A 118,560-nucleotide genomic window follows, 5' to 3' on the forward strand; every position below is an offset into this window, starting at 1 on the left:
CAGCGTGTCTTGCCAATCTATTGGAGCAGATGGTGAACGTCCTCATCGTCTTGCCACAGGAATAAGCTGGAGATGACGTCTGTCTTATGCGGTATGGGAAACGTTTTCTGTATGCTGTTCCAAGGCGCAGTCGGAGAATTAGCGTCTCGATACTTATTAGTATGTCCACATTCAACTGAGAGAGAGAGATAGATAAATGAGATGCGAAAGGCAGGAAGGTCAACCAGAAGATATAGATATCCAGTTTGCTACGCCGCACTGGGGAATGGGTAAGTGCAGACAGAAAGACAAAGAAGAAGAACACACATAGAGAAAAGGGGGCAGATAAAAAAAGAATACATCAATACACACAAAGGTATTTCACATGTGGGTCCACTTCGTAAAGGATCGATTTCGTAGCATTTCTTGTAAACTAGGTGGACAAACACAATTCATTCCTTATTACTTTTAATGTACATCGCATATTTACTGATGATAAAGGAATCAAGTGAATTTCCACATATTTATGGGCCAATTTTGTCGGCGGGTCCGCTAGTTCAATCTCTGCTATGCCAGCATGTTCCGGGACCCACTGCGTGATCATTTATTGTTTTTCTTGAGCAGCCCGAGCTGAACCCTTTAGAATCGTATACGTTACTTTTGCAAGTGGTTGGCTTTTGTCAATATATTCAGGACATGCTAGAGCCACTAAGAAGACCTCGCCGATTATCATTTCTTTTAGTGTCTCGTATATGTCGTTGTTCAGTTGTTGTCGACGACGGTGTGCGTCCTAGCCGACAAGCGTGCTTCATTTGTAAAGGTGCTATCACATAAGCCGCTGTATTCTTTGTTCAGAGAACCATCCGTGCAAACGAGAAAGTCCTGATACATTTCAAGTAGTTGATGTAATTAATGGCAGTTGTTTCGCTGTTAATGTCGAAACATCGCTTATTATTTCAAGTCCTTGAAGTGACGTTTCTATTTTCAGTACCTGTAGAAGCTATGGCATTTCTGAGAACCGCGAATAATTGCACAACTACGTCCAAACTGCATAGCACGGTACTCTGAATTTCGTCGACGTGTACCGTACATTTACAAAAGAGCACGAGGGCACGATGAGTCCTTCCCACACCTGAAAAGAAATTCAATTTTGAAAATGTAAGCCTTCTGCGAAACCCACCTTGTTTGAGCCGACCACGATGACGCAGTAATTAATTACGTGTAAACGTAATCTATATGTAAGGTAATCTAGCTATAAACCAGCAGAACACTCAATTCGGAAACAACATACGCGAATGTGGGCAGGGTGGGAGGAGGCCTCACGAAGTCAATAGTGCTAGACAGGTAAGGCGTTAAGTACGAAATCTTATATGCATTGCATCTCGTTGACCAATCAACTGTGTATATCTAAAAACGTTCTCGCTACAACGTCAAGTGGGAGTCGCTCACATTATGTAGCTACAGTGCACAAAAGAAAATTAAAAAAAAAACGAAAGAGCGAGGAAAGAAAACATCCACGCAATAAGTGCGGTGTCACAGACTTTAGGCTGCGCATTCCATGTTAGGTCAGTGACTGAAGCCAGGATTTGTACGCGTAACGGAATCCGTACAACACACACTCCCAACCTACGAAGCGAACGTCGAGTTGAACGGCCTGACCGCCAGGTCGACGCTAGTGCCGGCAGCGGAAGTTGTACTTACGGCTAGCAACTCTTACGAGCGCCGTGTAACAACGCAAGGGACAAAATTACGTGAGAGAAAGGAAGAGGAAAAAAGATAAAACAGCAGACCGTCTCGTCTTGCTTCACTACGAAGCCGAAAGAGGAAGTGATGGAAGAATGCAGCGACTTGGTCGTCTGCCCGGCGCGGATGACGGCGGATGTATACTATACACATCGTCTGCTCGAAACTACTGCACGGGCTTATCCTGCAGTTCTGTGCCGTCAGCGAGTTGCAGTAACAAAACAAAATGAAGGTATAATAAAGGCTCCCTCGATCAAGATAGAGTGCAAAACGAAGGGAAGGAATCTGCCGCTGAAGACAATAAAAGGGATGAAAGGATGAAAGGCATAAAAGCGTCGAACATTCGCTGGTGGAGCTACTCGGAGCAGGTTGCCGTCACGGTACTCAGTGCTTCAATGACACGCTGCGAATGGCGAAACACAAGATGAAAAATAAAAGCAGCGGTGGCAGCTTCGCATGTCACCGTCAAGAGGGGACAAGTCGGGAGGACTACATTTAGACCTCGCTTCATCCTTGTACTTTTTCGTGCGCGATTTTTTTCTTCCTCGGAGCTGGCGTTTTTTAGAAAGCGTGGCCGTGCGTTACGCGTAAAGCGGAACCGTCTTTCGGAGAAGCTCGTAGGGTAACACTCGTGTAGAGATTACACGACGCGAGGCGCTTACAAGGCTGCGTACGGCACTTTGTTCGTCAGCTCCCCGCGTCGAGTCTGCAAAGATGCCACGACGTCAGGAATTCAATAGACAAGGATGGCCTATGGACTAGTTGGGCTAGTTGGATACAACATTCCGAGCAAGACAGAGCAGCAAGAAGAAGCAATGAACGATAAAACAACGCAGGCATCCAACTAGCCCAACTTAGCACTCGTGCACATTTCATATCACTTCTGAATCTCCAATAGCCACTGCAAAGTACTACAAGGCGAGCAAATAAAATTGGCCCGAATGCAAATATAAATACGCCGGTCTATTGACTTTCAGAAGACCGTAATACACTTCTGCTAGAAACTCTTCAGGCTCCTTTATACCAGGTGTTCTATTTTAACGTCAACAGAATTTTAGAAATCGTCTGTGGCATATAGCACAAATGTACTCATTGTGCTGATCGAATTACTCGAAGAGGCAGACGCTACTTAGATTGGAAATAAAAATGCGTAATTGGCTAATTCACCAAATTTGAGTTATCAACTTACAGACTAATTGCTTTAGCGCACATATTGCAATACACGAATTGAAGCCAGTGATTTCACAAGGCACTTATGAAGTTAATCTCGAAACTAGCGTTAGTTTTGAGATCATCATCATCGTCATCATCACCATCAGCCTATATTTATGCCCACTGCAGATATGAGCAGTCAAACGTGTAAAAAAGACACTGTTCCACTTAATTTTTCAACAAAAGGTTTCTTTTTTTATGCGTAGAAGCTCAAAAGTTACTGAAACACCAATGTATTTCGTCACAAAGTTTGGGGACGCATTTGTAAAAACTGTTGTCCTGATAAGAATTCATTTCAAGTGGATATTACGTTCGCAGTCACTGGCTTCAGTTCATGTGTGGCTATATATATATATATATATATATATATATATATATATATATATATATATATATATTTGAACGTACCTTACAGGGCCCGATGGGGCATTGAGTAAGGGGGATTTAGTGGAAGTTATATAAACAATAGGTGGAAAAGTTTCATAAGAACACACACAAGAAGATAACGTGAAAAGCGTACATATAAATAAAAATTCGAATCAGGAAAACAAGCTGTGTTAACACTGGTAAAAATTTACTACAGGAACACCATGTGCACAAGTGTAGCTGCACAGACAACCTAACAACCCCAGAGAACAATTCACTACACATGATGAGTAGGACGATCAAGGGCTATAGCTGGCGATATGAGCAATAAGTGACTGCCGAAATTTCACTGGGTTAGCTTCTGCGCCGTGAAGTAATCATTATCAGCCTATATTTATGTCCACTGCAGGACGAAGGCGATCTCCAAATAACCCTGTCTTGCACTAGCCGATTCCAACTTGCGCCTGCAAATTTCCTAACTTCATCACCCCACCTAGTTTTCTGCCGTCCTCGACTGTGCTTCCCTTCTCTTGGCATCCATTCGGTAACTCTAACGGTCCACCGGTTATCCATCCTACACATTACATGGCCTGCAGAGCTCCATTTTTTCCCTCTTAATGTCAACTAGAACATTGGCTACCCCGCTTGCTCTCTAATCCACGCCGCTCTCTTCCTGTCTCTTAACGTTAGGCCTAACACTTTTGCGTTCTATCCCTCTTTGTGTGGTCCTTAACTTGTTCTCGAGATTCCTTGTTAACCTCCAAGTTTCTGCCCCATATGTTAGCACCGGTAGAATGCAATGATTGAACACTTTTCAACGACAATGGTAAGCTCCCAGTCAGGATTTGGTAATGCCTGCCGTGTGCACTCCAACCCAATTTTATTCTTCGGTAAATTTCTTTTTCATGATCAGGGTCCCCTGTGAGTAATTGACCTAGATAAACGTACTCATTTACAGACACCAGAGGTTGACTGGCGATCCTGGATTCTTGTTCCCTTGCCAGGCTATTGAACATTATCTCCATTGTAGAGATCCATTGTAGAATATCCTTTCCTCAAGTCAGCCTGTTCTCTTGGTTGGCTGAAGTGAAGTGCTGCCCTGATTCTATTAGAAGTTATCTTTGAATATTTTATGCAATACTGAAAGCATGCTAATGGTTCTATAATTCTTGAATTCTTTAACGTCTCCCTTCTTATGGATTAGTATAATGTTGGCGTTCTTCCAGCTCTCTGGTACATTTGAAGTCGTGAGGCATTGCGTATAAAGGGCCGCAAGCTTTTCAAGCATATCTCCTCCATCTTTGGTTAAATCGACTGTTATTCCATCTTCTCCAGCAGCTTTTCCCGTGGTCATTTCTTTCAAGGCCCTTCTAACTTCATCGCTAGTTATAGAAGGAGCCTGCTTTCAATGTAGACGGTATTTGTGAGGTTATCGACAAAATCAAGTGTTCATCATCTTCCGGCATGGACGAGATTAAATTAAAGAAAAAGCTATAAGCTTATTTCTGCAGCATATTTGTCTTTGATATTTGCCCAGTCTCTTTCTTCAGGTTTCATTTCAGATGACTGGAAAATTGGGAAAGTCGTTCAAGTCCACAAATCAGGTAACAGAAACTTGCCTCTTAACTACCGCCCCATCTCCCTAACAAGCGTCCCTTGCAATATCATGGAACATGTCATCTACTCTCTTACCATGAATTTTCTTGACTTGAATCACTTTTTCCATCCCGCCCAGCACGGATTCCGCAAAGGTTTCTCCTGCGAAACACATCTTCCTGCACGATGTTCACACTAACCTTAACAGTAACATACAGACTGACATAATTTTCCTGGATTTCTCTAACGCCTTCGATAAAGCGCCTCATCAACGTCTAATATTGAAACTTACAAAACTTAATTTGCATCCTGATGATTTGAATTGGATTATTGAATTTCTTATAGTAACCGCTCCCAATCTGTCATTATAAATAATAACTTATCTAACCCTGTGCCACTAACATCAAGCGTCCCTCAAGGATCGGTTCTTGGCCCTCTATTATTTTAATAGCTTTACATTCGCGCCGCCGCTGCTGCGTACGAGGCTTCGACAAAGCCGAGGCATGTGCTTCGCATGCGGCCGAAGAGTCCCGTGCTCGATGCGCCTGTGGGGCGAGTCGAGAGTTCGGGGTATCGAGTAGACGGGGTTGTATGCAACGTGGGTGAAGTGCTACAAAGCAGTGAGCGGGGAAGAGATAAAGGTGGCGCAGGATTAGTCTAAATTGGTCTCGGCAAGCGAGTTGCCTGTCGAAGTACTCAACTAGAGGTTGCCACAAGTCTCACTTTTCTTGCTAAATCTCCGAGGCCCCTATCTACCCGACATACTCTGCAAGGAAAGCCACGTCACCGCTACAGTGCATATGTAACTAGTGCTCCTCTCACCGCGGCTGGTGGTAATGATGGAGTTGTTGTTTAGGCGGTGTTAGCCAGGAGTCAGTGCCGGCAATTGCTCCAACTGAGTGCCGCTGAACAGAGCACAAACAGGAAGAGAACAACTGGTTCATTACTTCACAGTAGCGTAAAAACTCACCGCATTTGGCACCGTGCGCGGCCCTTCAGAGAGCGCTAGATCTGGCACGCACGTATGTGGAAACCCTATTTCCAATTCGTCAAATAGTCTCTTCCACTCTGCATTGAATCATCGGAAGAGAGAGACAAATGAGGTGCGAAAGGCGGCGATGTTAACCGGGATATAAATATCCCGTTTGATACCGGTAAAGGGCGAAAGGGAGACAGAAAGTTATAGAAAGAAAAGCACACGCATAGAGAGAGAGAGAGAGAGACTAAAAGAGAGAAAAAAAAGACACATATACGCACGCACAAAAGAATGCGAGAGCATCGAAATCGCCAGATGTACTGTTCCACCTAGCCGAATTAAGTGCAGTCTGATCAGATGGAAGAATTAGAGCGCCCGGTCTTGAAAGCCAACACTGGGAACAATCTTGTCCTGATTCCGTACAAAAGGGTGGCTTCATCGCAGCTGCACGCTTAGAGGGATTGGGTGCACTCTAGGTGCACGTCGGGTGTCAAAAAATAAAAAGGGGGAAAAAAAATCTACACGGGCGCTTTTCACAAATACCTCCCAGAGGTGTCGCAGACACACTTGTGCAATGAGCGCACGACCTGTTGTCGCAGCCAAATTTGTCGACTATTTTGCCAGCTAAAAGAGAGAGAGGCTTAATGAAAGCCAGGGAGGTTAACCATGATTGAGCACGGTTGGCTACCCTGCATTGGGGGAACGGGAAAAGGGAGGAAACGATTAAAAGAAGGAGAGAAATTCCATTGCTGATGTCGCCTACGTAGTCAAAATTATTTGCCTTCTGGAGCTGCGATATGGAAGACCATGGTCCCAAGATCTTGTCCAACGAGAAATGTCTTCCATGTAGCTGGGTTAGAGAGGTGCGGACTGCAAGCCTTTTATTTTCAAAAGGTCATGCAGTAACGTAGAAGGCGCTCTAAAGTTTATTCGCCACCAAAGTCATTGCATTCGGTGTTACAGGATTTTGTTTCCTTTCGCGATCACGTGGGGGTGCGTTTCTCGTATCTCCGACACGAGCCCTGTTGTTTGTTAGTATAATCAACGGCTCCTCGGAGGGCAACTAACTCCGAACTGGTCGACGTTCTGACGGGCGAAATCTTGCATTTTTTGTTGATTGATCTTGATGAGAAAACCATTGCGCCGGTAGAGCAGGTTGGAGTGCAAGAACCATCCGTGTATATGAGCACTCGATCAAAGTAGAAAACATGAAAACAATTCAGTGTTGCCTGCTTTAAGGCAAAGGTAGCCTCTTTTCGTATTCCACGGGACGGAAAGGAGCATGGCTGAGGCTGAGCATGGCTAGTTGCTGCTGCATGATCGGCGTTTTTCAGCGCATTAGACAAGAACTGCAGAAAAGGGCACAGAGCGTTGAACTTAAAAGTGAACTTTATTTTGCTGAGCGCAGCTATAAATGTAATTTTCACCAGGAAAACAGAACACATCAACACATGTTAGGCACAGTCTTTAATAGGCGTAAAATAGCCGCAATATTACGAAATTTGTTACCATTATGTAAGATAACAGTATTGACCCTTTTCGCGGCGATCCCGTGGGCGCTGCCATGTTTGATCATGTGGCGACGCGTCCAATGCTTGCCGCAACTGCCTCCGTGTTTACAATGGATGTGTATGACGCCGGTGCGGCTTAGCAAACCTCTGTTTCGAGAGAGATCGTAGACGGTGACTGCGTGGACGACACGAAGCTTCGGCCACAGCTCCAGAGAACATGCAAAAGCGCATTCAGAGCTGGTTAAGCTATGTTCAAACGGCGCGAGCAGCGTATATGGTGCTTGTTCTAAAAGCGGTGCTAAATATGTATTACAAGCTACCCAAACTTTCAGCTCATGAGTTGAATCAGGGTTAGTGTGTTTTGCTCTTCGTTCTTTATTTGGCAAATATTTAGGAGCAGCGGCTTGTCACGTTTCCGACTCAGTAAAGTCGTCGGTGCGGTCTGATCTGATTATATTCTGTCTAATCGCTCGCGGGTGGGCTCAGGGCCGATAAATTTGGTCTTGCTGCACACAATGCTTGAAACGTAGCTGTTTTGTACTTGTAATACCTTGTAGCCAAGATATATTATCGCTAGTAACTCGCTTATTCTTGTGAACCGTCATAAAACATTCAGCTTCGACCATTCGTGCGCTATCGGTGTAGTCCGTCATTTACTGTGCATATACAGTGCGCATATATTCAAGTGTGCGCCCATTCTCTATTTTTTGACACGTTGGCGATAGAGTTGGCGTAAGTTTCTGTGCCAGTTGGGGTAGATAGGTGTAGATACTGTACGCAAAACTTACTTTGACAGGAAGCGGCGCTACTCTCTTTGTCATTGTTTAACGAGCGGTACTCACTCTTGCCGACGTTCCGGGGCTGAAGCCCTTTCTTTGAAGGTTAACGACGCAACGTTGGCGGATGAGCAAACTTCTGTATCCTCGAGGAAAGCCGAAAATCTCGAAGTGCTGGTAACACGTACGGAGAGTTGCAGCAGCGGTCCGCGAACTTGGCCACACATATTTATTACATTCCTTAATATGCAGTCATTATTTCTGCAGCCAACTACTGCACACGTCTTCGATGCACATGATTCAATCCAACATGATTGAAGTACAGTGCGTTAGCGAAAAGTCAGTTGCATTTCCGACCGCTGATCGCACAGAAGCAAGGTAGAAGCGGTAATGGTTTCGCATTCGTGCGCTGTCGCTGAGGCCACGTACGGCGCGCCGCCGAAAGCGCCATCTCGTTTCTCTCGAACAAACTGCTCCCTGAAAAGGGTCAATAAAGTTCTTACTTTCGAGCGCGAATATGTGCATTTTTACAAACGTTAGCACGAGACGTCATTTATACCAACAGACCAGCAGACAATAATGCTGCGCCCTAGCGCCAGTTTGTATAGGCGGCCGTTACGGTGAATATTGCAGCTGCGCTGATTTGTATATTACGACCTTGCTCCGTCTAGGTGCTACGTATTGTCAGCGGTCACGCTTAGAGGCTAAGAGGCCGGATGATGCCACAGGAAAGCGGCGACGCTTATGGCGTCTATGTTTTGATGGCTGGATTGTTTGCGCCGCGGGCTCAAACCTCGACGTCACTGCTCCAATTCCAAAAGAATTGCCTCGTCTAGGTAGTGTCGGTGATAATCATGCCAGGCGTATCCTCTGAAGTGCGTACCACGCTCTGCTCTCGTTAGCTATTTCAGCCAAACGCTGGCCCTGAGGAACTCTAGGCTTAGAGGATATACGTGTACGTATATTGAGAGCATGACAACATTTATTTGCTTTAATAATTGTTCGAACTCCCTAGCATTCGCACAGACATCGGCGACGCCACTGGTGGTCAACGCATGCTTACGCGAGAAATAGTTCAACGCAGCTCTATAAAAGTTTTTTTTTTTTTTTTTTTTTTTTTTATATAGCAGCGACTCCAAAAATGCGATCAAACATTACGAATCAGGACGGGTTACGGCAGCCGCCGCCCAAATATTAAATGGAGCGAGGGGGCCCACGGAGCGACTACTGCTCGTGTGGGCGCCCGTGCACCAGGGTCTCGGGGGAAACGAAGAAGCCCGCAAGGTCGCCCGAGGTCTCACATTCGGATCCGGTCGGCCCCTGGGGCACTTCAACCCGCTGAGGACGTATACAGAAATGAGGAAATGAGAACCGATCAGAAAATCACTACGCATCACAGACTGAGCAGACAGGCTTTTCCGGCGGCGGACCGCACGCTCAGTAAGAATGAAGAAGTAGCATGGCGGAAGCTGGAGACAGGGGTCTTCCCAAACCCCGCGCTATATAGTAAATTCCATTAAGAAATGTTCAAACCACAGTGCAGATTCTGCAATGAAGTAGCGAATATGGTACACATGGTGTGGACGTGCGAAGCAATATATGATAGCTCAAATACGATAGAATTCTGGGAGGCCTTACTACGCAATCCGGACAGCAAGACTCAACGCGAAATCATCAGCCAAGCTCTAACTGCCGCTCAGTCCTTCGGGATCCCGGCTGACGGGTAGAGGCGCTGCGGAGGAAGATCATCTTCTGCCGCGGTAATTGACTGGTGGAAATAAATGTTAATTCTCTCTCTCTCTCTATAGCTTCTCGAGTTCGTTCACTGAAAAGCCGAGACTCAGCCAAGGCCCATGCAGCGCACTTGAGCGCGCCGCTCGCTCACGCTAATGCACGCGCTGCCGAGCTCTATATATTTCGTCGATGTCCACTCTGTCATTAGGGCTCACCTCCTTTCGGAAGCAGCCAGGGGACATCGATACCCCACCCGGAATGGCGCTAAAGAATACCAATTTTACCCAAGGTAACGGGGCGCCCGCAGGATATAGCAGATGCGAAAGGGCACATTTATATCCCAAAAAAGCGCACTCGTAGACCAATTTGAAGCTTACGGAAAGCGTAGGAGAACAGCCGTCTCGGCGTAGAAAGGTGATGTAATTTGAGATCATAAACTTACCACATTCGATGCAAAATTCGTGCACCTTTTCTAACAAGTAATTTTCCCTGAATAGAAGAACAAATTTCTGCTCTACACGTGCTCAATGAAGCCTGTAAACCTTGCGTTCTACAATGTGCACTCGTAAGAGTATTTGAAGCATGGCAAGGTTGAAATACTCAGTTGTACGTCATGTTAACCTGTTACTTCCTTCACGCGTTGCTCTTGCGTGATGTCACGGCGTGCGCAAGTACAAGGGAAAGTCACAGAACTGTCCGTATCGAATGGTCATGAACCAAGTACAACGTCTGCGAGACGCTCGGTGTTATTAAGGCTATCTACAGACCCCCTTTTTTTTGTTGTTGTCAAGTTTCATTTTTAATTTCTCACCATGGGCTTAAGTAGTATGGAAGTTGCTGCTGGCTGCTTTGTGTTTCATGAGAGTGATCACTCGCCGATTCCTCTCTTATCAATCAGGCAAACGCCCCTCAACCCTCTTCACCACCACCATGTGCTCGTATGCAAAAATTAAGCTATCTGGTGCGCATCGTTTCATACAATCTTGTAGTTATCCCCTGTCTCTATTTGTGCATCGCTAAGTTGCTCAAGGATAACAGGAAGATGACCCAACTAGTAGCCGTTTTCGTAAGCTGTGCTGTTGTTACTACGTAAGCTCTGCAGTTTATATATATATATATATATATATATATATATATATATATATATATATATATATATATATATATATATATATCGACAAATTAGATCACCATTTCAAACGGTGCAGCAACTGCAGAGATTTGCGAAAGTTAAACATCCGCCATCGTCCGAAAACAGCGTTCTCTCCCTCTCCCTAACGAAGACGCAAGAACCTTTTCTGCAGCTCGTATCACTGGGCGTTTACTAAACTGTCGCAGGAGCAAATATCAGAGTGAGCACGAGCACCAGTGGCGAGCATCCGCGCGTGAAGAGCGAACTGGAAAATGATCGCACGCAGGACGCCGGCAAGATTTTCAGCTCTCTTGTAGTAGCAATGTTGCGGCAAGGAGCTTCGTGTAGTGTCTCAATTCTGAATCCCAGCATAGCTTGTGCCAATGGCGTGGTTTCTCGGAAATGCGAGTGGCATTCGTATATCGATTAGCCATAAATGGAAGGCAAAGCTATACCGTAGCCCACAGCGCGTGTGCGTCGACTATAGTACTGAGAGCGCGAAGGCTGCTTCGAAAACGGCTACTTCGCCATGTACGACCACCAGCTGTCGCCGAATGTCTGTCGAAGAAATGTGCCGAAAAGGAGGAGGCTGCAGTTAGGTCACGTCGAGGGCTCCTTGCATCCTGCCTGTCTGTCTACAGTGACAAATCGAGGAGGGCAGAAGCGCGTCGCACGGCGATCAAGTGCTTCTGATTGGCTCGACGAGCCGTCGTTTATTCATGCAGCGCGTTCCGAAGGACAAGGCGAAGCAAACACGCGATGTTCGGTTGCCGATCTGGTCTCGCACGCGCTGTACATGCGACGAAGTGACACGTCTCACTGACTCCGCTCTTCCTAGAATCTTGTTGGCAAGCGCAGCTACGCGCTAACATAATGACGAACCAGTCTTGTTGGCTATTCCAACAAGACTCGCCCGTATATAGCAATATTCATGCCACGTTGCAGTAAGCTTGCACGTCCATTTTTTATGGAATACAAAGAAGATCAAAGGCAAAGTTGGTAGGTTCGGGCTTCAGGAGTATGCTAAACTAGGCTGGTTGGTGCATGCTGAAGGGTGCCTGGCTTGCTACATACGCTAGCGAGTGCGGGGTATTGAGTGTAGATTTTATTGACTTCAGATTAACGTTAAAGGATGAAGGGATAAATGACGAAGAATACAGCGTCAGCCAAATTAGCACGCAACACCGTCACAGTTTGTCTGATAAGCCCGCCGTCACTACAAGCACGAAACAAAGCTCGTATTTTTTTAGGCACATTTTTTTTCATCCTATGCCATCATTTAACGGAGATAGCCAAAGGCTAATTCTGCAAGTCGTTCACGAAGTGTGAAAAGGACGGGAAATTGGAAGTAATTTGTTGCCAAGTAGGGCCCCACATCTTTTGACGCCTATTGAGTAAATGTACACCCGGCGACAAAATATTACTGACCATGAAATCTGAGAAAAAGCTCATTATCTACGCAGTCTCACAACGCAGCCTGGCATTTGTATTTCGGGCCTCGACTAGAGTATGCTAACAACATTGTCGTATACAGTTTTACTGGCTACTGCTACAGGCTGCTCGGGTCCCGTGGTCCGTAAACTTTTGTCGCCGGGTGTACGTCGAAGCTGAATGGAGTGAGACTAGTACAGTATTAGTATAGTATAGAGCGACTAGAAATGCCTAGAGGCCGGGACCCTCTGCAAGGGAAGTGGACGGCTGTGAAGCTTGCCGGAGGAGAACACCTGACTCTGCGTAGAAAAGTGGTGCCGTCCCGGGTAAGGTGTGAGACAGTGCAAGCACGCGTTTGGCAAGCAGATTACGCCAGTTACAAAGGCAGGGGGGGGGGGGGGGGGGCAATGCGAGAGGTAGCGAGGGACACAGCGGAACCTTCCTCTAAAGAGCTGGGCTACCACTCGCAGTCGTATGTCAACCAAGCTGAACATTTACAACCAAGCTGAACATCAGCGAAGACAGTGGATTTGAGCAAAGAGACGTCCCTCGCGAAGTTTATGATGTTTTTCAAGGTAGGCTTGTGTTTTTAGTGGATACGACGCTAGGTGAACTGCTAGAACGATAATGCTTGCATGAATCTTATGCAAAAACCATGAAGCAGTAGAACAGGACGCCCTGACACTTCACTGCGCCTCGCCACGACACAGAAAAAAAAAACTAATAATAATAAACATGTAAAGCTTCTAAGTGTCCATTGAGCGCTTAGTTCCAAGCACACTTCGTGCGTGGCAAAGGCTTCGCAAGCTTAAGTGTATGAGCAAAGCACACTGTCACTGCCCACGGTACGCGACTGTAGTGACTTTGCAGAATTTTTAAATGTCGTTTTGAGAGATGTTGTGTCCATTAGGATATCGCAGCATTCAACAAAAACTAAATCCACGCTGCTGTATTGGTTTCTACGAGGCCGTGTGCAGATTTATTCATTTTACCAACCCCATTCAATGTTTGCTTTAGTATTGTGTCTTTTATTATCAGTGCGGACCTATAACACAATTTAAAATGATAAGTTCTAACTTTTTCTTTTTGCAGATTCCGTCAGCCCTTGCACAAGGCTATTACAGAAGTGGAACAAAGAGTAACGTATAACAGTTAGCATTCTGGAAAACAATCATTACATACATTTATTGAATTCAAATCTAACATGTGAATTGACAAATTAATAATACCGAATAACATATAAGCAAATTATTAGCAAATAAATGCACGAAGTCACATACAGGCAAAAAAGAAATCCATGGGCGAAGAAACAACGCTTTTGAACAGGACAAGAGGAGAAGGCATACACGAGTACTCTTCTCAAGTAACCGTTTCAAGTTGTTTGCGGGAAAGATGTAAGGAATGTCCGTGACCGCTATGGTGCAGTTATACGATATGGCGCTTTTTCTAGGCTTTCTGCGCTTTACAGCTCACCCGCGCTTTCTCTAACGCAAGTAAAAGAAAGCGCCTACGTGCGATCCAAGGTATACATGTTCAGGCTCTTCGTATTTGTTTTGACCTTCCTCGAACTGCGTCAATGGCGGCAACTACCGCGATCACTCGAGACTTCCTCGTCCTATTTCAGTTGAAGCTCCGCAAGCAAAAAGTGGCGCCTTGCCCGAACATACTGTCACCTAATAGTCCCCCTACCTACTACGAGACCACGTACCTCGTTCTGGCGAACGGTTTCAGCTCAGCGTTGGTCCTTACCATTTGCCTTCATTTCTGCAGCGATACAGACTTCAATGCCTCCTAGACGCCTCATTGAACCATGAGTACACCCGACTCTGCCTAGCGTCAAAAAAAAAAAAAAAAGAGGATTTGTCATCGCCGGCTGTCAAACTGATTACTTCATTCCTCTTACACGAGAGTTAGGGCGAGTACATGTAAACGTGCAAGGAAGACGACCACGACGGCTACATCGACGGCTCAGCCCTGCTGAGCAGTTCTACCGCAGTTGATCATCTCAGAAAATTTCACCACCATCATGCTCAAAATCTCTCATTTGAATGCATCGACAGCAGCAGAACTCGCAGACCTCCGTGTCACACTGCGTTTCATTACCGGCGAGCCACCACTCAAATAGTCCCTTTTCTTAGACTCGAAAGCGGCACTGCAGTCGGCACTGTCAGTCTTGCGTCGCGGTCAGCCTGAACAATTGGTGTTTGAAATGCTGAAACGATGCACTATGTGGCTGAGAAGGGATACCTTATCATTTTTCAGTGGCTACCAAGGAATTGGGGCATTATCCGCAATAAATGTTGTTAGCGTTTCCAACCCGGTCTAACGCTTCCTTAGGTGCTACGGGCACTGTCTATATAGCTTCCCATGCACACACGCACCTCGGAGGCACAAGGGCGCGCGGGCGCAAACACGGCAGTGATTTAAAAAAAAAAGATCACCGCATATCCACGAAGTGAATGATGATGAGTGGGCGAAGCACCGGGGGATCATTCGGGTAACCGTGAATCCCCCGTGGATATATATATATATATATATATATATATATATATATATATATATATATATATATATATATATATATATATATATATATATATAGCCCTTGTGCACCGCAGCTCCCCTAGCGGTCTCCATGCAAACCACAGCTACGGACACCGGAGGACGACGAGGGACTAGGCTCGGCCCTATAGAGTGCTTCGCCCCTAAAACAAACTAAACGCTTCACTGGGGCTTCCCAACAAGAAGCGCTCGGTTCCGGGACGCTTGATGAGCAAGCTAACAAGAAGCGGGGGATTTCGCTGCGGCCTCTGGCGTCCGTCGTCGCTCGGTTTTCTCGATCATGGTTCTTGGAAGATGTTAATTCCAGCTTCCTCCACTCCGGTCGGTCTCCCATCGTCGTCTTCCTTGCGCGTTTTTCGGCGCGGGCGGTCCCATTCGAAACTCACGAGGTAAGAAAGGAAGGCAAGGTATATCGGCGCGCCTCGCGGCGGGAGAAGCAACGGTTTTCCGCCATTTCCCTCTTTAAGACCTTATACCACCTGACTTCAAGTGACAACTAGGTTAGCACGAATTCGCGCTACCGTTACCTGCGCCAGTGTAAGCTGGTACTATTTGGACTAGCTCTAAACTTATAGATGCTACGGGCACTGTCTAGCTTCCCAACACGCACCTCGGTGCTACCGACCTCGTAAGACACACCCCGGCAGCGCGAGCACAAACACGACACGCACCCAGTGATATAAAAAAAGAAAAAAATCAAACGCTTTATTGGGTCTTCCCAACCAAAAGCGCTGGCTTCCGGGACACTTGACGAGCAGGCTGGAGGCAGGCTAGCACGAAGTGCAGCTACTCACCTGTGCTTGGTGCTGCGACCTCCGGTGCTCATCAATGCTCGGTGTTCTTGGTCGTGGTTCTTGGAAGACGCCGATTCCAGCTGCTTCCGCTCCGGTCGGTCTTCCATCGTCGTCTCCCTGGCACATTCTCTTCGGGCGTGGGCGGTCCCATTCGGGACCTCATCTTCCCGAGATCTCACGAGATTAGAGAGGGAATGGGCGAGGGCATAGGGGCGCGCCACTCGCGGCGGGAGAAGCAACGGTTTTCTGCCATTTCGCACTTCACTTCGCCACCACGATCTAGTAACGGCCTTTGACTATGCTGGATGGATGGATGGATGGATGGATGCTATGAGCGTCCCCTTTGAAACGGGGTGGTGGGTTTCGCCACCAAGCTCGTGTTATTATTTTGCCTAATGTCCCACCTTTATTTTTCAGAAACACACAAATACAAAGAATTCCAGGCATCAACCTTTTTGAACCATTACTGGGAACTCTGTTTCTGTACGTCTCCGTTGTTTGTAGTCTCCCTACTTGTCTGGCACCAAACCTCCAACCGCCTCTTACTAATCTCTACAGCGGACATGTTTACTTTGCCCGTGCTATCCCTGAACCCAAGGAGGTCAGAGGAGCCTCGACTTGCAGCTGGGTAGATTTCTTCACATTCCAATAAAACATGTTCAACAGTTTCTCTAGCTTTACCACAGCAAGCACATGCGGTTTCGTCCTTGGTGTACTTCGCTTTATAACTGCGAGTTCTAAGGGATCCTGATCTCGCTTCGAAAAGTAAGGAGCTTCCCTTAGAGTTTTCATAAATTGTTTCTTTCCTGAGTTCCTTTTTTCCTTTGAGGTAATTAGTCATAGCAGGTTGCTTTTCTATTGCCGCCACCCATAACCTTGTCTCAGCCTCTCTCACTTTGCGTTTGACGTTCTTTGTTGCCGTGTTGCCGGCCATACCGGTCGCATATTTGCTGGTAAGCTTCCTGGTTCTTTTCCTCCAATGTGAGTCAATGTTTAACCTGTACAAATACCTGAACACTCCTCTTGCACCCCATCTACTTTCTTCCATTTTCCTCAGTCGCTCTTCAAAATCAATTTTACTCTGAGCCTCCCTTACTTCAAAATTTGTCCAGCCCATATCACCCTGCACAGCTTTAGTAGTCTTCCCGTGGGCGCCCAACGCGAGGCGCCCCACTGACCTTTGGTTGCCATCGAGTCCTGATTTCACCCCTGACTTCAAGCAAACAACCGCATTTCCAAATGTGGGCCCCTGGAACCATTACACCTTTCCACATACCCCGGAGCACCTCGTACCTATTGTATCCCCATAGCGCTCTGTGTTTCATTATGGCAGCATTTATCTTCCATTTTGCTATTATTGTTTTCTCCTGTGTCTCCAGATATCTATCGCCTTCTTTTATCCATATACCAAGGTATTTGTATTCTTTTACCCCGAGGTATTTTATGGCTCTGAATCAACACTGTCTGTTCACTGTTTTCATTGAATACCATAAAACCAGATTTTTTAACGCTAAATTTTAATCCTAACTTCTCACATTCTTCTCCACAGATATCAGCCAGATGTTGCATATCACTGTGCTTGTTAGCAAGCAACACAATGTCGTCCGCATAAAATAAACCTGGAAGCTGCTGCTCAACTATTGTACCGGTTTGTTTGTATGAGAGGTTAAACCCGATATTGATTCCTTCTAGCGCTCTTTCCATCCTTACCACGTACACCATAAACAGCAGCGGGGATAAAGGGCAACCCTGTCTCAGTCCCTTGTTGATATCAACTTTATCCTCGCTCGTCATCTCTTCCCATTCAACGCAAACAGTATTTTCTCGGTAAATTTCCCTCAATAGCTGTATATATACAGTCGTTGCCTATACCTTCCCCTTCTAGAATATTCCACAAAATGCTGCGATCTAAGTTGTCATACGCTCCGGTAATGTCTAGAAAGTCACATATAGCGGTCTCCTTTCTTTTCTGTGTAGTATATTTCTGTGTAGATATTTCAATACACCGAGTAAGGACAAATAAGTTATCATCCGGCCGCATACCGATTCTGAAACCATTCTGAAGTTCTCCCAATATGCCATTATTCTCCGCCCATGCTTGCAACTTCAATTTAATCGCCTGCATTGCTAACCTGTATATTACCGATGTAATGGTCAGCGGTCGATATGAGTGAATTTTACCTTTTCCCCCCTTACTGTTATAAATTAATTTCATCCTACTTTGTCTCCAACTGTCTGGTATTCGCCTATGTTGTAAGCATTTTCCTACTGCTTTCAACAGAGCTTCCTTACTTTTTGGTCCTAGCTCATTAATCGAAGCGCACGTTGCAGCGCACCTTACGGCGTCCCACAGGACCAGCGCGTCGCCAGCGGGCGACCCAACCGCCCCCTTCCTGATCGCAGCCGACCTCATTGCTGAGGATCGCCCGGTATGAAACTCTTGAGTCAACGCTCCAGATCCTGCTCAACCCAGGGCAGGCTGGACTTACAGGGGCGCTGCTGCTTGCCAGGCTAACGGTACTTGTCACCACTTGAATGGCCATATCTTTCTACTGACTACCCTCACACGTGGGGATAGCCGGTAGCGATGAGGCGGGAACCTTCGCCAAAGCTGCCCACCGTAGCGGAGTCCCGGTGACCAGAGCGGTAGCGGCCGCGGACTATACTAGCCGACGCCTGCTCACCTCCATCCATCCGAACCACGAGTGGCTAGTCGCAAGGATCCCAAGACGCTCTCAGAGAACGGCCTCGCCAGGAGAGACCATTCCATGCTCCTGCGCCTACGGACTTACTGCAACTGGATGGCGGCCCGGCTTTATGACAAGGGCCGCGCCGCGTCACCGGCCTGCAAGAGCTACGGGGACCCCGAGACTCTGGAGCACCTCCTCTATGCCGGCCCAGACTTGGCGCAAGTCACCACTACCAAGAGACGCCCGGGCCTTCAAACTGCCACGAAGACTGACCTACTATTCCCATCGCGACCCCAGCTCCCTGCGCTGCGAAAGCCTGCTGGAATTTGTAGATGCAACTGGGATCACCACGGCGTGAGCGCCCACTACAACGCTGGCCCCTTTTCTGAGGACTGTCATACCTCTTCCTCTCTCTTCCTCTGTCCATTTCGACTTCCCTCTCCCTTCACGACGCTATTATATATATGCAGCGGCCTCACAACGCAGGAGACTTCCCCCTCCCTGTCCCTTCAGGACGCTATTATATATATGCAGCGGCCTCACAACGCAGGAGTGGCTTCTCCTGCTGCTCCTCCGGATCGGCTGCTCCTGGACGGCATGCCGGCCTATATCGCGTGCGGTTCGGCAGAGACGAGTGAGCACCTGCTCTGCTATGGTTGTCGTGGTGGCATGTCTACTCAGGACATAATGCTCCGCCTGAAACACGATGTCATAGACTTACCAAGTTCTACACAAAACCACGTCGTGTTAGCCATAGACCTCAAGGGGGCGTTCGATAACCACGCCCATGATTTGTTTCTTGAACAGTTAGCACCTATACTGGCTGCGGCGCGAAGGTGTATCCGAAACTTTCTTCGTGACCGATCTGGCAGCCTTACCATTGGCGATCTGCGCTCCCCTGCTGAACATGTATCAAAATGCGGCACTCCACAAGGCTACGTGCTGTCTCCACTCCTATTCAACCTTGCCATGCGAGGTATCCCTCCCCTCCTCGATCAGATCTCGAATGTTCGTCATGCTCTCTACGCAGACGCTATCACTGTTTTGGTAACAACAGGCTCCCTCAGATACACTGAAACCCAGTTGCAGGAAGCCGCTACCACCACCGAGCAATACGTCCGGCGTGGAGGTCTCACGTGTTCCCCTGCCAAGTCGGCAGCTACTCGTCGTCAATCACAAAACACGCTTGCGGAGAAGGAGGCTTGTCTCTTAACATCACATTCGACGCCAAACCCGTTGCACGTAAATCGTTCATAAGGCTACTTGGTTTCACTTTACTAAGCCAGCGCCAAAGCTACACATACCTTTCGCCAACTCACCACCCAATGCAACCAAATCATACATATTGATACGGAACAGCCGCCACAGTGTGGCTTCTTTGAGGAGAAGGAATACGACGTGTTCCCGCTTGATATAGTGTCGCCATTTTGGCCTCCGTTAGCTTCCCTGTAAATAATTGTAAATAGCCTTGGGCATCAGCTACACGTAACATTATTGGTGGAGGCGGACGTTCCCCGTACCCGTCATGGAGCTTCGCAGCGGTCGCAACGGCGACAATGCAACTTCGGCTCCTGCTGGCGGCACTTCATCTACGCAAGCGTCTCCGTCTGCAGCCCCGACATACTTCGCCGTTTCCTCCCATCGGGATCATGGTGATTTCACCGGAGTCAGCAGTCCTGATGTTGACGACTGGCTCCACTTATACAAACGTGTCAGCACCAGTCACAGGTGGGATCCGACTATTATGCTTGCCAACGTGCTTTTCTACCTCGACGGAGCCCCACGGGCATGGTTCCAGATTCACGAAGAGGAGATCTCGAGCTGGGATCTCTCCAAAGAGAAGCTCCGCGACCTTTTTGGCAATCCATTCGGTCAAGAAAGCCCTTGACCGGGGGCAATTATAAGGTCACTCCAGGCACTTTCGCGCAATCGGCGCTACCACCGTGCTGTCCCGGCAGTGAATATGCGGCCCGCGCGCGGAGGGTTGGAAGGTCATCAGAGAGACGCGCAGTGGTTTGACCTGCAAAAACGACGAAGACAAGTGGATGCACCCTCACGCTCCGCTCAATTGGATCTGCAGAGAAGCCAGGGTACCGTTCTGCCTTTTCTCTTTCTTTCGACGCCTGCACCGTGAGTATGTGTCGGAGTCGCTCAATTCACAGTTCTCAGCGGAACATGCATCTCCGGGGGTCCAGTCTCGCACTCATCACACTCTTCTCGCATTCGTTCCGCACAAACGGCCCCCTTCTCATTGAGCGCTCCAGCGACGCAACTCACGGTAGCAGAGGAAGGCCCACGTACGTCCTTTCGCAAAATCAAGAAACATTTCTTCCCACTTGCGATCGCATGACTCGAGATCCTTTTGTAGTGCACTCACCACTTCTATCTTTAAAAAGCCCACAGCTTCGACCATCTCACCGCGTCCCAGCATCCCACTTCTGCCACCAAATGTAATGGGAATATCCCTAGTTTATAGATTATTTTAATATTGATGCAGCGAAATCACAACACAACAAAACACTGTATTTCGTACTGCAGCTTTACGCCGTGGCTCAAGCTCACTGTTTCACTGCTTCCTTCTTTTAGGTGCGAAGCATCTTATGCGCCCGGGCTGTCGGCGTCTCCTGTCGTAATCGTCGTCGTCGTCCACAGCTGGCTGAGTTGAAGCAAGCGGTTCGTGCTCCAGCTCGGGCACGCGCTCGTGCCACTGCTCCCGCGTTCGTCGTCGTCTTCCAGAGCTGGCTGCGTTGCCGCTCATCATTCCAGCGTAGAATTTCACTTCTCTTTGGGCTGTCCTGAGGGCATACGATGCAGCGGTCGGGCATGATGGCATGACTGTCCCAACGTGGGAGCGGCCCGCAGCGCGCTGAGTCGCGTACCTCAGGACTTTCATTAAAGTTTTGCATCCATCCATCCATCTGTCGTCGTAATGGGGAGGCCGCGTTTAAGCGTAATGAGCCATTGCTTAAGGCAATATGAGCCCATTAGCGGTGCATCACTGTATGCTTCGCACCTCCCCAGGTTTCATGCTAGTGGAGCTGCATTTTATTGCTGCATTCCGCTTCCCAGTTTTTTCCTCTGTTGCCGCCTCCATCAACATCATTGTTCCGAACAGATGTATCCGGTTACATCTCGCCACAGGGAAGGGGGGGGGGGGGGGAGTGTAGAAGAAGGAGCGGCCGGATAGCCGCGGCAGCAGGGGCAATCCAGTTAGTGTTTCGACTGCGGATGCAGGTTGCTGGAACAGACTGCTCGTTCAGCGGGGCAAACCGCTTGCTCGCGTCGCCCTTCTACAAATTCCAGTTCTTTTGCTCTATGGCCTCCTAGCCCACAGCCTATTCAGGAACTTGATGGACTTGTATAGGCTGAGACCGGTGCAGATGAAGCATAGAGGGTGCACTGCTTCGAAATGGCTTCTGACCCTGCAAGCACTGCTCGGAGTTATTCTTCCACAGTATATGTCAAGAAACGTCGGTCCAATACATTGCATTCCATAAAGCGCAACATGTATTTAATATAGCGAATATAGTATATCTTTCTAGAAACGTTCGGCCATTCGCTTACACTGATAATCATCGTCGATGGCTCCCGCACAAGTTCTTTTTCACAGCTTCGTTTTCCTTCTCACCTTTCCTGCAGCTTCTCCTCTCCCCTCCCCCAATCGCAGGGTAGCCAACTGAACAGATATATTCTGGTTAACCTCCCCCTGTCTTTCACCTCCTCACATTTCCAGCCCGGCAGCTGGCGGAGACCCTATGTTGTGGCCGACGGTAGTAACACCGGGCGCCCCAGCGTTAGTCGCGCAAAACAAACTTCGGTTTGATTCTTCACGGTGCGGCGATTGACGAAGCCGCTCAAGGCGCTGCTCACGGATTGCGGATGACCTCTGAGGGGCCGTCGGACGGCGCGCTGGCAATGGCCGACAAAGAGGATGTTGTTTTTGTTAAGGTGGCCGCCGCCGCGGGTTGGAGGGTGCTCGCGCCGGCGGCACGAACGCGCGCGCAGCCTCCTCTCGGGCGAGACAAAGGAGGCGCCCCACCTTCAATGAAAGGAGGCAGCCAGCGCGCCAGTGCACGCCGCGGCGCCTCCGCGGCGGCCTATCGTCTGTTGGTTCTGCTGCTTTGACAGGAGCCGATAAAGCGGCGCCGCGGACTTCGCCCGGTCGTGCTTCAATCGCGCAGGAGATAAAACGAGAGAAGCCTCTTTTTCCGAGTCGGCGCTCGCCCGTGCGGACATCGGGAAAAGTGTGCCCCTCTTCTTGCACTTTCATTCGTCGACCGGGGCCGCTCGTCGGACACCCACACCGACCGTCCCCTGCAGGCGAAGAACTGTTTGGGGGCTTCTGGCCTTGACCAAAGCGTGGTTTCCGCGCCTGCCAGAACCAACTACTTGGCGGTGCTTCGGCGCAAGCTCTTCGAAGCGGACGGCGCTCCCAACGGCCGCAGCTGGGCAGGTGAGGCTGCGTGTTACCGGTTGCCATGCGGCGCGCTCTCCACGGGCGTTACCCTGGAAAGCGCTCTCGTTTTTATTCAGTTCGGTGTTGCATACTGGTCCTTGGTACGTCCACTGGTACTTCTCGAAAGCACATCTTGACACAACGGAAGAATAAACGTAAGGTCGAGGCGGCGTGAGCGAAGGTGTAGCCTGTCGTGGGAAGCACGTATGTGCCGAGTGCCATAAGTTAGGCCAAGGAGACGGACAGTAGGAATCAACACCAAAGAAAACGATCTACACGGACAATCTTGAATTGTGCATGTCTTCGGGCGGAAGTCAAGAATGTGCTCTGTGGAAGGTTCTTCGACAGAAGTGTCATACGGAACAAGTAATGTCGAGCGAGGCCCCAGGCGTAACAGCTGTACAATAATAGTTGTCCGACTACTGATTCAGTGCTGCCTTTCGTATTGGGCAACGCTGTACATATAAGCTGACCCCCCCTCCATGACACACACATGTACGCAGCATACGCACACCTCTCGAAACGTTACATTCAACTTTTACTCCTCGTAGCCAACGTGCATAATAGTGACCATGAACACGGAATGTTCCGAAAATTTGAACCAGCCTCACTACGAAAAAAGTTGCTTATTTAAGTAGAAAAGTGAAAGGTGGAGAACTGCTGAACAGGAAACTTATAGGAAGGAACTGTCTTGCTGTGCAAAAGATAAGTGCTTTCAGGGCACCGGATGAGGGAAGGTGAACAGGCAAGGAAGTGAAATGAGATCGCTAGCCGTTTCGCATGCGTGTGTTTGTAACACGGTCATGTAATCAAACTTGTTAGATAATCAGCACATTCTTTCAGCGACAGCGAAGCGTATTTTTGCGCAGGCTTATTGCCACATGTTCAAAACAACATTAAGGATTAAATAGTTCAGGTATACTGACAACAGCGTTTTAAAGCGGCAAACGAAATATGATCTATGGTGACCACCCTTGCTTCTGAAATGACTCAGTCGTCAAGCGGCTTTGGTATGGGGAGGGACAGGTGATTGTCGTTTAAGTGTTTTGATAGAAGCAGACGGCCTTCCAATCGGTCAGCCATAGTTCAGCTTTTGATAGGCTTCCTCTAAGATTTCTGTCTCCCTTTATTGCGTTGTCACTCGCCGGGTTGTTGAGTAATCAGTCACGAACGTTTTCAGAGACCACTTTGAGAACGGGTGCCTTTGTGAAGCTGCGTTAGATGCACAATGTTCGCTCGTCTTTCGAGAGAAATCGGACTTTATGTTTCCGCCCATTCCAAAGTCCACGGTGGCAAGATTCACCGCGATTGACTACTTTACAATACCGTAAAAATTATCAATTCCACCTTAGACTAGAGGATGCGGGAAGCAGCCGCCGCAAAGAGCAGTTAATTTCATACTCCGTACTTTGTGTTATTGTTTCTGTCTTCTTTGGTTTCCCGTGTCTACATATTCCCGTTAAACATAAACAACAAAAACTGGCCTGAAGTTAGGGCTTGTTCGTGTCGATTTACGTATTTATCCTATGTTGCGCTATTGTCACTGAGCACAGAGCGGAGCGCAATGTCTCAGACAGCTGATAGTTAATAAAAATTTAATTCTGGTACTTTACGTGCCGGAATCACGACATGATTCTGAGTCACGCAGCAGTGGGTTAGTTTTGACCACCTGGGGTTCTTTGACGTGCATCTAAATGTGAGTGCATGAGCGTTCTTGCACTCTTCCCTCATCGAAATGCGGCAGTCGCGGCCGGAACGACCTCGAGCTGGAGCCGATAATTTTTATGGAATTGTGTAGTAATCAAGCCTGGTTTAGCTTGTCACCTTGCACTTTGGGATGGACGTAAACCACTCCCAATACAATAGTTGACGCCAGTGTGCGGAATATATATTATCTTTAGGCGGTTCTCGGTGTCGGTTTCCGTTCTACCTGCAACATTCAATCGTTGTAAACGCTGACAACCTGATACATTTGCGACGTTCAGGACATTTAATCAAGCCCGAGAACTTGAGAACAGTGCCGAGATGTCGGAAACTGGAAACTTCTGCATTTTGGAGCAAGCACCTAAGACGTAGTAATTTACAAAGGGCGTTTATTTCTCCAATATCGGCATACCTAAGGCCAACGAAACTATACGAGACGGTGATTAAAGAAAAAGCTAAATGTGGAGATTGTTATTATTCACTTATAAATCTTGTTTCTGTCTGATAAAGCAACGTTGAAATAACTTACTTCATCGGTGTTCCAAGACGTTGATTACGGAACACTGCAAAGGTTGCCTAACTGCGAACACGGGTTTACGACGGCATGCAAATCGTGCTAATCAAGTATAATTATGCTCCACTTTTGTCTGAATGTATATCTTTACGACATTCATGCGGGTTTTACGGTGTGTCAATTCGTTCCGCGGATGACTTTACGACTCGTCCCACACACAAAGTGCGTACGCCCACCACGAGGTGTGACACAGATGAGGCCCCAGTGACGCGCAACGTTTCATGGGCATATTTATTTTATTTGACTCTTACTCTTATGCGAAAAAGGCAAGACGTGGGTTACAGAAGCAAACGGCTAAACGAAGCAAAGCGCTGCAGTGTCCACACATCGTGCCTGGTATACTTGAGTTTAAGCTCTTTTCATATTTCACGTTTAATGAAAGCATTATTGCCACCATATATTGAGCTTTGTTTGACACATAAGTGGATCGACAGAGAGGCACTTCCTGAGATATATTGCAGTGTCTCCGTGCACTGGCGATTCCATGTGGTGGTGGCGGTGTGCACGCTGCTGGTAACCGCAGTGACGTCGACGTTCCCGTTTTTTTGTGTATCTTTGATCCAGAGCCTAGCGTGCGCAATCTGTTGCGTGGAATACTTGAACTTTATTTAAGCGTCGCTAACGTACCGTCAATCGAGCAAGCGCGTCCATGTGTAAGAGAGCACGCACGTCCATGCAAGACGCCATTGTGCAGGACAGTGCATTCACCTCTCTCCAGATTGTCTCCAGATTCACCATGCTGTCGCTGAGCGACAACATGGTTTGCGCAGCTGGAGGCTACTGAGCAACTGCTGCGGCCGCGTGCAACAATTCGCTGTTGAGAAAGACTTTGCCGGAATTGACAGCTGTTTGAAGACAGACTGGTCGGTGACCGGAAGAGCAGATTTGTTTTGTGTTTCCGTGCTGGAGTCCCGTGTTCTGTGCATGCTATTTCTTTAACTGCGCCAGGGCCAAGCGCGATGTCTCTTAGTTCAACACGCTAAGCGCTTCTGAAGATACGATATTGTCACCGCACACATGCGTGAATCCTCTTTAATGAAGAACTTGAGGATGGCAGCTAAACATACGCGATGTAGTTTAAATAACCATGCCAATATTAGCTAGCTAAGCATGATTGAATTTGTCGCAAACTTTTTCTTTCTTTTTCTTTCTTTTTTTCTTTTTTTTTTTGCGTGAGGGATGAATCTTTGCCACGGGCGCTCCACTGGCGGCTTTCGCTGGCGTGAAGCGATGGCGGATCCAACGGGTGATTGGCTAAGGGAGGAACAACTTTCTTATCCTATGAATTGAACAAAGAAGAGAACAAACAACAGTTTCTTAGATGCGTCAAGAGATGTCTTAGGTTACATTTCGTAACTGGTTGCTGTTATCGGCTGGCTCTTCGTTTTCTGATGAGCTACCTCAACTTCGTCTATAATCGTCTACCCACGCAACGTTACGATCTGCTAGTTGCCTTAAAATGTACCATTTCGCCCAACTCGCGATTCTTATCCCTCGTTTGTACTCATTTTCAGGCAAACCTTGCTTCCTCCTCCAGCCAGTACGTGCTCATGCCAGTTAATCAGGTGATGAATGCACTATAGGCTGTTGTCATTTCTATTATTGTTTGTATTTGGTGAGTCCATCGGCTGTGACGTCGCCGGCTTTCATGTCTGGTCAACGTTGGGGCCCTGAGCAACCATGTAGAAAAAGCCGAGCGCAAATTAAAGAGAACACAAATTCGAGATTGTCCAGCCTTAGCTTTCTCCCCGCCTTCTTTATTTTTTCATTTGTGAAAATAAATGCAGGAGTCGTCGTCGTTGCCGTTTGCTGGCGACGGCTACTCCTCTTGACTTGGTTAATAACTATCACAAAACATTTAAAAATAAAGAGAAATATAGTCACGTACTACAAAAGGCGAGCGAAAGAGCACGCAGTCTAAAACTACTACTCTCTTTCAGAAGGCTATAGGTGACATTATAGAAATCATTGAATTAGGTGTTACTTACATAAAACAAAAGAAAATGTGGCGACACTAAACGTGGAAGTATTCCGCAGTTGAAACAGTGCACGCGGATGTCAGAGGTACAGAAGTTCGCTTCACGCCAATATCACGTTCACACTTGGGAAGCTGCAAGCGGGCGGAAAGGCCAAAGCGGCCGGAAAATCTTTTCGGCGCATGTCCAAGTTGTTCACATTTGTTTTGCTACCGCTGGGGCCGCCGCTGCCGCTTTCGCCCACATCCATCTAGTCTGCGTACGTTTGTCGGGGTGGTGGCGCTCATTATCGTACCATTTCGAGCTGTATTTTCATTCATTCACACCTCCGTCATCAAAAGCGATCATTTCGCGCAACTTCGAGTGTCATCTGCGACCTTCGGTAAATTTCTCGTTGGCGTTCCGTAATTCTCCTCACGCGGGCACGGTAGCACTGAGTCACAGGTTGGTGCCTGTAGGCGTGATTATACATATTTAATAGCTTTTATTTACTAGTTGTAATAACATTTCATCGTTTCGTATTATTGGCGGCGCCTCCAGGACACCAAAGCGGCAGCGGCAACACCAAAGCTAAAACCGGGGCTGTTACTTGTGTAGGGGCTCGCCGAGGTCTGCGCGTCCTACGCGAGACATATGCTCCCGCTTCGGCGGCCCCAACACATGGACCGCCCTGCTTCCAGCTTTGATCCCCCCGAGCCCCTTGGTTACTCTGGAGAGCCCTCGCCGCCTGCTTTATTATAATCTCTGGTGCACTCCTCAGGCAATCTCAAATGTACTCCGTTTGCCGGTTACATGTGCCCTCTTGGAGCAGTACTAGTAAAAAAAGAGACAATCTATCGTCACGACGAGAAAAGCACCCCGCAACGAAAAAAGCGCCCCGCGACTTCTGCAACATACCGCGCCCGCGCGAGAAGAATTACGGAGCGCCAACGAGGAATCTGCCCAACTTTTGTCTGCCATGGAAGTGGAAGAAGAAATGGTTTTTATACTTCTACCTACTTGTTTCCTAGAAACGGACGATGAATAACGGAAGAAGCGGATCGACACCTCGGAAGCGGCGGTAGTGGGTTCGCCCGGCTTTGCAAAAACGCGAGAAGTTGGGTCACGCCAAGGCTTCGTTGCCGCACCTCCGGTCGCGCGACTTTGAATATACTATCGCGAGTATTGCTGGCAGTACCTTTTAGTACCACACTTGTCGTAGAGCAAGGGGTGGTTCTTGATCGCATCCATCAGCAACGCAGCCTACACTTTTCGTGCCATGTTAAGTTTTACGACCGGATGTTTACATGCTAGTGCAGCTTCCGGTCGAGCGGAACAACTTTCCGCCACGTTTCCGCTTCGCCATGGCGAAAAAATCAGTCTGAGACCGATTTGGCTCGCCGACCTGGTTTCCCGCCCTTTTTGCCGCCTAGGTGGGCGTATTTTTAGAAGTTTTTGCCGTTTCCGCCTGCTTCAAGACCAAGTGTGAACGTAGCCTTGTAAGCCCGGATTTATTAACTTCCGATAAGCTTACAGCTGTTCTAACTTCTACGATGGCTAGCAGTCTTATTTATTTATTTATTTATTTATTTATTTATTTATTTATTTATTTATTTATTTATTTATTTATTTATTATTCATTCATTCATTCATTCATTCCCTTTTGACAGAGTTTGCCACCGCAGTTGCGCCTCGACGAAACGGCGTTATCCTTCCCGGGCAGCCGCTGCGTGCCGTACCTTTTCCTCCCCGCGTTCAAGTACTGGTCTTGGCGAGTCGGAACACGTGGCGTCGTAAGCAGAACCGTTATCAACGCGCGCGCTTATCATTCGTATTGAGACCGCGCGGTCTTGAGGCTGTTTGTACAAGCCAGCTCTTTGCATGGGCACGCCTGCATGTGGTTTTCTCTCGTCGGGAAAGCAGACTTTGCTGCCGTGCTCGAAAACAACCGGCCGGCTTCGGGACCTTGTCCAAAGCCAAAACATATTTTGGAAGCTGACGACTTGTTGATGTTGAGTGGTAAAAAAAAAAAAAAATGAAACATGCCCACGACCAGTCATTCGCCACAAGGCGAGAAACTTTTCGCTTCAGCAACGCTCTTCTTATCTTTTTGCGCAAGTACATTTGACATCTCACCAAGCATTCTGCAACCATTAGAGAGAGATATAGGTGAGGAGTGAAAGCCGGTGAGGTTAACCGGAAGATCCAGTTGGCTACCTACACTCGGGAAAGGGTAAGGGAAGACAGAAAGATAAAAAAGTAAAAACACAGCGACAGAGAGAGAGAGAGAGAGCAAGAAAAAAATCACGAACGCACATAAAAGAACGCGAGAGTGTCACAGTCGTTTAACTAGGTGGCTTAACCGGAATAGAATTCTAAAGTAGAGCGTCGCGTGTTATATAAGTGCGAATCAGTAACTGCAAACATCAGGCGACGTGGCAAATATGCTTGGGTAACTAAAAGCAAGAAGTCCAGCGCAGCCTTGGACACACGTAAACCAACAACAACTGAAATAGAAATGCACAAGCACTATTTGTGTGCTTTTGTCTTATGACTGTGTCTAGTGTCTGTTGAGATTTTTTTATCTCTTTCTTGCTTCTTTCTTAAAATCTTGCTTTTCTTGCCTGAGTAGTGTATTTGGGATTTCGAACCCCAAGGAAGCGTGCCTTTCCATTTTTCGACATTAAAAATAAAAACCATTATATTCAGTGTCGTTCTTCGAGAAGACCTTATCATAGAACACTTCTGAAGCGGGCGTGTGAGGCGGAAAGAGGTGTTTCATGTTGTAACTTGAAACGCTTGAATACGATGACACGCACCCAGCGGCGTCGTAGCAATGTTCATTCTGTCTCACACACTATAGAAGTAGGCTATCCCGTGCAGCATGTCCACGAGTGTTGAAATACACGGCTGCAGTGCTTTGCGCGTACTCTCATGGCCTTCCTCGTGTTTCCTTCCACTTTACTTTTTGCCAAGGATGACCGTTACGTTCTGCAGCGCCGAGGCGGCTGCGGAGCATTTCGCGTCTCAGCGTGCGGGCAGGAGATAACTCCTCGTCGTAAACGCGGGTCGTGGCAGCAAACCTGCTTGAACCGCGCACAGGAGTCGCGAGCTTCAGGCCGTCCATATCTCCGCCCGCAGACAGAACGAAGCGCTGGTGCACACTGCGCTGGTGACGACGTTGAGTCGTCAGTACCCATGCCAGAGCAGCCATTCATCCCCGCATATGCTACGTTCTCGGATGCCTTGCATAGTAACGTCTCCCTTGAAAGAGATTACGACGCTCGTTGTGACAATGGCGCGACTAGGCATGCACTGATGTCTCCGAGGTGGCTTTGCGCAAGGGCAATATGGTTTAGAACCACCGTACCAGCCTCTGTACACTGCTTACCACACGATGCGACCTACTGGTATAACTAGGCGCGTATTTTGGGTGTGTCGGCAGCGTAACACATTCAGGTGGCACTTACCTGGTCGGAAAAGTGTCAAGAAACTTTTCGTGGCACAAATCGTCTGTCGTGTTTTGAGACGAGCTGCAGTCATTATAGACCACAGGTTCCATTTAGTAGCGAAAGAAATTGCTCTGGTACTTCACGACATCCTGAAGTCACAACGAAGTCTGTTGTACGAAGGCACTTTCTGCCCTAAGCGTGGCTGGCGCCTCCAGCGGTGACGAGAAAGTGTGCACGATATAAAACTTTGCAATCGCATCAAGCGACATCACGCTTATGAGATGGAGAGAGCAGTTTTGTAGACGTTATCTTCAGCGGGGCCTGGGTGCGCGACATTTCCTAGGGTGCTATTGTTATCCATCTTGTTATCCATCTCTTTCCTTTTGGATGCGCCACAGAAATGGATAACATCTTGTTTATTGACGGTGCTTATAACAACTGACTTAATATATCTTATATCTATTGTAAGTACAGGAAACAGAACCCGTATTTGTGGATGGATCGGCCACAACGACATCTTCTGCTGCAGCACTTGTAGTGGCTAATAGCCCCGTTAGCCAGCGGTGTAGAATTCCACACAAGAATTCCCGCTATGCTCTTTTTATGGTGCTCACTGCTGCCCCTTTTCGAGTTACTGTGCGAGCGGATGCGTGTGCGTTTTTATTTATTTATTTATTTTTGTCTTCCTTTCTCTTTTCCGTCGATCTCTTATGCGTTAAGCATGTAGTAGCATGCCAAGCAGAACCTCCCCACCAATCACTGAAATTTCCATCCCCAGCGCACACGTATTTTCACTACTCGTTGATATTACGGTTTCTTCGTGATACGTTCTTGGCATACACTACTTATGCACACGGTGGGTGGGCTATGCGGTGCGAATAAAGTGCGATGGCAATGCGTGCTCAAGAAAAGGCTAACGGTATGGCATAACATTCTGAGAAGTTTTACTCACAGGACCTAGCGTGACATCATTCACTACCTGTATATACGTTATAATCATCACCATTCGCAACGCTGTTGGTGTAAACGCTTGTTGCATATGTGTTCTTTAGTGCACGGTTTGCAATGGAAACGTCGACGTGTTGCCGTCTCGTGTGAATAGAGACAGAGCTAAAGGAAAGGGGGAAATTCGGAATTAAAGGTGATAATGTGCGCACTGCAAGAAATAATTCTTTTGCATATTGTCATTGTTTTCACCATTCCGTCGTCTGGACTGCGTGTGGTACCAGCACAGATTAGAACGAAAGTGGGTACAAATGTACGGGAATGTCCACTGCGCGCGTGATTGCTTGAGATGCCAATTCTCAACAGGCAGTTTTATAAAGACGCTGCAACGACAAAATCAAGCATCTGCGACCTAATTCACAAAGCTTTTCTTTCGAAGTACCAACTATTGGCTTATAACAACGGACTTAATATATCTTATATCTATTGTAAGTACAGGAAACAGAACCCGTATTTGTGGATGGATCGGCCACAACGACATCTTCTGCTGCAGCACTTGTAGTGGCTAATAGCCCCGTTAGCCAGCGGTGTAGAATTCCACACAAGACCTCTTCCTCGTCAGCAGAACTAACTGGAATACGAGAGGCAGTCCACCATACTTATCAGGAAGACAACAGGCGTTACACTATACTTCGTTGATTCTCGGCCAGCACTACAACAACCTTACAGTTATGTGAGCCGAGTTCGAAATTCATATCAGCAACTGGTCACTAACATTATGATCTTGTACAATGAAGCACATCGTAAATGACATACCGACACTACAGTGGATACCAAGCCATTGTGGAATAGCAGGCAATGAACAAGCCAATACTGAAGCGAAAGGGGAACACATCAACGGCATCTTCATACAAATCGCTTTCTCATGAACTTATATTGTCGCCCTTATTTCACTTAGGGTGAGAACAGCCTTGGAAGAACATTGGACGGATCCTAATCATTGCCACGACCACCTGCAAAAGCTTGACACAGATTTCAAATTTCAGCACACCCCAAGGATTCGACGAGATCAGGAGACACTGCTACGTCGGCTAAGACTTGTATATACACGCCAATACATGACGAAAATTGTTCACTGGGATAATCCTAACTGTTGCCGTCTGGTCTGCCCCTGAGATTATTCAAGATGTGCTCGGTGTGTGCCCACAGTATTTGACTGCACAGAACACACTTTTAGCGACAATGCCTTCTCCAGACTCCCGGCCTCTTTCAGGGGCCTGGGAAGATGGCGAGAAGGGGCTACCAGTAGCAAGAACAGTATTAAGACTTTCTGAGTGAAGCTAGTCTTGACAACGACTGAGAATTAACGAGATGTCTGCCGTCGATTGTTATGAGCTGTGCCAGTTGTAGTTTTTATGCATGTAGACAGTCTATGTATGTATACGCTTGTATACGAGTGATCATTTTTTTTAATCACCTGTGGCAGATAGCATAATTCTTGTCCTTCAGCTGGATTATTCAAAGAGGCGGGCTTCCCTAGCCCGAGAAATCGAACAACATTAAACTAATTAACCGAAATACATTAAGTTCTTAATTAAATACATTACGACACATATTGCAATTTGCGAATTGTAGCCAGTGAGCTTGCAAGGCGCCTCCGCTTGAACTGAATCTCCAGGATGACACCAGTCACGCATCCCTTGGTTGGCGTCCCAAAGTGTGGAACGAAATACATGGGCGTTCCAGTTACTTTCGTGCTTCTGTAAGAACGTTCTGTAAAGAAGCGCATTTTTACGGCGAATTTGATGGCGCATATCTCCAAGCTGGTGTCATTTCGGAAATTAATTCCAAGTGGATACGCCTTGTAAGCTCATTGTAAATTTGTAAATTGCAATACGCACCGTAAAGAAATTAATTAAGAATTCAATTGGTGAATTGTTTTAATTAGTTGAATATGTGTTTCGATTTCTCATGCAAGTATTGTCCACCTCTCTGAGTAATCCAGCTCAACAACTAGAATTAAGTTATCTGCCCACAGGCGATTAAAAAAAAAAAAAATCCGGGAGACTTAGAAATGATCGCCCCCGTATACGTGTATTGTATGTTGTTCATATAGTGTTGTGTGTCTAGATAGTGTGTCCGTATATATTTATAGTAAGTGCGTTCTTGTGCTGCTATGGGCACTGATCCAGTTGGACTGATCGCACAGCTGGTGCTTATCACATATGGTTGTTCCATTATCACTCCTTACCCTCCTCGAAATTTATCCCCATGCCCTTTACCCGCGTGTGCAGTAGCAGGTTATCCGGCTAACCTCACCCCTTCTTCTCTCATTAAATATTCTTCTCTCTCACTCTTTTTCCTTCGCAGCTACTCTTTTCCATTGCCGGGGTGCCTTCGCTAATAATATGTCCCCCATCAGAATCGGGGATATACGCAATTCCGTAAGCAGGCATTCCCACGCGGGTAACTTGTCGCAACCAAGATGGCCGCGTTGCAGCTAGAAGCACTGTTAAGCACCAGACGCGCGTTTTCACAGCTTGGATGGTGCGACGGAGGGAAGACAGCAGAAATGGTGTCGGCAGCCCGCATGTTGACACCTTAATTTACGATTATAGCCCGAGATGTCAAAAACGGCAGGTTTGTACACTTTCGAACGCGCATAAGCTAAGTTGCTAGGCCTGGCTAGTTAACGCGAAGATTAAAGATGTTTGTGCCGATGGGGGAGGGAGGGGGGAGGATGGCATCCCGTGTAACAGTATTGACGTACAGAAAACAAATCTGAACTTCCTTCAGTTACTCCTGTAACCATACAATACATTTGCCACAATACAGCTCGATACAGTAGAATAAAGTATATATTCCACATTTTTCAGAGGACATGAGCAGGGAGGGAAACATCTGCAGTAAGCACTAAGCCTTCACGCCATATCCTTTTACACGAGCAACAATGAGCACGCAGCTCGCGAATCACAGCGCAGACAACCTTACAATGACGTCAAAAGAAGCTCCGCTCAGCACTGCGCAGACAGCGTCGATTGTGGAAAGTATGCTTGTATAGAATGTGTTGTTACAAGAGGCCGAAGGTGAGGCTGCCGAGTCGCTCGAGCTAGAAGAATGGTCGGCGCTGATATCGGCCGGAAAATAAGATGTCAGGAAAGTGTTGCCTGGAGGAGCCTCTCCTAGTCCGCCGACGATGCGCTCGTTGGATAAGGGCTCACCGCTTGAAGCCTGCCTCACGACGGTCGCGCAGCTGAAGCAGCGAAAAGTCTGCGCGTTAAAGAAGAGTGAACGATCCACGGTGACTGATGGTACAAAGTAAATATATTTTATCACCGCACGCATCCCTTGGTTGGCGCAGAGGTCGACGAGGTACAGGGCGTCTGCCGGAGCTCTCCCTCAAGCTCAACACCGGAAACTCTGATCGATGAAGTCAAATCAATTTCTAGTGTCTGTGACGTCCCAAGCAACACACGGACTTGACACACGCCGCAGTGGCGCGCTCCGGATTAATTTCGCCACCTGGGGTTCGACGTGCAGCTTAACGTTCCGCGTGCCGCCGCCGTCAGGAATCGAACTTTAGATAGATAGATAGATAGATAGATAGATAGATAGATAGATAGATAGATAGATAGATAGATAGATAGATAGATAGATAGATAGATAGATAGATAGATAGATAGATAGATAGATAGATAGATAGATAGATAGATAGATAGATAGATAGATAGATAGATTTAAGCGTTCTTAAAGAAGACAAGGAAGATTAATGACACTTTGTTTAACTTACCCAATTCTTGTAGAAACGATGGAACCCAGCACTGCGCAGACAGCGTCGATTGTGGAAAGTATGCTTGTATGGAATGTGTTGTTACAAGAGGCCAAAGGTGAGGCTGCCGAGTCGCTCGAGCCAGAAGAATGGTCGGCGCTGATATCGGCCGGATGTTGCGCAGGCCCAGCAACAGACCCTTTTACCCAATTCTTACCTTGGTACACTTTATTGGTACAGTTTAATGAAGCGAAAGGCCTGAGGAGGCATGCTTTTAGCTTGCTGATTTGCGTGGGAGCAAAAGTACAGACGCAGGAATGTCGAGGAGGATGAGAAATTATGATTAAATAATACGATTCGATAAAAACTGGGTGCCCAAGGTATAGCACTGAACGGGCTCGGGCTGTCCCGAAAGCCCGGGCCGGGGCCGGGTTTGGGACGGGTTCGATTAAGCAAGTGTTGACTCGGGCCCGGTCCGGGCTCGGGCCTAGGAGCTTGTGTACACCCGTGAGCAAAAGTATACGGACCGCAGGGTCACCAAAAAAACTGAAATTCTTCGTAATTAACACGCATAAGCTGAAATTGACAAGTACAATGGAAAGTGCGCAGTGCCAAGGTTGTACTGCAGTCCTCAATTTCAAGTTGCATTCGTATAGGCAGTTGACAAAATCGGCTTTATCGCGCAATTCCTGGTCCGTATATATTTGCTCACGGGTGTACATTAGCAGTGCTCTTCAGTCACTGGTAAAATGGCACCGGTGATCTTCAGCGCCCACTATACTACCCGCTTTTCCATGCGATTAGCATTATTGCATACTATCTATCTATCTATCTATCTATCTATCTATCTATCTATCTATCTATCTATCTATCTATCTATCTATCTATCTATCTATCTATCTATCTATCTATCTATCTATCTATCTATCTATCTATCTATCTATCTATCTATCTATCTATCTATCTATCTATCTATCTATCTATCTATCTATCTATCTATCTATCTATCTATCTATCGCCGTGTGACCCAAGTTGTCGACTATAACTTGAGCCACTACATATGCCATCGGGGTCGTGATGCCATCGTGGTCGTCATCATAGTCATACCGTTGTAGTCATGTCGTTCTCGTAACGCTGTCATACCGTCGCCATCATTCCAGAAACGTCATCAAATTGTCGTCATACCGCCATGGCCTTCGCAGTTCCATCGAAGTCATTCCGTGGTAATCATGCTGCCGTCATTTGATCGTTATTATGCCGCCGTTGCCGTGCCACGGTCGTCATTGCGTCGTCGACATATCTTCGCCGTGATGCCATCGCTCCATCGTCATCAGGTTCTAGTTATACCGTCCTGCCAATTACGTCATACAGTCGTTCATGCCGTCGTCGTCATGCTGTCGTCGTCTCATCGACGGCATTTCTTTTTCTTCATTGCGTTATAATTGTGCTGTCATCAGTCAATCGTGATTATGCCACCGTCGTCGTACATTCGTTGTTATACCGCCGCCCTGATGCCGTCGTGGTGGTTCTACTGTCGTCCTTCCGTCATCATCGACACTCACCGTCATCCTCACGCCGTGTTCGTTACATTGTCGCCATCACTTCAGAATGGCCATCCAATTGTCGTCGTTCCGTCGACGCCATTCCTTCGTAATTCCATCGTCGAAACTGCATGCATCGTCAGCGTACAGTCGTCGTCCTGCCGTCATGGTCATGAATGACCTTATCGAGCGAGGATCATAGCAAAGTGGGCCGATAACGGATACGGTGTACGTCGCATATAGCCGAAGCAATGGAAATACCAGAATGACCATCTACACTTACAAAATAAAGGTGCCTTCGGCAATACGGCGTGTCACTGCGTGGTCGCTACATTGCTCGAATGCTAAACGCATTAACTTCCATAGTAATCTTAAGATGGATTCTGCCGGAATGCCTTCGTCTTCGCAACACTACCAAACTCTGCTCAGCATCGTTCCTAGGTTAAGAGCTCGGATTCCTAGAAGTGACCGTGCTCAGGCGAGAGATGGACGACCCGACGTTCGAATGGACAGCGGCCTCGCCTATCAACGAGGGGAAACGCATTGGGATGGTTGGTAATTGCGGCGAAGGACGAATTTCAAGAATTGGCAAGACATCACAGAGCCGGATCAAAATGACCAAGAGTTAGAAAATGTTTCGCACTACAATGGCGTAGAAGAGATCGGAAATTATTTTATTGGTGCGAGGCTCGCCTCAAAAACATTTCCTAGAATAGCTGTCTTCAGTTGTACAAAGTATTCTTCGTATAGCATCCACAAGAAGAATAAATGAAAGCAGTTTCAGTACAGCTGGTCACGTTTTTCAAGCGCAGGAGGCTAACCTAGAGGCCGAGTCGTTTACAATGTTTTGTTGCTGCAGAAAAATATGTAAATTTTCGGCAGGGGTCATTGATGTGCCGCTTTTCACTGCCTTGTTCGTGATCATTTTAATATAAAAACAAAATTTAGGTAAATTATGAACAAGTCCTTAGAGTATTGAAATAAAGTGATGGCAAATAAATTCTGGAATATTCGTGCACAAATTAAATTGTGCGTGAAGGCATAGTACAACTCGTTACTGGTATTTATTATTTTTATTCACTATTCGAGCGAGTCCTGCCGAAGTTTACTGCACAATTAGTTTAACGAATTAAATTTAGAGTTCGAAGTGTCCATTGTTTTTATATAAATGCTTTAAGCCTACATTGATGCTACAAATGTTTGCAACGTTAGTGAGAGGGATGTGAAAAAGAAAACGGGACGCTGTACATGCACTGTACTTAACACCCTGCGAGATGAACCAAAAGTAGACAGAGTCCAAGTTTGCTCATGCTGCGAAACAAAGATGCATAAATTGTCGACTGAAAATCTGGCAACATTATATTGAAGCCGAAGAAAGCAATGAAAATGGCATAATCTGTGTGACAATATGATTGCACATGAGCGTTACCCTTGCGTGCCACCAATTTCTGTTTAATGAAAAACTTCTAGTGGCAGTGCAATACGGTATTCCTACAAGCCAATATAGCTAGACCAGCGTATTTAAACTTGCATTAGCGACAAATTTATTGGCTCGAGTTCCATCACTGTACGCCGCTATAGTTATACGAGATTCAAAAGTGAGATAAAATGGCTGGTGGTGTTTATAGGAGTTCACCTATGCTACGGCTGCATATTGCCGCACAACGGTTTAGAAAGTGCACTATGGCCAATCACAACACACTTGAAAGCACGAGCATGATGATCAAAGGATGTACCTTTTTTAGCAGCAACTTTAGAGGAAAACCTGAAGACGTGAAACCTGCCTGTTACAAATAATCAACTCCTATATCGTATGTCCTCCTTCCTAAAGAATGAGCAGACGTCGTGCCACTCTCGGTGGCACTGGCCAGCCTCCCTATTTTCTTCTCTGTAAATTGTATATGTATGTTTTCATATCAACTAATCGAATAATAATCTGCGCGTGTTCGGCTAGTAATGAAATGAACTTGCTTTTTCACAGTTCCAGAATCGCCATAAAGAGCGGACGCAGCGCACAAAGCTGCAGAAAGTTGACAACCACCCGGCGCCCGTTGATCACATGACAGTATGTTCACAATACCCGCCGTTGTTGCTCAGTGGTTATGGTGTTGGGCTGCTGATCACGAGGTCGCGGGATCGAATCCAGACCACGGCGGCCGCATTTCGATAGGGGCGAAATGCGTAAACACCCGTGTACTTAGATTTAGGTGCACGTTAAAGAACCCCATGTGGTCCAAATTCCCGGAGTCCCCTACTACGGCGTGCCTCATAATCAGATCGCGGTTTTGGCACGTAAAACCCCATAATGTTGTTAGTATATTCACACTAACCAAGAACTCTAGCTTCATATAGGTTCAATGACTAACGGGTCGAAGCGAACCGCGCCGGGCCGGGTACGGGCCAGATTCGAAATCACCGGGCCGGGCTCGTGCGAGCCAACGCATGGCTCTTTCGGGCTCGGGCCGGGCCCGGGTATCAAAAAATGGCCCGTTCACTGCTCTAGTCCAAAGCACAACGTGTGCGCAGCGTTTTTCAGTAATTCACTAGCAGAGGACGTATGCACGCGAACACTGTACACAGACGTTTCAACCTATCAAGGAAAGCCTTTCGCTCTTCGACAAAGTGTGGAAAGTCTACGTAATGTTTTACGTCCACGTGATCTTGGCAATACGTACACACTGGTTATGTTGACAGTTATGTCTTGTGTCGTTACGCCAGAGTTCGCGCTGACAGCGTACGAATACGGAGCATGGTTACCCAGCACTGGTTCATATGACACGCTCGGCCGGAGCAATAGCCGGGATGTTGTTGTTGTTGTTGTCGTCGTCGTCAACGTCACTGCTGCTGCTGCTGCCGCCACCGCCACCGCATATACACTTGGCTCAATCCCACGAGGCTTAGACGTAGCATACACGCCTCACTTGTGTCGCATCAAAAGACGAATGTCCCCACGTTGTAGTTATTATGATAACCCCGAAGCTTCAGTGGAGCATATTATTATTGAATATTCTCGATATTAGCAATAGCGGGTTCGTCTGCGTGATCGTTTTAACATCACTGACAAACGTCCTCTCGCTCAGAGCAAAGTCCTTGGACCGCGGTCATGCCCTAATAAGCAGAGGTAAGTGCCCTTCGCGATTTTTTAGTAGAGACTAATGTTATAGACTGCCTACAAGTGACATTACCGTTGTGTCTTCTACATTGTGGTTCTTTTTTAACGAGCTGATCTCGAGGTGTCCATTTGTATGTACGAAGTGTGAACTCCTTCACTCCTGCGTAATGAGTGATCAACCTATATTTACTGGACTATAGTTCGGTGCTGGTTGGCGCCCGTAGTTTAGACAATATTTGTGCCCTGTGTTCGTGTGGGTAGCGTGCTTGTTCATATTTTCTGCTTTCTGTTCCTTTTTTCTATTGTTTCTTTGGGAACGAATTTGGGATTCGGCTCTTATGCAGCCTATACCTTCCCTTAATTCTAGATCTAAATTTAAAAAAAAAAAGTGGAGAGAGAACAATAAAAAAAGGAGACATTGCGCAATCTAAGTATAACAAAATTCTGATAAGGTTTACTTCACAAAAATGTTCAAATTCGGCACATCCACTTAAGACTGCTTACGTGTGGGAATACGAATGCCGTTTGTAGACCTCGGAACGCCATGGATGAACGCGCTCATTTTATACACTCATGACGTGGCGCCACCGTTGTCTGCGCCGCCACGTGCCCAATGACGCACGCAATAGGGCCCACCTTTAGTCAGCCAGATGACTGCGGCGTGACGTGCGCAATGACGCGCGCACTCGGCACACCTTTAGTAAGCCAGAGCCGCCGAGGCAGCGTGCTCGTCTCGCACCCCGGAGGCCCGGGTTCGACTCCCACCCAGTCTGAGCTGCACCAAATTTTTTTTTTCAAAGCATTAATTTGTTCACAAAAACCTCCCTGAGAAATGTGAGGTCAATCCGAGCATTTTTGACGTGTTTGTACTCTTTGCGCTGTCGGCCATTTTTGGTACCATCTTTCGGTCATGCCGACGGACTTTCGCGCAATGGGGCGTATAATGCTTTCGCATTAATAATACAAAGCACACCACGGTAGGCACCCCCAGCAGCTAGCGTAACCTTCTGGACGCTTCAATGAACTTATGCAGAGCAGCTATAATAGATCTGTGGCTGGTACCTAATTGACGGGCGCCAAAGGACAATAGGTTTGATGTTAAAGTTAAGCCTTGATCACTCGTCGGAAGTACGAGAAGCATTACGCGCAGGAAGGATAAGTGGCGACACAAAAGAAAGAGACGATCAGTTATTTCTGCAACTTGTGTAACAGCGCGAAAAATAACAAGGAAGGGACGACGATAGAGACAGAGTGAAAAGAGCGCTGACTTCCAACTGTTTATTCTACTGACGATGCTAGGCATGAACAAATGCAATTACAATGAAAGCCCAGCAAGCCACCATTCTGCAATTGTTTCTGGTTCGTTATAAAAAGCACTGAGGTTAGTTATAGAAAAACGAGACCTAAGAAGGTAAACACTTAGATGTAGAACTCTATAGCGGAAGCGTGGCGAAGTCACCTCGCATTGTCGTGAAAGACATTTCTTCGTGTACCGCGGGGAATTGTAGGTATCAGAGACCATCTAAGGAAATCAGGGATGACGACGAATTGCAAACTAAAAACAAAATGCGTTTAAATTTACTTTCTGTAATGATAAAAAAAAAGAATTGGCAAGGACATGGACCTTTGAGTAACGACGATACTAGAGAGTCAGCGGGCTTATTTAGGAAAATTTCTGTGTCCGGTTACCCACACAAAGCAGACTTGAGAAAAACCGTTCGGCGCAAGTGCAATAAACATACGAAGCAGAGGCGACCGCTTAGTGGAATTTAAATGTTTGCAGACCGCAAGAGCATCTGCAACATTTATTACCTTAGATTACTCCTTAGATTGCTGCGGACTCACCTTTTGGCGGCCAAGATAACTGCCAGAAATTCTGCGAGAAAATCCGGGGCATAATGCGGCAGGTGGAGAGCTAAAGACCAGCTATAAGCTGAATGGAAAAGATACCAACTCTGGCCTTGTCTAAATTTTGAGTCGCGTCCCTATGAGTAACAACGAAACTGCACGAGTTGATCTTGAAGACCTCCAAGAAAGCACGTAGGTATAGATTTTGCGTAGTTTTGGAAAGTTATCATAAAAGAATCGCCGCCCAAGCACTCCGTATAGATGGTCAATCAGCGAAACTGAAACGTGCGGCCCCGATGTTTATCACTGGGTTATTTCCGACGGTTCATTAAAGTCTTTCTCAATTATTGGTTACGTCTTTGTGTTTCTTAATCAGGTTACACACACGTTCGGCTACGACGTCACTGGCGGTATGCCCGCCATCCGCCGTTGTCGGATTGCCGCTTGCGATTCTTCAAAATTAAATTGCTTCGAAATTAAATCTGTCCGTCACGTAAAACAATGAATGGCTCATACCCCCTTAAGCAATATGGCTCGTATACCCCCGTAAACGCGGCCTCTCCATTACGACTACAAAAGAGAAGTGAAATTCTACGCTGGAATGATGAGCGGCAACGGAGCCAGCTGTGGAAGAAGACGACGACGCTCGAGCCATTGCTGATGATGATGATAGTTTTCGGCGTACAGGCGACAGACGGACGAATCGGCTAGCCACATACAGCTTCGCTGTAAAGGAAAAGTCAGGAGAAGTGATGAAAACCGGTTGTGAACGGGAGAGCTTTGGATCATAGTAGCTTCAGAAGGGTCAGTAGAGCGAGCTGCTTAAGTATGGAATCTAGCTGAGTAATTCCAGCCTCCATATGAAGCACATTATTGGCCACGAAGTTCGGCAGACAGAGACAGAGACGCTGAGTTTGCCTTTGAAGTAGTGTTAGAGGTCGTAGTTCGTAACAGACGAATTCAAGAAAAAACAAATAAAGTTTGTAAATCATCAATAAAGTAGCTCTACGAATACCTGCACATTTATTGCTCAAATGGCGCAGCAACCCCGTTGCAAAGTTGTCCTTTGCGAGCATGTGCCTCGATCTGCCGCTGCCAGTTTAACTTAAGTAAGTTATCTCCAAATACGATGTCATTTGCGGTATCTGCTCATTTCGATAATGAAGAAATGTGAACTGCCTTTGCAAGGTCAGATCCGCCTTTAGCTATAGCCCCGTCATCTTCCTTCTCCTCAAGCGCTATGAGGAAAGGTAAGGAAATTGAAAGGTAAAAACTGCAAGGTGAATGCGAGGATGACAACCTTGGACGAGTGCCCGTAATCAGATTACAAAAATAACGATTAGAATCTCGAGATTAGATTCTCGAGAGTAAAGCAGAGATACATTAAACGAGTGTTCGCTGTCTTCGGCCTACATCAGATGGAATTAGTAAAACGATACTGCTGCTGTGATGTTGACCGGGCGCCTGATTGTCCTGACGATGTCGGCTCCTGGAGGGTTTGCTTTTGTGCCTAGAGTTACTGCACTGCAGAGAAGCGCAGAGAAAAGGAGAAGATGGTTGGCTGCAGGCACAGCTTACTCCAAGGTACTTGCTGGCAGTTGCTTCGCCAGAGCGCCTCTTATGATGAGAGTTTCGTAAAGCGAAGCTTATAGCTACTCGTTATCGAAAGGAACGTAATTTGAAGCGCAGCGCTAGAGAGGTGGGCAAGACAACGCGAACAGCGAGGTAGAACGCGGCGCGGAAGAGAGAGGAGTGGCGCGGAGTGGGACGGTACGGAGGAGGAAGCCGAGCAGCCACGGCTTTTAATGCGTAAGCATTAGGAGTGTCAGATTGGAAAAAAGTGCGTGTTCCTATCCTCGCTCATCCCCAAGCTCTCCCATCCCCTCTCTACCTCAACCACGTGACGTGTTTGAGGTAGGGAGGGGATGGGAGAGCTTAGAAGAGCGTGTGTGTGTGTCGAGCGAGCTCTTGAACAACACTTTGCAATGTGGTGAACGCGGTTTAAATCATGGATCCGGGACCTCAAAGAGGTGTGACGTAATGCTACCGCATTTCTTCCGCGTTTACCGCTCAATCACCACAGAATTTTTTGTTAGCACAGAAGTGATGTCACTTCAATTTTAATTTTCAGATTTTGACCGTGTTTTCTGGGCTGGTTGCACTAGGCGTCGTTTCTGGGTCTCCGAGTATTTGGTCAAGCCAAGATGATTTACGGCATCCCAATTCGTAGCTTCATTTAATTCTTGTAATCTTTATTCTGTAATTTTAACTTTTGTAAAGATATTTGTAAATTGCCCGCGACACTACAATGCTGCGCTACCTCAAGCGCTTTGTTTTACGACATTCATAAGATGCCCACAACTCATTGCTTCATTTTGTTTTGTTCCTCCGATTCGCGCGGTACATTCTCTATTAATTTCGTATACAATGATGACGTTTACAGCACCTAGAGTGCTGACTCAAAACCGTGGCATCACTAGGGCGGAACGCCTCGGGTGCAGCGCCCAAGAGGGGGGGAACTACTGGGCAGTGAAAGGGCGGGGTTGAAATGGCCAATAATTATTCGTCAAAGAAGCGAAAAGGCGCCCGGCCGTGGCACTATGCGCTGACTACAAAAAATAAAAAAAGAATAGAAGTTTGTAGGAGGGTGCCCTTAGCAGAGCTTAAATAATGGCTTAGGTTGCTTTAGAACGTGGAGTTCAAATAAAATATACATGCGGTAGAGACGTCACCCCAGAGAGGTGCATGCAATATTGTTTCGCCGATACACCCGCGTAGCGGTCGTTGTAACTGTTGTAGAAATACTTTCCCGCCGGGTCCGACTGCGGTAGTGGACAGTGCAAGATTAGCATAAATTTGTGCTTTAGTTTTCTTACGAAAGCTCCTTCAAAATACCACACGTTCTACTGAGACTGTATTATTCTTCGCCTAGTCGCCTACTATATCTGGCTCGTCTTCATTTTCTCCTGCTTTCAATCCTCCTTCCGAGGTGCTTCTTTCAATTCACCTCACTTCAAAAATGCAGATAAGCTATTCTTGTACATACGTATACGCGGCTACGTATGCAATGTGCACCGCACGAGGCTATGCATACACCGTGCAACCACGGTGCATACACATGCATACGCATATCACTACAGCGTTTCTACGATCTCAAAGCTTGCATTTCTTGTCTCTCTTGTGCACGTTTATTTTTATAATGTAATTCTTGACATTCATCTGACAAAAGCTATTTGCTCCGTTTATTTTTGAGAAGTGTACTTTTTTGAAAAAAAAAAATACACACTCATGTTTTTCTGTCAGTTAGTACACACATTCACAACCAAAGCGCATAATAAGTTTGCGCTTTCGATGTGACATTGTGTTGGATTGGAAGTTGTGTGGTGCACTCGTTACTTTGGACATTTCAAAAAGAAATAAAAAGAATAAGTCGTCAGCTATACTCGTACAGAACCAACTTCGCACTGAAGCAAGCCATGAGGATTAAATTGCGCTTCATTGCTTGGAACGAGAGCGCGGAGAAGAAGGGGAAGGGGGGGGGGGGGGGGGGGTCGCGGCGGGCCACTGCCCCGGGTGCTGCTTACCCTATAGTGACGCCATTGACTCGTAACTACAATTGCTTAACCAACTTCTCTTTCTTAAGTCCACACGACCACTCACGTTCGCGATGGGAAAAGAGGTCGCACGGTTACATTCGATCATTGGATGAAGCGGGAATTAATGATAATTGCAACGGCACGTATGTTTCCGGAAATTTATATTGTCTATCCACGATACGCCCGAATTGCAAAGCTCGAGCTATCAGTCTATACGCGGATGCCAGGACCTCTGAGGGGAGTCGTGATTAAACAGCGGCGGCTCTTCAAGCAACAAACGAGCGACGGTCATTTCTAGGCCAGTTTACGCCAAGTTGTCGCTCGGACGGATGACGTGAAGGCTGTCACGCTGTGCTGAAGTGGACATCGTTGTTGACAGCCGAGACGGGCGCTTATCTGCCGACGACGCGACCGTTGGTAGGCCCAAGTGGACGGCCTCCTCGCCCGAGATGCCACGACGCGGCGCTTATTCCGGATTCGTTGTTGTTTTTTTATTATTTTTTTTTCTGCTCCTTCCTTTTTGGCTCGGGCAGCGATCTCCTTCGACGAAAGCGTCTCCCGATCGTCGACCTCGGGACGGGTTCAGCCCGTGAGATGACGGCGCAGCGGTCGGTCGCTGGCTTCGTGCGGATCATTGATTGGGTTAAGCACGTGGCCGCCCAGTAGTCTTGCTTGGTGTTAGCCTCGTCTTATTCCTGTCCATGGGTTCGGTCAGGCCGCTGTCTTGGACGACAGGCAACTCGATCTCAGAATGCGCGACCGATCCACAGGTAGGACGCCCTTATTTTTTTACGCCTACGAGCTATGAGGGACATCTGCGGGACCTTCATAAGAGGCCTCGGAGTTAACTTGTTCGTGTGCGTTCGTGTGCTCTGCGCCAGAAGTTTTCTTCATTTTATGACATGCTGTCGCGGGCGAAATGACAGCCAGGCGAAGAGACAGACGACAGAAACAAATTGCGTGTTATTTCTTTAAACTTTGAAGGTAAAGTCGGCTCATCGTTCGTCGAACAATGAGCCGATTGTACCTTGGCGAGACGCCGATAAGCTGGGCGCGACAACACCGTCATTTGGGTTTAATTGTGGATCATCTCTTGGCGTCCTGCCGTTAAACTTGTACGACGCAAATCGCAATCGCTCCTTATATGTGGTCGCCTTGACTGCTAGAGGTGCCGGCTGCGACCAAACAACATCTCTGATCTGTTGTCTATGGCATGACGTATGCGTTAACAGTCCTGAACGTGCCATATTTTGATGGCCCAATTGGAACGAGATCATCCTGTTGCCCTTCGACTAATGCTTGGATTACCTCGCGAAGTGCAATCTGCTGCATTACTTACTGAAGCGCATCAGTTACCCCTGAAGCTGCAAGCAGAGCAGTGAGCTCTACTATATCATATCGAGCGCCTGCACCGCGCATAGAATTGCCAATCGCTCCTTGATCGTCTGATTCAGCGCCCGTTTTCTCGCATGGGAAAAATTGCGCATGATTTATGAACGCTGCTGGCATTTCAGAAAATGCTGCTTCAGTTACCCCTCCGCCTCCGAAATACATCACCAAACACGTACTCCCCATTTATCTCACAATCCCTGACATACACAAAAAGTCTGATATGCCTGTTTCGCCAATATTCCAATTCGCTTAGTCGCACATGTTCGAAAGATTTCCAGATTATCTTCAAGTATTAACAGATGCATCTGTACACAGCGACGGTCCAGGCACCTCTGCAGCTTTTTTCTGCCCTTCGACTCACATTTCATATACCCTTTCCAGCCTCGCCAACAACGGCGGAGCTAGCAGCGCTGAAACACGTGCCAGAGAAGTTAACCGCATGGAAGATTGCCATCTGTACGGACTCCCGCGCTGCCCTTAGCAGATTACAACGCAGTCAGGTTGATTGTCCAGTTGTGCGCAGCACTACTGACTCTACCAACAAAATTGCATCACATGGTATTGTGCCACACCGGGTGCCTATCATCGAGGTGACGAGCGCTCCCCCCCTCTGCGATTAAATCAATCAATCAAAGCAACTTTATTTCGCAACTTTACAAGGTGGCCAAAGAAAAAGCTGCTACACTGCAGCTTGACTGGGCTCCAGCCACCCATCAGCAATGGAGACGAAACACATTTAGCATTTCTAACCCTTCATAGAAAGCATTGTACCAGACATACAATGTATCCAAGATTACATTACAATCAAACACGCCTCTCTAAGGACATGTAGGAAGTAAGGATGAAATAGAAAGGCTAAGTACTCATAATATACATACATAATACAATGGCTAGACACACACACAAAAAGATTTTTTTATTATTATTTTATTGCGTGAATAAACTTCTTATGTCTTTCTTCGTTAACGTTGTGATGTCAATATTCAGTGTGTCATAGTGATTTAATGTCTTATTTAATGTCGTTCGTCTGAGCACCGAGACTAATCCCGCGACGAAACAAGAATGCAACGCGGTTGACGTCAGCACCCGCCCCGCCTCGTTCCTGCCGACAAGGAGTCGTCAAAGGGATTTACGGGAGAACCGGCCCTTTGTTAGAAGAGAGAGTCGCCACCAGCCGCCCCATCGGTCTGGTGCGCTCTTACTGCTATTTGTATGATGTTACCTGCTGTTACTTGCTGTATCTGTACATAAAGTATAAAGCTTTTCGTCTCCTCTTCGCCTGCTGCAAGAGTCCGTCTCTTGTCCTCGACCCCGGGTCGCAATAATGGGCTATCTTTCGTTGCTCAATGGATGCCTTCACACGTAGATCGCCGGGAATGAAGAGGCTGATCGGCTGGCTTCAACTTGCGCTCATTACGACTGTCTGCCCTGAAATGTTGTGCAAGCTGGATGACGCTCGTCTGCTGGTTCGTCGCCACCTACTCAAGCAGAATCTAGACCAACGCATCCCAAATGGAACGTTCCCGCCCCGTGTTCGCGGTCGAGGCTTGCCTCGTCGCGCTAGAGTACTACTCAAGCTAAGGGTTGGCTGGGTGAACATGTGCGAACGTTTATACCGACAAGGACGTGTGGTCAGTCCATCGTTTTGGTGCGAGACACTTCAGCACCTTATATTGGAGTGTCCCGCTTTCAGTGCGAAGCGCACGTCGCTTGTGAGGGACTATCATCTCTATCTCCTTGGCCTGCGGTGTACGACACTCGACGCATATGTTTGTACCCCAGTCGTTGTGCGCCTCGACGCGATCAGGCCCATCGCACTCTCCTTCGTTTTCTAGAAGGAACTAACTTAAGTTCACGTTTGTGGCTTATTTATGTTTTCAAATGACAATACCTCAGACACTATTTCTTCTATTTTAACATTCTTTAGTATACCGTGACCTGCAGTGATCGACCCTACTGTGTGTGACCTGTACTGCGTGTGCTGCTTTATTCTTTGAGATTTGTCATCTTGCTCTTTCTTTCCCCTTTCCTCTCCTTCTTCCTATCTCTTCCATTTCTATGTTTATCTCCTGTCCTTTCTGAAGAGTAGGCAGGCCAACGCCTCTTCCGGTGGCAGTCGCCAGCCTGCTCCTCGCTTTCCCTTTCCGGTCAAGTGTATTTATGCTTTCAAAACAAATAATAATAATAATAATAATAATAATAATAATAATAATAATAATAATAATAATAATAATAATAATAATAATAATAATAATAATAATAATTAAAACGTATTGCATCCCTTTCTAATTATCCGAACACATACGCAGTACAGTTGACGCCTGCGTGCTTGTTCTCTGATGACTAGCACTTTTCTCACTCCACAGGCGAATTTGTACTCTTTTTTTCAACTCCCTTTATCTTTGTCCTAGGCAATTGCCTCTCATACATAAAAGAATCCGCAGCAGTTTCTTTCGAGAGAAAGGGCCAACGAGAGAGGACGAACCCTTCCTATCTGGTTTGTCGCACTCGTAAAAGTGGTGGCGCGTACGCGAACACGCTATCGTGAAGCGTCGGCAATTTCAACTGTGAGGGCGTAGATCAAAAGCAAGCGGTCGCGTTGTGCGAGGCGCTGTAAGTACCACGTGCCTTGCAGTCAGTACCGTGTGTTGTCCTCTCGGTATCTCTGACGATGTACTTAGGTGAGGTCAACTACTCGCTTCTTTGTATTTTCTCTTAGTCGCGTCTTTGTATTTTGCCTTAGCTGAGGCGATAATCCGCTAAATATACGTCGCTTGTGTATAACAAGATGGCACCTGTCACCACCACGAATTAAGGGCTGTTTCTATCTATCTATCTATCTATCTATCTATCTATCTATCTATCTATCTATCTATCTATCTATCTATCTATCTATCTATCTATCTATCTATCTATCTATCTATCTATCTATCTATCTATCTATCTATCTATCTATCTATCTATCTATCTATCTATCTATCTATCTATCTATCTATCTATCAGACATTTACACATCATACATTACCATAATTCGTATCTGTCGCCATATAACTCAAATGGATGTCCTCGCGAAATATTATTCATTCAGGCGTTTGAATTTCTGCTATGCAGAGGAAGACCCCCATGGTGGCGGGAGGTCCCAGATAAATTTTGGGCATGTGGGGTTCTTTAGTAGGCACGGATGTTTCTGTACGCATGGAACTCTTACAGAAAAAAGCTTTATGAGGAACACACCGCGGGGTATTACGTTCACGCGATGGTGGTCTGGCGTGGCAGAGGACCAACCTTGAAAAACACAAATAAAACTAGTCATGGCACCCACGAGAGTCAAACTTGAGTCCAGCGTGTCGACATTTAATATGTTTGCCATTTGATGCTGCTCTGTCAAATTAGGCACTCATACGCGTACAAGGCCAGCAAATATTAGATCATTGTATGTCATAACGAAACTAGCGGCTGTGCATCGTCAATACTCACAATATAAAAATAGAAAGCATATGCAATACTTTCTTCACTGAGACAGGGCACAATTTTGGCCGTCGGATATATTTGTATCTGTTTGCAACGTGTAACTGCAGAAACAAAGTCCATCCATAGACGCAAACAAATTAATCCAACAATTATTCACGTGTAGAGAACAGCGCAGTTGCACCCTTTCTTTAACAGCTATCTGTTTAATAAACCGGGCGACGCGGCCAGAGCAGTTCAGTGTCTTCGCACGTGCACCATACAAAAACAACTCAATCATCGCCACGACTTTTAACAGCGGAGCTGTTTAAGCCGAGCGTTAGTCCGTAATATGCGAACAGAAAGTGTGTGCCGATCCTGGCGGTAGTGCAGAAAGGATCCAAGCGTAATGGCACATACCCCTGTTCACTATAGCGAAGCTGATCCTGGCTAAGCCTAGATAAGCATGGTTGGGACTACTCAAGCTTAGTCAGTCATCGATAGCCAATCGATAGCCAATCCATAGCTAATCGATAATCGATTAATAATCAATAAATTCCGAAAAATTCTGAGGATTACTTAGTAGTGCTTAGCCTAACCCAAAAGCCAGGACTAGCTGGGTGCCCATCAGCTCCGCTGTCTCTTTAGCATTGCGCCTCCAGTGCAAGCTACGCTAATTTTTTTTGATCCCGCTTCCGTGCTGTCTGTCTTGTCTGTTTTGCGCCGTATAGAAGAAGAATGCGCAGCAGTCAGCATAATTAAGCTTGTTCTTTTGAGATAAACACTCATCTGTACGAATCAAAGCAGGGCTCCTGAACATTAGCAGTATCTGAGGAAAACGAAGAACTAACCGCGCGCGAACTGAATGCACCAGCAGCTCGAGAACGGCGTCAAAAAATGCGGAAAGCGAGCGTCTGAGAAAGGGGGGGGGGGGGGGGGAGGCTTGCTTTGTGTACGGAGAAGAGTTCAGTGACAGTGCTGGTACTCCGCAAGAAGCGGCGCGTCGTAGAACAGTTCGAACATGTTCCATTTCTTCCGTAGTCAGTGGATATTCCGAGTCTTGGATATTCCGTACGGAAGACCAGTGCACTGACCAAAATCCCAACACGAATACAAGAAACAATGTACGTCTCACCGATTCCCAGGAACATGCACCCAAACTTCCACATCGGACGGAGACAAGCCCGAGCACAGGCGCTCGCGAGAAAGTATGGACACCACCCCAATGTCTTGTACGTAGACGCGGCCAGCACCGCAAGAAGCACCGCATTCGTCACCAGCGTAGTCGAAAATCACGGGACCGAAATAAATACATCGTCGGTTTCCAGAGTGAGCGCTGCGGAGGCAGAGGAACTAGCGATATAGCGTTAGCCATCACGACGAGACCGCAGTGGGATTGCGTCATAGTTCTGACGGACTCTCAGACGGCATGCAGAAATTACTCCAGGGCCAAAATTTCCAGGGCTGGACATCGCATTCTGAATGGAGTGCACCAGCTGCCACCATACATACAAATCGTGTGGACTCCGGGGCATGAGTCCTTACGCGGCAATCAGCAGGCACACGCCTACGCCCGAGCGCATGCACACCGGGAGCCGCGAGATGACCGCGCCGAGCAGTTCCAACCAGAGCCCATACCATTAACCTACACTCACATCCTACAACACTATCGCTTTTCACGAAGAACACTACCCCCACCTCATAATTCTCTGACGCGAGAGGAGGTCGTATTATGGCGAAAACTCCAAACAAACACATATCCACATTTGAGTCTTTACCACGCCATACACCCTGCGCTGTATTCCTATAAATGTCCACACTGTGATCAATGTGCAACACTTTACCACATGGTATGGGCTTGCGCAAACACACCATAGCTAACACCCATAACACACCCCACCACACGGCAATGGGAGGCAGCGCTGTCCAGCTCCGACTCGACGGACCAGCTCAACCTGGTCAACCGAGCGAGAAGGGCAGCTAAGGCCGCTGGACTCCTGGACTGAGGGGACCACCCACTGCAGAGCGGAGGAGCTACCTACGCTCGCGTGCTCTTTTTATTAAAGTTTATTCTCTCTCTCTCTCTTTCTCTCCGTAGTCAGTGGTGGACTTCATCAACATGTATGGAGTCGAAACTGTGGTCACAATCAGTCGAAAATAGTAAAATCGGTGCTCGTTGCAACTGAGCCGAAAGTTTTTTGAGCGGAATGCGTGCCGAGAGAGGGGGAGTGATTGTGAAGAGGAAGAAGCGCTATTTTTGCAACGCTTTAGGGCGGACGACTCAGCGCCTTGGGGAAACGATGGTGAAGAAAGGGGGTGGGGGGATTGTGGTTATCGCCGGTAGATTCTGTTGCAAGGTAGTGCGCGGGAACCTATCGTTTGTTAGCTTTTTAACACGAAAGTGTTTTATGCCGGGGTCCACCAAGACTTCACTGACGTATTTCCGTCACGGAAATACGTCAGCTTACAATGTACACGAACATAATACAAAGAAAGAAACCAGAAGAAAAAGTTCCACAAACATGCAAAATTTGGAAATCGAACCCACGACCTCTCGGTCCGCGACGATAGATCGCCGAGCGTTTAACCCATTGCGCCACAAACGCATTTGCAGAGAGCTACACAGACGCGCCTTATATATCTAACACTCCTCCGTGTACCCGCGCTCTTGCTCGGGGCGGTGCCGCCGCCTACGAGCAGAAAAGAGAAGTACTGCATTATGACACTAACGCGCACCGACAGTGAACGCTTCGGTGGTCTCAGCACTACGACGCCTCGATGCCAGCATTCGAAGGGACGCTGGCATCAAGAAGCACTACCAACGCCACCTAGGTGGCGTTCACCGTACTCAGCACAGCGGAGCGTGGCCTCCGCAATTAGCTCTGAAAATGTTTCTGAAGTTGATCGCGGAGGCTGCAATTACGACGCGCTGTACGCGCTGATTTGACTCGGTGACGATTCAGTTACGTGCTTTGTCTTGCGCGTTGTATTAGTGTGTCAGTTACGTGCTTCGTCTTTCGCGTTGTGCTAGCGTGTGCAGCGTAGTGCAGCTTCCATATGCACGACGGTTGCTCATGGTCATCGACGTTGGTAGTCGTGATGGAGGAGACGTGCCACCAGGCGTCAGCGTGGGTGCATCAACGCCTAAGGGCGCTTTAGCCACAAAACACCAATAGACATTATATATCAATGTGCAATAAACATTACACTACTTCTGTGAAGACACGTTTCACTTTCGTGTTCTATACCGATTCCTATATAAGAGGGATCAACCACATTTTTTTCATTTCTGGCATCATCGTCGTTCCGATATATGGGCGAAGCTTGTACAGAAACGGACGCGGTCAAACGCTGGAGGGAGCGCGAGCATGACACTGCCTTCAACCTGCGCTTGAGCGCGGTCCCGGTATGGTCGGGCGTCACAAGCTGGTTAGCGCTCTCCTGGACAGGTAAAACGTAAGGATTCATTTCGCTCAATTATATTCCTTTCTTATCGGTGATAAGGTAGTCGATCCCGGTGATAAGGTAGCCGGATCGGTGCTCGGACCGTAAACGAAACGCGAAAAGGAATAGCTTTGGAATAGAATGGCGACATAACCCGGTCCTGCTTACAGTTTCGTATTACGTCCTTGCTGGAAACTTTGCAAACTCCCTCTAACCTTTCCTGATTCCGCTGCCACTCTCTATTTTACCCATCTGACTTTGGTCAAGGAGTGATCGCAATCCGTTTAAATATTCGCTTTCATCATCAGTACCAGCGTCTTCGAGTGTTAGGCGTAATCACGAAATTTTCTGAGTGCTGCAATTTCATCTTCACGCGGAACCTCGCAGTAGTCGCATCGCGTAGCGACAGAACGTGGAGGGTATACGCGAACTGACGTCCGCGCCTCTCACAGAAACTCGCAGAGCACAGCGCCACCTTGTGCGCCTTGTGCGCCTTGTGCGCTGTAAGTGCTTCGCGCGGCACGAATGTACAGAATACAACGAAAGCAGTGAAAACATTGCGGAGGCGTACAAGCCACTCACCGCACAGTGTATCGGCACGGCGGTGTGGGAAGCGCCGTTGCCTCTTCTCTCGGAGACAATGGTCCCTTCCATCAGCGGGGGCAGCGACACGAATTGACGTTGGCAGAGGCGGTCGCCCAGAGCACTGTCACCCTACCTGCGGCGCTTTTAACCGAGGTCTTCGAGCATTCTTGGAAAGCTTCGAGCAAGGAGCAATCGTGTGGTGCCTACAGGAGTGCATTTACCCACGTGCAGACATATTTGTACAGTATATACCAGGTGATCGTTTAGTAGAAGCAGACGTTAATAAATATTTTCAGCTGCATTGCTTGAAGAGGCAGACATCACGACAAACCGTCGTGCGATTTAACGAAGTTGCACTCACTCACATTGTGATTATTAAATTTAGGGCACATTTCCCGATTTGTGACAAACGGGTATAAGTTTGCAGACTTGGACTACCGTCGCACCTGTGCTGGCTCAAGTATCTAAATATACTTGCTCAAGATTGTTTTGTCTGTACGTGTGTGAACGTCCGTGCGTGTGCGCGCGCGTTTTCATGTTATACTTACACTATGCATATTTTTGTAATGAAACAGCTGACATGACCAACGACGCGAACAACTGAGGTTCCGAAGCTATTTTCTTGAGCCCCACACGAGTATTAACAAAATACAAAAACAACGATCGAAATTTCGCCTCTGGTTGCGTAACTGCTTTTAGGAAACGCAGCAAGTATGTTCTATCAATGGCGCCTGCGTCCTTCCGTTCTTCTACGACTCTGCTGCGCCGTCGAGCAACAGTCACAGCAGTGTGCGTTTTGTTCTGGCCTCGGAGAAGACAAAGACGTTCGGTGAACGTGACGCGCACGTGGAGTCCCGTCTCGTCAATGATGTCAGGTCCGCAGATGTGCGTTTCAGCAGAAACAACGTTCGCTTGCCTCAGCATGTCCTCCGAGACCGCGCTGCGCCGAACCAACAATCTCGAAGGCCTCGACCTCACGCAGGCGTGCAGTACAAACAACTGCTTCGCCGCTATCCGTTATGCGCGCGCGCCTCTACACTTCCTCGTCTGCGCTACTCATGCGACAACGTCGCCCTCGATTCGAGAGACACCTCACAATACAGCTGCCAGCAGGCTGACTTGAGCCTCAACTGCGCATATAAAATAGGCCTCTGCAGTGAACAGCATGAGCTATTTAGCATTTATCTCATTGGCTTGCCCACGGCAAGGCATGCCCACGTTTTAGATTTTTAACAGTGAAACATACGAGCATAGAGAAATGGTGAACAACGACGAACGGCGTGGTGTCTTTGTGGTCTCCGCTGATCTAAGCCAAGAGGCAACCGAGCGACGTAACCACTCTTCGACTACGGTTACGACAGAGTGTGAAGGATTGGGTCCCGCCGTTGCCGTAAGTAAAGGCCCTTTTTATCGCTGTAGAAATAACTATGACTTATCAATGCCGAGAGGAGAGCATGATATTGTTAGTTGCGTATGAGAACAAAATAGGGTGTACATAGGCCTAATACGACAGCTCACTTTTTACGCTGGAACTTCGTACTGTGCGTACAGTGGCTTGTACTTCACTCTGCAAGACTCGGCGACTCTATATATGTCTGACAGTTGTCATCATTAGTCCCAATGTAACTGGTCGTACCTTAGCACTTTTCTCTCATCTTCCGAACACTCATGGTTAATAATGTGTAGCATCCTCGTTGTAATCAGACGATGTTCAGACGATGAAGTCAGCATTGCGCACGTCAGCCCTTCGACTCAGTCCTTCGCATTCTTCAGCATGTAGGACACAAAATAGCCTGCATTATTGTACCTCTGTTTCTGTGAGTACATGGCTACGGATGATACTTTTCTACCGTACTTACAACACGTCCTTACAGTCACTACATAGCCTACACGTTAGACAAGTTTCCCACCATTTATTAAAAATATGCCATTTAATCTGGCACTCCTAATCGGGGACCACCCTGAAATACAACTTGAAGATTGTCATCGGCATCAACTTTTTGAAGAGAGCAGAAATACTGCACAAACTTTAAGATCGTAAGGCTCCCTCGCGAATGAACTGAAAATATATCTTTTTTTTAAGATTTATTTGAATTTGGTTTCCTGTTCTCGCCATGAATTTGGTTTAGCTTACACCTTGCGTGTGGCGCAATATGTCCTCAGTCGATCTTGCGCCAAAAAGCCTGACACAACAGCAACAATTCTCCCGCACAGCCCGTACGTGCCTCAAAGATCGCTTACGCGTCTATGTGGAAAACAAGTAGCCAAAGGATACGACAAAGATCACCGTCTACACTAAGTCAGTGCGCAAAGAAATTATTTTCCTCAAATTCTGCACGCCCGTGCACGAGGATGGATGGTTTCGAAAGCGAGTCATTAGACAAAATATGGACGTGAACCTATAGGGCTGCCTTTAAACATTTCTAGGTTTAGCAGCAGTATGGAGAAGCACTCATTGCAACCAAAACAGCCAACTTCCGCTTTGTGGCAGTCGAGTACAATATGACCACGATATAGACACGCTATCGCCCAAAACATTGGTAGGCAAGGCTAGACTTGATAAGGTTAATCAGATTGGATTTCATTGTAGCGTCATACAGACGTCGCACGGCCATGAATGAGTGCCACTGCGCGGTTCTTATCTTGAAAAGTGCACGCATATAATAACGGAAGGGAGGAAAAACGTTCATATCGGTCAATACACACCCGTGTTCAGTGGTTTGGAACACAGCATGTTTAACAGAAGCAAAGATTAAACATTGCTGACAAGCACATCACTGCGAAAACCGGCACCGCTCTAGTCCTAAAACCTACAAATAGTGAATGATGAGCTGTTGGGTCGGAAAATGCGAGGCAAGCGGTAAAAAAATTAGTCGTATAACTGTGCAGGAACCATCGACCATGATTGAGGTAAATAGCCGAACGCTTCTATAAACAGCTAGAAAGGAATGGATGCACTTCAAGGGGTATATTTCTTACAACGCGGATGTTCAGGTAGCGTTTGTTGTCTCATTGCGCGATTCCGCTGGGAACAGAGCCGTTATATAACCACTACATCTCTGTAGCGAGGCGGTGACCTCTCCTGCAGCCGCCACAGGGAGAGAGGGTGACGGGATATATAGCCGAGTGCTCTACCACAGCCTCTGAACATTCTTTCTGTCTAAACCTTCCGACGCACCAAAGTTGTCCCGAACGTGTCGGCGGGCCCGGCTATTCGCTTACGGGCGCAACTGTTACAGGCGATGTTACGCAGGATGTCACGCAGCTATATGTCTACAATGCAGCTGAGCTTTCAACTTGTCGCTCAATGCCTATTTTCACAATCTCCGGGACAGCCATAACTGTTTATCAAAATTTGACCAAATATTTATTTTGTCGTAGCACAAGTAATACATAGAACCCCTGTGTTTCTTAGAACTGCGTTCACATCCAAGGTCTTTTTTTTTCTTCTTTTAATATGATATACTTGCGGTTTGCGTTCGTCAGCGATCGCGCATTACAACTCGGTTGTGCGAGAGCACGCGCTCTTTGCATCGCGGCGCCTTTGGTGACGCGGTGAAAGTCCGACCACCAATCACGGAAACGGCCGTTCTTAATTAAGAGCCAAAGAAAGCTATTCACTATAGAAAACAGTTTCCTGCGATTTTAAACATGCTAGAGCTGGCGTTCGAGGGTTAATCGCCCAGTGCCACAGACAGGTGGACGTGTAAGCAGAAATGGGCGCGACACTTCGTTTGACACGTGAAGTGACTTATATTGTGCCGACGATGCTCACGATATGGAGTCGAAAGGTCGAACGTCTTCCGTCTTTATTGAAATGGGAGGTATTTATGGAGAAGCGCTAGGTCCATCTAAATCGACACGTTCTGGCCAGGCACTCGCCAATGAGAAAGTAGAGAGAGAAAACCGAGTAGATAATGACGATGGCGACGACAAGACTGGAAGTACATCCTAAAGACACTCAGAGGCAGCGTTCTGTCACCAAGAAATTGAAATCAGCCTTGTTAACAAGTCTGGTTAGCTGCTGACTGGCTGCGTTTGTCCCGGGGCAAACACAAATAAATGATTTTTTTCGGCAGTCCTTGATGAGGGCACGTCCGTCGGTTTTGTTTAGAAATACTCAACTTTCTTTTTTCAAAATACTGACATACTCAAGGTGAAGCGTGGGCCAGTTGAAGAAGTTAAATAAGTTGGCGTAGGCGTTGCAATTGGCCGCGCCCAGCATTCTGCGCAGTTTGTCCCGTAGAGACGCAAGCGCCGATAATGGATACACAACGGCGGCGAACAGTGCCCGTTGAGTGACTGTTTTAGACGTTGCAGAACGTTCAAGTAGCCCACTGAAATGCCATCACCTTTTATACTCACCGACGCTATATAGTGGAAGACTTGACCTCTGTAAACCAGTCCGTGGAGCTATTAGTGACTCCAACTACATGTTCGCCCCCTAGCGGCCGCTCCGAGAGCCAGTCGATCTAGATTCAGCCTCAAGTTCTTGCATTACAGCGTGCGCTGCAACATTGACATGACATGACAAGAACTTTATTCGAGTCCTGAGGAACTGAGATCTAGGCGAGTCGAAGGCTCCCCCAGATTACGTCGGTGGCTCCGCCCACGATGGGATCGGGAGACCAAGTCCCGTCGCGATGTCGTGGGCCCTCTGGACAGTCTGGAGTTGAATTTGAAGATTGCTGCTCTTGAGGGATTCTTCCCATTGCTCTTTCGTGATGGGTGGAGAGGCTTTAAGGGCTGGGCGCAACCAGAGCATGTCATCAAAAGAGCACGAGTCATGACCACAATTAGGGCACTACTGGGAGTGGTCAGGGTCTATACTGTTAAGGGACCGAGGGGGTGGGATACAAACGGGTTTGCAGAAGTCTGAGTGTGCTAGCCTGAAGTTTGTTCAATTTGGGGGGGGGGGGGGGGGGGGAATGTCCTCCTGCCGAGACGATAAATGGAAGCCATTTCGTGGAAAGTACATAATGGATCTTTGTGGATAGTGACCTCGTTCCGAGCCTGGCTACCCCCGACAGCGCAGTAGGCCTGCTCGTTAGGATTACATCCGAGCGGGTTAGTTAACCCGCGCTGCAACATTGCCTCATAGTTCTCGAATCGCCGTGATGCCGCCGCGCACAAGCTCGAAAAAAAGAAGAAGAAAACGGATGTCTAAAGAATTTTGCTGTGTGTCATTATGGCGTGTCATTGCGGTGGAAACACAGCAATGTATGATTTTATCATTTCTCCGATGAAGCAGACGATGCGCATCGGAGAACGACATGGATAAGACATTTCACATTGAGAGAGAGAGAGAGAGAGAGAGAGAAAACATTTATTTGGACCATCGAGGTCGTTGATCTTGAGGAAGAGTGGGTGGTGTCCTCATTCCAAGGCTCCACTGGTCATGGCTGCTCGACGTACTTGCTGGACGAGAGCTTCTTGTCCCGCCAGGGTAGCGCAGGTCAGCTGTACCTCCCACCGCTAAAATAACGTGCTAGGCGTCTTTAAGTGTTGAGGTTTGCCCCCGCACCCCCACGAGATGTGAAAGAGTGTAGGGCATGTGTCGCCGAACCAGGGGCAGATGCCGTGATATGGTTGTGTGTATATTTTGCTGTATCTGTGTAGGTTTGGGAATGTGTTTGTTTGGAATAAGTCTGAGAGCTACTGCCTCTTCAGTACTGAGCTTTTTGTGAGGGGGAGGACAAATCCTGCGGTTGAGTCGCTGGATCTCGAGTCGGTCGCAGTAATTGGATGGCAATGGTACACGTCTGCTCGCCGGGAATAAAAAAAGTCGTCCAGAGTGAAGTGTTTCGATTAAGCCAACATAGTATCGGTCACATTTTCACATACATTGCTTTCTTTTTATATATTTTAAATATGTTGCTGGCGTTTCAAATCGCGAGGTGTACTTAGTTTAGGCAGGCTCTATAATAAACTTGGTGAAGTACGCTTAAGCTTCATTTGGTTTTGTTAGTTTAGTTTTCTGTCCCTGCATTATTGTTACTAATGCCTTAAGCATTAGTAACAACAAGCATTAGTGTAGCAATAAGCATTAGTAACAAGCAAGGGATGTTCTCGCTAATGTACTTTTGTCCGCAAGCACCGGTAGCAGGAACGATAACTATAGCTCGGAAGGTCTGAAGTTGATCATGACACATGTTATGCCACAGGGCGGCATATCGTTTTGATAGCACATGCTTTAGTTTAGCAGTGCAAGCAGAAGATGCTGTTTTTTTTTTTTTTTAATCAGCGTGGTGAGTTGTCAGTTACCCTAGCCTGAACACTGCATACTGCGAGCATCAGACGCAGACTACAAGTTTATCACACGGATCAGCTAACTATACAGAGAAGGATGCACCCCGACTCACAAGCTGAACTCTCATCTGTTTTATCCTAAGACACACTGACCAGGTAACTTAGCAGCTTTTAGCCTCGTTATATCAGTGCACAATATCCGTATTTAGCTTCTGAAGGCACGACATGCGTTACTGCCTATATATTGTGGGATGCTATATGATATACTGTAACACCAATCGCAGTGCGGATTTGCTTATATAAAGGTCGAAAACAATCAAGTATCGTACCGGTACCAGTCGACCAACGCCGCGAACAAGTGTTTGCACCTTTCAGAGGTCCGCGACGCACAAACACTTCCTTTTTTTAACCTACAACTCGCTTGCAAGGCTCTTTGTCTTTAAAAAAGACTGACGCGGCTCACTAGGCAAACGCGACTTTTGCACACACAGCGCAACTAATTCCGCGGTTTCGTCGCTGAAATCCTTGAGACCGATAAAAAAAAGTCGCAGTCTCACCCTAAAGGCGAAAGCATCAATTGCGATAGCAAATTAGTAGAGAAGCTATACGGAGTAAGGATAGTAATATTATCGGCTGCATAAACTTGGACAGATTCGCTTACTAACTGAATTAAGAAGCATGGTGTCAGCGCGCAGAAGCAAACACGAATAGATCTCACTCGACGACCGCAGACAACTGCTGTGAAAACGCTGGCGTGAGCAAGCGCAGCATACAGCATACGGCCAATGAGAGTTTTTTCTACACGCGGACACAACCATCGGAGACGGAGCCCTTAACAGCTTCGCTGTAAAGAAATTCTGGGATTTTACGTGCCATAACTACGATGCAATTATGAGGCACGCCGTAGTAGGGGACGCTCGATTAAAGTTTGAGAAACTGGGGTCCTTTAAGGTGCACCTAAATCTATGTGCACGAGAGTTTTTTAAAGCGAAGCTTTATAGACTCACAAGTGTCGGCGGTGGTGGTGGTGTCACGCTGAAAAGTGGGCCGATCCTGGCGATAGTGCAGAAAGGGTCCAAGCTCAATGGCACATACACCTGTCGTGTGGGCCGGTCCTCACTCACGCGCTTTCACTCGCACATACAGCATACGGCGCGCGGTGACGATTTTATCGCCCTTGGACTTTATACGGAACCTCACGGCGATGACGACGACGACGGCAGAAATCCGCTTTGAGTGTCCATATAATTGCCATCGCAATAGTAAGGTTCTCGGTAGTAAGGACCCTTTCGGCTTTGACGAAGTACCTCGATTCTACGCCACAAACGAGAAACTTCAGCATAGCACACACATCACCAAGCGAAAGAGCCGCCGTGAACCTTGATGTCGTAGCCATGTTTGCTTATTTAGGCAGTGTTGCCAGCACAGATAATTGATTCAGGAGTTGCCAATAAGTTGCCGCCTTGGTGACTTGATATCACGGTTTGCAGACCACAGACAGTTTCCGGCAAGAGAAGCGGCAGTCGAGGAGAAATGGAGAGAGAAAAACAAATATAGGCAGGGAGGTTAACCAGATGGACATCCGGTGTGTTACCCTGCACGGGGGAGAGGGTATGAGGAATTAATAGAAGAAAGCAGAAGGCGAAGATACAGATAATTCACTTTCACTGTAGTTTGCGTAGGGTGTCTGTCTACAAGCCGGGAAATCTGCAACGGGCCTATAGGCACACTGCAGAACAACAACTGTCCAGCACTGAATGAGAACGAGTTTCACTCGTCAAAATATAATGTAGACGCAACAGAAGCATCCTACTCATTACTGTTACGACTGTGAGAGAAGGTGAAGGAAATAAAAGAAAAACTGCATCCGTGGATCACCTTTTCGAGATAAGAGAACATCAATCAATATTACCGAAACTTTAGGATATGGCAGAAATTCATGCAAGAGCGATGCGACCTTATTGATAAATGAGAGTTGGATTAAATTATATCCAAAACTACGCCAAAACTAGGCCTGGTAACTGTCACGTAAATTTCATATGCGTGAAAAGGACCGATTTATATGGGAAAACACTGCGACGTCACATCGCAGTGACGTTGCAGTGAAGTGAAAGTATACACCGGTTTCATTTTGTGAGCCGGTGAGCTAGTTTATTCTCCGAACAAATCAAAAGAGTGTACTGAAACAGCAATTCACTATTATAGCCTGATCTAGCTTTTCTCGTTTAGCGTATAATAGCTGGTCCTGGACAAACGACACAGCTTTCGCGCGAAAGCACGCTCTGACCGTGTTCGTCTCTGCTAAGCTTTCGCAGCGCAACCACGTGTACGCTGAAAGCCGCGCAGAAGACACCTATAGCTGCGCCTCCATCGTTTTATCACTCGTGTTTTTTTTTTTTTTTTTTTTTTTCGCTACCCTAACCTAGCCAACCATCCCGATGGAACACCTTACAGGACCACGTGCAGTTTGTAAAGCGTGTCTTCGCTCGATTCGAGTGTTAGTTGGAACACGTTGAGTGCGAAGCGCGTACGTTTAACAACGAGACAGGAACAAAAAGTCACGAGCACGAGCATAAGTTCGCTACTGTGGTTTATCTTCAAGTAACATTAATATTGGTGCACACGAGGTGCTTCAACACCAACTACAAGTCAAGAGAAATGCGTCTTTTCCCCGCCAAAGAACCCCCTTCCAGGTAATGGTGTCGCTAGCTGCGTCAACGTGACGTCGCGGCCGACCGCCTTACACCAACGAGTAGCGCCATTGGAGCCAGGCTTCTCTGAGTGCATCCGTACCTACAGGCAGTTCCTAAAGGCGCCCTTTTCTTTCTTTCTTTCTTTCTTTCTTTCTTTTTTTTTTTGAGCGAAAATAAAATCTTAGCTCAAATTCTTTATCTGTACGTTAGAATACAACAGGTGAAAAGGCTTATTTGTCAGCTGGAGTTATACGTTAGTTAGAACACTACAGCGACCTCTGGTGTGAAAGTTTATCGAACACTGCGCCCACCTTTACGGGTGTCCTGGGGCACTTATCGGCGCCCCCGGAAGGCTTCTAAAAACAGCTTCTCATTCGTGCGTCGTGAAGGGTTCCTATACAGGACGTCCGCTGCATAGCCCTCCTCGTAGCCGTGCGCAGCCGCATGCACTGGTCGCGTGCTGGTAAAGCGGGACGCTCGCTATCTCTCGACTGCCCGCACTTGGAGCGGAGGGTCTCGCCTCGCGGCCAACTAGATAAGTGAAGTGCCACGCTCGGTCTACCTGCTCTGCGCCTGCTTCGACAGAGCCTCGAAAGCCGTGGCTCATCTGGCAGCGTAGACGCGCCTGCAATGCTGCCGTCTAAGTGCCTGGCGTTGATTACTCGAAAACGGTTCTGACAACAGCAGGTGTGACATTGCGGCAAGCCATCAAAATCCCCCCCCCCCCCCCCCAAAAAAAAAAGAACGAAAAAAGAAAGCTCAGTATATATATTGTTAAACAGGCTTTCTAGCCGTTTATTTCTTTCTTTTTTTCTCTTTCTTGTTCGGGTGAAAATAAACAGATGAGTTTTTGTCGCCGTTTGTTGGGAACGGCTACTCCTTTTCGCTTTGTTCGTTAAATAACACGACATAAAATAAAGAACAATACATCAATTGTTGCGTTAGGTAATAGCTAAATAAAACGGAGGAAAATGTTGTGGCGCTGCGGGTTGAAGCATTCCGGGAAAAGATTGCAGTTGAAGCGAAGCCCGCGGAGGTGCGCGCACGAATGAAACACGTCTTCAAAGAAGCGCCCAAGTGCGCCCATTCACTGCCTTTCTACCCGTCACGCTGCTTCAGCGGCTATGGCGTTGTGCGGGTCCCATTAATGGCATTAGTTTTGTTCGCCGGAGTGTGCATACACCCAAAGCACGGTACGCGAGCGTTCTTGCATTCCGTCTCAACAAGAAAGCCTTCTTCGGTTTACGCGCAGAACCCCAAATGATCAAAATTATCGCGTAGCTTTCCACTACGACGTCTACGTGTTCCTTTGGGACGTTACGGCAATAAATAAACGATAAAAATGATTAGTTCCAAAATATTATCAAGGAGCAAGATACAGAAATGAAAAGCTTTACGGTAGGAGCCCGTCCGGTTTCTGCATATAAATAAAGTTTTTCTACTACTACTACTACTACTACTACTACTACTACTACTACTACTACTACTACTACTACTACTACTACCTACCACCTCACATGCTTCTACATCTAGATAAAAATATAGTGCTTTATACTTCAAAACTTACTCGCTCCAAGCCACAATCCTCTTTGTTATCTATAAAAGAGCAAACGCACTGCTGTGTGCGTCATTAGGTTACCTTGCGGGCAGTAAATAGCGCAGAAATTCGTCGTTTCCGTTACTCTTATGTGGCCCCTATAGACTGGACTTATCGAGCGTCGGCCTCCAAGGTATCCGGAAGCGCCAGTGATATATTTCTGGGAATTCGCTCTCCCTCGTTCCTGAGGGATCGGCAAAGCCGTCAGATTACACGTGTAGATATGCACCCTTCCGGCAGCTGCTCTGAGATAAATTTGACGGCCGACATCCCCAGAACCGCATTAGTACGGCACTACTGCGCCGACCAGTCGAACCTCGTGATTCAGTACAGCGGGCAACACGACCGCCAGATGCCTTCTTGTTACACCGTAAGCTACACTGTCTTTTTTTTTTTTTTCTCCTGTCAGTACGCTCTTCTTGTGTGCCCCCCAAATATCGTTAGAAACTTCATTTTCGAGCCACCCTGTTCAAAGTACATGCGAGACGCAGAAATAATCTATAGGATTTTTTTGCAAAAGTACGTAACTAAAGTCACCATTTCGCGCCAATCAGAAAATTAGCACTTCTTTTTCTTTATTTTGAGGTTTTTTATTTTCTTTTCCAATTTGAACGCTCCATAAAAGTTGCTTGCATAATTTCTAAATCGATTTCTGTTGCGGAGCTACGACGTTATAAACCTGATCTTTGAACATTTTCTTTTTTCTTTAATGACATGTATACATTTTCCTCAATGCTTGCAAAGCATTTGAAGTCTGAATGTTCAACCTGCTCCCAACAACAGTATGACCGAGCGCGATTAGAAAAGTTAAGGACAGGCGAGAATGTCAACAGGATCGAAGCACGTCCGGTTTTCACTCAACTGAGGGAAATGGACGCTTATTTGGGCAAAAAGAGAGTAACCTTCCTCCCTCCCCTGCGTAAGGAATTAGCAACGGACGTGTCTATTTCGTCGTTTTTCACATGTTTTACGTCTCATGATGAACGATTTCATACAGGAAATTGCAACAGGTATTAATGCTCCCAGTGCTTGTTACACAAATGCGAAATTCCCAAGCAGCGTCTTCAGTTTTCCTAATTATTTGTTTCTTCGCGATACGTTGCATACACTTAAGCGATTACAGTATTATCCGTTATAAAAAAGGGAGGCAGACGTTTCGCCACATAAAATAACTAGCAGGGAACTATAAGGCCGTGAAAATAAGCCTCTTACCAAGAGTCTTCGACATCTATAAGTGCTTAATGTAAAGTGAAAAATAAGTAAGCCTGGGCTTCGTAAGCTAAGTCCCCTATTTAAAACTGCAGCTGCTTTAACTTTTCTAGCCGAGTCAATTTCTGCGTAGACGCTCTTATACTTGTAGAACTAGTGGCAGACACTCCAATAAAAATCTTTAAAAATTAAGGAAGAAGAAAATGCTTCGACAGCTGCTAGCATTAGGATAAAGGCTGCTAGCATGCAGAGAAAATGAACCAAACAAATACATTCACTTGTCACTTTGCACCTGTTTATACTTTTCAGAGCATGAATCTGAGTTCATTGAAGGAAGAGTGAATGAACTTGAAGCAGTTCTTTGTAATGAAATCCGAGTGCGAAAACGCTCCAATCGTGCCGACAATATTTGATTCCTAACTCTCCCTAAGGAGACTACCTCTCTACAACTTGGGATTATACAAAACGGCACGCACGAATCAAACCCGCAAGCTGGCCATAACATGAAGAAAAAACAAGTGTCATTCAATTTTCATGTTTTCGAAAGCCCAATATTGTCCAATCCCCTCGGTTTTTATGATTCCGTTTTTTAGAATGCCTAATTAATATTGTGCCAGAAAAACAGTTATTCATGAAATTGGCCGCATGTGCGGCGTTGTGAACTTGTACATATTGTAAACGAGCTTCTGTAGCCCATATATATTGACTGCTTGTAAAGAAATGAGCCTGAACCGCTTCCTGAACCCAAACCGTAGAGGAATGTTGCCACTATGTGCCCCCTCGACTGATCAGCATATCATTTCTTTTTCAACAAGAAATGTAAACAAAAGTGGAGGATGGGGGGGGGGGGGGGGGGGGGGGGAGGGTCTGTCACTGATACATCCAAGTTTTTATTGCGTTGTTTCGTCATGCCTACTGCGGCTAATGTACTGTTTCCAGTCGCAGGAATGTAGTTTCTTTGGTGTCACTGTCCTGGATAGGTGCTCGCTTAGTTTACTAAAGTTATTCAGAAGGATTAATTCATTTCGTAATGACGGGAAATACAACGTGGTATAATCTATCAACGAAACTCGAATGCATCAAGTAGCCAACCGAAATTATGCATCTATTAAAATGACTTGTACTTCATTGAATTCCTTTAATCACTGCGTCTCGCCCTTCATACATGGGGAAATGTGGATGCATCTATATTGCTACCAGAGTATGCCAGTGGTCCTGAACAAGGACGTGAATGCATGACAAAGCAAAGCTCGAAAAGTCCTTGATGGGCGAGGCACAACGTAAAAAAACGCCATTTACAGATGTGCTTATGTCTAATAAAGAGCAGGTTTTCGTGCTGGGTTATTTCCAATATCATCGAGCGGCAAGCAAGATTGAAGCATAAAATGGAGTACGAAGAGCAGATTCAAGATGAACCCGGTATACTGATAAGAATTCCTGCCGCGATCACAGGAATTGACTGGATTGGCTATTTGCGATAAATAAGCTACCTTGAATGAAATGTCAGATGAGAGGGGAGATTGTGAAATGCTTTTAATAAATGCCGACACCTCACGATCTCTTGCTTCACGGGCCCATACACGGTCATCTTGTCAAAAAATCTGAGCCTACGGGCAACCAGCACTGAAACTTCGCGTGCGAACAGCGGTGCCGTAACACACAGCCTAGCGAGCGGTGGAAACAGTTTTCAGTGGTAGATGCAGCGATTTCGCGTCATCAATTTCACCACTCATCTTAAGGCATCTTTACAGGTGTCCAGATTCTGACCTGTTTGGGAACCGGCGTGCTAGATAGAACGTATGAGCGCATGCGCTTCTCCAACGCGCATGGGTAGAGCAAGAGCTTGGCTGGACGCATAGAGCTAAAGCGAACCTTGATTCAGGCGCGCTTAAGTTATAATCCAAAATGTGGTACCAATTTCGTGGCCTCCCTATCAGAAGGTGTCAGCATGTTTCAGCTACACACTCAAACTGCCGTAGCGCCTCCTGGCCGGCGCTGGTTCGCCATAAATGTTCACCAATACGATATTGCTTGCAACGTCACAGGGTTTTGCACGATCTACTTGCGCGAAGATGTTACACTAGGTGGCCGTTTCGGGCGACAGATGACCTCCATTACAGCAGCTTTGACTGTTCGGCAGCAACTGAAACATGCAGTCGTGCAGTCATTCGGCACAGTTGTGCTGTTTACGAGACGCGAAATCTACGTGCCCGTAAGAAGGCAACGCTATGAGATAATTCTTCTGGCCTGACTGATTAGTCCTGCGGGTTGCAATTGCGACACTCCCGTTTCATGATGACCCTGAGCCAAGCCGCGCTCTTCCGGCTCCTTTCCCACAGCTATCGCAACCATCTGTGTAAGCAAACAAAATAGGTGGCGTGTAGTTTTGTCTCATTACTGCAGAACGGCGATACCGAAGCAAGACGTCGGGAGGTGCATCTTCCCCAAGTGCGGGTATCTGTATATGTACAGCTCGTCGGCTTTGCACGCCTTCGTTTAGCAATTATCTTTTAGAAGTCTGAAATAAGGTGCACGTGTGAAGCGTGGATACTGCTGGAATAACCTTTATGTAAGGCCACGTATGTGTCATTTGCTACGCTGAGCAATGAGTGACAGCAGCGACCAGTTGTGCTTTCTCAGAAGGGACGGGCTTCCCCGAGTAAATGACACGGCTATCGCTCTCCACAGGCCGACCAAGCCCACAGTTTGGAGCCGGGCACTGAACGCTTTGTTCCCTTGTCCTACGGGAAGGAGAACGGACCGTGAATCTGATTGTAGTACGCAGTCGTCGTATAGTGTCCGACGATCTCGGCACCTACTGCCGACTATAGGGGTGAAGCAGTAAGAAATGGGGTTAGTGCACGTAACCAGCGACAAGGGTGCGTCGGAATGCAAAAGCCGCGAGCAGAGAAAAGGAAGGCCAGTTAGACAACCAGAGCTAGCAGCGAGAGAAGGGCCTATTCGTGCTGCACTGTTTTCTTTTCTCTCTTCCCCTCTGTTCTTTTTTTTTCCTTATCTTTATAACCGCAGTACGGATCATTCACGGGCAGTCTGGACTGTAACCACACAGTGGTAGAACGGTGAGCCACCATGCCACGTACGTTTTAGCAGCGTCCTGGGCTCTAAGCCCCTTGACAAGGTGTACAAGGGTGAGGGCCAGCTAATGCTCTTCGCGCTCTGTGTAAATGTAAATAGTTCACCTGCAAATACAGTTCAACATAGTAGCTCAACGCCTCCTGTCTACTATAGTTCACTCCCACCGAGCTACAGAGACCTCGTCCCTCAACATCACTGGAAAGAAATCATTACTCTTTCTTTCTACATTATTTTAGAAAAAGAGATCAGGCGACTGCAAAAAAAAAAAAAAAAGATGGCTACAAGCCCATAAGTATAGAGTGCTGCTGTCTCTCGCTGGTCGCAATTTCCTGTTGGGCACCCATGTTCTGTGTGGAATTATTTTGAAACAGGGTTCAGCATCAGCGTTTGTGCAGTTCTACGGTCATGTGACTGCTTGAGCGTGTAACCTGAGGGTCCTCTTCCCTCGCAGGCACGCCCCCATGTGCACGTCCTGCGCGTGACGCCTAGGATGCTCAGCCTCCCGGAGCGAAGGAGCAGCGGCAGTGTCACAGCCATGAAGCGCTGCCAGACCTTCTGCATGCGCGTGAGCATGCTCATCGCGCTCGTGGCCGTGCTGCTGGGCGCCATGTGCCTCATCATGCTGCGCTTCCCCGAGAAAGACGTGCACATGGCCTCTACCGACATGCGGCTCGTCGAGGCCGTCTCCAACGTCTGGTGCGGCGGACAGGAATTCGTGTCGGCGCACCCGTTCAGTGTGTATCGCGTCAACGACCTCCCGCCGGCCGTTCCGGCCAACCACATCCATCACACCATAGAGCTGTCTGCCAGCGTGCCCTCGGGAAAGTTCCACTACCTGCGCTACTATCTGCTGCCGGGCTCCAACGTGACAGCCGACGTGATGGCCGATGGGCCCGGAGGAACGGTGCATGCCATCCGTGGCGAGGAGGAGCTGCAGAGGTGCATCCGCACGTTGCAAGAACAAGTGGAAGACGACTACGGCAGCTCCGAGGAAGACGACGATGACGAGGACACATCCAGGCGCCTGCCGGCCTTCTACCGCTGGGCTATCAAATCAAAGCGCGTGCACCCATCGGACACTTTGGACGCGGCTCATCTCACCTTCCGGGCCACTGCGGCGGACCTCTATTACGTTCTCCTTGTAAACGAAAACCGATCCTCGTCCTCGCTGGTGAACTTCAACATCCGCGTCGACCTGAACCGCACCGTCTTTGGCGTGAGCCCCCAGGATGTGGTGTGCCTCGAGCAGACGCACTGTGTATACCACGTCCATTTCGGCGCAGAGGACAGGCTCATCCTACACGTGCCACGCGAGAGGGACGCCGGCAACGCCGTCTTCACCATAACGACGTCGTGCCGGCCGCGCGTCTTCTTCTACGCGCTTCTGTTCATCCTCATACCCATCCTATTCCTGGTGTTCTTGGGTGCCGTGATACGGGCCTTCAGTTATCTCGCAAATTCCTCAACAGATGAAGGCAAGTACCTGCGCTTTCGACTCTTCGGCGAGGACGAGAGGACGCGACGGCGTCGTAGGAGGCTCGAGGAACTGGTAGCATCGCAAAGTCGGGAGGTCCAGGAGTGTGTCGCCGTCGGCAGTGGTGTCGCGGTGTCTACCGATCCCGCTGCCGAGCACTTCCTCGTGTACCACGTGCCGGGCTTGGACCCACCGCCCCGGACTCCGCCCCCATGCTACGCGTCGCTGCGGACTCAGCAGGAGCCTCCCGCGGTGCCCGAGGACGAATCTCTGCTCGGCGATGTTGTGCTTCCTATCGATGCCCCGACGCCCATTCAGCCACCTCGCTACTCCGAAGTGCTGCGGCAAGAGAACGCGGCAGACTTGCTCACTCCCTTGGAGCCCACCCTGGCGCCCGAGAGGACTGCCCGGGAGGCTGGACCCGGAGCACCGGCTGCTCCCTCCGTCCAGCCCATGGGACCGGTTGTCTAGTCTTGTGCTCGCGTCTAGCGCCTGCGAAAGGGACCCATTCTCACCAAGCCACCGAGACAGTTCGCCCCCTCGAAGGAACGCACTTCTCGTCCATATCAGCAGCAGAGCAGAATGCAAGCGATGTCCGTGACTGTGTCGCACTTGTGCTTGTGTCGTGCTAGCTGTTGCCAGGACTGACAAGGAATGCTGGCGAATGCCCGCCTTGTGCACATCAGCTCCCGGCAGAGTGCGAAAAGACATCCCTGTGTGCGTGATCGCAATTTTCAATCGGTGCAATTAAACAGTGCGAAGAAACCATTGTGGTGTGAGGACACCGTCGAGCACCCGCAGTGACTGCGCGACAAGTGCTAAGCAAGCCTAGATGTGCCTGTGACGCTACGAACAGAACTTTATTAGTGCGCTGCGTTTTTTTTGTTGTTTACTTTCGCGAAAGTACCGTAACAAGTGAATGTGCTATAACTCCTCAGCAGGTTGCCCGTAGCTATGTGAGAGTCTTGCAAAGCGAATAGTCGAATTGTGTCTGGGCAGCACGCATTCTTGCGATAAATAATATGCTTTCCAGGCTCTGCATAAGCAGTTAGCACACCATTTTTTTTTCTTTTTGTCGTCCTCGTTTCTTGTGCCACTGTCTTATTACAGCACCAACACGAATGTTCGAAGAAGCCCCAACGATTGAAACTATTCGGACACGTGACACATTAGCGTTTTCTTTACATTGCACATATTTCACTTTTTCTGAATATTCGGCAATTCCAAGGGCATGAAGTGAAAATACACATCACGCAGAACGCGTCAGTATTCTTACGTAGACGTAGTTAAAAAAGAGAAAAGGAAAAGATGAACGGGAACTGAGCGGAAGGTTAAGCGCATTCCGGATGGGTTTAGAAATTCGAGCGCGCGAATACACCGCCTAAGCAAGAGTTGCTAACAGTACACAAACAAGAAAGCAGCATGCCTTCAGTATCGCATTTGTTTACGAGCTTATGGAATACGCACGGTTTGAGTTCGCGTCTCGGATTTCATAGGCGAGTTATGCCCACGGAATTCTAACGCGACCTCGACAGCAGATGCATCTGTCCTGTGCGCTTAGTGAAACGAGAGGCGGCAGCTCGGCGCTTATAATAAAGTGGACCACGATAAGAAACTTCATGTGTCGCCGTTCGGCACGCGCTTTCTCCGCACGTCTTTGGAACGGTAAAACTATAGGCTTCCCATGAGGAACCGCATGCTCTAACTGGATACTTGATTGTTTGATTGATTGATTTGTGGGATGTAACGCACTAAAGCATCACTGGGGCTAGAAGATACGCCGTAGTGGAGTCCTACGGATTAGTTTTGACCACTTGATTTTTTTTAACGTGCACCTACATTCAGGTGCACCTTTCTTTCTCTGTTTCTTTTTTTCATTTATGCATTTCGATACCAGCGAAATCAGCATAGAGGACTCAAGACGGCCCAAATAGATGGCGCTTGCTGCATCTGTGTTTCTGCTTGAGCGACTAGAATACCTTACAGAAAGCTCTTCTCTTTTTCTACTTTTACGAACGCATTTTTTTTTCTTTTTAAGCCTACAAAATGTGCTCAAAGCACTTGAATGCAGATTACTTACCTGCCCGGGCGAACATCGCCTACGAGAAAAACTAAAGTCAATCCACCGACTAAATAAACTAACTACATCCAATGGCATTTTAGTTACAAACTTTAAGGCGCACGTTAATAATAGGATGTTGAAGGGCTTCATCGTAAAAGTCTAGTTATGTGTTTCAACATTTTCAAACTTTCCACGTAGTAGACAAAGATGTGAACTTACACTCGTTGAATTCACTTCACTACGCTCGCGGGACCGCGAAGCGCGGCTCATGGTTCAATACTCCTGTGACGTGGCTCTTACTACCCTTTCCCCTGCCAAGCGACACACTTTCTTTCATGACCTATACTAGATCAAGGCAAATGTTCCAACTTACAATAATCGAATACCACTGAACACATCATTTATGTCTGCCCCCAGTTCCAAAAAGGGAACGACAGTTCTCGTGGGCACCTTCCCAACTAACTCAAAACCTCAGTCGTTTAAGGGCTTCCTGTTTAAACCACGTCCATCCAAGCTAGCAAAAGCGGTATGAGACACTCTTTTACGTTTTATCTCTCACCCTCTTATTCTTTGTCTGTTATTCCCGTCCCATAAAGCACCATAACTTTTTTCCTTCCCTCTTCCCAAGAGGCGTGATGCGTTGGCCATAGGCCTCTGGTTTCTTTTTTCTTTAATAAATGTTTGAAACAACATCACTCCTGTGGCGGCGTAACATGAAGTTGCCGTCCCCCTGGCCCTTTTGACGATGTGAAGCCGATTTCCGCTTTGCACAATTCGTCGTATACTTTTTTTTTCTTTCTTTTTCTTTTTTCGTCTGATGTAGCGGCTCGCCTGATGTAGCACCTGGTGTAGCGCCTGCTGTATCGCCTGATGTAGCGCCTGATGTAGCACCTGATGCAGCGCCTGATGAAGCGGCTCGCCTCGCACCCTGCTGCTGCGCAAAGTGGCAATCCGCTAGGTACCTCGTGAAAGAGGGGTAAGCGTGACGACGGCGGCAGCTTCGTTTCACGCCACGCTTCTACGTCACAGGCAGTGACGTAGCCAGTAGTTTTTCTTCTTCGGGGGAGGGGTTGGGGGTACATCGGTCTTCATCAGTCTGTGTGCTTGGCTTCTGGCTTGTTTAAATGTGAGCGACACTAGGCGGTCTCCCGTGAGCTCTCTGTGCATTGTTCCAGCTTTTGCGTGAACTATGTTGACTTTTTATACGAAGGCATAGTGCTTTCTCCAACAGGTCTATCTCCATACAGCAAGCTGTGAAAAGGGCGGTGGAATTCTTTTGCAAGGAAATGTTATTCTTGACGCGAAACCACTGCGGGTAAATGTCTCCGCGTCCGTTTTGCAAGTGCACTTCTGTAATCTAAGTTCCAAATGAGGCACTTGGCGATGACTCCGTCATTTATGTGCACATTAGTTGGAGATAAGCATCAGAAAACGAGATACATACACACCTCAAGTCATATCATTTCCTTCCCAGTCTGACCATGTGCTTCGCATACAAAAATGAAGTGCACATGAAATCCTCAGATGAGTAGACATCCGTGGCACAAGGCTTCTTATTTCATAAGTAATTATTTTCTTTATATTTCGTACGTGCAATTTACAGCGTCACCGTCTGAGTCAAGAACACTCATCCCGTGAGCAGTGGCCGAGGCAGATTTTTTTTTTCCAGATGTGCGTGTGTGTGTGTGTGGGGGGGGGGGGGGGGGGCACCCACTTGACCGGGGATGGAGAGGGTGAGGGGGAGAGGGGTGCTAGGCAGGCCGCATAGAAATTTCATGGAAGGGGGGACGTGCCCCGTGTGCCAGTTTTCTCTGCCCAGCACAGGCTTCACCAAATATTTAAAAATCACCTGCAGCATATAGCACAATTCTAACTCTTGAACGTACCTTACTCGATGTGGCGGACATTACTTCTACGAGAAATCAAAATACGCAATTGAATAATAAACATCATTACACTAATTAATTTACGGCACATATTGCAGTTTACGAATTGTAGCCGGCGAGTTCGCCAGGCGTATCCACTTGGAACGAATTCTCAGGATGAAACCAGTTTCGAGATAATTTTCAAAGTGTGCGACGAAATACACTGGCGTTCCAGTTACTTTTGTGCTTCAATGCATGAAACAGTGTTACCCGCCGTAGTTGTTTACTGGCCTTGGCGTTACGCTGCTAAGCGCGATGTGAATGAATAAATGAATTCTGTGGTTTTACGTGCCAAAACCACGATCTGATTATAAGGCTCGCCGTTTAGTGGTTTGCCTCCGGATTAATTTTGACCTCCAGGGGATCTCTAACGTGCCCCCAATGCGCGGTACTCAGGCGTTTTTGCATTTCACCCTCATCGAAACGCGGCCGCCGCGGCCTCGTGCTCAGCAGCGCAACACTACAGCCGCTAAGCCACCGCGATGGGCTAAGCACGAGGTCGCGGGATCAAATCCGATGAGGGTGAAATGCAAAATTCGATGAGGGTGAAATGCAAAAACGCCTGAGTACCGTGCATTGGGGGCACGTTAGAGATCCCCTAGTGGTCAAAATTAATCAGGAGGCAACCACTAAACGGCGAGCCTTATAATCAGATCGTCGTTTTGGCACGTAAAACTCAAGAAATTATCATTATTAAAACAGCGTTTCCTTTTTAAAATATCACAGTTTCGCCTGAAGGGCGAAGCAATGAATGCGATAGCAGCATGTTAGAATATTACACGAAACGCAAGACTCGTAGCTGTAGTTGCAGTATGAATTGAAGTAAACGTAAGCCAAGTAAAAGCGCGCTCTTGTGCTAGGGGTCCTCTGTTTTAATCATGACATCGGACAATTTCACTTATGTTTATTAATTAAAGCCAACGTCTTTCTCAGCATCTTTACCACCACTTTTCTGTATCGGGTATGTTTCAAACCTCTTGCTGGGCCGATCCAGGAGGTCGTGCGCAGCCGCGCCAATAAAATGGCATCGTTTTCTGCTTTGAGCTTGGTCGTTGTTTCTTACTTTTAACATTTAAGTCTGAGAAGATTTAAGATAAAAGGCATGCGTTGTCGGTGTTTTATTTCGTGATATTTGTTTGTGGGCTGCCATGCTGAAAATTTTGAGCAATAACTTCGTCAAGAATGTAAGACCTGGTATCAGCAACGTTACTGATAGAATGGTGTGGCAATATAACCCGCATAATATACCGCATGTCATACAGCATGGTATGGCATGTAGCACACATGCATATACCTAAATATATACGGTACCTCACGGCGACGACGACGGCAAAATTTCGTTTGGAGCTGTCCATATAATTGCTATCGCAATAAAAGTAAGTGGAAGAACCGTGCATTTTTTACCGCAAGCTTGACGGCGCATATCTCGAGACCGGTGCCATCCTCAGAATTCGTTCCAAGCGGATATGCCTTGCAAACTTACTAAATACAATTCGTAAATTGCAATACGTGATGTAAATTATTTGGTAAAACTTAATGCAGTTTTATCAAATTTTGGCACGACCAATCAAATAACGCATTTCATTACTCCTGGAAGTAATTTCTGCCTCATCGAGTAATTTAGAATTGCGGTATTTGCCACAGGTGATGCTTAAATGTTTTAACGCGATAGCGTTTAGGGCCCCGTCTTGCACAAAATCCAGCGTCGGTAACCGGCGTGTGATCGCGGGTGGCGGAGAAAATCATCCAACCACATCGACCGCGCAGGCCCTCCACGTGGTGCAAGGTTTTGGTGAACAAAAATTGAATTTCTCAGAGTGAAATCCGTCAGGAAAATGGTAAAGTACGACTTTACCATTCGGCGTCCGACTCGCCGTCGGATTGTTTACCAATCGACGTCGGATTGTAATTTGAATGTACGAGAAAACCTAATTCTGCAACGAGGAAACTCAAACCCAAACCCATTTTCCAGAATTTCTACCAGACCTGCGCGTGTCAGGGCAATAACAAACAATAAAATAATAAAGAAAGGTGCTAGGGCCTTCAGATTTTAATATAAGACCACTTACATTGCCCCTGGAAAAACGTCTTTCCAGCAATGCATTTCAGTTTAAAAGTGAAGCCGACTTTAAGGGGAATCTGTGTAAGCTTGGTCTTTGTACGCTGGCTTTTCCACGTTCAGTGTTGCAGTGAATGAAGCCTACTTATGGTATGCAAACGATGCGATGCGGACGGGTCCCGATAACGCTATCGCGTTCTACTCTTAAAGGCAAAGCTAAAGCGTGCTCCAAGTTTTTTTATCAATCACTCAATTTTTATTATTTCACAAAATGCTTTACAGACAGAGGTATACAGAAGGAGGTCCCATAGTAAATACTGAATTGAGACCTCCTGTTCATGGTTAACATAAAAGTTGCAATGACAAGGAGAGTAGTTGAATCAGTACAATTACAAAAGTGATAAATAATGAGATACAGATATAAGTAAATTAAGATATTAATAGACAAGAATGTATCGGCAGTAAGTAATACTTGGTGCAACTAAGAAAAACACCATATATAAGTACAAACAAATGGAATCACCCTTGCCCCAATGCAGCCTTCGAACGGACGTCTCACCAGTGTCTGTTGCTCTGAGAAGGTATGTGAGCGAATGCGCGGGCAGCTTGTGCAAGTTCCACTCTTCAAGTATCGGCTATAAGAAGGTAGTTCCATTCTAACACGTTTACACCGCTCAGACTCTCGCGTTTCTGTGCGGTTACGAGCGCTTTTTCACCACTTTATTTGATAATTTAAATAAAGGCTTCAACACAGCACCTTATTTGATCATATCAATCGCTCAAAGATGCAGCGCATAGCCTATAGCCGCGACTTACGGTATTAACTCTCAAGAAGCATGAGAGCTGACAATAGTGCTAATCAGTACGATACATCGGGAAATGAATGTGTCAAACTTACAACAAGTTGGCGCCCTTTCCCCCAAGTAGAAATTTGCGAGCGGCAGTTATTTCAGAGTAGGAAAAGTATATTCGTATTTTTGTTCAGCCCCTTCGAATACCCGGCGGAACCAGACGGCAAAACTAGTAATACGCTATAAAATTGGGCGAGTTGGTTCATTGCAGCGCAAAGGCCGCGGCGACACTCGCAGAAAAAGAAACACGTACGCAGGGTCAAGGCGATGAACTAATAGTTTGAGTTTAGTTCAGGGCGTTGTCGTGCGTGCCTCTCTTATGTGTCGTCTCGTTTGTGTTTGCGATGCCGTCATGAAGGCAGTAACAGACAAGCCCAACGTCAGATGTGCAGTTTATATAATTGGAACGCAGACGCTATCCAGTACTCAGTGGTCAAAGTACCAGAAAAAAAGAGAGAAAAAAAAATACCAACCCAGGCGGTATCTTATGGCTCATTTCAGTTCGCGAGCAGGGTCACATTCCTGTTCGCCCACTGGAAAGCGCTATATTCCTCCGCTGCACAATACTGTGGTATGGCATGGAGTGGAAGCTACATACGAGGCATGCTCGACCACATTTCCTAGTCTAAAATAGCCTTGTGACGCTCGATTCACAGAGAGGCGCAAGTTGCGCGAGCCAAGAAACTCGCGTTCTTGCTCGGGTTGTTGGGAAACTATGCTGTAGTAGCAAGGGATATCGCGCAACCGCCGAGAGATCGTGGAGTGTGAGAGGCAGTAATGGAGGCCATCAATAAGGAACTACTTCGTTGACTTCAAGGACCGATCGAAAGCTCGCAAAGCCGATCGAGTGAAGACGCCACCAAGGTTTGTCCGGCAGGTCTATTCCGAATCGGTAAGTCGGACACGCGCTGGACCAATGCCAGCCGACGACGCCGGTTAGAGTGTGTCCAAGTGATCGGAGTAAATTTAAATTACCGAGCCTTCAAATAGGTGCACGAAACAGCGTGCTATCGCGCAAACTCCCTTTCTCTGAGGACGAGTTTGCCTTCGCAACGGGGTGGTTGTCTTACAATTGGCGTCAGCGTCCATTTTAACACTTGTAGTACGCGCTGAACTTTTATGAATGCGCAAAAGAATGCACTGAAAGATGAGTGTTCCGGCTGCGCAAGACGACAAGTCCACGGTTGACCCGAAGCAAAGAAGACCGGTCGAGACCAAAAGGAAAGCGTTGCTGCTACTGCACTGTTATCGGCATGATAATAAGGTCGTAAAAGATGTAAGAGCATTCGAACCGTCGTGTACTAGTCCTTACATTGCGATGTTATTTCGATGTTTGAACGGATCAAGGTCAGGCTTATTGGTCCTCCCTCTAGAATCGTGGCTACGTGACTTTTGAGGTGTCATGAGACTGTTAGATGTAAACGACGGGTCATTTCGTTCAATGTCGCGCGAGCGACATTCATAAGCCAAGTACTTTTTCAAGTACTTTTTTCTGCAAGCCAGGCGCGTTGGCTAGAGCCCTCAGTGAATGACAGTAGCAACAACACAATCTCCTTTAGAGAGCCGGAGAAGGCACGCGCCCGCAATAAAACTATATTGTTGTTAACGGGGACGCGTCCTTTTAGAAGGCGTCATAAATGCACTGTTGCTGTAGATAAGTGCGACACCCGCGGCGCGCGCATCGCATCACCAAGTTTTCAGGAGATGCGCGCTCGCCGCTCAGTTGAAGCAACGCCAACGAGACGATAAAGCGCGCGAGGAGAGTCGCCGCTCTAAATACACGCAGATAAAGCGCGCAGGCAGCAAACGGTTCGTTTCCAGTCTGGCGACTCGATCGTCCGGCGGGGCCCACGTCGAGGTCACCCGCTGCGATGGGCCAGCGAGAGGGGCGGCCGCTGCCAAGAAGAGGCCTCACTCGCCACGAGGGGTGCGAGACGGACGGGGATATCAGCTCGTTCAGGCCACTATCGGCCGACACGGCTCGAGCACGCGGACGAGCGAGCGCTAAGTGGAGAAGAGAAATCGCTGAGCGCCAGAATGAAAACACGACCGCAGAAGTCGCTACGCCAGCTCCGCTGACAGATAACAATAAGGGCTTGCGTAAGAGCGGAGGTTGCGCCTGTTGCGGCGAGAGACGAGGAAGCGGGGAACGCGAACGCGCGCGCAGCGCCTCGAGCGAGAATTGCGGACCGCGTGAGAAGCAGCTGTCGGCGGTGCTCCTTTCCCTACGCCGAGAGTGGGTGAACACGACATTTACGCTGTATGTGTTTCACCTCGCGAACGTCGCCAGAAGGAGGCAACGTAGCCGACATAGCTGCACGATTGCCTGGAATCGCTGGCGCGCCCCAAGAAGGGCCAGGGAAAGGAGTCGTACTCTTGAAAGCCAATGTGGACCCACTGTCGTCTAGCTGATGCCGTAATTGGGACGCGGCATCGTCGGTCGTCGGCGCGCAGATATTGCAACAACGCGACCACGTGCTCCGAGGAAACAACCGGGCTCCCGCGCTCCGAACAGCTGAGCGCAGCAACGGCTTGCCGCAGCTGAGTGCCGGGGGGTGTCAGCGCCGACGTCGAGCCTCTCAACAAAGGCGGCAGAGCGCTACAACGATCACGAGGCGGCGTCTGTGCACAAGACGAAAGTGAGCGCCCGTGCCTCTGCTGCCGATTTCGCGATCTGATTTGGGCGTTTGTGCCTGCTCAAAAGGGTCCGCCAAACAGCTAGCCCCGACCCCCGACCACAGGAAGGATTCCGCTAGCGTCCACTCTCGTCGCTGGCCCTTCCTGCTCCGCCCAACGAGGTCCGCGCAGCTCTCGCGCGGCTCTGTTTCTCCGGCTCGCCGCGAGCGAGCTATTTGCGGCCCGAGCTGCCGAGAAGGTCGCTCTCTCTCCTCCCCAAGTTCCCCTGAAACACTGCCTCGACGAAGCACAACTCGGAAACGTGGACGGGCCTTGGCTCTAGCTCGGCGCGCGCCAGGAGTGTCTGCAATTTCGCTTTTCGTAAGGACGAGCAAAAAACTGCACGGAGCGAGTGAGTTCGAAAGGGCTGTCGCAGTTGCAACACTCGAGCATGTGACGACGAGCCGCACGTAGCCTCAGCAGTAGGGCCCAAGGCTTTCACTCGTCGCGCTGGGAGGCCGCGCGCTTGGCAACCAAGGAAGCCCGCGCTCCCTCTGCAGTGCCGCAAGCAAGGCCATCGACCCGAAGAAGCCGTGCAACGAGCGGAACATTGCTGCAACAAAGACAACCCCGAATCGTTCGTTAAGCCAACCTGGGCTTCTCCGAGATCGAAGCTGGCAGTGCCTCAGAATCGGCCCCCGATAGTCACGTCGCTCGGAAACAACGTTAGCGCTACAGGCATAACAGCGAGGAGAACGCCTGCCATACGTAAAGCACGGCACATCTGTCGGCATCGGCAGTCTAGTCGTTCCGAAGCCATTGAGGAAAGAGGAAGTGGGACACCTTCGCGAGACGTCTTAAAATGACAGACGGAGAGGAGTGCCGAATGGTTTCTACAAGTGCGCCGAGATAAAGCTAGGTGACCACACCTAGGCAAAACCGCGCGCAGAAGGCGGCGAAAGGCAAGCGCTGTCTTCTCGGACTTCTCCCACAGATCAAGGCCGGGCCTGCTGCGCAGACGTCCGTGGTTGCTGTGCACGTTGCAAACGGCGTCGTGACAACGATACGTAGCTTGACGCCGTTGAGTGTCTCCTGGCTGACGACCACTGCAGCGGACCAGCGAAGCGACGACCGCGGCCGATGTGTGCTCGTGCAGTGGCGGCGGCATGCACGTGTACTCGCACCACCCGTTTCTGGCGCTGGCCTTCGTGGCGGCGGCAGCCGTGCTGTTCATCTACCCGTTCGTGCTGCGCTTCAACGTCTACAAGGAGACACTGGTGGCGATGGCCGTGTCTGACGTCATCCCGGTGCGCGAACGCATCTCCACCGTCTGGTGCTCGGCCCAGGAGCTGGTGATGAACCACAGCTTCGACGCGCACGTGTTCCGCGACTCGGACGGGACGGTGACGGCGCCCATGGGCAGGACCCTGGAGCTGTCGCTCACCATGACGGTGCCCAAGCAGACGTACGAGTACTGGGGCTTCTACTTCGTTGCCGGCTCGAACTTCACGGTGTCCGTGTGCTCGCGCCTCTCCGGCGCCGCGTTCTCCCTCATCCGGGGCCCCGCGGCGCTGGGCAAGTGCCTCACGGCCCTCGAGACCAAGCGGTGAGTCGGAGTGAGGCGCGTCTCACTTACGTCGTCGTCTAAATGCGACGTGCCATCTTTTACAACGTGCTCGTAAAACGCATCGAGACCCGTGGCAGTGTTCGAAGCGGGCGCGACGAGTAATGGCAGAACACGCGCACTGGCACTCGTCTCGCTTAAATTTGCCGCTCAACGCCTTGACGCCACCCGCGTGCTTCTCCCCATACGTTTCGCGATGTGTTCGCGCCAATGCCATTAATGAGACGCGCTCGGGTTGTGATTGTCTACGTTTACATGGATCTGATGCGCTATAGAATTGCGATCGATGCGCCAATGCCGCGTTCGTATATAGAGGGTGACCCAACTATCATGTACCAAAATTTAAAAATATGAAAATGCCACGTAGCTGGACAGAACCAAGGTAATGTTGTTTGTTGTCGCTTGGAGATACTCAGACAATTTTTTTTTCATTCCGCCTAATTGCATAATTAGTCTTAATTAATTAATCAACATCTCAAATATTATAAGTAGATGGAAAGTGTCAATGAGAAAATTGTACAGCAACATGAAAAACTCCCGATACAGCTTTCTGTTGCTCAATACGTTTGCTCAATACGTGCTGCTACATAAAAGTGATTTTCCGAGCGTGAAAGAAGCAAATACACGCAACATTGCCGCGCTCGAAAAAAAAAAAAAAAAACAATTTTATGTAGCACGTATTGAGCAACAGAAAGCTGTATCGGGAGTTTTTCATGGTGCTCTACATTTTTCATATTGACACTATTCATCTAATTATAATATTTGAGAAGTTTATTAATCAATTTAATTAAGACTAATTATTTAATTAGGCGGAATGCAAAAAATAGTCTGAGTATGTCCAAGCGACAACAAACAACATTACCTTGGTTCTGTCCAGCTACGTGGCATTCGCATATTTTTAAATCTTGGTGCATGATAGTTGGGACACCCTGTATATACGTGGGTCTTCACGCTGCATAGTCTTTTTAAGCACGTCAAACAAGCATGCGCTAATCAAAGGTCACAGAGAGAAGGAGAGAGAGATAAAGTTAAAATTTTATAACTGGACAAGTTAGCCTAGCGATGGGCTTGGCACGGTCTACTCTATAGGCGTAATTGGCGGCAGCGCATGAACGAGAAATAAAAGACACACATAAACAGACGTGCGAAACGCACTGGCAGACACGAGATCTGCAGAGTCTCACTGATGCCTGTTTCCCGTAGGAATGCTAGCAGAGCGTTTTAATAGCGCACAATTAAAGCAGAGGCAGCTAGGCTAACGCCACGGTCAAAGGTCATACTGTCGCTAAACGAACGTCAGACTTGCTGGAAATAATGATTTGAACTACCCGATCTCGTCCATCATGCCGAAAAAGAGCAAGAAACAAAACAACAAACGACCTTTAGAATACCGCGTTTGTTAGGTATGCATATGTTTACCGTGCATTCAACCACTTTATGGATGAAGTCGAGACTCCATCATCAACTTAAACAAGATTTTATACAGGGTGCCTTTGTTTTTTAGACTATAAGGATTTTCTGTAAAAATGCCATGAGCGTATTGAACGTGGCGTTTTTGCAGAGGAGTTCCGGGGCATACTTTGCCGCGAATAGCGTTTCAGAAGAATGTAGTTAACGAAAATTCTTAAATTATCTTTCATTGGAACCTTTTGGGGTGTTGTTCTTATGTCAAATTTGGAGGCAGTCACATTTTAATGGCCCCAATAAAAAAAAATCTTGAAAATCAGACCTAGTTCGAAATATCCGTCATCGAATTTCAACGCTCATTCCAGGCAATAAAGAAGGCAGCCCCCGCTCTCAGAAGGAAACGCGGCCGTGACGAAAAGCGCGACGCAGTTTGACACTGAACGTCGCGGCACATACTGATACGCATACTTGCCAACTCCTGAATTCTTCGTAAAGTTTACGCATTGGAAGGAATCGTTGTACAATTTTATGAATGTTGCCTCAAGTTTGACGAAAAATTAATTTTGTTCGCGAGAATGTTTTAAGGGTGTTGAAGGATGGGACGAGCAAGATTGAATTAAAGAAATTGCGATGGTACCTGCGCTGCGCTGATGCAAGGATTCAAACTTGCTCCGAACACGTTTATTCGGACAACTTCCTGAAAAAGGCTAAATCGGCAAAACCAAAGTCGCTGACAAGGTCATTGCGATCTAAAAACACTATTGCTTCTAAGTTTCTACTGTGCCTAGCTTGCTGCTGCTCCTTATGTGCTGCATCTAAGCGTAAATAATCGTAAATGAAGTGCGCATGTATCCCACGAAAGGTCGGGGCAAATATAAACAAAAATGCGCGCTTCTCGGGAATTATGATATTCACTGAACCGACGAGTAATTACGTGGTGTCAATTCAACAGCAAGTCATACCCATAGTCAAGCAATATAAGCACCTCGGCGTATACATAAACGAAGGAAAGACTTACTCAAGCAACCACCAAGATAATCTGAAAATAAAGTGGAAGCGGAATGCAGCAATAATGAAACACAGCACTGTGGGGCCACAATAAATACGAGGTGGTGCGTGGGATCTGGAAAGGGGTAATGGTGCCAGTGCTAACGTTCGCAAATGCCATTCTATGCTTAATTAAAATCGGATGTCTTGTTGGGATTGGAAGTTAACCAAATATCAGTAGGCCGGTTGGCTTTGGGAGCCCACGGTAAAACCACAAATGAGGCAGTACAAGGTGACATGGGTTGGGCCTCTTTTGAAGTCAGAGAAGCACAGAGGAAAATCAGTTTTGAAGAAAGACTCAGGAACATGGATGAAAATAAATGGGCGGCTAAAGTGCACAAGTTTCTGTACCTGAAAATCGTGGACAGGAATGGAGGAAGAGGTCAAGAAAGTTGGCAACCAAGCACAGGGCAAAACAAAGCGTAAATAGACAACCAGGAATCATCAGAAAGAAAGTGAGAGAAACAGAGACAGTGAATTGGATGCAAAGAATTGAAATAAAAAAGACCGCGAATATGTACAATAATGGGAGCAAAGAAATTAGAAGAGAAAATCTGTACGATAACACAAAGGGCAGTGCCTCGCTATTTGTACTCGAGCTGGTTGCCTAAGGTCAAAAACATACCGGAGCAAATATTCGCAGCTACAGATGAGGCATGTGTATGCTGCAGCAAAAATCCGGAGACCGTTGAACACATCCTAATGGAATGCGAAGGGATTCACCCAGTGAGACGGGTAGGTAGCGTACACCTACCAGAAGGTGGTTGTTAGAAGGTGTACGTTAGAAGGCGTACGTTAGATGGCGTGCGTGCGTGCGTGCGTGCGTGCGTGCGTGTACTCGTGTTCCGATTATTTATGCACTCGCACAAAGCTTCGCTGTATACAGATTCCAACTCGTTGGACCTGCTGCATTTTTTGTGCAATATTTAGTGACATTTTCGTCATTCACGTGCAGATAGTTTTCGTTATTAGAATGCTCAAATATAGCGCTATTAAACTATTCTTCGCTTATTTCTTGCGTTACGATGCTTTATAACGAAAATGCAAAGATAACTTCAAAGGCTGCTCGAAGGACAATGAAGCCAGTGCTTTCTGAATTTCAACGTAAACTAAAATATTCCCAACAGCATCACGTCGCTTGAGATAACGATTTCAGATGACTCCTCAATTTATATAAGGTGAAATTATAATGAAGCGTCCGCAAGTGATATGCGAAGTGAGGCCGCTGCGCTATGATTGCCGGATGCTTTAGAACGAAGATTTTCAGATCACCGCACTCATCATTACCGCATAGAGCGAACTCTATTTGGCCTTGTTATCGTCGGCACGAAGCAACCGCGGGTATAGGACTTGAGAGCGCGCAAGACGTCATAGCAAGCGGTCTGGAAAAACGACGCGAGAGGAGCGACGTCGAAGCAGCTTCTCTCTCTCTCTCTCTCTGCACCATCGTCTCATGCGGCATTAAAGCAGTTGGCTTTGATATCGAGGAGAAGACGGTATATTGCTGATGTTTTGCAAAGGAAAACATAAAGCTTCCGCATTAATTAAACCAACTGACGCCAGCGCAGAATGTTAGTGTGAAAAAGTTATACATTGTTTCAAATCGCTTGAGGCGAAAATATAGTGGAGCCGTTGACAGCGGAGAGACTGCACGGAAAGAAAGCGGCACAGAGAAGTAACATCCAAGCACGTGAGGGAACGAGTTGTTGACGTTAAGCCCGGAGCAACGTATGCGTTCCGCAGGGCGCTCGTGAATAAACAAACACGAGCTAGCTCGGTTGGCAAACGGGCTCGCGCTATTGCGCTGCCCAGTGAGGCGGCGTTCTGCAAAGAGCACGAGGGTCCGATACCCTCCCGTCGCTTCTCGATATGGGGGGAGGAGGGAGGGGGCGAAATTAATATTGTGCAGGAGCCATCGACAATGATTGAATGTAAATTAATAGCCCGATCGAACGAGAGAACAAGCGAATGAATGAACGAGCTAATAAACGTTTTCCTTGCCGAGTCCGACCACCGACCAACCACCACAACAAGCGAAAGAAAGCTACTCGCCTGAAAAAAAAAAAAAAGAGAGAGAGAGAGAGAGAAAAGGAAAGAAAGCATGCACTGAGGTACTGATACAAATCAAGTAAGCTCAGATTGTGAAAATTATTATGGAGCTGTCCAATATGCTGCACTATTCCGACTGTGTGTTACTTCCGGCCTCGAGAATAAACCAGTATGCATGCATAATGTTTTTTTTTTTTCACGACACTCGACCAATTATCCCATCGTTCCTGAGCTGCCATTCAGGTGATCCTTGACAGTGTATCACTGCATGATTGCATGTTTGCAAGACGTATTCAAGATGCCACATTGGAAGTGCTTATAGGGTTACGAACGTCATTTTCTTGTTCAGCAACGCTCGAAATGACTTAAACAAATGATCGAGTAGCTGAACCGGCTACGTCTAAGGGTAGATTTGAAGATTAACATGTAAAATACTAAAACGATTTCAACGGCATGGCAAGGGAACAAAAATTTGTAATCTTCACACTGTGATGGAGTACGTACGTTGATCCACAGGCCGCCCGAACGATGAACCGTCCGGACGAACAAAAACAGCTCGGAAAGGCAGACACTCTCCAGCACACCTGAGAACCCTCCCAAATTTCTTGTATAGTTTAAGAACGTGGGCTCCTTTTACAAGTTTACGAATGTTGCTTCTAGTTCTGCGAAAATATAAAGATATGTTCGCGAAGAAGTTTGATCGGTCTCCGAACTTTCCGTTGGAATTCTTCTGATGGCGAGAGGACGTGCGCCAGGGGTTATTTACTTCGAGCAAGATTATAAAGACAAATTCCTGAAGCAGGTGAAATAGGCAGCAGCAAATTCGCCAAAAAGGTCTCCGTGATCTAAAAGCAAGCTGTTGCTTGTCAGTCTTGGTTTCATGTTGCTTGTGTGCTGCGCCTAAAGGTATTGAAGTGCATATTTGCCTCTCAAAAGGCGTGTGTTCAGAGAAGGCTTTAAGGTAGAAACAAAAATGTCGCAGTTTCGCCCGAAAGGCGAAGCATCAATTGCGATAGCAAACTTGTAGAGAGCTATTCGGAGTAGGGATAAAAGTTTTAACGGCTGCATAAACTTGGACACATTCGCTTACTAACTGAATTAACAAGCGTGGTGTCAGCGCGGACAAGCAAACATGAATAGATCACACTGAATGACCGCAGACAACCACTGTCAAAGCGCTGGCAGCAAGTGCAGCCGCCGAGGCGGGCGAAGGTTCGTGCGGTCTATCGCTTCAACGGAAACTGAGCGGCAAATGCACAGCGCATACAAAGGTCAGAGCCGTGTGGAGATCGCTTTTAAGAGACGGTGCGGGCGACCGCCACAGCCGGGCAAAGTACAAGGTAGTTATTGGCAGAGTAGAAGCTGCCCGCCCCCCCCTCCCTCCCTCCTTCCCGCGCTGCCTTCCCGCTTTCTTGCTTTGGCGTGGGGTATTGAGTGGCCAGTTCCCCTTGCGCCCGGTTGCAAGATACGCATTTGGTGCCGCAACACAGCGTCCCGCCTCCCTCCCATACCCCCACGGCCTTTCGCGCGACGGTCGCGTTTGCTTTCTGCCGTGCGTTCGCTCTCCGTGATAGCGCGCGTCCCCCCCGCGCGCTTTCACTCGCGCATACGGCGCGCGGCGACGATTTTATCGCCCTTGGGCTTTATACGGAACCTCACGGCGACGGCAGAAATCCGGTTGAAGTGTCCAAATAATTGCTATCGCAATAAAACTCTTTACAGCTAACTGTAAGGTATACTTGGACTTGTCTCGCGGACTCGAGCACTGCCTAGCTGAGGTGTTGGTATATTAGCAAATTGACAATCAGCCGAACGCGATGCAGAGCCAGCGGGCAAGGCCTCGGACAAGCGTCACTTTGTGGGTAAAGCAGCAGGAGTGACTGCATGGTGTAGCTGTTGAGAGCCTGGGAGATTATGCGACTTCAACCTGGGCGATCAGTAGGGAACGCTGAAAGCCGCTAGAAACGACTCTACTACCAGCCCGTGAGTACCGCGGGAGTCTCACAGATTAACGGATAACCAAGTAAAGAGCATTATCTATCCTTAGAAAGATAAAAGGAACAAGGAGGATGGAAAGAGCCCTTCAATTGTGCGACCCTTGAAGCCTGAATTTTCAGAACACGTAAACCAACGCTATGACGTGACGGCTTCCACTATGATCTGATAGCTTCCACTATGATGGCTTCCACTATGATCTGTCGCGTATCATTTTGTCGTCTTCTAATCGATATGAATTTACAGAATGCGGCAACGATTCAAGCGCTCGCTCGGGAATCCATGTAGCTGCTCCAGAACCAACAGTAAAATTCGTCAATCGTTGTAGCAACTTCTCAGATGCTGCATTTACATGAACCCGATGTGAGCGGATCGAGTCAAATCGGGCTGACTCGCTTCTGACGATTCTGGACAAGGACGGCACACAGCGTCGAGCCGAGACATCAACGAATTCGAACTGCGCTTCCGGTTCCCGCTGCCGTCTGCAACAGCTCTGTGGGTCTCAGCGCTACGATGAGCTTGCACTGCACTTGTCCTGATATTATTCCCGCTGCCGGCACATAAATCGCGACGTCACTGCGGTCCCGGGCAAGTGTCGGCGCTGGCGGGCCCGACCCGTCCGCGTTTACAAGCATATATGACTCGGTCAACCTACCCCAGGACGTCGGGCTCATTCATGAGTCAGCCCCACCGGCTAGCGTTTTACGTGAACTGCACAGCCATATTCCATCTCGACAAAGCTGACTCGACCCGCTTCTGTCGGGTTCAGGTATAAACGCCCCAAGAGAAGCTCGAAAGAGATAGCAGACGTGTGACATGCGAACAGCCACAACGCTCCCTCGCGCGTGCACTGTCGCTGCGACACTCGCCGGCCTGCCATTGTGATTGCGTCAGCGTGCGGCCAATCTGTCTTCACGAGCACTCCATAGATGAGCACTCGGCGGACGGCTGACGCCCGCAGCGTTGTCACGGCAGGCGCTCTGTCGATTGTGTCGCGTGAACCGCGTAGCAACAAAACAGTCCGCAGAGCCAACGGAAAAATAAAGATCCTGTAACAGGCCCTTCTGCACACTCGGATAACTTTGCCGATTTGATAATGCAACATTTTATAGAATCGCAGGAAGGTCGTAAGAGGTTTCATTAGAACAATTAAAAGCTCTACCTCTGTTGCGAGCTACACCTCTATATCAGGTGAAGCGACGTAGTTCTGAGCTCGATTGCTCATTGTTAGAGTTATTCAGAGTACAATTATGTGCGAGTGCTCGTATCCTGCCGTATTTAAGGATAGGATAGATGGATAAAGCTTTATTTGGTCTATTTAAATGTGGTTGGGCCCCTAGATGTCCGGGAGCCCCCTGGCCGACATCTCTGATGCTACTCGAAAAACGCGAGTTATTTCAAAAATTATCGATTTTTTGTTTTATCTTGTTTTGGTAAGTTTAGTATCTGTTCTGTTAGGAAAATAAAAATCAAAGCCGAGATTCATCTGGAAATGGGTTAAAGTTGTGTCTAAGGAGCACAAGGTGGCTGTTAAAAGCCCGAAAGTGAGCCATCTTCTCGCGGCCGCTCGCTGTTGTGGATCGCATGAGGATCTTGGCCATGCCTCATCCTCCCAATAACCATGACAATAACCATGACAATAACCCAATAACCATGGCAAAAAGGACGACGCGGCAACCATGGCCGCGTCGTCCTTTTTTTTTTTTTTTTTTTTTTGAGCGCCGCGACTTTCCATTTTTAACTTTAAAATTAGTTTTTCTCAAAACGCAATTCTTTGCAACTTTTTGAGTTTGCCCATCTTGTTTTTGGTATTTCTGGTGCGCGGATCTGCATGAAATTTTGCCCAGGTTTTCTCTAAGGTGTGAGGAGTGCCGTTATCTCCTTTAAACCTCAGTACTATTTATATACACATTCGAAAAATTGCGAGTAAACACTTACTGGGGTCCGCGGGTATTGTTGACTTCCCACGTTCGACTTTCTCACATGGATTAAATATTTTACATGCACTTTCTACTTAGTTTTCGGCATTCTGCACAGTCCAATTGCAGCAAAATGAACCATCAGTGGTCCATAAATATGGAAGTTTCATGATGGAAAAAAAAAAAAGGAGGCGGGGGGGGGGGGGCGAATGGCATATAATGTTTTACACTTTTTCATGGTGCAGAACAAAACGTATGAAACTCGAAAGAAAACGAATTATATATTTGAAATCAGCATAAAAACTATATCAACTGCCCAAGTTTCATTCCTCTAGGGTGAATAAAAAAAGTGTTTTCTAGTAGCACCTCCCCCTTAAGTGACAACTCGATCTTTTTTCTGTAGACACCGCACCCCTCTGCTATAATGCCCTCTAGGTAAAGTGGGTAAGTGAAATAAGAAACAAATAAGTTGTGACGACAAGCACTTCGGCGAACATTTATCATCCACTTACAATGTGAAAACATTATGAAACTAACGCTCCTACGTGATGCCGCGAACGCATGCGTATACGGTCGCCCATGCAGCGTTCTCGCTCTTCATGTTACATCGAGATGCAGTGTTACAGCGATAGCAGGTCAAGGGTGCTTTCTTCAAGCTTTTCGTGACGTATCGTTACGTTTCCCTTGGCAGGAGAAGTCGACAGATAAATGCACTTGTCCCCGCCCACGATTCGCGATTTGTCACCTAGCCACGTATAGACGAGTCCTGGGTCTACGTCAGCCGTCGTCGTTCCGTCGTCACTGTATTTGTTCCTTAATTTGGCTCATTGTCTTTTCATGGGATGCAATGTAAAGACATCTTGCATCCTTCAGCTCATCATTCATCATCATCATTCAGCTCGAAGTGTCCACGTCGATCGTTCGCTCTTATTGTAACCACGAAATTGCATCATCGTTGGCAAAAGATTGCGTCACTGGGATTTATAGCGTCTGCGTGCAACGTCTACGTCAGCTATTGAAACACGATACTCGGAGCGCGCGAGTGGCGGCGCCTTTTGTGCTGGGCGCTGGGGACACCACGCTGATTAATTGTGTTGCACGACGAAGGCGAGATTGTGACAGAATCTCTGGGCGCAAAACAGCTCCGGCAGCCATGCGCGGTTCGAGTAATCGCTGAGCGCTGTATGCGTGCACTTCTTGCTAGATTATACTTGGCGCGTGGTGTGTTAGGAAACGCGAGCAAGCGCGCAAGAAGAGCCAATTCCGCGTTGCGAGAGCGTGCGGGCGTAGACCGCTCTGTCGGCGAGCGAGGCAGCAACAGCAAAATTAAGTCACGTGATTTCGCAAGCACATCGCTTCCCCTACGTCCTGCCTCGAGGTGTCAACAAGCGAAGCAGCGTTCTCGCAGAATCGAAACGGACTCGGCCCTAATGACGAACTCACGTAGTGACGAACTGGATTTTCCTCAATTGAGTCGCGTTGACAGGGCAACAGGCTGCGACCGGAAGCGTATGCGACAGGAATAAAGACGCCCCGAAAGTGCAAAAGCCCAGCAATTACTCTCCCTATTTTTCTCTTTCTATCTCCCCTTTACCTTACCCCTAGTGCAGGGTAGCAAACCGGATCCTCTTCTGGTTGACCTCCCTGTCTTTCCTCTCCTTGCTCTCTCTCTCCCAGCAATGAAGCCTTCCCCCTTTCGTGCAGTTTCTTTGTTTATGTCGTTGTTTCGTTTCTCTCTAATTATGGCGCATATCCACTATATGAGAATTGGCCAAACATCTAAAATATTTAAAAAGTACATTAAGTTCTTTAATATAACATGTTGCTGTACTAATTGGTACGTTCTTGTAGGTAATAATAAGCGCGAACATTCGACGGGACAGCGAGACAGACGCCTGTCCTTTGTCTGTCTCATTGTCCCGTCTAAAGTTCGCGCTTATTATTCCGCACATTTAGTTTTGTCTACGGAGCAAACCGCACATTTGGGAAAAACAAAAAAACAAAAGAAAAGTAAAATAACAATGTATCCCAGAATTTCGCGTGGAAGTCACCTTGAAACAAATCGAGATTCCTCAACGGCTGCATCCCTATGGCATTGAGAGGAAGCTCCTGCAGTGTCGGCAATTGAAGGATTCAGTCCAATGCGGCCAAACGGTTCTGCTGTGACGCGGATCATTTCCTTGCCACGGTCTTCCTGTCTGCTTCTTTTGCGGCTCGAGCGACAGCGAACTAGCAGCAGGAGGAAAATATTTCCATTCAGCGGGCTGCGAGCTTTCCAGGAAAGCTAGACGAAGTAGAAAAGCGTTTAATTATACGTTCGCGTTAAGAGTTAGCATGGTTCGCGCTGCTCGGTGGTCGTTTTGTCTGCGCTTTGTGGACGCTGCTGAAATTGCACTCGACTGTCTCGTGTTGCGCGAAGCTTCGGAGTTTCAAGTAAGTTAGGCTGGATGCCATGTATGTGGTCGCATCTTAGTGCACATTCAATAGCGGTACGTGACCGCTTGCCGGCCGCTACAAAACAATTGTATAGAAGCAATAGCGGCAGAAAAATGTAAAAGGATGGAAAGAGGTGTCATTGATGAATTCATTATCATCATCAGCCTATATTTATGTCCACTGCAGGACGAAGGCCTCTCCCTGCCATCTCCAATTACCCCTGTCTTGCGCTAGCTGATTCCAGCTTGCGCCAGCAAATTTCCTAACTTCATCACCCCACCTAGTTTTCTGCCGTCCTCGACTGCGCTTCCCTTCTCTTCGTATCCATTCTGTAACTCTAACGGTCCACCGGTTATCCATCCTACGCATTACATGGCCTGCCCAGCTCCATTTTTTCCGCTTAATGTCAACTAAAATATCGGCTATCCCCGTTTGTTCCCTGATCCACACCGCTCTCATCCTGTCTCTTAACGTTAGGTTAACGCTGGGTCTATCATAGACGCCGTAGCGGAGGTCCCCGGATTAATTCTGACCACCTGGGGTTCTTTACCGTGCGCCTAATTGTATAGGCAAGAGGGCGCTCGAGTCTACGGTGCTGACGTTTCGCAAAAGTGATTTGTCAAAACGAAACTACGACGGGGATTTCCGCCTCACTCGTACAGAAATGTGGGCCCGTTGTCGACCACAGTGGCGAGCGTTGAGGCGCGCTATAGGCTTTTCCGACCAGACAACGACACGATTTTAAAGAGACAATATTTCGGTCCGGGAGCCACATACATCATCGTGCATGGAGGCCCTTGTATATTTGACATTGCGTAGCTTCCTTAATGTATAGGAGGCGATAGTGTACACACGGTCTGTATGCGCAAGTGAGGATACTAAGTGTACAACTTGAACGATTAAAGCAAATTACGCGAGGTGCCTCTCTTTCTTTACATCTTAACTCGACACCGGCATGTTTCCGAGAGGCAAGTGATCTGTCTGTGTACGCGATACGACGCAAACGGCGGCAGTGTATTAATAGGTGTATCTGCTGGAAATTCTATATCATTCAAGCCTCTCTGAAAAAAAAAAGTTTATGCCGTTCTCCCGACGACGACTAAATCATTGCAGAAGGATAATAATAATAATAATAATAATAATAATAATAATAATAATAATAATAATAATAATAATAATAATAATAATAATAATAATAATAATGAAGCGCCGTAAAACTGCCTCATACGTATACCGGGTCGCAGATGATCGTCACCAAACATGGGAGAATGGGTGGGCATGCTTGAATGCCGTAGCATCACGGGCGCAATGCGGCGCCATTTTTCACGCCCAAACCACAAGGCAGCTACTTTAGCGCGACGTCGCGTTTGTTGAGAAAAAGTTCTCGTAAGATTCGCTAGGTTTGAGCTTTTGGTTCCGTTAGAACTAATGTAGTATTTGTTTGTCGATGAACAAATAACCGAGCAGGCGATCTCCGACTGTCATGACATTTCATGACGTCACGAGAAACTAGCGCGGCATCTTGACCACCACTTCGCTGTTCGGCCGTGTGGCGGCGCTGCAGGCGCGGCCTGGACGAGTCGGACGAGAAGACGGACTCGGACGAGCCTGGCGAGGACGAGTCGTCGCCGGAGTCGGACGACCAGTCGTCCACCATCTCGAGCAGCGAGGGCCTGATGCTCAACGAGACGCTGGGCATCAGCGTCTGCAACAACGCGCTCTTCCACGTGCCCCTGCGCTGGACGTACAGCTGCGGCACGGCCCACGACCGCCGCGACCACCGGCACAACATCAGCTACGCCGTGCCGGCCTCCGACTTCTACTACGTGTTCTTCGCCAGCAACCCGCCGCTGTACGTCACGCCCAACACGATCGTCGCCGACTTCTACCTCGACAGGTGGGCTTGCCTCAACTTTCATGTAGTTCTCAGGCCTCGTACGGCGCTGTAACTTGAGTGCGCAACTGCGAGGCATGAGTGCGAAAGCGTTGGAGTTCTTGCATGCCACGGGGCAGGACGAGCGGCGTTATAGTAGGGCGCTGTGCAATGTAGTACATGCGCATCCACCCCTTCCTTCCTTGCTCGTTCCTCCCTATACCTCCCCTCTTCACCAGTAGCAGCCGCACCAGCGCAGGCCGACTTCTTCCCCTTTCGTGTAAAGAAATTTTTTCTCCGTCTCATGTCGCTTGGAAGTGCGGCATCCTGTCAGCCTCGATTATCGAGGTGGCACAGGCGGACGTTTTACTATATAAAGCGCGAAAGCAGATCCGCACATTCTACACAGTCCAATTGCAGCAAAATGAACCATCAGAGGTCCATAAATATGGAAGTTTCATGATCCGCACAGAGCACCGAGGACACCGCGTACTTCTCTGGGACAATAGAAAAAGGAGAATAACAATAATCAGAAGACATACACGCGAACAGAACAGGCTAATATCCGTTTCGAGGAAATTGTCTCAGCCAACAAGGAGCATATAATGCCAATAATGTGTTGCAGTGGGCAAGTTGGTTCTGTGACATGATGGGACACTGCGCTGCGAAGCAACACTTTCGACACAGACGTAAAGACATTATTTACACACATGAAGCGATGTTGTGGACGAGCTACGCTGCATGCGCGTCCTATAATGGCTTAGCTATTTACGTCCGTTATTTAAGATAGCTTTGCAACGACCTATTCTCTGCTACATCATCCGCCATTGGAAAATTGACATCACAGTGCACTGCTCGTTTTCCTTTACCATGCATGGCGTCGCGGCCTGGAGAACGAGCCTGCGGGTGCACAGACTGCAGGCCGCTGCCCTACGCAGTGGTTTGCTATAGTCAAGCGGCGTGTGGCAAAGCGCCATCTGACACACCGAAGTGAACAGTCCTCTGAAAAAAAAAAAAAAATTGCATCCTATAGAAAGCCTATGGATATTTTCTGTGGAGTCAACGTATTGTCTTTACAGGAAGCCTGTGGGCTCCAGATGTTACACATTTTGTTGGCTAATGTCCGTTATAGATCATGGTAGACCAGTGAAAATAGTTAGAAAAAAATTGAAACAACATAAACATATTATATAACAAGATATATAAGTTTATAAAAAGCCAAGGTTGTCTGCGAGAAGGCTATAGACTTTAGAAGAGCTTCCTGTTTGGCTAGTCGATGTTCTTTATTGACGCATATGCTTATAGTGACGAAAAAAAAAAAACAACTGACAGAACGATAAGACAAGCATCTGCCTTGTCTTCTCTTTCGTTTGTGACTATAAAAACTGCAAACGTTTAAAGACAATCAATAGACCCTCTAAATTCATATTTATGAGGGGTACGCGTTCAGCGTCACCGGAAGCACTTTGTGCGCGCTGGCTTGAGAAATTGCATCTGAAGTTCGGGCGAAGCAGCAGCCATATGACTTACTTTAGCGGAGCAAAAATTACAGCGCAGAGAAGCAGGCTTCTGAGTTCCGAAATATACGTGCTGATTGTTTTAAGCAATGATGTTCTTCAGTTATTTATATATAGTTTCTTCTGACCAAGTTTAACTTATTCACATTTGTATAGGTAGTAACTTTAGTGCTCATATCGCGCATCAGTGGAAATTGCAGCTGGTCAGCGCTGAATGCGTGTACACTTACGGCAGGCATCCCAAGACTCTAGTATTAGTTTCATGACATCGGCCCCAAAATTTTAGACGAAATGAATAGGCATTCCACGAAAAGCACTATGTATTTAGTCGATGACCGCCTTCAGTTCCGCGAATGCGGTACGTTCTCGAAATGTTAATAAAAAAGCCGGTTAGTGAATTTTACTCTTGAAGCAAACTTTGACCAGCGCAAACAAGAGTTTTCTTCGCGCTGGTCAATGTTTGCTTCAAGATCATCAACCAACGAACTCGCACCAGAGTCCTGCTAAGAATTTTAGTCAATTACGGATTATTTTGGCGCTTATCGTGCAATCTTGACCGACACAAATTATCGTTCTCTCCTGAGCGCCGTATTTTTTAGCAGTTGCTGACAGTGGTCGCTGAAACACTTCGCACTCTATGTATAAATATCTCTTGCATCGATGTGTCGTGCACACGTTCGCAGGATGGCGTACAACGTGTCCAGGAGCTACAGTCCGGAGACGCACTCGTGCGTGAACACGACCAACTGCTCGGTGCCTCTGGACTTTCTGTCCAACGAGTACGTCGTGGTGGACATGCAAGGTGAGCCCAGGGGATCCACGCGCCTCAACTGGACCTCTGACGTGCTCACGTCGCGCTGCCTGCCACGCAAGGGCGTCTACTTCGTCTTCTACTTCGTCTTCGGACTCTTCGTCATGATGGCTGCCTTTCAGGGCTGATGGCGGTCGGCAACGGATTATGAACGTGCACATGTGTGAGGAAGCGCGCCAACTGCTGTGTGTTACGGTGACTCGTGATATTCGCGCTCGTGCAATTACACGAGGTTCGCCGGCTGTGTCGGAATCGGCTTTCAACCGCCTCGCAGCACATGTGGCGCGCCAGCAGCAGATGAAGCTAGCCCGTGTGACACGATATGATGAACCCCACAACTGCAGGAGAGTGCTGCAGTACAGTGAGCGGCTCATTTTAATCAGACAGCTGCCGTGATCGCACCTCCACCTCACGGACGTCCTGAAAAAGAAATCGTCGCTTCACCTCATCTTCATCACACGATTCATTCTGCCTGCGCGAGGTTTTTATGATTATATGGCCATTTCTTACGCACGATGTCTCAGGCATGTGAACCGAACGTTACTCAGGCGATGCGTTTGCCAGCAGAGCAGGCGCGCTTCACCGCGACTTCGCAAGATGGCGGAGGTTTCCCTGAAGCGACGAGTGACTTCGTTCATGACGTGGCGACCTCAGCGCCGTAATGGCTGAATAACCAACATTCAGTGCTGAAGGAATCAAACATCGATTTGATGGGCGCTTAGTGAATCGATCATGTGTCGGCATACAAGAGACAATACGGAAGAGAAGAATCTCGCAAGGTGCACTTGCAGAGAGTCTGCGCAAGATGCCGACGATCACTGATAAAAGCCTTCACTTCATAGCACCGTGGTTCGACGATAGCGGATGCCTATCGCAATGACGTCAGTGGCCAGGCATGTCTTGCATACAGTTGATGGGTCCTTCCACCATCCGTGCCAGCGCACTGTCGAGACACTTTGAGACACCTTAAAGCGCCAATTCTGTGCAGCGCCGATTGAAATCTCAGGCGCACTGCCGGTCACAGGGGCTGTGGCGGGCAGTGATGCATTGCACGCACTACCCACGCACCCAGGGGCATGCACCTTGGCTGCACAAGTCATTTGAGAGCCATCTCCGCGCTTTTAGAACGTTCACACCAAAGCAGCCAGCAGAAATAGCATGTTGCAAGCCAAGTGTTATGTATGTACGCACTATATTGATCATCCTGCACGAAATTTACGCGCAGGGTTCACGCACGCACGCAGTCCGGGTACATGCTGGTGGCCTTTGTAAAGAGGCGGCACTGATGACGTTGTCCTGCAACATTGAGCTGCAACACTGAGCTGCAACACTGAGCTGCAACATTGAGCTGCAACATTGAGCAGTGTCACGAAGGAAAGTTCCATGAAGGGAGCTTAAACACTGAGCGCGGCAAAGGCCTTGCGGCTATACTACAGGTGTCCAATCCTGTCAATGTAGTGCGCTGGTATGCACGACATCTCGTGTGCTTTCACGTACAACACAAATTGAACAGGGCAAAACATAGCCGCCATAAGGCGGGCGATAATGTGCATTGATAAGCTCCCGCTGCGATGTACCAGCTAATCATTATCAACGCGGGGCTCTGCTAGGTGTCGTTGTTCTAAGGCTTGTGTATATATATAATAAAAGTCATCGCCTGCTAAACAGTGAGCGAGAAATGTCGGGCATGTGAGGGCAGTCGAGGGTTCCTTTGCCGACTTTCATACTAAAAAATTCTGGGGTTTAAGAAACGCCCTAGAAATGTCCACATGCTACATGATTAGTGTAGGCGAACATTTATACTTAGTCACGGCGGTGGGTGTCTTTATAGCATGTCAAAATGTCTGGATGGCGTTGTACAGATAGCCCGTGTTCTGTGCCGCATCTGGCTGCACACTACGCCTGCGACTTTCACTCACTTTCATTGTTCAGACAACTGGCTAAGCCAATCTGCCTGCATTGAAGATGTGCCAAACATAATGCTATAGGGATTATACGCAACAAATAATTTTAAACGACTCACAATTGAAGCACAACACGCATGTTTATATATCAGACTGTTTCTCTGAAGAAATGCACGCAGCGCTCAGGCGACTGATAAAAGAATATTGGGACCAAGCGGCATCCATCAAGAATAGATTTCGTAAGTAAAAGCGGTATACCTCGTTGTAAGTCCCTGAACCTTAGCACACCGCATCGATTCTGGTGTGATGTCTGAGAGCGTCTATGTACAAGAAATACGCTTGTAATGTACAGTGTACATGGGTATGAAAGAATAAAAACAGAAAAAGACTGAAATATTTTGCTGTTCTTCTTTTGGGGCGAGCCGATATTTTGTCCTTTTTTTGGGGCGAGCCGTGCTTGCAAACTATCGGGTGCGAGGAGTTACAAAGTCGCCATCTATCGGAAGCGCCTCGCTTGCGCAGTATGAGGTGTAACGCGGCACGTTCCTCATAGGTTTGTCTGTCGGCGCTCAACAAAAACACCACGCGGGAGCCCCCCTCCCCCTCTCCCCCTGTCTCTCCTTACCCTTCCCCAGTGCAGGGTAGCAAACTGGATATCTACCTTCCGGTTAACCTCCCTGCCGTTCGCATCTCATTTATATATCTCTCTCGAAACGAGGGAAAATTTCTACTGTCAAAATAATAATTCTGGGCAAATAGAAAGCACAGAATGGTTTGCAGGCGTCATCTCTTTACCGAAAACGTACAGTGACCTCCCACTGCGCGCAGTCGCCGCGATGGAGTCCTCCGAACAGGCTTCTTGCGTGAAAGGTAGGCAATCGCTGAGAGCAAACTATGTGAAATATGTTATTATAATGGGCTGTATAATCAAATGGAGCATAACAGAATGAAGCCTCAAGGCAACGATCCCACAGGTTCGCAGCAACCGACTGCGCGTCTGCATGCATGTCCGCGCACAATTTTTCTCTTACGCTGGGAGCGCGTTTTGGCACCGCGCCGTGAGCTTTAGGCGGGCATCATATGAGCATTTGACAGTACGTAAGCAACCATTGTTGCGTGGACGCTACCGCACAACTGTTCAAAAATAATTTCGCGAAGTGCCGTCGCGACGATTCAATCTTTTTTTTTTTTTTCTTCTTCTAAACTCTTGGACATTTCAATATCATTTCTCATGTTGCGTCGCACTGCACGCTTATCGGTATTCTCAGCGAGCAATTTCTCGCTGCTTCTTTTTCTTAATGCAGTACATAAATTGTTTGGAACTAACAGAAACATGACCATATGTCATGCCTTTTTTTTTAATGTACTTCTTACCGCTCCCTTTCCACACCAGTGAACTTGCCAGTATCTAGCATCAACAAGTTCATAGACAAAAACTTCATGACATTAGCCGGGCAGCGCGCACGGGCGAGCTTCCCAGTGCGCGCTTCCATGCTTCGAACATCGCAGCCCCGACGCCGTAGCAGAAACCTTCCTCGCGGAAGTGCTTGCTGCACACCCGTGTTGTAGCCGATGGCTGCTTGCCGGTTCTAAGTTTTGCGATCCAAGCAGCTTGTCCTGCGGGTACGTGTGGAGGCTGACACCTAGCCCCGTTGCGTACGTTCGGCGGCACTGCGGCACCCAGCAGCAGCCTGCCATGTTGGACGCCTTCAAAGGCAGCCACTACCTATACTATAGTGCTCTCAAGTGTTGTCAAGCAGACGCACGAAGCGGGGAAACCACCCCGCTTAATCAGAACTGGAGCGCAGGTGGAACTTAAAACTTTAGTGGCTTTCGCTTTCAGCTCTCTTCGGCGCTTCCGAAGCAGCCGACGCGACCGCTGTGTCCACGTGATCCCTCATTACACGTCACGCCAGCTTTTCCAGTGGTGGAGCTCACCCCCAATATCTTCGCTGTCACCGAGGAGGTGTATACACACAGCGGAAGCCAAAGGAGCTGTGTTCATCTTTCCCTTCGCATTCTATGCTACTAACTGGAGCTTAGCTTTAAAAGTTTTTAAAGATAAAATGCAGTGGCGATATAGCGGTAAATGCGAGAGAAATGCGTTAGCATTACGTCGCACCACTTTGAGGTCCCGGATGCATGATTTAAACCGCATTCACCACATTGTTCACTCGCCACACGTCCTGCCTCTTCGAGGAGCGAAGTGCAACTGACGGCAGACCACCCCCGTCAGGTGCACTATCATCATCAGCCTGTGTCCACTGCAGGCCTCTCCCAGCCATCTCCAATTACCCCTGCCTTGCGATATCTCGAATATCTCAGCGCAACCTCCGGTTTGCAGATGACATTGTTCTATTCAGCAATAATGGGGACGAATTACAACAAATGATTGAGGACCTTAACCGAGAAAGTGTATTAAATATTAATATGCAGACGACAAAGGTAATCGTCAATAGCCTGGCAAGGGAACAAGAATTCACGATCGCCAGTCAGCCTCTAGAGTCTGTGAAGGAGTACGTTTATGTATGTCAGTTACTCACAGGGGACCCTGATCGTGAGAAGGAAATTTACGGAAGAATAAAATTGTGTTGGAGTGCATATACGGCAGGCATCGCCAAATCCTGACTGGGAGCTTACCACTGTCGTTGAAAAGAAAAGTGTACAATCATTGCACTCTACCGGTGCTAACATATGGGGAAGAAACTTGGAGGTTAACAAAGAAGCTCGAGAACAAGTTAAGGACCGCTCAAAGAGCAATGGAACGAAAACATGTTAGGCCTAACGTTGTGAGACAGGAAGAGAGCGGTGTGGATCAGAGAACGAACGGGGATAGCCGAGATGCTAGTTGACATTAAGCTGAAGAAATGGAGCTGGGCAGACCATGTAATGCGTAGGATGGAGATGGATAACCGGTGAACTATTAGATTTACACAATGGATACCAAGAGAAGGGAACCGCAGTCGAGGACGGCAGAAAACTAGGTGAGGTGATGAAGTTAGGAAATTTGCAGGTGCAAGTTGGAATCAGCACTATATATATATATGTATATATAGTGCTGATTCCAACAGGAACTTGAATTCCACAACTGGAATTCGCAGCCCCTATCTGCTCACCTCATCAAGCTTACCTAATCGCGACTCTCGAGTCAGTCCAAAACCGCGCCGCCCGCTTCATTGTCAGAGATTATCACCGCGACTCTAGCGTGACTAGCATTAAGTCATCTTTATCTCTCTCATCTCTTGCATCGCGAAGAACCATAGCATTGCTTTGTCTGTTTCAGAAAATTGTCCATAGCACGCGCCCGTCCACCCTGCCGCTCACACGTCCATCTTGTACATCTCGGCGTCTGCATAATCATCTCAGTTTCCAGCGTATCTTTGGCCGAACTAATGCTTTCAATTCATCCGCGTTACCACGTGCCATTCAGCATTGGAATAACCTACCAAACGACATAGTTGACATTCTTGACCCTGATTCCTTCAAAGCACGCTTATGCATATTATTTCCATAATTCATCACAAGTAACCTTATTGCGCACCTAAGTAATTGCCTATAGCGCAGTAGTGTAGTTTTTTTTTTTTTTCGTTAACATTGTTCTTTCATCTTCACCTGCTACCAATTGTATAATTTCTTGGTACTCCTCTTTTGCTACTTCACACAGTCGTTTGGTTTCATTTATCGCGTTATTTATATTATTAGATATTTGTTCTTTCATGTTTACCCGCTAACAATGTATAATTTCTTTGTACTCCTTCTTCCTTTTTGCTAATTTCCTGTACCCTCCCCTCACGCAATACTCCTTCGGGAGCCTGTGAGGTAACTGAATAAATAAATAAATAAATATATAACGTCACACACACACACACACACACACACACACACACACACACACACACACACACACACACACACACACACACACACACACACACACACATACATACATACATACATACATACATACATACATACATACATACATACACACATATATATATATATATATATATATATATATATATATATATATATATATATATATATATATATATATCACGAAGGCCGGACCCCGGCCGAACCATTGGAAATAAATCATCGTTTTTTTTCGTACGTGCGTCCTCAACCTCCAAGTTCCTGTTCAACTACCGGATCCCGGCATAACCTCACTTCATATATATACATACCACATGACCGGCTTCCCACATTGGACACACACATGCACATTTTTCCACTTTGACACTCCTAATGCTAATGCATTTAAAATGAAGTTAATTTGAACAACCGAAACATGCAGGTATCCACTAAATAAAGGTAGAGAAGTTGGCGCCACTTAACGTGATGTCAGAAGAAAGTGACGCACGCAGACAAAGATCGCAGTTTTTTAAGGGCAGCAACGGATTGCTGATAGGATCGCTGTCCGATAGACCCTTTTCGCGGAGCAGTTTGCTCTGGAGGAACGAGATGGCGCTTTCGGTGGCGCGCCGTACGTTGCCTCGACTAGCGATCGGTGCACGCATACGAAACCATTGCTGCTTCTGCACTGCTATTGTGCGATCACCTGTCGGAAATGCAAGTGGGTGTTCGCTAACACACTCCATTTATGCTGCAATATGTGGAACGGTAGAGGGAAGGCGTGTGTAGTAGGTGGCTGCAAAAATAGTGACCGGCATATTAAGAAATGGAATGAATCTGTGTATCCACGGACCGCTGCTGTACATAAGCGCAGCCCGTGTTTCCGGCCCTTCGTGATGCACGGCTTTGCTCGAGAATAAAAGGATTCATTCATCCGACACCGTTGTATCGCTAACCTCCAAAGAAAGAACTTCAACCCAGGATGGTCGGCAAGGGTGAGTACCGCTCGTTAAACAATGACAAAGGGAGTAGCGCCGCTTCCTGGCATAGGAAGTTTCTCTCGCTTCATCAATACACATCTATATACCCCAACTCACACGCAAACTTACGCCCGCTCTGTCGCCCACATACCAAGAATAAGCGAATGGGCGCAGCCTTGAATCAATGCGCAGAAGCATGCTGGTGACTACACCAACCATGCAAAAATGCTCGAAGATTAACGTTTCGTGACGGCCCATGAGTATAAGCGAGTGACTAGCGATAGTACAACTTTCCTACAAGCTATTACAAAGTACAGAACATCTACGTTCCAAGTCTGGTGTGCAGCAAGAAGAAATCTATCGCAATTGAGCACGTGCACGCGCGAGCGGTTACGCAGAAATTAAACAGCCAAATAGTGACCGCACCGAGGAACTTTACCGAGTCAGAAACATGACAAGCCGCTGCTTCAGCCAAATAAAGAACGAAGAGAAAAACACACTGATCCTTATTTAATTGATAAGTGGAAAGTTTGGTCAGCTTGGAATACATTTAGCGCCGCTTTCAGTACAAGCACCGTATATGCTTCGCGCGCCGTTTGGATAAGCCGTAATGAGCTCCGAAAGCGCTTGCATGTCCTCTGAAGCAGTAGCGTGTCGTTCATCCAGTCCACGATACCCGCCGAAACAGAGGTTTGCTAAGCCACACCGGCGTCATGCACATCCATTGTAAACACGGAGGCAAGCAATGGACGCGTCACCACGAGATTAAACGTGGCGGCGCCCACGCGGTCGCCGCGAAAGATTGGACGCATTAATTACACCCGTCAGTGAGGGAGCGTCAGACATGCATGAGCACGCTTCTATAGATTTCGCACGTTTTGCTGTTCCGCATATTCACCCACATCTACATCTGATAAGCATTAATTTAGCCGTCAATGTGTAACCGACTAAGCCTTCATGATGACAATATTATTGGTGCGATGTCACGGTCACTTACAGAAGGCAACATGCAGTTTCATTTGCAAATGAAACTGCGTGTTGCCTTCTGTACGTAATTATTCTAATATTTGTTAACACACTAACCGTCCTCACTAAACTTCAGCATGATAAAAAATATCAATTTTTTCACATCTAAGGGCCCTAACTGGAGCTTACTACAAAAGGGGTGCTACGCAAACGAACAAAGCTACTTGTGGCTATATCAAGTGGCTATGAATTTTTTACCATGCATTGCTCCTTTTTTTTCATAAATAAACTTATTAACAAGATTGTATACAAACAGATGACGACTGTGAGGTTAGCCCTTAAAATAAAAACGGAATGCCACCAAGTACGCTTACAAGCCGCAGGTACAAGTCACCGTATCCTTGCCTACAAACACGGCATTGTTTCTCAAGACTCAATAAAAATGTATTTAATGATTTATTATTATTATTTTCAAAGCTGCAAAGACAGGTACGAAAGAGATACACTAGAGAAACAGCCAAACAGAGCGGGCGCAAACTGTGTTCCCCGTGTCGACGGTGCTTGTTTATTCAGAAAGCTTTAGCAGCGTACATAAAACGGCACTCAAATAACCTTGCATTCGTTATATTTTGCGGCTCGCGTAAAACGTCTCCCTGTGCTTTATATTATACTATACGCTACCATGGGCCTGTTTGTGCGCGCTTTGTTCAGACAACGCGGAAAGCGACCGCGGAAAAGGATTTGTCGGGGCTGAACGCGGTTAAACCAAGTTTGTCGAGCGATAGCACGGTTTTGCTTGGTTTGGGAACAGACGACACAGACGATGCTCGGCGACGTCAGCAACTACCGCATCTACAATTTCACCACAAGACAACACACAGACGCTGCTCGGCGCGGCAGCAGCAGTGAGCGAACTGACCTTCATGCTGCGTCTCGCTTCAACGCGAACCAAGCTTCGAAAGCACAGCGCATATATACGAAGCTACCAGCACTCGGCGCACTTTGTACATATCGCAGATCGCTTTGAATATGAGGCACGCGCGACCGCGCACTTTGTCCACGCTTTCAAGATATGGGCGCCCACGCGGCGTACGCAGCTAGCAGCCGCCGGTGGTAGTCCCAGTTTGACCTTGGCTGAGCTTGAAGGTCAGATTTACGGAGCCAGGCGTTTTCTGGGTTTGTACCTCGAGTAGTATAGAGCTATCGCTCTAAAACTGCTGACCATCATGTACAGCCCTACTCACAGGTGAGTAAAACCAAATACCACGATATATCAGAAAAAACTGACAAGTCGCGCAATATGGTTTTAGCACATATATTAGGCGGTCCAGGAAAGTAACAATTACACTCATTAAACTGTAAATGGTATAACATATGGCTAGTTTTTACAGCATGTGCTCCTGTATTCATAGGTCCCGCAGCAAAATATGCGCTACCATTAGTATAAATTGTAGTTATATTCTGCCGATGTAAAAAAGATTTTGTCGTCACTCTCGGCTAGGGTCACGTGAGTACAGCTTATATATATATATATATATATATATATATATATATATATATATATATATATACTTAAGGTAGGAAGCTGTGTAGTTTTATGAGCGTATAGTTTGACATATTCGCAGCGGTGAAAAACTTTGGAACACACAAGATGAACGACACAGGACGGGCGCTGCGCTCTCTGCTTCGGTGTGTTCCCGTTTTTTTTTTTTTTTTTTTTTTTTTTTGCACTTGTCGGTCCCTGGAGTAGGCCATTACATTGCCTGCTTTTCCTTTAAAACGCACATATTCTAATTGCGTATCATACAGTAAAAAAGACAGTCTTGACAAGATGTATGCGAGACTGTGTGCGCGCGCCGAAGTTATTACGCCGGCAATCTGCGGCGTGTCAAAAAGGCGTCACGAGCTTCGCATGCAGTGAAGCCGTGAAGCGACAACCGCAGCCGGCAGCGGCTATATACAACGACTGCTGACGGTGGGTGAAACGGGCCTATTCGGGCGCGTGTAGTACGCGCGGAGCGCCGGGGCCGCTGTCAAACCGAACGTGGCGGTGTCGCTTGGAAATCCTGCGCGAATAATTTCTACACTGACGTCTCGCCGCTCACGTCGAAGAAACATCAAGAAAAGCAAACCCCCTTTCCTCCTTTAGCCATACTCTCAGAAAGGGCTCGATGGCTCAAGGTCACCACGTTAGCGTAAGCTAACGGTGCCCTTGAACTTCACCCGCGATGCCAACGCGCAGTGTCTAGCAAGAGCAGTGCGACCATGCTTGGTGCCGTATGCAAGCCGGAAAGGCGCAGCATGCAGTGACACTCTTCGAACATTATACAAGGTATATGTAAACTGGTAGCATAGCTTCCATAGAAGCCCACATGTCAAGAAAATGGCGGCTCGTTGCAACCGTCGCCATCTACGTATCGGGGGGACAACTAACAGCAAGCAAAAGTGACGTCACAACCGGAAATGGCAGTGACGTAGAGGTTTCAAAAGCAACTTCACTTTTATTCGTCTAGAGTGGTGCAACCAATATACTAGACCAAACAAAACGTATCTTGAATGAATAAAAAGTACAATGGCCAGCACACAGTCGTAATATGCACATATGCGAAAGCTTTGCACATAATCATTCGCCATTCCGTGCGACGCCATGTATTCATATCCAACAATTATCAGGCAAGACAACATTGCCCCACATTATCATTTAGAAACATTTGACTTACTAATTTTGCTTCCCGTCGGACTGTATTACGGATAGTGAACGAACATTGCGCGACGTTTCTTCCCGGAGCCTTCCGCATTTATCGTCACGACGAGACAGCGCGTCGGATGCCACAACGTGAACTTGCACGATAACAAAAAACCTGCACTCACATCTTTCGCCAATGAATGCCGTGCGCTAGGCCACGCAGAACTTGAAGTGCACGCCAAACTTTGAACAAACATGCAAGGAAAAAAAACAAAAAAACAAAAACAAAAAAGAAAAACGGATGAAACCGACGCGTTCAAGTGAGCAACGCCATTCCGCACGACATAATAGCTGGTTTGCGTAGTATTGCCAAGTCTTGCGCCAGAATCACTGGTTGCTAGGGGTCACCAAGAACGAACTAATAAATTGTCAAATAAAAACAAGATTAACATTTGTTGTTTTATTACTGCAAAAATATTTGACACGCAATATTTACTCGTATGACAGTATTCTGATTAAAAGTTTTCGAACATTCTTGTTTCACATAGGTTTCATAGTGTCAGTGTTTGTCCCCCCCTCACCTAGTCGCGCTTCAATCGTGCACCACTAACTGATATCTCTGGCGATAGGTTTTGGCACGCTTTTCGTTCCAAGCTTCGCGACCTATTTAGATTGACCTTGCATTATACGTCCGCTAACTCGGCGTCCAACGGCGCACTGGTCAGGAAGTGTTCCTCCTAACGAACTAGGGTTCTCCAGACGGCAGCACATAACGGGGATAATCTAGAATGCGATGTCGCAAAACTTTCTGCCACTGAGTGCAAAAGCCGCGGCGACGATTCTAGCCCACGCCGACAGCACTTCCAGGAGGCGGAATGCAAAGAAGCGCACGGACATGCTAAGTAGATTCATAGACGCACGCGGCAAACTCCGGGTGACCCAAAATAGACCCGAAGCACCACACTACGATGCTTTCATCTATATAGACGATTTTATATTCTATTCATGGACGCCGCCATCTTGGGCTGTTACACAAACAATTTCTTAGTTTTACGAGAAGCTTTACGAGAAACGCTGAACGCATTTGTACAACTGTTTTCATGCTTGCGAATCGACTGTAGTACCGTAAACTTCGTTGTTAAAGACAGAAAACAGAAGCGTTATCAGCCCAATATTGCGGCACCTAAACGCTTCCGTAAAACGTTGTATAGCCTAGGCGATCTTCTGGACGTCAAGAATCTTCAATTCCGTCAATCCGTCCCCAGATGCCGGAGCCGGTACACGTTGGACGTTGCATAAACGGGAACCATGCTCTCCTTCCATGCTGCGTGCTCTGTTGCGCAACACGGCACCAAAGTGTGGACGCTGCAAATCACCGAAGACGCCAACGGCAACGTGAGCGAGTAAGGCTTGTCACGCGTTATCGTTGTGCGAGCAACTGTGCCCTTTGTCCAATGCCGGAATTGACATTCCGTTATCTTAGGCAACGACGCGCGATATCGGCGCGCCTTGCTAAGAAAGCAAGCATCGCGATAGGTGATCGATCTTTCAACGCTTAAAACAGATTCTTTTTTTTTAATTATCTTAAAGGTGGCCCCAGATATACTCCGGCCTCCGACGCCGGTTGTAGGTGCTGCTCCTGGCGGCACGCCATCTTCTCCCACGACGCCCATTTTCCTTTCTCGTTACAGAGCAAAGAGCCATCCTTTCCAAAACATTTATTGGGTCTAACAGATTTCGTGAAATGAAATCTGCTTGGCCGGTGCGGCTCAATAATAGTTTTTATCCGATTACATTCCACCGCTTATCGACCACGCAATCGATCGATCCCTGTCCTCAATGTCATTCAGTCCGTACGTCCGCGCGCACGCGCGTGTTTCTTCTTTAGCGTTAACATAATTTTTAAAAAATCGCCTGTAGCGCATAACAGTAATGTACTCACTGAGCTGAATTACTAGAAGAGGCGGATATTAGAGTGGAAACCAAAATGTATAACTGACTTACCAAATTTCACTATTCAACTTTCTAATTACCTCAAATCACATATTGCAACTGTAATGAAGCGGACGCGCGTTATTACATAACATACAAATTGGAGCCAGTGATTTCACAAGGCACATCCACTTGGAACGAATTTTGAAACTAGCACTAGTTTTGAGTTACGAGCTGTCAAACTGCAGTAAAAGGCACTGTCGTTTCATATATACTTTTCTAAGACGCCTTTTTATGCGTCTTGTGCATTGCGTGGCAAATTTTGGGAACACATATCTCAGAACTGGTGTCATCCTCAGAATTCGTACTAAGTGGATATGACTTTCGAAGTCACCGGCTCCGATTCTTAAAATACGATATGTGCCGTAAAGTAATTCGTTGAAGAGTTATTTAGCGAAACTTAAAATTTGAAAATTAGCTAGATATGCATTTTGATTTCTCATCCAAATAATGTCCGCCTCTGAGATAAATTTAGCTCAAGTAGAATTATGCTACATGCAACAGTTTAACTAAAAAATATTGACAAATAAATAGAAATAAAAAGAAAGAAAGAGAAAGGAAGAAGCACCTGGTATATGGGAAACGCGGCTATGGCCGGTACTCAAGAGACAAGTTTCCCAAAGCCATATTGACCCTTTTCGCGACGCTCCCGTGGTCGCTGCCATGTTTGATCACGTGGTGACGCGTCCATTGCTTGCCTCAGCCGCCTCCGTTGCCTCCGCGTTTACAATGCAAGCGCGTGACGCCGGCGCGGCGCAGCAAACCTCTGTTTCGACGCGTATCGTAGACGGTGACTGCGTGCACGACACGAAACTTTGGCCACAGCTTTAGAGGACATGTAAGTGCTTTCAGAGCTTATTACGCCTTGTCCGAACGGCGTGAGCAACGTATACGGTGCTTGTACTAAAAGCGGGGCTAGAAATGTATTCCAAGCTGTCCAAACTTTCCGCTTATGAATTAAATCGGGATCAGTGTGCTATGCGTTCTTTATTTGGCAAACATTTTGAACCAGCGGCTATTATATTTCTGACTCAGTAAAGTTCCTCGGTGCGGCCACTATCTGATTGTTTATTTTTAGCGTAATCACTCGCGCGTATGCTCTGCTGCGATAAATTTGTTCTTGCTGTGCACAAAGCTTGGAATTTAAATGTTCTGTACTTTGTGGTAGCCGGTAGCAAAGACGGATTATCGCTAGTCCCTCGCTTACTCTGTGGACAAGTCACGAAACATTCAGCTTCTAGCATTCGTGTCTTGTCGGTGTAGTCGCCGCCACTCATGCTCCGGCACATTGATTCAAGTGTGCGCCTATTCACTCACACGTTGGCGATAGGGTGGGCGTAAGTTTTCGTGCGAGTAAGGGTGGATGTGTGTAGAATGTAGATAAGGTGCGGGAAACTTACAATGCCAGTAAGTGGCACTACTTCATTTTGTAACGAGCGGTACTCATTCCCAAGTGCCGACGTTCCGGAATTGAAGTTCTTTCTTCGGAGGTTAGCTATACAGCGCAGGTGGATGAATTATATTTCTTTATCCTTGAGGAAAGCCGTGCATCGCGAAGGGCCAACAGGCATTCCTTATGCAGCAGCTGCGACACAGGTTGATTCCATTCATTAATAGACAGTTTTAGCAGAGCGCCGCTCACGCTCCGCTCCGCTCAGATTTTACGCTCTGAGATACTGCAGGGAACTGCGTAGATTTCTCATTTGATAAGCGCGTCTTGCCGAGACGCGAGCGATGCGTCATCAACTCGGCTGCAATATGACGAAGAGGCCAAGTAGACACGCTGTCACGCTCCGCTCAATCGGCTTTGTAGCGGAGCGAGGGCTGCGGCCTTCGTTCCGCTGACGGTATGAGCCTTGTGCGCAAGCGCATTAGCGTTCCCGCTAAGTGTTTGTGTGGCATTTGCTAGCATATGCCGGTCTGAGCGGAGCGGACAGCAAGCGCTCAGCTAAAACACTCTAATATGTGAATCACTATTTTTGCAGCGAACTACCGCACACGTCTTCCCTTTATCGTTACACATTTTGCAGTATGAATTGGGCACAGTGCATTAGCGCACACCCAGTTGCATTTTCGACAGCTGATCGCACAGTAGGAGGGTAGGCGCAGTAATGGTTTCGTATTCGTGCGCATTCGCTGAGGCAACGTATGGCGCGCCGCCGAAAGCGCCATCACGTTCCTCTAGAGCAAACTGCTCCGCGAAAAGAGTCAATACTGTGGTCTCACTATGATATGCTCACGGCGCGCACGCTCTGATATCTCGCACGCCGGACGACCACCGCGGGTTCGAGCACTCCGAGCCGAGATGCTTTAAAGTGCCTATATAAGAAAAGTACCGCCATCCTTTGATAAACGCCGCTTCTCTCTCTCCTGTATCTCCGATTGGACGATGATAGCGCGTGCTTTTCACTTCTTTATATTTTCTTTTTTTCCGCCTCCGAGCCATGTTGAAAGTCCTCTGCGCAGCCGCAGTCGCCGCCGGCGGCGGCGGCGGTGGCGGCGGCGCGCGCCCGGCCTGAAAGCTTCAACGTGGGCTTTCTAGGTGCGCCACCATCGACTTGGCTTTCGCAAGCAAAAAGTAAAGAAAAAAGCAAGCGCTTTAGGAGAGGAGGCGGCGGAGGAAAGAGTAGATGGCGGTACTTTTCTTATATAGGTACTTTAACATGCTTACGTGTAGGGCGCCGCGTTCGCGCGTGCACCGCAGTGTGCTGACGCGCCGCTGCGCGCGCACCCGCCCGCCCGTCCCAGCTATTGAATTGAATCTTTATTTCAATGTATCGGGGAAGGTGAGGCCGCACGCGCAGCAATGGAGACCCTAGGCGAGGTTCTCGAGAAGGAACAAACAACATTAAGCTGGGTTTCGATAAAACATAAGTTCAAGCAACACATCCGAATCTAAATCTAATTGCAACACAAAACATGGCCAAACAGTCACCGCACCGCTACAGAGAAAACAAAGAACCCAGCAGAGAGGGAGGCCGCCTATCCTTCGGCCAGCGCCTGTCATCGCGCACCCCACAGCAAAGAAAATGGAAACAGAAAGAAACAGAAGAACAAACGGGGGCATGATCGCAAGGCGCTGCCTCACGACATCGAGACGACGAAAGAGTGCCCGCGCCCGCCGAGGCCGGGACCCCGACGAGCCGAAGTAACCATCGGCCGGCGGCGGACAAAGGGGGGCCGCCGCCGGCAGACAGAAACACGTACGCACCTTCTGACGCCTCGATGTGGTCTTCTCGGGCCCCGTCTTGCGCCCGCGTACCCGGAGCGCACGCAAGCAGGGCCCGAATCCCGCCATAAGTCGGGCAATGGGGGAAGCCCGTTGACCTTGACGTGGGCGGGATGACAGCCGAGTGAGTGTTTTATGAACCGCTACCACCCCGGGGTGTCCAGGCAGAGAGGCGAGGGACATGGAGCTCTCGGTAACGCAACGCAATGAAACGGCGTCGCACAACCACTGCGAGCGCCCGAAACCCCACAATATCTAAGAAGAATCATCGAACATGCATGGAAGAAGCCTTACCGAATCGTGACCAACGCATCTGTGTGTCGAACATACGACATTATACGCTCAAAGGATGCAACCGTAGCCACTGTGCCACCCGGTGGCGCGTCTATCACACAACAGCCGGTCGAGCAGTCAACCGTTTTTCGCCGCCTTTCTTGTGCACCGCGGGCACCGTTTTGCTGAAGCTTTAGGGAATAAACGATGTGCTTGTCTTACTATGCATGCAGACCTTATCGCTTTGACTAAAGATGCGCCAGCCCAACCTACTTTCGTGCCACGTGTTGAGCTTCCATAAAAGAGAATCAATAAAACACTATAGGCTACTCCACGCAGTGGTAAACCCGTCAGACGGTCGTGAACTATTGTGAAGCCTCTTTATTCTAGGATTATATCAAGTATGAATGAAAAGAAGGAGTATTTGTCTGATTCGTGAGAGACGCATACGATAACTTTCCGCTATCTCAAATAAAACAGTTGACTGGCATTACTGAACAGTCATCGTAACGCTTAATCGCTGGCCTCTGAGCTAACAACCCCGGTCGTAAGACGAAATAATGCCAAGAAAACATCTTGAGCAACGTCTTGTGAAACTTACTTGAGTATGCACTACGGCTTTCTTAATGCACCTGTCTAAACCCGGCATGTCCATTTAGGCTCATTGACAGTGGAAGGACGCACTTTATTAAGAGTGCGTTTTCCTGAATTAAGACTCCTGCATCCAGCGCCGTTTTCACGAACCTAAGTTGAGCATATGGAAAACAAATGGGATTACTCGAATGTAACGTCCAAACTGCGCAATTGCACGCTGCGAAAGGCTAGCGAGAAGGACGCACGAAGTGCAAAAGCCAGCGCATATAACGTTTCAAATGCAGTAAAACACGAAGATGCCACGCCCACTGGTGGAAGACGAACACGCATGCGTCAAGAATTCCTGATACCCACTGTCATCGGCAGGTGAATTGCATAATGCTATGCAGCCTGCCAGTACATCTTTTTCTTTATAGCGGTGTCATGCTTTGAAAAGCATTTCGAAGCCGAAGGAAAGAAGACCGCGTGACCTTGCGCACACAGCGTACAGCTCGCTGCACGTGGCTGTTTTCCTTTCGGTCCACTGGGTAGACAGCCGAAGGAAGAATCTGAAAACCTTGGGCGCGTCACGATCCCGTCCTGGCTCAGAGTGAACCAATGCAGCCTCGTCGCCGCAGCTCCGACAACGCAGAGGACTAGGTCCACACATCGTCCCTTCTTCCAAAAGCAGGCCGAAGGACACCGAGGGAAGTGCCGGCTTGTTCGTCTAGCTTCAGCTGCCCCTGTCCGAGCACTAGCACCTGGGCTGTTCGTTTGGACCACGTCAGTGAGAAGCAGTGGGCACCTCCTGGGTGTACGGCACGCTCAAAGGCAACCCTGTGTCGTGCACAGCAAGGTGCGGCTTCGTCGCCGATGCAATGCAGGTCATGAGCGGAGAGAGCTATGGCGTTTTCGCTGAAGAAGCTGCTGCTGGCCTGCTTCCTGGTCACGTGCGGCGTGGCGCTGCTCAGCACGCCGTTGCTCCTGCGCTTCTCGGTGTACTCGGAGCGGACGCTGCCCATGGGATACCAGGACGTGATCCCGCTGCACAAGCACAGCTCGACCTTATGGTGCGAGAACATGACGACCATGTCGTCGCAAACGTTCAATGCCTACCTCTACGACGGCGCCGAGCCCAACGTCACGGAGCACTCCGTGCAGGTCAGTCTCCTCTTGCGGTTATATGCGTAGCCTCTCGAACGCCACTACTGCGCGACAAGTCTGTTCGGGGATTTACGTTCGTTAGCTGTTTAGTATACTATTGCGCAAATTCTTTCTTAAAGCGAAGCTTTATATGGCTAGGTGAAATCGCCTGTGTACAGAAAAATATCGGCATTAGCTCGAGCGTCGTCTTCTTCCGTGCACAGCTGGCTCGTTGCCCCCCCCCCCCCCCCCCCCCCCCGGGTTGAGCTCGTGCTCGGCACGCGCTCGTGCCAGTGCTACATCGTTCGTCGTCGTCGTCTTCTTCCACAGCTGGCTGCGCTAGCTGCTGCGCATCATTCCAGTGTAGAATTTCACTTCTCTTCTGTCGTCGTAATGAGGAGGCCGCGTTTACGGGGGTATGAGCCATTGCCTAAGGAGATGTGAGCCATTCATTGTCTAAACGGACAGATCTAACTTTGAAGCAATTTAATTTCGAAGAATCGCAAGCGGCAATGGCGGGCGAATGCTGCTAACCAGGCCGCCGAGCAAACTCTAGACAGCGAACGCAAGCGACAACGGCGGACTGCGGGCATACAACAGTCAGTGACGGCGTTCTCTCCGTCGCAGCCGAATGTGTGTGCAACCTCATAATTGAGATATACTTTAATGAGCCTCGGGGTTACCCTAGTGATAAACACCGGGGCCGCACGCTTCAGCTTCGGTGGTTATAACCATATTCACGGAGCGGATGGGCCAACGAATTTTTATTAAATCCACTCTCTCGAGCAGTCATGTTCACTCAAATGCCATGCTTTCGTGAACTATACAAATTAGGCTATTTTTTTTAATGAAGCCTAAGCTTCATCGGCAGCTGTATTATTAGAACTATTGCAGAGCAAATTTCCAGCCTCAGGTGAGAAGGCGCCGAAAGCGCAGCGCCATGCAAAGGCTGAAATCTATATTTGTAAGATTATTCCAACATTCTAGCTTCACAATTAAGTATTGCGTTATACTGTGACGAACATAAGTAGCATATCCTTGTATGTACAGGCCAGCGCAACCGCTAATCAAAACGTGACTTTCCCAAGTCAGCGTTCCATGTGTCACACAAGTAAACAGCCATGCTATATCTTCTGAGAGAGAGCATCCATATTACTCTGCATGCATGTTATATACAGCTCGGCGGTGAACAAAGGGGCTGGAACATGCGTTATCAGATGTGACGATGCTTCGGACGTGCGATATAATTCACTGCAGCACAGAATACCACGGCAACCATTGGTACTGAAATGAGGTTTATTGGAACAACTGGCGTAGATGTAGATCCTTCGGATGTACTGGCACGGAACGGGCGGCTAAACAGTTACGTCGGGCAGCGCTCTGAACCGTAACTTCGGCGTCGTCTTTCGCGGAGCGATCACGATGCTGCTGCTGTTGGTGGTGTGCATCATCTTCGGAGCATGTTGTACGTCTTCTTCATCACAATCACCCCCGGGAGAAAAAGGAGCCATCCTGGCGACTCAAACAGTAGTGACCCCGAGCGGCTCACGGTAAAGCTTAAGGCGATCGACGTGAACAATGTCACGTCCACGAGTACGACGGCGGAGGTCAGAGGGGGGTGTCAGTGGTTCGATGAGGTAATTCACCGTAGACGTGCGCTGGACAGTACGACAAGGTCCATCGAAGCGGGGAAGAAGTTTTGAAGAGAGGCCAGGAGCATTCGCAGGTACTGACATCCAGACGAGGTCGCCGGGAGAGAAGACAGGTTGCACACAGTGAGCGTCATGGAGCCTTTTCTGGCGCTGTTGCTCAGCGGTGAAGTGGCGCGCTAACTTGCGACACTCCTCGGCATGACGTGCTGCAGTCGAAACGGGCACACACTCAGAAGGATCGGGCTGGTAGGGTAGCAGGGTGTCCACGGTGTGGGATGGGTGACGGCCGTAGAGCAAAAAGCAGGGTGAAAAGCCAGTGGTAGTCTTGGTTGCAGTGCTGCAGGCGAACGTAACAAATGGTAGAATAAGGTGCCAATCTGTGTCGTCAGATGCGACGTACATGGCCAGCATGTCACCCAGGGTCCGGTTGAAACGTTCGGTGGGGACCACTATGAATAACGTGGCACTGAGCCCGAAGAGCTTCGACAACCTATGACAAAAAGACGCGCCCTCTGTCGCTGAGAAGTTAACGAGGTGGGCCGTGACGGAGGATGAAACAGCGGAGCAGGAAGGAGGCGACGTCACGTGCGTGGCGGCAGGTAGTGCCGCAGTTTCCGCATATCGCGTAACATGGTCGACGGCGACGATGATCCAGCGGTTACCGGCGGGTGTCATAGGAAGCGGACCATAACGATCAATGTCCACTCGATCAAACGGCCGGACGGGACAGAGGGGCTGCAAAGCTCCAGCTGAACCGCAAGGCGCAGATTTCCGACCTTGGCAATCCGTACATGAGCGAACGAATTTGCGGACGTATGTAAACATTCCTCGCCAGTAGTAGCGCTGACGAAGTCGTTCATATGTTTTGAAGACTCCAGCGTGGGCGCACTGCGGGTCAACGTGAAAGTATGCGCAGATAGTGGACCGCAGGCTGCGCGGTATGACGAGTAGCCGTTTGCGGCCGTCAGACACGTAGTTGCGTCGGTGCAGAAGGTCGTCGCGAATGGTGAAGTGAACAGCTTGGCGGCGGAGTGCGCGAGAGGCTGGCAGCGTGGGCGTGTGGGAAAGTAAGTCGAGGAGGGCCGCTATCCAGGGGTCGTGGCGCTGCTCTGAAGCAATTCTGTCGATGGTGAGAGGCGAGACGACGGGTGTGAGTGTTGGCAGGCAACTAAGGTCGGTATGCAGAGGAGACCGTGACAGAGCATCAGCATCCGAGTGCTTGCGGTCAGAGCGGTAGACGACGTTGATGTCGAACTCTTGAAGTCGGAGAGCCCATCGGGCAAGGCGGCCACATGAGTCTTTCAAATTTGATAGCCAACAAAGGGCGTGGTGATCTGTGACGATGTGAAACGGGCGGCCGTACAAGTAAGGGCGGAACTTGCTAAGGGCCCGAACGATGGCTAAGCATTATTTTTCAGTCACAGTATAGTTGGTCTCCGCTTTGGTGAGGGTACGGCTGGCATAAGCAACGTTTTCATGATGCCCGGGTTTTCGTTGTGCTAGGACGGCGCCGAGACCTATTCCGCTGGCGTCTGTGTGTACCTCCGACGAAGCTGCAGGATCGAAGTGACGCAGAATAGGAGGCGAAGCGAGAAGACGCCGTAAAGTAGTGAACGCCTCGTCGCAGGCTGGAGACCATGATGACAGGTCGCCGGAGCTACTCAGCTGTGTCAGAGGGCGTATTATAGACGCGAAGTTGCGAATAAAACGTCGAAAGTACGAACATAAGCCGACGAAACTGCGAAGTTCTTTGAGATTTGTCGGTCTGGGAAAGTCGGTAACGGCACGTAATTTCGCGGGATCAGGTTGGACGCCGTGCTTAGACACGACGTGGCCAAGAATGGGTAACTTTCGAGCGCCAAAGTGGCATTTTTTTAGATTAAGTTGGAGCCCAGCATTGGTAAGGCACGTCAGAACGCACCTGGGCCGGTGAAGATGTGTCGTAAAATCCGGAGCGAAGACAATATCGTCGGTAACACAGACATGTTTGCCATTTCAAGCCACGCAAAACAGTGTTCATCATTCGCTCGAACGTTGCGGGGGCATTACAGAGGCCGAAAGGCATCACGTTGAACTCGTAAAGTCTATCAGGGGTAACAAATGCAGTTTGTCAGCGGCGGCCATGGGAACCTGCCAATACCCTGAGCGCAAGTCGAGTGAAGATAAGAATTCAGACCCCTGTAAACAGTCAAGGGCATCATCCATTCTCGGTAGAGGGTACACGTCTTTGCGGGTGATCTTATTTAGGCGGCGAAAGTCAACACAGAAGCGGATAGAGTCATCCTTCTTAACGAGAAGGACCGGCGAGGCCCACGGACTGTGAGAGGGCAGAACAATGTGGCGGCGAAGGGTGTCGTCGACATGCTCACTAATCACACGGCGCTCCGTAGGAGAGACACGGTATGGTCGTTGCCGTAGTGGTGAATGGGAGCCCGTGTCGATGTGGTGCGGGACAATTGACGTGCGTCCAAAGGCG

General features: G+C 47.9%; 3 protein-coding genes across 7 annotated transcripts in view; all 3 read left to right on the top strand.

Annotated features, from left to right (window-relative positions):
- The first annotated feature begins 22,573 nt into the window (after positions 1-22,573).
- LOC119443120 (uncharacterized) lies at positions 22,574-71,892 on the top strand. Of its 4 annotated transcripts, none has more exons than XM_037708271.2 (2): positions 22,574-22,955; positions 69,618-71,892. In XM_037708271.2, exon 2 carries the CDS (start codon positions 69,657-69,659, stop codon positions 71,109-71,111), a length of 1,455 nt encoding a protein of 484 aa, XP_037564199.1. In that variant the 5' UTR covers positions 22,574-22,955; positions 69,618-69,656; the 3' UTR covers positions 71,112-71,892. The 4 variants fall into 4 exon arrangements, with proteins under 4 accessions (XP_037564199.1, XP_049518554.1, XP_049518555.1 ...); XM_049662597.1 differs by lacking the exon at positions 22,574-22,955 and adding an exon at positions 45,982-46,224; XM_049662598.1 differs by lacking the exon at positions 22,574-22,955 and adding an exon at positions 53,626-53,749.
- A 7,525-nt stretch (positions 71,893-79,417) lies between these two features.
- On the top strand, positions 79,418-99,129 carry LOC119443121 (uncharacterized). 2 transcript variants are annotated; one of them, XR_007465763.1, is made up of 4 exons: positions 79,418-81,759; positions 94,195-94,527; positions 96,704-98,124; positions 98,167-99,129. XR_007465763.1 is itself a non-coding variant. In XM_037708273.2 (3 exons), exons 1-3 carry the CDS (start codon positions 81,320-81,322, stop codon positions 96,957-96,959), a joined length of 1,029 nt encoding a protein of 342 aa, XP_037564201.1. In that variant the 5' UTR covers positions 79,418-81,319; the 3' UTR covers positions 96,960-99,129. The 2 variants fall into 2 exon arrangements, 1 of the variants encoding a protein (XP_037564201.1); XM_037708273.2 differs by having other exon boundaries at positions 96,704-99,129.
- Positions 99,130-113,226: 14,097 nt separating this feature from the next.
- LOC119443122 (uncharacterized) overlaps positions 113,227-118,560 on the top strand; it is a 28,054-nt gene continuing 22,720 nt past the window's right edge. Inside the window, exon 1 of the mRNA XM_037708274.2 lies at positions 113,227-114,450. Within this exon, the coding sequence (XP_037564202.1) occupies positions 114,193-114,450 (258 nt within the window). The 5' untranslated portion in view covers positions 113,227-114,192. The remainder of the gene's footprint in view (positions 114,451-118,560) is intronic.

Source organism: Dermacentor silvarum, chromosome 2 (assembly GCF_013339745.2).
Source record: "Dermacentor silvarum isolate Dsil-2018 chromosome 2, BIME_Dsil_1.4, whole genome shotgun sequence".
Classification (NCBI taxonomy): domain Eukaryota; kingdom Metazoa; phylum Arthropoda; class Arachnida; order Ixodida; family Ixodidae; genus Dermacentor; species Dermacentor silvarum.

Excerpts from the sequence above, each read along its gene's own strand:
- LOC119443120 (XM_037708270.2), top strand. The coding sequence starts at position 55,581 with ATGGTGAACAACGACGAACGGCGTGGTGTCTTTGTGGTCTCCGCTGAT. Across the intron at positions 55,713-69,617 it reads GATTGGGTCCCGCCGTTGCC|GCACGCCCCCATGTGCACGT; the intron begins GTAAGTAAAGGC and ends CTTCCCTCGCAG.
- LOC119443121 (XM_037708273.2), top strand. The coding sequence starts at position 81,320 with ATGCACGTGTACTCGCACCACCCGTTTCTGGCGCTGGCCTTCGTGGCG. Across the intron at positions 81,760-94,194 it reads ACGGCCCTCGAGACCAAGCG|GCGCGGCCTGGACGAGTCGG; the intron begins GTGAGTCGGAGT and ends GCGGCGCTGCAG. Across the intron at positions 94,528-96,703 it reads GCCGACTTCTACCTCGACAG|GATGGCGTACAACGTGTCCA; the intron begins GTGGGCTTGCCT and ends ACACGTTCGCAG.